Source organism: Pristiophorus japonicus, unplaced genomic scaffold (genome assembly GCF_044704955.1).
Source record: "Pristiophorus japonicus isolate sPriJap1 unplaced genomic scaffold, sPriJap1.hap1 HAP1_SCAFFOLD_658, whole genome shotgun sequence".
Lineage (NCBI taxonomy): Eukaryota > Metazoa > Chordata > Chondrichthyes > Pristiophoridae > Pristiophorus > Pristiophorus japonicus.
This window is the reverse complement of record NW_027254570.1, coordinates 124,975-269,153: the sequence shown is the minus strand read 5'-3', so window position 1 is coordinate 269,153 and position 144,179 is coordinate 124,975. Positions and strand designations below refer to the sequence as shown.

General features: G+C 48.2%; 1 protein-coding gene, 1 non-coding gene and 2 pseudogenes across 2 annotated transcripts in view; 3 read left to right on the top strand and 1 right to left on the bottom strand.

Annotated features, from left to right (window-relative positions):
* The window catches only part of LOC139255885 (guanylate-binding protein 2-like), a gene marked incomplete at its 3' end in the record, with an annotated part of 4,592 nt that extends 4,432 nt beyond the window's left edge, over positions 1-160 (bottom strand). Inside the window, exon 1 of the mRNA XM_070874047.1 lies at positions 1-160. This exon is cut by the window's left edge and continues 33 nt beyond it. Coding sequence (XP_070730148.1) covers positions 1-160 — 160 coding nt within the window.
* Positions 161-36,641: 36,481 nt separating this feature from the next.
* Positions 36,642-92,642, top strand: LOC139255884 (guanylate-binding protein 1-like; annotated as a pseudogene).
* On the top strand, positions 74,035-74,264 carry LOC139255887 (U2 spliceosomal RNA; annotated as a pseudogene).
* LOC139255886 (U2 spliceosomal RNA) lies at positions 74,408-74,599 on the top strand. The gene has a single exon (XR_011592143.1). It is a non-coding gene; the product is annotated as a U2 spliceosomal RNA (small nuclear RNA).
* Positions 92,643-144,179: the final 51,537 nt, after the last annotated feature.

Sequence of the window (144,179 nt, the reverse complement as noted above, 5' to 3'; positions counted from 1 at the left end):
AAGACTTCCCAGTTCTGTAAAGTCCGACGATCGCCACCACCACCACAGGCTCGTTGTTACTCGCAAGGATGTCCATCGCGACTGGATTTACCCGCAGCGAGCCGTCAGAGCTGTTCTCAATGAAGCACACGGGAGTTTGCATGTACACCGCAGAGGCCATTTCAGGCAAGCTAGCAAAAAGGTAAAAAAGACTTGCATTTATATAGTGCCTTTCACGACCACCAGATGTCCCAAAGTGCTTCACAGCCAACGAAGTACTTTTGGAGTGTAGTCACTGTTGTAATGCAGGAAACACATCAGTCAACCTGCACACAGCAAGCTCACAACAGAAATGTGATTGTGCCTAGATTTCCTCCCCCCCCCCCCGCCAATATTGAAGGATTGGCCAGGATACCAGAGAGAACTCCCTGTTCTTCAAAATAGTGCAGTGCAGTCTTTTACATCCACCCGAGGGTCAGGTGGCACCTCGGTTTAACGTCTCATCCAAAAGGAGACACCAACAGTGCAGCACACCACTCAGATTTTGTGTGCTCTCATTTTGCTGGTAATTGCCAATTCAAAGTTAAGCTTGTGCTCCCCTTTCAAAGGGGCATTACCAATAAAGACTGTACAGGAAACCAAAATTAAAATTCTATTCCCAGGGTGATGTCACACTCCTGTCCCTCTGGTGCCCACCAGTGCCAGGCGGCTTTAAACATGCTGGTTGGACACCACATGCTGCAGCTCCAGGGACCCCCAGGTGCAAACTTAGCCCCAGAAGAGAGGCAGTCAGGCAGGCCAAAAGCCACCCCTCAGATTTGTGCGCTCAAGTTTCTGGAGCGGGACTTGAACCAACAACCTTGTGACTCAGAGGCAGGGGCGCTACCAATTAACATAAGAAATAGGAGCAGGAGTGGGCCACGTGGCCCCTGGAGCCTGCTCCTCCATTCAATAAGATCATGGCTGATCATTGACCTCAACTCCACATTCCCACCTGATCCCTGTATCCCTTGATTCCTGAGAGTCCAAACATCTATCAATCTCGGCCTTGAATATATCCAGAGACTCATCATCCACAGCCCTTTGGGCAGCAAATTCCAAAGATCTACAACCCTTTAAGTGAAGAAATTCCTTCTCATTAGTCATAAATGGCCTACCCCTATCCTGAGATTGTGCCCCCTAGTTCTAGACATTCCAGCCAGGGGAAACATATCCTCTGCATCGATCCTGTCAATCCCCTTCAGAATCTTGTATGTTTCAATGAGATCACTGCTCATTCTTCTAAACTCGTGTACAGACCCATTCTACACATCATAAGACAGCCCTCTTATTCCAGGAATCAATCCAGTAAACCTTTGTTGCACCGCCTCCAAGGCAAGTATATCCTTCCTTAGATAAGGAAGACAAGGAAGTCAAAGGTTCTAGGGAGCAGGCAGGGAAGGGGAGTTAAGGCTAAGATCAGATCAACCAGAGATCTTATTGAATGGTGGAGCAGGCACGAAGGGCCAAATGGCCTACCCCTGTTCCTATTTGTTTAATGTTCTTATGAGACCACCTGTCATGTATTCAACCAGCATTGTAACCCATGTATAATCTGACCCAAGTTGTACACTGAGAACAATGACCACTAGGTGGGAGACACTCCTAACCTGGGCCTTCAGGTACAAAAGGGGAAGCTCCACCCACCTTCATCGCTTGGAGTGCTCAGGAATAAAGGACAGGTCACAGACTGACCTCAAGCATGGGCCTCATGTGCATTTATACTGTATAATAAGGATCTATCAATGGCGACGAGAAACTGGAATTTAAACCACGCGAGCATGGCCACGAGCAGAACAGACGAGAGGTACTGTGTTCAGGAATGGTTGGGACAGAGATTCAACATTGTTAAAGCTGCACATAATTCTCCAGGCAGACAGGGGCAATCGGGCATGCCCCAACATGTAGTCGAACCCAGAGGGGGAGTTCGACAGACAATGGCAAGTTGAACGGCAACTCACGCCATTGCAAGGGACAATGCGGCCATCAACACCTGTTAATGGCGCACTCAAGGACAGTCACAGGGGCAGTCAGGGACGATCAACTGGCAAGGGACCTTTTGTTTCCAACAACAGCTCATGTTGGAGGCGTGGAGGCACACTCAGCCGGAGTTTGCAGAGATGAGCAAAATACCTGCAGAAATTGCATGAACGCTGGGGGAAATTGCTGGAAGCTGAAGTTCAGCGAGTTCATGTGGGGCACATACAGTTCATACACCAGGATGCCACCGATAATTATGAAAGTGCTCCTCAATGGCATCCCAGTATCAATGGAGCTAGACACAGGGGGCCAGCCAGTCTCTGATGGGTATCAAACAGTTCGAAAAGTTGTGGGCGTCCAAGGCCAGGAGGCCAAAATTATCGCCGATTGACACACAGCTACGGACTTACACAAAGCAGATCATTCCGGTGCTAGGCAGCGCCACGGTAGTCATGACCCACAAAGATTCGGAGAACAGGTTGCCACTCTGGATTGTCGCAGGGGACGGTCCTGCACTACTGGGGAGGAGTTGGCTTGCTGTCATGAACTGGAAATGGGGCTATGTCAATGCAATTTCCTCTGTGGAGCGAGTATCATGCTCACAGATCCTGGACAAATTTAACTCACTATTTCAACCCAGCATTGGCACTTTCATGGGGGCCCAAGGTATGATTCACATAAACCCTGACACCAGGCCAGTATACCACTAGGGCAGAGCGGTGCTGTACATGCAGGAAAAGATAGAAGGCGAATTGGTCCGCCTGCTGAGGGAAGACATCATCTCGCCAGTCGAATTGAGTGATTGGGCGAGCCCGATTGTGCTGGTGCACAAGGCGGATGGGTCGGTCAGGATAGAAACATAGAAAATTGGTGCAGGAGTAGGCTATTCGGCCCTTCGAGCCTGCACCGCCATTCAAGATCATGGCTGATCACCCACCCCAGCATCTCCCCCCCACGCCACCTCCAGCCACAAGGACCACATCCAACTCCCTCCCAAACACATCCAATGAACTGGCATCAACAACTCTCCGTGGCAGGGAACCCCACAGGCCAACAACTCTGAGTGAAGAAGTCTCTCCCAATCCCAGCCCCAAACAGCCCATTCCCCCATCCCAAGAGCATGCACCCCACCGGCTCCGAACCCATCCAGCACCGGGAACACTCCCCCCGCACCCAACCCGCCCAGTCAGAATCCTTCCCAAATGCCGAACACCCCTGGATGTCGAGTCCCCAGCCCAGACACCCCGGAGCTACACCCCCAACCGCCATCTGCGCAGTCAACTCGTCCACCCCACTCCGAACACTCCCCGCACCGAGGCACAGAACCCCCAGGCCCCCCCCAGACTTTTGCTGCAATGTGGCCCCTCCTGTCCCCCGCCCTCCACCTCCACCACTCTCCCCTCCATCCTGCGCCCCTGTCTCCCCTCCACTTCCCTCTGCCTCCCCGCACAGGCTCCCATCTTGGGGGCGGTAACCTTCTGGGGCCGTGAATTTTAGCCCCCAGCATGGAAGTCCTGCTCCCACCGCAGAATTGGCCTTACAACCCCTCAAAAGGAAGCGGAGTGCAATTTCCCACACTCCACTTCCTTTGGGGGCAGTTACCGGAGCATGACTGGATGCTCCTGTGACAGTTGGAACTGGTGCTCTCCACTCTGTCCTGTGACAGTGGGAATGTGGTGATTACAAGGTCATCAATCGGGTGTCACTCCAAGACCAGTACCCGCTACCGAGAGCGGAGGAACTCTTTGCGACGCTATCCGGTGGCAAACTTTTTTCAAAATTGGACCTGACCTCAGCTTACATGACCCAGGAGCTGGCGAGTGAATCGAAGAAGCTGACCACCATCACGACACACAAGGGGTTGTTTGAGTACAACAGATGTCCGTTCGGGATTCGCTCGGCCGCCGCGATCTTCCAACGAAATATGGAAAGCCTCCTCAAGTCGATTCCAGGGACGGTGGTTTTTCAGGACGACATCCTCATCATGGGTTACGATACTGAAGAACACCTCCACAACCTGGAGGAGGTGCAAAGCAGGCTGGACTGGGTAGGGCTGCGACTGAAAAAGGCAAAATGCGTCTTCCTAGCTCCAGAGGTAGAATTCCTGGGGATGAGGGTAGCAGCAGACGGGATCAGCCCTACTGCGTCCAAGACGGAAGTGATCCAGAGAGCACCCAGACCCCAAAACACGACGGAGCTGCGTTCGTTCCTGGGGGTCCTGACTATTTTAGTAACTTTCTTCCCAAATTGAGCACGCTGCTAGAGCCGCTACACGTGCTCCTACGCAAAGGTCGCGAATGGGTCTGGGGGGACAGCCAGGAAAGGGCTTTTAATAAAGCACGCAATTTGTTATGTTCCAACACTCAACACTATACGACCCATGTAAGAAACTTGTGTTAACGTGCGATGCGTCATCCTATGGTGTCGTGTGTGTTGCAACATGTCAATGTCAAGGGTCAGTTACAGCCGGTAGCTTCTGCCTCCAGGAGTCTGTCCCAGGCAGAAAGGGGCTACGGGATGGTAGAAAAGGAGGCGCTCACATCTATATGCTGTAAAGAAAATGCACCAGTACCTGTTTGGCAGGAAATTTGAGCTGGAGACAGATCACAAACCCATAACGTCCCTTTTGGCCGACAAGGCCATAAATGCAAACACATCGGCCCGCATAGAGGTGGGCACTCACGTTAGCCACCAAAACTATACAATTCGGCACAGACCAGGCACTGAAAACTGCACCGATACACTCAGCAGGCTCCCACTAGCACTAGCCACCACTGAAGGGGCTACCGAGCATGCTGCTGAGATGGTCATGGCTGTTGAAGCTGTCAGAAGCAAAGGCTCACCTGTGACAGCCCGTCAGATTAAAGTCTGGACAAAGACACCTGCTATTGTCTCTAGTCAAGAAATGTGTCCTGAATGGGGACTGGGCAGCCACGTACAGGGCATGCCCTGAGGAATTTAGACCATTTCACAGGCACGGGGATGAACTCTCGATTCAGGCCGATTGCCTGTGGGGAAACCGTGTCGTCATGCCCCAGATAGGCATTCATCAGAACTCCACAATGAGCACCCGGGCATTGTCATGATGAAGGCAATTGCCAGGTCACACGTTTGGTGGCCAGGGATAGACGCAGATCTGGAACTTTGTGTTCACAGGTGCAACACGTGTGCCAGCTGGGCAAGGCGCCTAGGGAAGCCCCCCCCTTAGCCCCTGGCCCGCCAAGCCTTGGTCACACATCCATGTGGACTATGTAGGTTCTTTCATGGGAAAAATGTTTTTGGTTGTAGTAGACACCTACTCCAAATGGATCAAGTGTGCCATTTTAAATTCAAGCACATCCTCTGCCATGGTAGAAAGTCTACAGGCAATGTTTGCCTCCCACAGTCTACCGGACATCTTGGTCAGCGACAATGGCCCATGCTTCACAAGCACTGAATTCCAGGACTTTATGGCAGGCAATGGAATTAACCATGTCAGAACAGCACCGTTCAAGCCAGCCTCAAACAGCCAGGCAGAATGAGCAGTGCAGATAATCCAAGGGGTTTCCCTACAAAGACGCTTATCACACCTCCTGTTGGCCTATAGATCCAGACCACACTCGGTCACAGGGGTTCCACCCGCAGAGCTGCTAATGAAAAGGACGCTCAAAACCCAGTTATCCCTTATACACCCCACCGTGAAAGAAATTGTCGAGAGCAGGCGCCGGTCACAATGTGACTACCATGACAGGAATGCGAGGGCGCAATGTATTGATGTAAATGATCCTGTTTTTGTCCTCAACTATGCTGCAGGGCCCAAATGGCTCACAGGCACTGTGATTGCCAAAGAGGGAAATAGGATTCTGGTAGTTAAACTTACCAATGGACAAATCTGCCACAAACACATGGATCAAACAAAAAGGAGGTTCAGCAACCCCATAGAAGAAGCAGAGGAAGAACACAATGTAGAGTTCACTCCACCACAGGTGACCAAACACCAGAACCAAAGTGAGGAGAGCCCAATCACCGTGGGCAGTCCGGACAGGCCTGAGGCACTGCAAACAGCAGACACTGAGGCCAGCGCCCAACAACCGGAGCCCCAACTCAGGCGCTCGAAAAGAGAGCGTAAACCACCAGAGACTCAACCTGTGATCCCAATAAGACTTTTGGGGGGGGGGGGGGGGGGGGGAAAGGTGATGTCATGTATTCAACCAGCATTGTAACCAATGTATAATCTGACCTAAGTTGTACACTGAGAACAATGACCACTCGGAGAGACACTCCTAACTTGGGCCTTCAGGTACCAAAGGGGAAGCTCCACCCACCATCACTTGGAGTGCTAAGGAATAAAGGACAGGTCACAGACTGACCTCAAGCATGGGCCTCATGTGCATTTATACTGTATAGTAAGGATCTATCACCACCAAAACTGTGCACAGTACTTCAGATGTGGTCTCACCAAGGCCCTGTACAATTGTAGCAAGACTTCCTTACTCTTCTACTCCAACCCCCTTGCAATAAAGGACAACATGCTATTTGCCTTCCTTATTGCTTGCTGTATTTGCAAGCTAACTCTTTCTTGCACAAGGACACTCAAATCTCTCTGAACACCTACATTTAAGTTTTTCACTATTTAAAAAATATTCAATTGAGCCACAGCCAACACTATGGATGCAGGGAAGTTGCTGACAATTGGAGAGACATTTAGCACAGCAGTGACTTCATTAGGTTTTGAATTTAATCATTACTTTTAATGTAAAGTCTTAGTGGAGCAAAGGGATCTTAGGAGTACAAATACACAAATCACTAAGTGACAATTTACTTTTTTTTTAAGTGGCCTTGTAAACCTAAGTTGGGTTTCTTTCTAGAGGGATCAAATTGAAAAAGTAGTTATGCTAAATTTGTATCAAACCTGTTAGACCAGAGTACTGTATACAGTTCTGGTCATATTATAAAGAGGATAGAGGCACAAGAGAGGATGCAAAAAAGATTGTGATACCACCAGAAATGAGGGTATACACACAAGGAAAGGATGAACAGACTGGGTCATCTCAAAAAAAAAAATTGGGTCATCTCTTTGGAAAGAGAAGGCAGAGAGATGACCAAATAGACATCTTTAAAATCAAGATTTTGTGTGTTTCCACTTGTGGGGGAAGAGCAAAACTAGAAGCCATCAATAAAAGATCACCACCAAGAAATCAAATTGGGTTAAGTTTATTCTGAAATCCCTGTGGTTAGAATGTGGAACTCACTACCACAGGGAGTGGTTGAAGAAAGTTGTGTAGATGCATTTAAAGGAGGCACTAAATGAGGGAGAAGGGAACAGGGTTATGCTGTTGAGGAAAGGCAAAAGGAGGCTCAAGGGGGGCATAAACACCAGCATGGACTGGTTGGGCCAAATGGCTTGTTCCCATGAAATGCAAAACTTGCATTTATATAGCATTTTTCACAACCACCAGACATCTCAAAGCACTTTTGGAGTGCAGTTACTGTTGTAATGTGGGAAAAACAGCCAATTTGCACATAGAAAACTCCCACAAACCACATCATGAGAATGACCCAATAATCTGTCTTTGTTACATTTGAGGGATAAATATTGGCCAGGGCAGAGGAAAATTCCTCTGCTTTGAAATAGAACCATAGGATCTTTTACATTAGTGCCTCAGTTTAACAACTGATCCAAAAGACAGCACCGCCAACAGTTTAGCGCTCCCTCAGCACTGGTGTGTCAGCCTACTTAGATTTGTGCGCTCAAGATCCTGGATTGGGACTTGAACCCACAACCTTCTGACTAGAAATGAAAACCTCTTTTCATCATTCTATGATGAAATTAGTGAAAAACGTTTGGTAAAGGATAGCGCGACCTAGATGAAAGGCAGGATTGTAATGGAATATACAGATTTCAGATAAGGCAATTAAGTGTGCTTGCTACCCACTGAGCCACAGCTGACACGGTCGTGAAATGTCAGAAATACATCTTTAGGTTTAAACTGTGGTAACAGTAGAGACTGATCGAAATAAAAGCTCTTTGGAAACAAAGTTGCATACCTATCCTAAACGTTTTACTTTAATTAACATAACTGGGAAAAATAACCCCGGCAGAAGCGATGGACTGAAAGCTGGATGCTGTGATTGCAAACACTAGTACAGACCAAAATCAGTCCAGTCACACACGCTACATAACCTTATTAGCGGGTTTTTTTTTTAAAAAGTGGAATCTCAATCTGATGTGCCTTAAAATCAGTCAAACATTCACCAAAACAAACAAATTGGCTATCGATAAATCATAAAAAGAGATGTCAAATCAGTGCCCATTGAGAAAGCGGTTACAGCAATTGAGTAACAAACGTGTTTCAGAAACCACACTGGCCAAAGATGCACTTACATTCAACACACCACAAGCACAAGACAGCTCTTTTCCCCAAACAACACACCATTCGGCCGAGACCTTTATTCCCGTGGTTGCTATCAGCTGGTGGGGAGTGCGATTAAGATGTCAATTGATTCACGTGGATCTGGTGAATTCAAAGACTTGTCCCGCATGCAACAGATTGAAGCAAATTTCGATCAGCGGGTTTGTTTGGGTTGGGTGGCCCACGGGTCACAGGTTAATGTGATTACTATGTGATTACGATAATCCTCAAACATCCCAGTACCCAACTTTTCAACTATTTCAGTTAAACGCAACATCAAGTGTCCCCTCTGCACGGCCACCAGAACAGACACATTTCAAATTACATTTTTACAGTAACCTCAAATTAAAATTTGGTTCCCAACTTTTCATCCTCTGAAATCAGTATATTCTGTTACAATCCTGCCGTTCCTCTAGGTGGCACTCCTTTACCAAACGTTTTTGACTAATTTAATCATAGAATGAAGAAAAGAAAGACTTGCATTTCTATAGCGCCTTTCATGACCATCAGAAGGCCCAAAGCGCTTTACAGCCAATGAAGTACTTTTGGGGTGCAGACACTGTTGTACTGCTGGAAACGCGGCAGCCAACAGCAATGTGATAATGACCAGACAATTTGTTTTAGTGATGCTCGATGAGGGATAAACATTGGCTGGGACACCAGGGGTGACTCCCCATTGAAATAGTGCCATGGGATCTTTTACATCCACCTGAGAGGGCAGACATCTCTTCCAAAAAAACGGTACCTCCGACAGTGCAGCACTCCCTCAGCACTGCACAGAGTGTCATCCTAGATTTTTGTGCTCGTGTCTCTGGAGTGGGACCTGAGCCCACAATTGTCTGATTCAGAGGTGAGAGTGCTACCCACTGAGCCAGAGCACAGACCTCGGGGTTCCAGAACTCAGAGTCTGCCGAGGGGTGCTAATCGAGTAGCTGGCATAGGGCTCACCAGTGTCGGTTTGCTGAGTATGTATGCAAAGCCTGTAACACGAAGAGCCACCTCCTGCACACGTGTAAAAGAAATACGACTCATGGTCTAGCAGAGGAGTTGGTAGATGACTATGAATCCAGCGGCGAGTATGCTGATTTGGCCAGAGAGGCAGCTCAGCCCCAAGAAGAAGTGTATGGAGTGTATACCTGCACCACTGATTGTCCTCCAGTGAAGATGGAAGTCGAGGTAAACAGCGTTCCAGTCTTCAGGGAAGTGGACACAGGAGCGAGCCTGTCAGTGATGAGCCAGGATGCCTTTGAGAGGCTATGGAATGAAAACGACCCGAGCTGGTTCCAGTACAAGAAAAGTTGCGCACCTACACCAATGAGCTGATCCCAGTCCTTGGTAGTGTGGATGTAAGTGTAATCCATAATGGCTTGGTGCACGTTACCTCTGTGGATTGTTGCAGGTGATGGTCCAACACTACTCGGAAGAAGGTGGATGGGAAAGATCTCTTCACTCCAGCAATCAATGTCCCCCGTGCTCAGAGGCAGAGCAAAACCTCACCTTCGCTTGGGCCAGGCACCAGAGAACAGACCGGCACGTGGTGTCCAACAAACGATTTGATTGGGGTAAAGCCAGCATGGTGATCTTAAAGGAGACCTGCAACCAACTGAACTTAAAGAGACACGGTATGCATGGCAATCAATGTAACGAATCAATTAAGATTGTGAATAGGATGTTGTTGCGAGATGTCGGTACTGTAAAGAACAAAATGTTGTTGCGAGATGTCAGGAATAGAGTGTCCCCAAGAGCAAGCGAGCGAATTCGGGAGGGTAAAGGCACTGATCCTGATGCCCTGCCCCAAGAGTCCCCACAAATTATAGGCCAGCGACCTCAGGAGGGTGAAGGCACTGATCCTGATGCCCTGCCCCAGGTCTATCCCACGCTGCAGGCACCCGATGGTACCATTCGCCACGGACCTGGAAACGAAAGTGGCGCCAATATGCGCAGTCGGCCGCCGTTACCCACCACCCAGGTGGAGACAGTGCGGCCCCTAGTCACTATCTCGGCCATGTCCGGGAGTGAAAGGTCACAACCAACAAGTTCCCCAAACGGGACCTGGAACAGCCAGGTTCCCAACACTGTGAGAGAGCAGGTAGAAGACTCTGCAGCCCTCAAAGGAGGACAGGGAGACCACACAAATCTGTGGCTCTGCCCACCACTAGGCAACAGCAAAGGTCCTGAGTCCTGGCTCGGTGAGCGAACCAAGCACACCCCGCTAACAGGGGGTGCAGCGCTGCCATCAGATGACTTGGATCCCGTCCGGTTGCTCTGGAACTAGCGTCCTCGCGTACCTGCACTGCTACCTCAGTACTGACCATGACTAAACCAGACTGATTCCCGGGATGGCGGGACTGACCTATCAAGAAAGACTGGATCAATTGGGCTTGTATTCACTGGAGTTCAGAAGAATGAGAGGGGATCTCATAGAAACGTTTAAAATTCTGACGGGGTTAGACAGGTTAGATGCAGGAAGAATGTTCCCAATGTTGGGGAAGTCCAGAACCAGGGGACACAGTCTAAGGATAAGGGGGAAGCCATTTAGGACCGAGATGAGGAGGAATTTCTTCACCCAGAGAGTGGTGAACCTGTGGAATTCTCTACCACAGAAAGTTGTTGAGGCCAATTCACTAAATATATTCAAAAAGGAGTTAGCTGAAGTCCTTACTACTAGGGGAATCAAGGGGTATGGTGAGAAAGCAGGAATGGGGTACTGAAGTTGCATGTTCAGCCATGAACTCATTGAATGGCGGTGCAGGCTAGAAGGGCCGAATGGCCTACTCCTGCACCTATTTTCTATGTTTCTATGTTTCTATGAATGCAATCTACCCAATCCTGGCGCGCGACCGTAAAACGTAACGAATATAAGTCACTGAACCTAGGTGTCACGATTCAAACTGTAAAAAACAAATGTTGTTTTTTTCTTCTTTTTTTTTGTACTTGCACTGTGTCTGATCCTGTATGTTAACATAATGGGCCAGCTGCATGATCTCACTGTGGGAGGGGGGGTGGGGTAAATGGTTGTATGTAGCCATGGACACACACATGGATCACACCCAGAACCCACTGGAACCTCTACCGTATCATCGAACCATCCAATCTGGTAACCACTACCCAACGTTGTGGCAAAAGGACTTGGGGGTTAACAGGGAGAGAGCCAAGCCAAAGCACAGCCAAGGTGCAAGGGCTATTGGCATTTAAGTCTGGGGAGAGCTAAGCCAGAGCACATAGTGCAAAGGTAATTGGCACAAAGGACTTGGGAGAGAGTGATGTTGTATATGCAGACAATGGATGTACTCTATGTGTAGTCACTGTGTGATTGCATAAGATGGAGACTGGTTTACCTCTCGCGGAAGGCCGCGAGCGTACCGGTGGACACTGCGTGCTCCATCTCCAGGGACACCCTGGCTCAGATGTAACCGTGGAAGAGAGGCAGGCAGTCGGGCTGAACGACCCCCTCGACCGCCCGCTGCCTGGACAGGTTAGTGGCCACCTTGGCCATGCCCAGGAGCAGCGCATGCAAATTACAAACTGATCAGGAAAGTCTGAAGGATTATTGTGAATGAGGGGTTCCATTTCATGGTACCTTGGCACCAGTACTGGGGCAGCTAGGAGCTGCACCAGATGTGCCCAGATATGCTGCACCAGAACCAGCTGAAAGGATAAATAGGGCTGGAGAAGTGACTTTAACCCAAGAGAAGGGAGTGTCTGCATGGAAAATTAATAAATGCCTGTTAAAAACTAACTAGGATTAAAAATTAAAAACACATTGCCTATGTAAAGTGCAAAGGCCCAACAAGTGCGATACATAGGATTACATCTTCCTGAATGGTGATAGATTAGGAAAAGGGGAGGTGCACCGAGACCTGGGTGTCATGGTACATCAGTCATTGAAGGTTGGCATCCAGGTACAGCAGGCGGTTAAGAAAGCAAATGGCATGTTGGCCTTCATAGCGAGGGGATTTGAGTACAGAGGCAGGGAGGTGTTACTACTGTTGTACAGGGCCTTGGTGAGGCCACACCTGGAGTATTGTGTACAGTTTTGGTCTCCTAACTTGAGGAAGGACATTCTTGCCATTGAGGGAGTGCAGCGAAGGTTCACCAGACTGATTCCCGGGATGGCGGGACTGACATATCAAGAAAGACTGGATCAACTGGGCTTGTATTCACTGGAGTTCAGAAGAATGAGAGGGGATCTCATAGAAACGTTTAAAATTCTGACGGGTTTAGACAGGTTAGATGCAGGGAGAATGTTCCCAATGTTGGGGAAGTCCAGAACCAGGGGTCACAGTCTAAGGATAAGGGGTAAGCCATTTAGGACCGAGATGAGGAGAAACTTCTTCACCCAGAGAGTGGTGAACCTGTGGAATTCTCTACCACAGGAAGTTGTTGAGGCCAATTCATTAAATATATTCAAAAAGGAGTTAGATGTAGTTCTTACTACTAGGGGGATCAAGGGGTATGGCGAGAAAGCAGGAATGGGGTACTGAAGTTGCATGTTCAGCCATGAACTCATTGAATGGCGGTGCAGGCTCGAAGGGCCGAATGGCCTACTCCTGCACCTATTTTCTATGTTTCTATGTTTCTATCATATATGCAGCACACAAGCTGGCCATTCAGCCCAACCAGTCCATGCCGGTGTTTATGCTTCACTCGAGCCTCCTCCCATCTTTCCTCATCTAAATCTATCAGTACTCCCTCTATTCCCTTCTCCCTCATATACTTGACCAGCCTCCCCTTAAATGCATCGATACTATTCGTTTCAACCCCTCCATGTGGGAGCGAGTTCCACATTCTCACCACTCTCTGGGTAAAGAAGTTTCTCCTGAATTCCCCATTGGATTTCTTGGTGATTATCTTATATTGATGGCCTCCAGTTATGCTCTTCCCCACAAGTGGAAACATTCTCTCTGTATCCACTTGATCAAAACCTTTCATAATTGTAAAGACCTCTATTAAGTCACCCTTCTTTTTTCTATTGAAAAGAGACCCAGCCTGTTCATCCTTTTCTGGTATCATCCTTGTAAATCTGCTCTGCACTCTCTCCAGTGCCTTTATATCCTTTTTATAATAATTAATAGAAACATTGAAATTTACAACACGGAAGGAGGCCATTTTGGCCCATCATGTCCGTGCCGGCCGGCCAAGAGCTATCCAGCCTAATCCCACTTTCCAGCACTTGGCCAGTAACCCTGCAGGTTACGGCACTTTAAGTGCACATCCAGGTACTTTTTAAATGTGGTGGGGGTTTCTGCCTCTACCACCCTTTCAGGCAGTGAGTTCCAGACCCCCACCACCCTCTGGGTGAAGATATTTCCCCTCAAATCCCCTCTAAACCTCCCCCCAATTACGTTAAGTCTATGCCCCTGGTTGTTGACCCCTGTGCTAAGGGAAATAGGTCCTTCCTATCCATTCTAACTGGCCCCTCATAATTTTATACACCTCAATCAGGTCTCCCCTCAGCCTCCTCTGTTCCAAAGAAAACAGACCTAGCATCTCCAATCTTTCCTCACAGCCAAAATTCTCCAGTCCAGGCAACATTATTGTAAATCTCCTCTGCACCCTTCCCAGTGCAATCGCATCTTTCCTGTAATGTGGTGGTCAGAACTGCACACTGTCATGTATTTAACCATCTTGCAATAACATAGTCATGTAACTGTAACTCATGTACACTATACCTGTACCCTAGAAATGCACACCCTGACCACAGGGGGTGAACTTACAGGAGACACTCCTCACCTGGGTTTCCAGGTATAAAAAGGAGGTCTACCTAGGGTCAGCACTCCTTGGTCCTGGGAATAAAGGTAAAGGTCACAGAGTGACCGTATCTGAAATATACATGCCTCGTGTGAGTTTGTAGTAAGGTGCAGGGATACTACATTTGGCGACGAGAAACGGGAATCACCGAACCACGAGGATGGCCACCGGTGGCACAGAGGAACGTTACTGTGTGGGTGAGGACTGGGATGACTTTGTGAAAAGACTCCAGCAGAGCTTTGTCACTAAGGACTGGCTGGGAGAGACAGCGGCTGACAAGCGGAGGGCGCATCTACTGACCAGCTGCGGACCACAGACATATGCGCTGATGAAAGACCTGCTCGCACCCCAAAAGCCGGTGGACAAGTCATTTGAAGAGCTCAGCCAGCTGATCAGTGAGCAACTCAAGCCAGCGATCAGCGTACACATGGCCCGGCACCGGTTCTACTCTCACCGGTGTCGGGAGTAACAAAACGTCTCGGACTTCATGGCGGAACTGCGGCGCTTGGCCAGTCTCTGTAAGTTCTCTGATGCCTGCAGGGGGGAGATGTTAAGGGACTTTTTCATCGAGGGCATTAATCATGCCGGCATTTTCAGGAAGCTCATAAAGACTAAGGACTTGACTTTAGAAGGGGCAGCATTGATAGCTCAGACCTTTATGGCCGGGGAAGAGGAGACCAAGCTAATTTACACACGCAGCCCTGGCCCAAACGTGGCGACAGACCAGGGAGTTAACATGTTAAACGCAGCACGAGACTCCGCAGGCAGGCAAGGGCATTTTGAAACCGCCCAGGCAGCAACAGGCTCTACGGTGGGCCCGCAACAAGGACAATGGAAAGGGGATCGGCAATTCACGCCAGCCCGAGGAACAATTCGATGGGACCATTAACACCCACCATCAGAGTGCTTAGAAACAGCCAAATGGGCAATCAGAGAGGAATGCCTGGTAATAGACCTTTTGTTAACAGCAATCTCGATCTCAGCTCATGTTGGAGGGGCGGGGTTAGACACACTGCGAAAGGCTGCAGGTTCCAGCAATACACCTGTAGGATTTGTAATGTCAGTGGGCTCTTGGCCAGGATGTGCAAAAAAGCAGTAGCGAGGCTAATCTATGAGACAGAGGAACCAGACGAGGGGTCTGCAATGCAGGATGAGGCTTGGGGTAAAACCATGGATACTGAAGTTCAGCGGGTTCATGTGGCTGACGTTCACAGCTCATACACTAAAACGCCACCCATGATGATGAAAGTCTTACTGAATGGCATCCCAGTGTACATGGAGCTGGATACGGGAGCTAGCCAGTCACTCATGAGCGCCCAACAATTTGAGAGACTATGGCCACACAGAGCTAACAGGCCCAAACTGGAACGCATTGAGACGCAGCTACGAACATACACCAAAGAGATCATCCCAGTGCTGGGCAGTACAAACTTGGTGGTAACACACAATAGATTACAGAATCGGCTGCCACTCTGGATTGTTCCGGGAAATGGCCCCGCGCTTTTAGGAAGGAGTTGGCTAGCTGAGATGAATTGGAAATGGGGAGATGTGCATGCCATTTCATCTGTGGAGCGAAGTTCATGCTCACAGGTCCTGCAAAAATTCGGGTCACTGTTTCAACCTGGTGTCAGAACGTTCAAGGGCACTAAAGTAGTGATACGCATCACTCCGGACGCCAGACCAGTGCACCACAAAGCCAGAGCGGTGCCGTATGTGATGCGTGAAAAAATTGAATGTGAACAGGACAGGCTGCTCAGAGAGGGCATAATTTCGGCAGTTGAATTCAGCGACTGGGCAAGTCCCATAGTTCCCGTCCTCAAAGCAGATGGCTCGGTTAGGATTTGTGGCGATTACAAAGCCACCATCAACCGAGTATCGCTGCAGGACCAATACCCGCTTCCGAGAGCGGAGGACTTTTTTGCCACGCTGGCAGTTGGCAAGCTGTTCACGAAGTTGGACCTCACTTCGGCCTACGTGACTCAGGAACTGGCTGAAGAATCCAAGCTTCTAACCACCATCACGACGCACAAGGGATTATTTGTCTACAACAGGTGTCTGTTCAGCATTCGTTCGGCAGCAACCATCTTTCAGAGAAACATGGAAAGCTTGCTCAAATCCATTCATGGAATGATCGTATTGCAAGACGACATTCTCATAACGAGTCGAGACACCGAAGAACACCTCTACAACCTGCAGGAGGTGCTACGCGATTGGATCGGGTAGGCTTGCGGCTCAAGAAGGCCAAGTGTGTGTTTTTGGCCCCAGAGGTCAAGTTTTTGGGCAGGAGGGTTGCCGCAGACAGGATCCGGCCTACTGAATCAAAAACAGAGGTGATCCGCCGGGCGCCTAGGCCCGGCAACACATCGGAGTTGCGATCATTCCTGGGACATTTGAACTATTTTGGGAACTTTCTGCCGAACTTAAGCACATTGTTGGAGCCATTACACATGCTCCTGCGTAAAGGTTGTGAATGGTCTTGGGGGGATTGTCAAGAACGGGCCTTCAATAAGGCGAGGAACCTGCTGTGTTCCAACAAACTATTGACTTTGTATGACCCTTGTAAAAAACTGGTCTTAACCTGTGATGCGTCATCCTACGGGGTTGGGTGTGTGTTGCAGCAGGGTAACGATGACGGCCGACTCCAACCGGTGGCTTACTCCTCCAGGTCACTCTCCCAGGCAGAGCATGGATATGGCATGGTCAAAAAGGAAGCACTCGCTTGTGTTTACGGTGTGGAAAAGATGCACCATTACCTTTTCGGTAGACGGTTCGAACTAGAGACGGACCACAAGCCATTAACATCCTTGTTGTTCGACAGCAAGGCTGTCAATGCCAATGCATCAGCTCACATACAGCGACGGGCACTCACACTGGCTGTGTATGACTACACCATACAGCACCGGCCAGGCACCGAAAACTGCGCTGACGCGCTCAGCAGGCTCCCACTGGCCACCACCGAGGGGGCGTCGGAGCAGAGCGCCGAGATTGTCATGGCCGTTGAGGCTTTTGACACTGCGGGCTCCCCCATCACAGCCCGCCAGATCAAACTCTGGACCAACAGGGACCCCTTCCTATCCATGATAAAGAAACGTGTCCTGACTGGGGATTGGGCGCCCGCACACAGGGCGTGCCCCGAGGAAGTCAGACCGTTTCAGAGACGGATGGATGAGCTCGCCATCCAAGCCGACTGCCTGCTATGGGGCAGCCGGGTAGTCATGCCCCAGAAAGGAAGGAAGCGTTCAACAGGGAACTCCACAGCGAGCACCCTGGCATCGTGTTAATGAAGGCCATTGCCCGGTCACATGTATGGTGGCCGGGGATTGACTCAGACCTGGAACACTGGGTTCGCAAGTGCACGACATGTGCCCAGCTGGGCAATGCCCCCAGGGAGGCCCCACTCAGGCCATGGTCACGTATTCACGTGGACGATGTGGGCCCGTTCATGGGAAAAATGTTCCTGATCGTTGTCGATGCATACTCGAAGTGGATCGAGTGCATCATATTGAACTCGTGCACAACATCCATCACTGTGGAGAGTCTGTGTACGGTTTTCGCGACCCATGGCTTGCCAGACATCCTGGTCAGCGACAATGGCCCATGCTTCACTAGCCATGAATTCCAGGAGTTTATGCCGGGCAATGGTATCAAGCACGTCCGGACAGCGCCGTTCAAGCCGGCTTCCAAGTCATAAAACAAGGGATGCTCCGCATCCAAGGATACTCCCTTCAGTACCGCCTATCGCGCCTTCTGCTGGCCTACAGGTCCCGGCCGCACTCGCTCACGGGAGTCCCGCCAGCAGAACTCCTCATGAAACGCACGCTCAAGACGCGGCTGTCCCTCATTCACCCAGCCCTGGCAGACATTGTTGAGGGAAAGCGCCAGTCCCATGATCGAAACTCAAGGGAGGGGTGAATAGAAATAGATGATTCGGTATTTGTTCTTAACCATGCTTTGGGACCCAAGTGGTTTGAAGGCACCGTAATTGGTAAAGAAGGAAATAGAGTCATGGTGGTCCGATTAAACAATGGGCAGATATGCCGCAAACACTTGGACCAAGTAAAGAAAAGGTTCAGCACAGACACGGAGGAACCTGAAGAAGAGCATGAGATTGCACCCACACCACTGCCAGCGGATGAGCAACAAAGGCAGTCCACAGCATGCACAGTCCCTGCGGCCAGCCCTGACAGGCCGGAATCACGTCAAGTGACAGAGACGCGTGCCGAGGCTCAGCCACCACAGCCACAACTGCGGCGCTCCACGAGAGAGCGTCGACCACCTGACAGACTTAACCTCTGACACAAAAAGACTTAAGGGGCGAGGTGATGTCATGTATTTAACCATCTTGCAATGACATGGTCATGTAACTGTAACTCATGTACACTGTACCTGTACCCTAGAAATGCACACGCTGACCACAGGGGATGAACTTGCGGGAGACACTCCTCACCTGGGTTTCCAGGTATAAAAGGGGAGGTCCCACCCAGAGTCAGCACTCCTTGGTCCTGGCAATAAAGGTGAAGGTCACAGAGTGACCGTGTCTGAAATATACATGCCTCGTGTGAGTTTGTAGTAAGGTGCAGGGACACTATACACGCAATACTCCAGCTGCGGCCTACCAGTGTTTTATACAGTTCAAGCATAACCCCCCTGCTCTTGTATTCCATGCCTCGACTAATAAAGGCAAGTATTCCATATGCCTTCCTGTACGCAGAGGTGTGGTCTAACCTAGGTTCAATACAAGTTTAGCATAACCTCACTACTTTTCAATTCTATCCCTCTAGAAATAAACCCTTGTGCGTGGTTTGCTTTTTAATGACCTTGCTAATCTGTGTTGCTACTTTTAGTGATTTGTGTATTTGTACTCCGAGATCCCTTTGTTCCTCTACCCCACCCAGACTCTCACCCTCCAAGTCATAAGTGACCTCCCTATTCTTCCTACCAAAATGTGACATCTCACATGTGTCTGTGTTGAATTTCCGTTGCCAATTACATGTCCATTCTGCAAGTTTATTCACAATGTCCTGTAATCTGTTGCAGTCCTCCTCAGTATTGACTAACCGCCCCCCCACCCTCCAACCCCCCCCCACCAAAAAATTTGGTGTCATCCGCAAATTTAGAAATTGTGCCTTATATTGATGGCCTCTACTTTTGCTCTTCCACACAAGTGGAAACACTGTCTCAGCTTCTACTCTGAAAACCTTTCATAGTTTTAAAGACTTCTCTCAGGTCATCCTTCAACCTTCTCTTTTCTAGAGAAAAGAGACCCGACCTGTTCATCCTTTCCTGATAGGTACACCCTCGCATTTCCGGTATCATGCTTATAAATCGTCTCTGCGCCCTCTCCAGTACCTCGACAATATCGTGACCAGAATTGTACACAGTACTATGAGGTGTGGCCAAACCAAAAAGGTGGTAGTTTCAAAAAGTGTGAGAAAGACACTATCAGGGCATTTGTGCAGGGTGGGGACAGTTACCCAGGTAAGGGTTCTGTGCACCAATGCGTGTGGCTTAAGAAATAAAACAAATGAATTAGAAGCACGCATTCAAGTGATGTAGGAGCCATTCCAGAGACCTGGCTATAATTTTTTTAGTTGAACATTAATACATGTGCCCCCTTAATAAAGGGGCACTAAACCAACAAATAAACAAATAAAACTTTTGGCATTAAATAATTCAAATTAAAATGTGTTGCCGGGGGTGATGCTGTACTCCGGTCCCTCCGGCGCCCACCTCTCGCAGAAGGCCGCGAGCGTACTGGTGGACACCGAGTGCTCCATCTCCAGGGACACCCTGGCTCGAAAGTAACTACGGAAGAAAGGCAGGCAGTTGGGGCTGAATGACCCCCTCAACTGCTCACTGCCTGGACCGGCTGATGGCCAGCTTGGCCAGGCCCAGGAGCAGTCCTACGAGGACGCCTTCTGACCTGCCCACTCCCCTCTGCACAGGGTGCCCAAAGATCAGGAGTGTGGGACTGAAGTGCAACAGAATTTGAGGAGCAGCCCCTTCAAATATTGAAAGAGGGGTTGCAACCTCACACATTCGACATAGATATGGAACACGGACTCCTCCAGACTGCAGAAATTGCAGGCGGAGACCTGGCTACAATCTGGGCAAGTTTAGGAACTAAATATTCCAGGCTGTAAGATCTTCAGAAAGAGATTGGGAAAATTGGGAAAGGAAGAGAAGGCACTTCACCAGCAAGCACCCTGGGGATATGTAACACGTATCTACAATTCCCAGGTCTCATTTAAGTGAGGCCCAAGGCCCAATATTGGCTTGCATCAGGCCTATCCCTTCAGACAAAGGGAAAGTTCACTGCACACAGTCTGCATCGGAAGGCCGGAGCAGAGTAATTTCTAGGTCAGAGGAACAAACAGATGGAGACTCATATCTACTATGTGAGACTCAGATAGAAATACAGAGGGAAAGGCAGAAAGAGAGAAATAGAGATTAAATTGGGAAATGGACTTTCGAGCATTCTGTTTCTGAATGTTGTTCTGAATGTTCTGAATGCCTATACAAGTCTGCTACATTGATGTCCCCAAAGTCCAGCTCGTAAAAGCTCCTGAACATTTCCTTCAGTAGAGCTCGGTTTCTCTGGGGCAGAAAGCAGGTAGGTGAACTTCTGTCAGGTTTAGAATTACTGAAGCAACTGCATAATGTACTCCCTGGTATACTAACTTATCTGTGGGTACTAACACTAACCCATTCCCAGGTCACCTTGTGGTGGGCGGACATCCATAACTGTCAATGGGCTTGGGCGTGGGCAGGGCTTTCTTCACCTGAGCCAGCAGCTCGGTGGTGTTGACCGGTACCGGGAAGCAAGGAGGCACAGTTTTCCCTGCTCGATGGCATTCCATCCCCTTCCCCGAGTCCTTCCACCATCGGGCAAAAGCAATGGACAGCCCAGCTGGGCATATTCAGGCTGAGCCCCATAGGCAGGTATAGATCCCCTGATCATAGGCCCACCATTTCTCCCAACACACAGTGATCACCCCGCCGATGACCCCGTGATCGTTCGGTAGGAGTCATTGCTCAGATGTTCCCAATCTGAGCTGCTGTCCTTGATGTCCGCACTCAGTTTCCTGAGCCACCACCACCGTCCCAAAGGTATGTCCCCAACACATGTTAAACACACTCTCCTTCCCTCTGTCACCCTAACCCAGGACGTGACCATCTCGATTTCGGGGCAAGGGATGGAGGCCTCCCCATAGGTAAAACTCTCGTGGCTCGAATACCGGGTGGAATTTGAACCCAACCATCCCGGCCATCTCCCCTTGTGGAAGCAGGTGGCCTGGCCTTCTGCCTCCATGATCCCTTCTCCCGTGGTCACGATTGGCGCCCTGCCCCCGGAGCACCCGTATGTCAAAGACATCTCGATGTGGAGTTTCTGTCCGGTGCAGGTCCCCAGATAGGTAAATAACATCGCGACGGTCCGGAGCATCTTCTGGAACACAAGATTGAACACAGTCTTGCCTGAGACTTCTTCAGGCTCGACTGGAGTAACATCACAAAATAAAAACACCAACACCTCACTTTAAAATCTCCCTAAACTATATACAGAACACCGGGCTATATACAATGCCACCCGTCTCTGGGTGGCCTGGTCAGTCTCTGATACTGACTTGGCTTTGTCGGCCATCTTGCTGACCTTGCCCCAGGAGCCGGACTGCCCCCTTTTGTCGGGCTTGCAGGAGGACTTCTTTTAAGTGCCCTGCTTCCATTTCTGTGGGCCCTTCGGTGTCTGGGATCTTTCCCGGGCCTTTCGGTGGTGTCCCTTTTACCGCACAGAGTCTGCCACTCTCGTGCTTCTTTTCTCGTCTGACTCTGGGACGGGCGGGAAGGTATACGAGGGACCAAGGCATCCTAGGCTGCCTCACTCTGGAACTACGCCTAACCAGGGATGCGGAGTCCCATGTTACGGGCTGCACCCCTTGGTCCTCTCACTGGTCTATCCCTTCCTCTATCTGTCCAGTCGTTATACTGCACAGGACTCCCTTCTCCTGTGCTAAGTCCCTCTCCTGCCTATCAGACTGTGCCACTTCACTCTGCCGTGTGATGGTCTCACTGTGGCAGTGGACTATTCCGGGTTGTGGGACTTCGGGGCCGGAGTTGACCTCTGTTACAGCCTCCACATCCACTGGAATGTCCTCTGTCTCCCGTGGGGTTTCTTTACCTGTGGGAGCCTTCCTTTTTCCTGCCCTAGTAGGGTCGAACCGCTTGCATTGGTTTATGTGGTACCACTTTACCCGGCGGGGTAAATGGACCACATAAACCATAGGGCTTGCCTTCTCCACTATACTGTAGGGCCCCATGTACAGTGGCTCAAACACCTCCACCCTGGTGAAGTTGCGGACCATAACCTGGTCACCTACTTCCCAATCGTGGTGGCTGCAGGGCTCCAGCAGCAGCTTGTTGCTAAAGTGCTGCTTTCCCATGTTGGTGGCTGCCTGCCAGTGAATCTGCTGCAGCTATTCCAGCAGATTCCTAGCAAAATGGTCCCGGTTAGCTTCCTGAAGTTGCCCTTCTGTGAGGCTCGGCACTAGTAGGTGTACTGGGGTTCACATGGACCACCCAGTCATTATTTCGTGGGGCAAATAACCTGTGCCTTTGGACTGACCGGCCCGGATACCCATGAGGACTAGGGGCAGGACCTCTACCCATCGATTGGGGAAATTCCCTGTCTCCTTGCGGAGCCTTTCTTTTCTAGTGCGGTTGAGGCGTTCTACAGGGCCTGAGGACTGGGGGTTGTAAGCCACATGCCACCGTGCTTTAATCCCCAGTACCTTTAAGGTAGCCTGCATCACCCGGCCGGTTAAGTGACTTCCACGGTCAGACTCCACAAACTGTGGCAGATCCCATCTTGAGAACACTTCCCGGACCAGGATCTTAGCCGTCCCCCATGCAGTAGCTGTTCGGCAAGGGAAGGCTTCCACCAATTGGAAAACACATCCACCAGGACGAGGCAATATTTATAACCTCCCTGGGCAGTTGGTAGGGGCCCTTTATAGTCGATTTGGATCAACTGCCATGGTCCCTCTACCCGCCTGATGTGCCTCACAGGTGCCTTCCTTTTCTGGGGGTCTGGGTTGTTGGCTGCACACACCAGACAGGCTGTGCAGAAATCACGGACGTCGTTCCGGAGCTCTGGCCACCATGCTGCCTGTTCCACCTTCTGCCAGGTGGATTCTGGCCCAGGGTGTCCTGCACCTGGACCCTCATGGGCCAGTTGTAGGAACTCCCGCTGGTGTTGTGCTGGAACCACCCACTTATCCCCTTTAAACAGCATCCCTTCCTTGACAGCTCTATCAGCGGCACTGTATGGGCTCTCTGCCTTTCCTCCACTTAGGATGGTTGCTATGGCAGCCTTGAGGATGTGGTCCTGCTCCTGAACCGTTCTCAGGTCCGGGGCCACTGCTACCCCTGCACTCCCTTGTTTCCCTGGCTTGCCTCTAGCTGCTATCACCCTGCCTTTCTCATACGGGTCCCAGAAGCGACCTGTCTTTGCTCCTTCTCTGGCCAGGAGGTCCGCCCGCTGGTTACCCTCTGCCCTGGGCTCTGTCTTAGAATGAGCCTTAACCTTGTGGATGTAAACATCCCTATTGTTCCCTAGGGCTGCCACTATCCTTACTAGCAGGGGCTTGGTTACCAGGGGCTTCCCATCTGCAGATGTGTACCCTCTGCGTGACTAAATAGCCAGATACTCTGTACACGAGTTGCAAGTAAACATACTGTCCGAACAAATCGTGTACGGGGTGGGGAATTCCTCGGGGTGTGTCACCACGTACATCACCACTGACAGTTCAGCCTGGTGGGCACTCAGGGTGCTGGGGAGTTTAAGCGCCAAGGCTATGCCTGCCTTGGGGTCCCAAACTCCGCAACCCGTGAGTCTTGTACCTGCGGACACTGAACTGGATCCATCGACGTAGATCTCATGCCCTGTGGGATATACCCCTGCCTGAAATCCAAACCCCTTCTACTGAGCATCTGTGTGGCTCCCCTGCATATATGAGGTTAGCTGCGAGCCTGGGCTCACAGAGGCCCCTGACCCTGATGGCCATTTGGGAGAGGAGGAGGGTCCAGCGAGTGATCCTGGCACTGCTGACTGTTCCATCCTTTATTCTCCCATCTAACAACATCTGGGTCGGGGTGTGATGGGTGAGGAGTGTGATAGGGGATACTCCTGTGAAAACCTGTGCTCTTTTCACAGCCCAGTGAGTGGCTAACAGATGCCTTTCACAGTTGGAATAGCCCTTCTCCACCTCTGCAAGGACTCTAGAGGAGTACACCACCGGTCTCAGCTGTCCGTGCCTTTCCTGTAAATGCACTGCACTCAGACTGTCCCCGCTGGCTGCTACTTCTAAATAGAAATCCTTTCCCCCATCAATAGCCCCCAGTGCAGGTGCCTTCTGCAGGTTCTGTTTCAACTGAAGAAATCAGCTTGGCAGCCTTGGGATCTCCCTGCCTACAGCTACATTCACCCGGCCGGAACCTGCCAGCAGCTGCCTGAGGGTTTCCACCGCAATCTCGAATGCTGCGGTGGCCCCGGGTTTCCCGCCGCCTGGGTTCCCCTCCGGGGGTGTTTTTACTTCCTTGGTGCGGTGCGGGTTGGACCGGCAGTTGTTGCGGAAATGGTCCGGCTTGCCGCACCCGTAACATACCCCCCTCTTATCGGAAGGATATCCCCCTTCCTGATGCCACTCTTTCTTGGGGGTTTGGTTGGGTTGCACCGTGTGCACCCGACCCTTTATGGGTTTTTCAGGCTTCTCCTCCTCCTCCATCCGCCGTATGGTGGTCAGTCTGCCGATCATGATGTCCTCAGTGAGGTTGGGGTCTGCGGGGATAAACCAGAGGTCTGCCCTTTGCTTTACACTGGGCAGGCTGTTTGTGATTATGGTGCGAAACCAGGCCTCCCTCTGCTCTACCATGAGATTAGCCCTGTCGAGCTGGCCCCCGCAGGCTGCGCTATACACCAGCCACAGCCTGTCCACATAGATCTGTGGGGCCTCTCCGCTAGCTGACAGGTCTTTGCTATCCTTTCAAAAGGGCTTCTCTCGTTCCACCCCATGGCTTCCAGGATGGCCCTTTTCAGAGCCTCCAAGATACAGTGTCCCCTCGACAAACAGGGGGAAGAGCCTGATAGATTCTTCCATCTATTGAGAATAGGAGCACTTTAACCGCTTCTGCATTATCGCAGGCATTGAGGTCTACTGCCTGCGCTACTTCCAGGAAATGGGCATACGGGTCTCCTTGCCTAGTCAGCTTGGGGATGTGCGATACCATAGCCTTTAGGGCTTGCACCCCATGTGGGATAATAAACTCGCTGTCGAGCGGTCCCTGGAGTTGCGTACCCTGTGGGGGGCCGTACTTTCTCTGCACAGCCGGGCATATCAGTCCCACTGCTGATGTTACTACTGGCTCCCCTTGTTCTTCAGCCGTGATCAAACTGACAGACTCGACCCTTTCTACGAGTGTCCCATACCCCTTTGGCTGGGTCGGCTCCACCTGGCCAGCCCCATGCCCTTTTGGCTGGACTGACTCTCCCTGTGGGCATCTTGGACTGCACCCTCTGTTCCTCCCTGAAGCCTGCCGGACACACTACCGACGCCTCGGGAGGCGGTCGACTGGCTTCTGCCGTCGGATCCTCCTCCACTCCCCATTCATTGGTAGCCCCCCTGGGGCCCAGCAGACACACTGTCCCCTTTACCTGGGACAGAGCCTGGAGGAGGGATTGGATCCGTTTCTGGCAGGGCGGATGATCTGCCTTCTCACGGCTGATTTCCGTGTTGACTTTATCGGCAACACGCAAATCCTCTAGCTGGCCCTGCAATTCCTGTACGTGCTTTGCATAGGTTGTACTTTGTTCCCTATGTTCCTGCCCCGCTGCCCGAGACACTGTAACCTGACTCTGCAGGTACTCCTGATGGTTGCGGAACGTTTCCTCTAACTGTGCCCTTCTATTCCTTTCCTCTATTAACTCTTCTGTGACCTTAGTACCCGCTGCACTGCTGGCTGCTGAGGTTATTACTGCTTCTTTGAGTTCATCCTGTAACCTCCCTACCTGGAGGTCTAGCTCTCTAACCTGCCTTGTCAAGCAGATTAGCCAGATCGCCTTCTCTATATTCTTTCTATAGGTTGGGCCCGCAGTCCACTGGGCCGCCGCTTCTGCCGGACGCAACGCCCTTGTCAGGCTCTGAACCCAAGCCTGAGAAAAATTAACTTTAGAAAACACATAATCTTTAATTCTTTCCTCCATTTTGGAATGTTCCAGGATCACCTTCTCTGAGGTGGTCAGCTCATTTTCCCACTGAGGTCCCATCTGGGGTGCCATTAGTTGTCGGGGTTTTTCCTTCTACGGTTGCTGGTGACCGGGTGCAACCTTCAGACTATGGTGATTTGAGTTGCTATCACCAGTGGACCTTTTCTTCCTGCATATACCCAATTACAGCTTAGTGATATGTTTGATACCTCCAATATGACTGAGGCTGCTTATACCCAATTACAGCTTCGTGATATGTTTGATACCACCAATATGTCTGCGGCCGCTTATATCCAATTACAGCTTAGTGATATGTTTGATACCACCAATATGTCTGCGGCCGCTTATATCCAATTACAGCTTCGTGATATGTTTGATACCACCAATATGTCTGTGGCCGCTTATATCCAATCGCAACCTTGACATTTTTGAGGTGTCCTGTACTCTTATCTGGTTCTGACCTCAGAATTTAGGTGGATAATGAGCTTCCCACAATAAAACACGCAGAGATGCAAAAGACAAGAAATGTTCCTGGAAAATTCAGGTAAGTCCTACTTTATTAAAACCCAGTTGCGCGTTTAAACAAGGTTACATTGCTAAAACAACACAAAGGCTACTACACACATGTATATTTGGTACGAGCCCCCAAAGTGTGGACCAAGTTAAATACAAGGTCGACACACTGGCTTGTTGAACCACCTTGAACTAAGAAAAGGTCTATGGGAGGAACGGACACATCGAAAGTTTTATACAAGTTTAAAATCCTTACACCCACTCTATCACCCACCCCCTCCTTTACACCTAACTAGCCTAAGCTGAGAGTTGGGAAAAGACTCCAGGGTGATACTCACAGTTTCCCTTTTGACAGGTATAGTGGGTCCCACCTTAAATCGGGCTTCTCCAGTCGACCTCGGAGGTTTTATCTGCTGCGAGGCTGAGTCCCTCTCTCTTCCTTCGAGGTGTCATCGGGTCTCTGTCTCTGTCTGAGTGTGTCTCCTTCCGAGTGTGTGTCCTTCTTGTGTGCGTCTCCTTCTCCACAAGAGAAGGAGACGCACACAAATCTCCCCACAAACCGACTCACAATCCCAGACCCCGGGTTAATCTCCCCACACACCGAGTCACAGTCCCAGACCCCGGGTTAATCTCCCCACACACCGAGTCACAATTCCAGACCCCGGTTTAGTCTCACCACACACTGATTCACAGTTCCAGACCCCAGGTTAATCTCCCCACACACCGAGTCACAGTTCCAGACCCCGGGTTAATCTGCCACACACCGAGTCACAGTCCGAGACCCCGGGTTAATCTCCCCACACACCGAGTCACAGTTCCAGACCCCGGTTTAGTCTCACCACACACTGATTCACAGTCCCAGACCCCAGGTTAATCTCCCCACACAACAATTCACAGTCCCAGACCCCGGGTTAATCTCCTTCTTGTCTGTCCTTCTTGTTCTTGCCTTTATATCTGGTTCGGTTCCGGCCCCTTTTGCACCCAAACTGAATCAATGTCTCATTGTTTGAGTCGAGGTGGGGATGAGGTGTTAAATGTAAAGCATTGTTTCTTGTGCACCTCGGTGCCTAATCGTCTGGCTGGCTATTGTGTCAGGGCCGGAATGTACTGAGGTGTGAGGCTTTCCTATTGTCTTTATGTACATGGGTAATGGGCTGGTAATAGGCCCATCTCCTTGATTAGATTCAGGTAAGCTGTTCTTTACAAAATGGGCCGGGTATTCCCCATTGGTCGACGATTTCCCTGCTTCTGGCCCGGCTCGATTCACTGATTGGCCGGCCCAGGATGAACCTTCCCGGGATTGGCTGGCTTCTCAGCCTGCCTGTGGCCCTCGAATTCACAAAGTGTCTGGCCACAGACATCCTTCCCAGCCTGCCTTTCTTCCTGTGGCTTGCCTTGGCTAAAGTTCGATTAAAAGGGTGTATGGAATGGTCCCATGCTCGGTTTCCTTGTTACCGGGTGCCTTTTTTTTGTAGCACTGGATTTTCGAACCTAACAACCGACTTCCCCTGTGGATTGTCCCCAGAGATCTCCCAGCACTGTTGGGGGGATGCTGGCTGGCAAAACTAAATTGGAAATGGGATGATGTTCACGCCATGTCGTCAGAGGAACAGACCTCCTGCTCAACAGTTCTAAGTCGTTTTGAACATCTCTTTCAGCCAGGTGTGGGCACCTTCAAAGGGGCTAAAGTTAAAATCTACATCACACAGGATGCCAGACCGGTCCATCACAAGGTTAGAGCTGTGGCTTATGTGATGAGGGAAAAGATTGAACACGAACTGGACCGGCTTCTGCGGGAAGGCATTATCTCACCCATGGAATTTAGCAACTGGGCAAGTCCCATCGTCCCTGTCATGAAGCCTGATGGATCAGTACGAATCTGTGGGGATTATAAGTCTACCATAAACACAGTCTCCCTACAGGACCAATACCTGTTGCCCAGAGCGGAGGACCTATTTGCCACATTGGCTGGAGAAAAACTTTTCTCAAAACTAGATCTCACATCTGCGTATATGACGCAAGATCTGACCGAAGAGTCTAAGCTACTCACCACCATCAACACACATCGAGGCCTTTTTAATGTACAATCGATGCCCATTCGGCATCAGGTCAGCAGCTGCGGTAGTCCAGCGCATCATGGAGAGTCTGCTCAAGTCCATACCGGGGACGGTTGTGTTTCAAGATGACATATTCATCACGGGCAGGGACACCGACTCCCATCTCCGCAATTTGGAGGAAGTACTAAGTTAATTGGATCAGGTAGGCCGAAGAGTTAAGAAATCCAAGTGTCTGTTTCTCGCGCCTGAGGTTGACATTTTGGGCAGAAGGATTGCGGGTGGATGTAGACTATGCAGGCCCATTCATGGGCAAAATGTTCCTCGTAGTCGTCGATGCATTTTCAAAGTGGATCGAGTGCACCATTTTAAACTCGAGCACCACCTCCACCACTGTGGAGAGCCTTATAACCATGTTTGCAACGCACGGAATTCCTGACATATTGGTCAGTGATAATGGTCCGTGCTTCACCAGCGCAGAAGTTCAAGATTTTATAGTTGACCACGGCATAAATCACATTAAGACAGCACCGTTCAAGCCGGCCTCCAATGGCCAGGTTGAGCGAGCACTGCAAATCGTTAAACAAGGCATGCTAAAAATCTAAGGTCCCACGCTGCAGAGCTGCCTGTCGCGACTGCTGCTGGCATACAGATCTCATCCTCATTCGTTGACTGGGGTTCCCCCCGCGCAACTATTGATGAAACAGACCTTAAAGACTAGGCTCTCATTAATCCTCCCAGACATGCATGAAATTGTTGAGGCAAAGCGCCGGAAGCTAACTGAGTACCATGACCGAAATTCGAGGGGGAGATGGAATGAGATAGGGGACAAAGTGTTTGTACTAAACTATGGCAGGGGTCCCAAATAGCTTGCAGGGACAGTAACAGGCAAGGAAGGAAACAGGCTACTGGTTGTACAAATGGACAATGGCCAAACCTGCCGGAGGCATGTAGACCAAGTCAAAAGTAGATTCACCAACAACACTGCAGAACCAGAGGCAGACTACAATGTGGAACTCACACCACACCTGGTGGACAGACAGAGGGAACAACCTGAGGAAAGGGCAGTCTCAACAGACAGCCCAGGCGAGATACCAGCAATCACACCGAAAGAAAAACAGGCACCAAGGCAAACAACTGAACCACAACTAAGACGCTCCATACGAGAGCGTAGACCATCTCAGAGACTGAATCTATAAAGACAATAAGACCTTGGGGGAGGGTGATGTCATGTATCTCACACTACTGTATATAACTGTATCTTACCATGCTATACATGACTAACTAGATATGACCTGTAACTACAAGCTTACTTTACCACCAGGGGTGCACTTGCCGGAGACACTGCATACCTGTTCCATACAGGTATATAAAGGCAGGTCTCAGGCAAGTGCGGCACTCGAAGCTGTGAAATAAAGGTGCAGGTCCAGAGTGACCTTGACTTCAGCATGTAACCTGTGGAAGTCTGTACTGCAGGGTCAGGACTTTACAGTCGGAGGTGCAGTATTTCGGAGGAGATGTTAAACCGAGGCCCCATCTGCTCACTCAGGTGGATGTAAAAGATCCCATGGCACTATTTCGAAAAAGAGCAGGGGAGATATGCCCGGTGTCCTGGCCTGAGGAATATTTATCCCTCACTCAACATGACTAAAAACAGATGATCTGGGTCATTATCACATTGCTGTTTGTGGGAGCTTGCTGTGTGCAAATTGACTGCCGTGTTTCCCACATTACAACAGTGACTACACTATAAAAGCATTTCATTGGTTGCAAAACGCTTTGAGACATCTGGTGGTCGTGAAAAGCGCTATATAAATCCAAGTCTTCTTTTTCTTTCTTTGTTTTCTTAATTTCTCTCCGTTGATATTGGACTATTTTTGTTCATTTTCTCCACCATCTCCGCAGTATCACCGATTCTCCACCTCGGTCTGAAATCAGTTGTGTTTTTCTTTCAATGTCCAGAAGTGCTGTACATATATCTACAGGATTTGAATGCAAAATTGTTATTGTCAAGGCCGATAGGCCGGTCAGAATAGCTTCAGCAGCAGACGAGGAAGTGCGATCATAGAATCATAGAAACTTACAGCACAGAAGGAGGCCATTTTGGCCCATCGTGTCCGTGCCGGCCGACCAAGAGCTATCCAGCCTAATCCCACTTTCCAGTTCTTGGGCTGTAGCCCTGCAGGTTACAACACTTCAAGTGCACATCCAAGGACTTTTTAAATGTGGTGAGGGTTTCTGCCTCTACCACCCTTTCAGGCAGTGAGTTCCAGACCCCCACCACCCTCTGGGTTTAAACACTTCCCCTCAAATCCCCTCTAAACCTCCTTACAATTATTTTAAATCTATGCACCCTGGTTGTTGAGCACTCTGCCAAGGGAAATATGTCCTTCCTATCCACTCTATCTAGGTCTCTCATAATTTTATATACCTCAATAAGGTCTCCCCTCAGTCTCCCCGCTTCCAAAGAAAACAAAGCCAGCCTATCCAATCTTTCCTCATAGCTAAAATTCTCCAGTCTAGGCAACATCCTCGTAAATGTGGCTTCAAGGAGCCCTAGTAAAACTGAAGTCAATGGGAATCAGGGGGAAAACTCTCTACTGGCTGGAGTCATACCTAGCACAAAAGAAGATGATTGTGGTAGTTGGAGGTCAATCATCACAGCCCCAGGTCATCGCTGCAGGAGTTCCTCAGGGCAATGTCCCAGGCCAACCATCTTCAGCTGCTTCATCAATGAGCTTCCTTCCATCATAAGGTCAGAAGTGGGGATGTTCGCTGATGACTGCATAGTGTTCAGTTCCATTCGCAACTCCCCAGATAATGGAGCAGTCCGTGTCGCATACAGCAAGGCCTGGACAATATTCAGGCTTGGGCTGGTAAGTGACAAGTAACATTCACGCCACACAAGTGCCAGGCAATGACCATCTCCAACAAGCGAGAGTCTAACCACCGCCCCTTGACATTCAACGGCATTACCATCGCCCAATCCCCCACCATCAACATCCTGGGGATCACCATTGATCAGAAACTTAACTGGACCAGTCACATAAATACTGCGGCAACAAGAGCAGGTCAGAGGCTGGGTATTCTGCGTTGAGTGTCTCACCTCCTGACTCCCCAAAGCCTTTCCACCATCTACAAGACACAAGTCAGGAGCGTGATGGAATACTCTTCACTTGCCTGGATGAGTGCAGCTCCAACAACACTCAAGAAGCTTGACACCATCCAGGACAAAGCAACCCGCTTGATTGGCTCCCCATTCACCAACTTAAACACTCACTCCCTCCACCACTGGTGCACTGTGACTGCAGTGTGTACCATCTACAAGATGCACTGCAGCAGTTCACCAAGATTTCTTCGGCAGCACCTCCCAAACCCGCGACCTCTACCACCTAGAAGGACAAGGGCAGCAGGCACATGGGAACACCATCACCTGCAAGTTCCCCTCCAAGTCACACACCATCCTGATTTGGAAATATATCGGCCGTTCCTTCATTGTCGCTGGGACAAAATCCTGCACCTCCCTCCCTAACAGCACTGTGGGAGCACCTTCACATCACGGACTGCAGCGATTCAAGAAGGTGGCTCACCATCATCTTCAAAGACAATTAAGGATTGGCAACAAATGCTGGTCTTAACAGCAACGCCCACATCTCGTGAACGAATAAAAAAAATATCCTCTGTACCCTCTCTAGTGCAATCACATCTATCCTGTAATGTGACCAGAACTGCACGCAGTACTCTAGCTGTGGCCTAACTAGTGTTTTATACAGTTCAAGCATAACCTCGCTGCTCTTGTATTTTATGCCTCGTCTAATAAAGGCAAGTATTCCGTATGCCTTCTTAACCACCTTAACTACCTGGCCTGCTAGCTTCAGGGATTGTGGACCTGCACTCCAAGGTCCCTTTTTTCCTCTGAAGAGAAATTGTTCCCATTGGCGCAAGAGTGGAGAACCAGAGGACACAGATTTAAGGTGATTGACAGAAGGTCCAAAGGTGACATGAAGAAATCGTTTTCATGCAACGAGTGGTTAGGATCTGGAATTCACTGCCTGAAAGGGCGGTCGGTGGAGGCAGATTCAAATTAAAAGGGAATCGGATAAATACCTGAAGGAAAAAAATTTGCAGAGCTTGTAAGGGGTGGTCCCGGGGGTCAGGTTCACCTCTGACCTTCTGAGCGGTTTGAATCGCTCCCACTCCCTTGGGTTCTCGACTCTGGATTTATTTGGGGGACATGATAAAGTGCAAGAGACAACTGGTTTGGTATAAAAGAACTTTGATTTTATGAAAGACAAGAAAATACAATGTCAAACTTATAATTACTCTAATAAAGAACAGTACATCACACATTCAAAGGGGTTAAATGAATAATACTCCTCCCACCTCCCAATACCTAACACTGACTAGATTAGACTCCAGGGCAAACAGGGACTATGCTTACCAATCCTTTACTGGTAGTTAGCGGTGGTTCGCGATTTCAGGGTTTGCTGAATTCTGTAGGTTCGGCTTGCCATACCCTGAACATCGGAGAAGACTTCTTACTGCACAATCTTCAGTTGGGTGGTGTCCGCTGATGCAGTAGTGTGCGTTTTGGACTTATGAGGTAAGTACCCGTTTTCTTTTGTTAGAAATAGATTTAAAGTCTCTTTAGGTAATGTTTTCACCTGTTGGTAGTCAGGACTTAGCTTGTAGAGTGGAAACTTCCGATTTTTCGGTTTCTTCCTTGTGGAGTTTTGTTTCGAAGTTGGTCGATCGCGGTGTTTTTGGTGGTACCACGTTGGCTGTGGTCGGTTGCTGCCACAATGGTGATGTTCTTCCTTCCTTTTCCGATTTCAGGACGTCGAAGCTGGAGAAGTTAGTTACAACTGCAGCGGTGGTCTCTCTCCCTTCTTGATGCTAAACACCCCTAGCAGTATCTTGAGGTAGTAGCATACCCTTTGTTAAAACAGGGCACAGTTATACTGTTGGAGCTGTTCTAATCTTAGCGCCAAATCAGCCCGGATTCTTTGTTTAATTTTTGGCAGGCTTGGTATTTCTTTGTCATATTTTGGCGGGCTCATTAAAATGTTAACTTGTCTCAGGTGTGTCGATCTTCTAAATCTGTTTCTTGATGGAAGTATTAGCTTGGTATTTGCAATGTCTGTTTGTGCTTGGGTTTTTTCATGCGGGCTGGATGGGCCTTTGTTTGTTATGCATATGCTGAAATGGCTTTCCAGATTCAGGCTGATGGTTAGCTATCTCTGGATTAATTGTTGCTATGTTAATGTCTCCTGTGGAGAAGGATTTTCGAGTATCCATAATTCTCCAGACAATTTACTTTAGTTTCAATACCCCAGACAGCTTCAATACTCAAACTGGTTTCTTTGTAGGATAGCCATCCATTAGTTCTCTAGCCCTGCCCATACAGACTAAATTTGTCTCGTAAAATCCCAAATTCGATTAAAGTTCGTAGTTTCTTCCATGTGTACTTTAGGATTTCAAACTCTCTGGTAGATAGTTCCAAATTAACTTTCCTTTCCAATGAGTCCAAACACTGGGCGGGGGGGTTCCCACGAATTTCGCACCCTTCAGGCTACGGGGAAAGGGCAGGGGCAGTGGGACTAGCTGAAGTGATCTTGCAGAGAGCCGGCATTGGCTCGATGGGCCAAATGGCCTCCTACTGTGCTGTGACCATTCTATCGTTCTATGATCTTGACACATTGATTATTTGTCATGCGCCCTCTGGTACATTTGGGACAAAAGTGTGTGAGAGGGATACAGGACCGGACAGGTGGGGGAAAAACATCTGTATCAGTATTACTTGAGTCACATCCCCATGGAACCGAAAGCAAGACAATTAATCGGATCTAAAAGCAAAATCTGAAATAAAAGCCAAAAATGCTGGAAATGCTCAGCAGCTCAAGCTGCATCTGGGGAGTGAGAAAGCACGTTAACGTTTCAGGTCGATAGGCTTTTGTCAGAACTGAAAAAAGCTCGAGTTGTAACTGGTTTTCAGCAAGTACAGAGGCAGGGAAAGAGGAGAGGGGAGGAAGGAACAAAAGGGAAGGTCTGTGATAGGGTGGAAGGCAGGTGAGATTAGAGAGACAGAAGGGATGGTGCAAGGCAAAGGAGACAGTAATGGGACAAGTAAAGAAACAAAAAAGTGGGTCTAGGTGAGGTGTAAATGGGAATAGCAGAATTATCAACAGCTGCCGTCCAAAAAAATGGAGTGAAAAATCCATCCCGAGGTGATGTGTCTCGAGCACCAACACCAATCTGGGATAACTCTCTCTTTTGCAGATACATCTAAAGGCCGTTCGTTATTTAAACAACTTCTCACTAAACGCCCATGCCTCGGCCTTTAGGTATCAGCCTTGGTTCAATGGCAGCACTCGTACCTGAGTCTGACGGTTCTGGGATTGTTGCACACCAGGGATTTGAGCACCATATCTAGGTTGATTCCAGTGCAGCACTATCGGAGGCGCCGTCTTTTGGATGAGATGTTCTGCCCAATTTATATCTGCCCCTATCTGTTAAATATCCCATGGCATTATTGGAAGAACAATAGAGTTGTCCCAGTGTATTATCCAATAATTATCCCTCAGCCAACACCACCAGAATGTATTATCTGGCCATTCAATTAAGTACTGTTTGTAGGAAGGATGTGAAGGCTTTAGAGAGGGTGCAGGAAAGATTTACAAGAATGGTTCCAGGGATGAACTGTTGTGTATCTGTAAAGCATGCACTCCCATGTTCCACCACCAGGGAGCGCATCCCGTGAAGTCCCAAGGGATCCCAGCATCCCTTGGGAGCACTGTATATAAGCCGGCCCCAAAGGCCTGTTCCGCACTCTGGAGTGTCTTAATAAAGACTGAGGTCACTGTTACTCTAACTTCCCTGTGTGCAGTCTCATCTGTGTTAGGAACACAACTACTGGCGACGAGTATACGAATCCAACGCAAAGATGCAGCAAACTGTGGGCATCCTGGAGAAGTTCTCGAAGGGTGAGGACTGGGAAGCCCATGTCGAACGGCTGGACCAGTACTTTGTAGCCAACGAGCTGGACGGAGAAGGAAGCGCTGCAAAAAGGAGAACAGTCCTCCTTACAGTCTGCGGGGCACCGACCTACAGCCTCATCAAGAATCTTCTGGCTCCGGTGAAACCCACAGATAAGTCGTATGAGGAGCTGTGTACACTGGTTCGGGAGGGAAAGCGTGCTGATGGCGAGGTATCGGTTCTACACGTGCCAGCGATCTGAAGGTCAGGAAGTGGCGAGCTACGTCGCCGAGCTAAGGCGACTTGCAGGACAATGTGTGTTTGATGGCTACCTGGAGCAAATGCTCAGAGACTTTTTTGTACTGGGCATTGGCCACGAGACCATCCTACGAAAACTTTTGACTGTAGAGACACCGACCCTCAGTAAGGCCATGACGATAGCACAGGCGTTTATGTCCACCAGTGATAACACCAAACAAATCTCTCAGCACACAAGTGCTAGCAATGTTCATAAATTAACTGGAACTGTGTTTGCGAGCAGAAATGTACAGGGCAGAAACCATGAGTCTGCAAATGCCAGCAGGCCTCAGGTGACCCAGATGACTCAGAGTCCGCAACAAAGGATGAATGCAAGGCAATTCACACCTTGTTGGCATTGTGGAGGTTTCCATTCAGCCTATTCATGCTGCTTCAAAGGGTATGTTTGCAAGAGCTGTGGAACAATGGGGCACCTGCAACGAGTTTGCAGACGAGCTGCAAGCTCTGCAAGACCTGCTAACAACCACGTGGCAGAGGAAGGTCGGTCCATGGTGGATCAAAGCAATTGCGAGCCTCAGAGAGCGAAGGCAGATGCTGAAGTACACAGGGTGCACACATTCGACGAAATATCCACCTATAATGTTAAATGTAAAATTGAATGGCTTGCCCATAGCCATGGAACTGGACACTGGCGCTAGCCAATCCATAATGAGTAAAAAGATGTTTGAGACTGTGGTGCATCAAGGCACTCAGACCAGCTCTGAGCCCCATCCACACAAAACTGAGAATGTACACCAAAGAGCTTATCACTGTCCTGGGCAGCGCCATGGTCAAGGTCACCTACGAGGGCACGGTGCACGAACTGCCACTCTGGATTGTCCCGGGCAATGGCCCCACACTGCTTAGAAGGAGCTGGCTGGGCAAAGTCCGCTGGAACTGGGATGACATCCGAGCGCTATCACATGTCGATGAGGCCTCATGTATCCAGGTTCTTAACAAATTTCCTTCCCTTTTTGAGCCAAGCATTGGAAACTTTTCCGGGGCGAAGGTGCGGATCCACTTGATCCCAGAGGCACGACCCATTCACCACAAGGTGCGAGCGGTACCTCACATGATGAGGGAGAGAGTGGAAATCGAGCTGGACAGGCTGCAATGCGAGGGCATCATCTCCCCAGTGGAATTCAGCGAGTGGGCCAGCCCGATTGTTGCAGTACTCAAAGGTGATGGCACGGTCAGGATTTGTGGCGATTATAATGTAACTATTAATCGTTTCTCGCTTCAGGACCAATACCCGCTACCTAAGACAGACGACCTACTTGCGACGCTGATAGGAGGCAAGACGTTCACCAAGCTCAAACTGACTTCGGCCTACATGATGCAGAAGCTGGAAGAGTCTTCGAAGGACCTCACCTGCATCAACACGCACAAGGGACTGTTCATCTACAACAGTGCCCGTTTGGAATTCGGTCGGCTGCAGCGATCTTCCAGAGAAACATGGAGAGCCTACTCAAGTCCATACCACGCACGGTGGTTTTTCAGGACGACATATTGGTCACGGCCCAGAACACCGCCGAGCACCTACAAAACCTGGAGGAGGTCCTCCAGCGACTGGATCGCGTAGGGCTGCAGCTGAAGAGGTTGAAATGCATCTTCATGGCAACAGAAGTGGAGTTTTTGGGGAGAAAGATCGCAGCGGACGGCATTCGGCCCACAGACACCAAGACAGAGACTATCAGGAACGCGCCCAGGCCACAGAACATCACGGAGCTGCGGTCGTTCCTGGGACTCCTCAACTATTTTGGTAACTTCCTACCGGGGTTCAGCACCCTCTTAGAGCCCCTACATGTGTTATTGCATAAAGGTGAGAACTGGGTATGGGGAAAAAAACAAGTAATTGCTTTTGAGAAAGACGAAACATTTTATGCTCCAACAAGCTGCTTGTATTGTATAACCCGTGTAAAAGACTTATGCTAGCATGTGATGCGTCGTCGTACGGAGTCGGGTGTGTATTACAACAAGCTAACGTTGCGGGGAATGTGCAACCTGTCGCCTATGCCTCCAGAAGTTTGTCTGAGGCCAAGAGGACCTACAGCATGATTGAGAAAGAGGCATTAGCGTGTGTGTTCGGGGTAAAGAAAATGCATCAGTACCTGTTTGCCTTCAAATTTGAGCTGGAAACCGATCACAAGCCCCTCATATCCCTGTTCGCTGAAAACAAGGGGATAAGTATTAATGCCTCAGCCCGCATACAAAGGTGGGCACTTGCGCTATCAGCGTATAACTATACCATCTGGCACAAGTCAGGCACTGAGAACTGTGCGGATGCTCTCAGTCGGCTACCATTGCCCACCACGGGGGTGGAAATGGCGCAACCTGCAAACTTGTTGATGGTGGCACAGCCCGCAGACTTGTTGATGGTCATGGAAGCATTTGAAAATGATAAATCACCTGTCACGGCCCGCCAGATTAGGACTTGGACCAGCCAAGACCCTTTGCTGTCCCTAATAAAAACCTGTGTACTGGATGGGAGCTGGGCCAGCATCCCCGTTGAAATGCAAGAGCCAATCAAGCCGTTCCAGCGGCGAAAGAACGAGCTGTCCATTCAGGCAGACTGCCTGTTGTGGGGTAACTGTGTAATGCTACCCAAAAAGGGCAGGGAGACTTTCATCTCGGATCTCCACAGCACACACCCGGGTATAGTAATGATGAAAGTGATAGCCAGATCCCACGTGTGGTGGCCCGGTATCGACTCTGACTTAGAGTCCTGTGTACGGCAATGCAGCGTATGTGCTCAGTTGAGCAACGCGCCCAGAGAGATACCACTAAGTTTGTGGTCCTGGCCCTCCAGACCATGGTCGAGGATCCATGTCGACTATGCGGGCCCAGTTCTCGGTAAAATGTTCCTGGTGGTGGTGGATGCTTTTTCAAAATGGATTCAATGTGAAATAATGTCGGGAAGCACTGCCACCGCCACCATTGAAAGCCTGAGGGCCATGTTTGCCACCCATGGCCTGCCTGACATACTGGTCAGTGACAACAGGCCATGTTTCACCAAGTTAAAGAATTCATGACACGCAATGGGATCAAACATGTCACCTCGGCCCCGTTTAAACCAGCCTCCAATGGGCAGGCAGAGCGGGCAGTACAAACTATCAAACAGAGCCTTAAACGAGTCAGAGGTCTCACTCCAAACCCGCCTGTCCCGAGTACTGCTCAGCTACCGCACGAGACTCCACTCGCTCACAGGGGTGCCCCCGGCTGAGCTACTCATGAAAAGGACACTTAAAACCAGACACTCGCTGATTCACCTCAACCTGCATGATCAGGTAGAGAGCAGGCGGCAGCAACAAAATGTAAACGATGGTCACGCCATTGTGTCACGGGAAATTGATCTGAATAACCCTGTGTATGTGCTAAACTATGAACATGATCCCAAGTGGATCGCGGGCACGGTGATAGCTAAAGAAGGGAGTAGGGTGTTTGTGGTCAAACTAGACAATGGACAAATTTGCAGAAAGCACCTGGACCAAACGAGGCTGCGATTCACAGACTGACCTGAACAACCCACAGCAGACACCACCTTTTGCGAGCCCACAACACACACCCAAAGGATCAACGACACCATCCCGGACCAGGAAATTGAACCCATCATGCCCAACAGCCCAGCAAGGCCAGGCTCACCCAGCAGCCCTGCAGGGCCAACAACACACCAGCCCAGCGAGGGCACAGCCAACACACCAGAACAGACATTTGTACCGAGGCGGTCCACCAGGGAAAGAAAGGCTCCCGACCGCCTCACCTTGTAAATAGTTTTCACTTTGACTTTGGGGGAGAGTGATGTTGTGTATCTGTAAAGCATGCACTCCCATATTCCGCCACCAGGGAGCGCATCCCCTGAAGTCCCAAGGGATCCCAGCATCCCTTGGGAGCACTGTATATAAGCCGGCCCCTAAGGCCTGTTCCTCACTCTGGAGAGTCTTAATAAATACTGAGGTCACTGTTACTCAAACCTCCCTGTGTGCAGTCTCATCTGTATTAGGAACACAACATGAATGACATCAATTACATGAATAGACTGGAGAAACTGGGGTTGTTCTCCTTGGAGCAGAGAAGTTTGAGAGGGGATTTGATAGAGGTGTTCAAAATCATGAAGGTCTGGACAGAGTAGAGAGAGCGAGAGACTGTTCCCATTGGCGGAAGGGTTGAGAACCAGAAGACACAGATTTAAGGTGATTGGCAGATTCAATCAAGGCCTTCAAAAGGGAATTGTGTAAGTATCTGAAAGAGAAACATTTGCAGGACTACAGTGAAAAGGTGGGGGTTGGGACTAGCTAAAGTGTTCTTGCAGAGAGCCGGCATGGGCTAGATGGGCTGAATGGCCTCCTTCTGTGCTTTAACCATTCAATGACTCTAATATCTACTGGCTTTATCTACCTGGTAATGCCCCAAAGTCAACTCCATCAAACCCTCTTCACATTGCTGATGGAAGGTGAATATTTTGTGATTTATTTTGTACATTAGACAAAAAGAATTGGTCCCCACACGAACCCAAGTGAAGGGTGTGCATTTTATAACATGGAGGAGCCCGTGTGTTTCATTGAGAACAGCGCATCTGGTGAACTCCAGGTCAACCAAGAAACCTTGAACATGCTGTCAGAGATCAACCAACTGACGGTGGTGGTGGCCATCGTGGGACTGTACTGCACCGGGAAATCCTACCTGATGAACAAACTCGCTAGGAAACAGAAAGGTACACACTTAAAACCATCACATTTAAACGAGTACCGAGGTCAGGTTACAGTACCAGATAGCTCTCAAAACTGCAGGAGTTATGGCTTGTTAGAAATATTCTGTTATTTTCATCCCTGATGAAGAAATATAAACATAAACCATGTCCATGGCAATAAAGAATGTTGAACTATTTGATGTAATTGGTTGAACGAACTTTCCTGTGCACTCAATGAAAAAGATGGAACTGGCCATTGTCTACTGCATGAACAAACCACCACGATACAATTTTCTATCGGATCTTCGATAGGGGCCTTGGGCTAGAAGTTCTGATCCCCCCGCCTCCCCGCACCCCCCTCCCCACCTTTGGGGAGATATATTTCGAAATGTGAGAAAAAGTATCGCCAGGCGATAATCCTTTTTTGATCCCGGGACTTCGGCTTTAGCGCTCCGAGAGGGAAGTGGAGCGCTAAATCAAACGCTAACCACTTCTCTTAGGGTGCTTGCGAGAGGAGCGCTGGAGAATTGTCAGTGCAGTGTTCCAGCATCAGAGGCTCTTTCCCTCGCTTAAAGGGAAGGGCCGATGATGGGTTGCAACATTCTTGTACTTAGTTGTGTGAGGCCAGGGGACTTCCATTGTAGCCCCAGTCATTCTCAGAGAGTGGAGGGCTGAGGCATTGCACAGCAATGAGGCATCACGAAATCTCAGCAGGCACCAGACTTGTGTGAAGAATGAAGTTTGACCTACCTGCTCCTCAAGTGGCTTCCGCTGTTGATGCCCGGCGATGCAGCGGGGACGGGGGCGGGGGGAGGGGGCAGCTGCGGAAGCAAATTTCACATCCGGGGCGGTAACAGAGTGCTGTGCAACGTCAAAGAGGAGTCAAGGATTATGGGGAGCGGGCAGGGAAGTGGAGTTCAGGCCAGGATCAGATCAGCCATGATCTTATTGAATGGCGGAGCAGGCGCGAGGGACCAAATGGCCGACTCCTGCTCCTATTTCTTATGTTCTTATGTATGACGTCACGATCTACCGGGCGCGAGAGACCGAGGCGGTAAGTGCTCGCGCCTGCGCAAAACCACCCAGGAAGTTCACGGGCGTTGCTGAATTCGGTGCAACCGATCGGTAACCCCTTCACGCCCCGTTACTGCCCCGTGCAGGCACTAACGAGAGGCGCAAAGCAGCCGAATTTCTCCCCCAAAGCTGGTTTCCTCCCTGTGCTGCGGTCGATCATTCATCATCTCTCTAGTTACTTCTCCCTCTCTCTCTCTCTCTCTACCTTTTTCCCATCCCCCTCTAGAAATGAGTCCCAGTGCTGGTTTTGCAATGTTATGGTTTATTGACCTGAGTTGCCACTTTCAATGGTCTGCATATTGTACCCCTAAATCCCTTTACACCCCTATCCCATTTAGACTCTTGTGTTTCAAGACGTCGGTGGCTTTTTTATTCCTCCTACCAACTCACATTTATCTATATTGAGGTTCATTGGCCATTTCCATGCTCATTCTGCAAGTTTATTGTCATCTTCTTCTGCGCTGTGGCAGTCGACCTTACTTTGCTCTTTACCTTCAGGTTACAGTTATTTGTGTCAGGTGTCACTGTGCACAAACATGGTTCAGTGGGTAGCACTCTCGCCATTGTGTCGTTAGGTTGTGGGTTCAGGTCCCACTCCGAACACTTGAGCACAAAATCTAGGCTGACACTCACAGTGCAATGCTGAGGGAGTACTGCGCTGTCAGAGGGGCCGTCTTTTTCAGATCTTCCCTCTCAGGTGGATGTAAAATATCCCATGGCACCGTTCGAAGAGCAGGGCAGTTCTTCCTGGTGTGCTGGGGGCCAATGTTGACCCCTCAATCAACATCATCAAAAAAAAAACAGGTTGTCTGGTCCTTATCACATTGCTGTTTGTGGGAGCTTGCTGTGCACAAAATTGCCTGCCGTGTTTCCCACATTACAACAGTGACTACACCCCAAAAGTACTTCATTGGCTGTAAAGTGCTTTGAGACATCCTGAGGTTGTGCAAGGCGTTATATAAATATAACTCTTCCTTTCCGATCCCTCACCCATTTTACTGGTTTAAAGGTTTTATCCACAGCCCAAGTTATCCTTCCCGCTCGAACACCGCTGGTAGTTGGGCAGTCAAAGGCATCCTGCCAGTGTTCCAAAACAAACACATTCCTACATAAAGATGGCCTTGATGTACGATTCACTTTTATTCTGCAAATAACTAACTAGTTTCTACTCCGGCGAAACAAAATAGGTTTCTCACTTGGATCAACCATTCAATCCCAGAGCAAAGGGATCTGGATGTGGTGTGTGCCTCATCCACTAGAGCCAGACCACTGCCTCGTGCTACTGGACACTGAGGGACTGGGCGACATGGACAAGGTGAGTCATTCTAACTCTCAATCAACTCTTGTGTGTCATGGATCTAAGTCCATTCTATTTAACAAAGGAACACACTCAAGTTCCACTTTGCTGATGTATGCTACAGAATAGTTTTTTTAAATGGTGAGACACTATTATGGGCTGGATTTTTGAGGGGTTTGCGACCGGGTTTTCGCCGTGATTTGCCGCTTCGCGGCAAGAACCCAGTGGCAAAGCCCGAGCGGGATCCTCGGCTCCTTGTTTGCGGCGGCGATGGAACGGACTGCCGGGGAGAGCAGCGCCAGACGTGTAACGACGAGAATTGCGATACCGACCGAGTTTTGGCTCTCTCCCGCTCATCATCATAGGCAGTCCCTCGAAACGAGGAAGACCTGCTTCCATGCCAAAAAGGGATGAATTCACACGTACGCCGCACCCAGAACAGCAACAGGTAAAACATGTTGGGACAGTCCTGCCAGCAGTGGTACATTAGAAAACCTGTAAAAAAGGTAAGGTGAAGTACTCTTCTTCAGAGATTTAGTAGCTAAGGGTAATGTTGTTTGAATGTTTTTTTGAATTTCTCTCCCCTCCCTGCCCCGAGGCCCCTCTCACAGCACAAACGACCCCACACTAAAGTTGGCGAGGATCATGTTTTGCACCGCGAATGCTAGTACAACGTTCCCCGCCCTGACCGATGCACCACTGGTGCAGGCCAGTCTGGTGAACCTTCGCTGCACTCCCTCAATAGCAAGAACATCCTTCCTCAGATTAGGAGACCAAAACTGAACACAATATTCCAGGTGAGGTCTCACCAAGGCCCTGTACAACTGCAGTAAGACCTCCCTGCTCCTATACTCAAATCCACTAGCTATGAATGCCAACATACCATTTGCCTTCTTCACCGCCTGCTGTACCTGCATGCCAACTTTCAATGACTGATGAACCATGACACCCAGGTCTCATTGCACCTCCCCTTTTCCTAATCTGCCGCCATTCAGATAATATTCTGCCTTCGTGTTTTTGCCCCCAAAATGGATAACCTCACATTTATCCACATCATACTGCATCTGCCATGGATTTGCCCTCTCGCCTAACCTGTCCCAGTTACCTTGCAACCTCTTAGCGTCCTCCTCACAGCTCACACCGCCACCCAGCTTAGTGTCATCTGCAAACTTGGAGATATTACACTCAATTCTTTCATCTAAATCGTTAATGTATATTGTAAAGAAGAGTGAGAGGAGATCTCACTGAAACATTCTGAGGGGGATTGACAGGGTCATGCTGAGCAATTATTTCCCATGGCTGGTGCTAGAGGGCATACTCTCAGGATACAGTGTCGGCTTTTTAACACTGAAGAGCAATTTCTTCACTCAAAGGTTGTGAATCTTTGGAATGTTCAGCCTCAAAGGGCTGTAGATATTCAGTCGTGAGTATATTCAAGGTTGGGATAAATAGATTGTTGGAGTCGAGGGGAATCAAGGGATATGGGGATCAGGCGGGAAAGTGGAGTTGTGGTCATAGATCAGCCATGATCTTATTGAATGGCGGAGCAGGCTCGCGGGGCCGTATGGCCTACTCCTGCTCCTAACTCTTGTGTTCTTATGGGGAGGGGAGTATGGGAGGGGTAACTTTTTGATATTAATTAACTGATTCAACAACATACATTGCTTAGTGGTTTGCACTGGAACATGGGAACTAGAGGAGGTCTTTCAGCCCCTCGAGCCTGTTCCACCGTTCAATTAGATCAGGGCTCATCTGTTCCTTAACTCTATTTACCCGCTTTGGTTCCATATCGCTTCATACCATTAGCTTACAAAAAGCTATCTCAGATTTGACATTTCCAATTGATCCCCCACCCCAGCCTCAGCCTCAGCAGCCTTTATAGGAGGAGAGGATCCCAGAATTCCACTACCCTTTGTGTGAAAATGTGCCTCCTGATTTCACTCCTGAATCTTTTTCTCAAAGACCAGCCGGTAGGTGGAGACTACAGAGCCCGTTTACACCTTGGCACCCAATATTGCACAGAGTCGTAACCTAACCTGCTGTTTCATATTCAACCAGAGGGAGGGTATTGTGGGAAATGATTGACTGTCAAGTGTAATTGTTTCAATCTCTGCAGGGGGATGAAAACAATGACTCTTGGATCTTGCTGTGCTGATGAGCAGCATGTTGGTGTACAACAGCATGGGCACCATCGATTAGTACGCACTGGGCAAGCTACAGTATCCTTCATATATTGTTTGCAAAAAACACTCCCGTGGATCCAAGAGTATAAACAGGAGGAAAAAAGCACATTGATATAGCGCCTTTCACTGGAAATCAACAAGGTTGTGTTGTGATGCCCTTCATGGTAGAATACCCGGTTGACCCTGACTCTGGGGATATAGAGATGGAGAAGGAATACTAGGGCAAGGCATCCAAAGTTAGATAAAATGAGACGGATCAGGTTGGTGCAAACATTCACGTGTGAATTTATCTTACATTCACCACACACGGACTGCAGCGGTTCAAGAAGGCGGCTCACCACCACCTTCTCAAGGGCAATTTGGGATGGCAATAAATGCCGGCCTTGCCAGCGATGTCCACATCCCAGGAACAAATAAAAAAATGTACATTTGATAATCCCAGTGCTCGGAATGATATTTCATAATCGTGACTATCTCAAGGCATTATTTTGGCCATGCATTTTCCCACTCACCTAACCTGTCCAGGTCACCCTGCACCCTCTTAGCATCCCCCTCACAGCTCACACCGCCACCCAGCTTATTGTTATCTGCAAACTTGGAGATATTACACTCAACTTCATCTAAATCATTGATGTATATTGTAAATAGCTGGGGTCCCAGCACTGAGCCCTGCGGCACCCCACTAGTCACTGCCTGCCATTCTCAAAAGGACCCGTTTATCCCAACTCTCTGCTTCCTGTCTGCCAACCAGTTCCCTATCCACGTCAGTACATTACCCCCAATACCATGTGCTTTAATTTTGCACCAAATCTCTTGCGTGGGACCTTGTCAAAAGCCTTTGAAAGTCCAAATACACCACATCCACTGGTTCTCCCTTGATCACTCTACTAGTTACATCCTCAAAAAATTCTAGAAGATTTGTCAAGCATGATTTCCCTTTCATAAATCCATGCTGACTTGGACCGGTCCTGTCACTGCTTTCCAAATGCGCTGCTATTTCATCTTTAATAATTGAAGCCAACATTTTCCCCACTACTGATGTCAGGCTAACCGGTCGATCATTCCCCATTTTCTCTTTCCCTCCTTTTTTATAAAGTGGTGTTACATTAGCTACCCTCCAGTCCATAGGAACTGATCCAGAGTTGATAGACTGTTGGAAAATGATCACCAATGCATCCACTATTTCTAGGGCCACTTCCTTAAGTACTCTGGGATTTGGAAATTCCCATGAATTTGGAAGTTCCTACTTGTCTATCCTCCCTGAGTTCTGACCCCTCACACCAACCAGTGGTCAGTTTGAAGTAGAATGTTCACTGGTAAATTCCTGAGGTTCAGGTAAATTCTAACTCACTGGATTTACTGTCCTGCCAGATTACACACGCGGTTTTCTAAAACAAAATTCAAGCAGAGTGGCTGAGGTAGTGTAGTGGTTATCTTACGGGACTAGTAATCCAAGAGAGCATGAGTTCAAACCTCCTAGTGGCAGTTTGAGAATTTGATGCAATTTTTAAAATCTTGCAATGCATAATCTGGTCCTAGTAGCAGTGATCGTGATGCTCTTGTATTGTCGTACAAACCTATCTGGTTTACTGTGACTCTTGCCTCCGAGTCAGAAGGTTGTGGGTTCAAGTCCCACTCCAGAGACTTGAGCACAAAAATCTACACTGATACTTCAGTGCAGTACTGAGGGCGCGCTGCATTGTCAGAGGTGCTGTCTTTCGGATGAGATGTTAAACCGAGGCCCCGTCTGCTCTCACAGGTGGACATAAAAAATCACATGGCACTATTTCAAAGAACAGTAGGGAAGTTATCCCTGGTGTCCTGGCCAATATATATCCCTCAAAAAACAGATTATCTGGGTCATCATCATGTTGCTGTTTGTGGGAGCTTGCTGTGCGCAAATTGGCTGCTGCGTTTCCCACATTACAACAGTGACTACACTTCAAAAGTACTTTATTGACTTTAAAGCACTTTGAGACATCCAGTGGTCATGAAAGGTGCTATATAAATGCAAGTCTTTCTTTTTAGGGAAGGAACCTGCAATCCTTACCCGGTTTGCCCATAATGCTCCAATTTCAAAATTCTCCTCTTTATTTTCAAATCCCTCCATGGCCTCGCCCCTCCCTATCTCTGTAATCTCCTCCAGCCCTACAACCCCCCCCAAGATGTCTGCGCTCCTCTAATTCTGCCCTCTTGAGCATCCCTGATTATAATCGCTCGACCTTTGGTGGCCATGCCTTCTGTTGCCTGGGCCCCAAGCTCTGGAACTCCCTCCCTAAACCTCTCCGCCTCTACCTCTCTTTCCTCCTTGAATACAATCCTGAAAATCTACCTCTTTGACCAAGCTTTTGGACACCTGCGCTAATTTCTCCTTATTGGCTCGCTGTCAAATTTGTTGTCTTATAATACTCCTGTGGAAAGCCTTGGGATGTTTTACTATGTGAAAGGCGCTATATAAATACAAGCTATAGTTGTTATATGTGACTCCAGGGCTACACCAACGTGGTTGACTCTTAACTGCCCTCTGAAATGGTGTACCAGATTGAAGGCCCACCACCATGTTCTCAGGGCAAGTAGAGGTGCACAATAAATGCCAGTGATCCCCATATCCAGAGAATGAATTACAAAAAGGGTCAGGAGCTTTATTAATGCATTAACCCATTCCTGGAACAAATACATTCCAGAGAATGAATTACAAAAAGGGTCAGGAGCTTTATTAATGCATTAACCCATTCCTGGAACAAATACATTCCAGAGAATGAATTACAAAAAGGGTCAGGAGCTTTATTAATGCATTAACCCTTTCCTGGAACAAACACATTCCAGAGAATGAATTACAAAAAGGGTCAGGAGCTTTATTAATGCATTAACCCTTTCCTGGAACAAACACATTCCAGAGAATGAATTACAAAAAGGGTCAGGAGCTTTATTAATGCATTAACCCTTTCCTGGAACAAACACATTTCTGCTGTTTCTATCCTATTGTTTGGGATTGAAGAGTCCATTTTGTGGGTAAAAGGCATCTTTGTCAGAGATCTGTTGAAGGAACTTGTGCCTGGAGAATGCCAGACGGTTAAGCTGTCAGACTGATATCTGAATGCTCTGGACATTTAATTGACTAAGGGGGAGAAATTCATTGCAGCCCAGGAATGGGCGTTAACTTTAGAAAAGTTTGAGATTTAGCGTCAGGCGTTAATGAATCGCGCTGCACACATTAAATCTCATTGTTCAAAGAAAGGATTGGAGCACTAAATCAAGCGCGAATAGCCTAGCTCAGGGGCGTTAGACTCAAAGTGCTAAGCAATATCAGGTGCAGTCTAATCACAAGTTATCACTGGCACAGGCTCTTTCCAGTTCTTAAAGGGGAGGTTCATTGATGCTACAAAACCACATTCTAGTGTAGCACTTTGACATGTTGTGAGAATAAAAATGCCACGAATGTTTAGTAGCCACAAGACTCTGGAGATTAAACAGCCTTTAAATGACTGAATTCAACTGTTACACAATGTCAAACTGACAAGGAGGCAGTGAAACAGCACTAAGCTGACAGCTGCGACTCATTTCTCATGACCCCTTTAAGTAGCACCCCTGGACATGGCATCCACTGGCTTGTTGCCTCCTCCCCCTGTCACTGTCAGGGACAGGCGCGAAGGCAGGGGGACGACAATGAATTTTGCAGGTCGGGCCGCAGTGAGCAGAGCACGTGCACTGACGTCACGATCTGCCTGGCGCTGAAGTCCTCGGCGCTAACTCGTAGCAGCAATGCTACAGGGGGGGCCAGATTTGATGTACATCGCTGGATTCGCCTCGTGTAATGCTCCTGCCTCAGCTCCCCCTGCACGGCACTGACTGGCACTAAGGTACTTCATTTTTACCCCGAAATGTCGATGAGAACAGACTCTTCCTTGACACATCGACACTAATAACACCTGGCTCCGGTTAGACATTAGCACTATCCAAGTGTCAGCTGTGGCCTAGTGGGTAGCACACTTGCCTCTGAGGTAGAAGGTTGTGGGTTCAAGTCCCACTCCAGGAGCTTGAGCATATAATGCTAGGCTGACATTCCAGTGCAGTGCTGAAGGAATGCAGCACTGTTTTTCAGATGATACATTAAACCAAGGCCCTGTGTGTCCCCTCAGGTGGATGTAAAAGATCACATGATGCTATTTTGAAGGCGGCCAGTGGAGTTCTCTGATTTCCTGGTCAATATTTATCCCTTAATCAACATACCAAAAACAGGTTATCTGGTCATTATCACATTGTTGTTTGTGGGAGCTTGCTGTGTACCAATTGGTGGCAGTGTTTCTACAGTACAACAGTGATTATACTTCAAAAGTATTTCATTGATTGTAAAGCACTTTGAGACGTCCGGTGGTTGTGAAGGGCACGTATAAATGCAAGACTTGCTTTCTTTTACCCTGGGCCTCAGCACCTCGAATCTGGCAGCCATTTGTAAATGTGTTCCTTAGCTGGTCCTCAGTTACATCACAGAACTGACCGAGCACATCAAAGTGAAAGCGGCAGCTGGGACTGACCAGTCGCTGGGGTTTGCCCGGTTCTTCCTGGCCTTTGTGTGGTCAGTTGGCGACTTCGCCCTGGAGCTGAGGACAAATGACGGAGAGACATCATTGGACGATTACCTGGAGTTGGCTCTCAAACTGAAGCAAGGTAAGTGTGGGAAACCGTCAGCGGGACTGACAAATGGAACGGCTGGTTTTGTACAAGCAGCGGTGTAAAAATGTTTGGTCAGTCCAGCCGTCACCACTTGAACACACAAGTGTTGCTGTTGCACCTGGTCAGTTCTCAGTTTGAATCAGAGCACATATCTACACAGAAGGAGGCCCCTAGCTCATCGTGCCTGTGGTCACTCTGTGAAATAGCTATCCAATTAGTCCCATTTTCTGCCCCGTCCCCATTTGCTCAACATTGCGTGTTCCTGTTAGGGACATGAGCAGGACAAGTTTTATTGAGTTTTACTCCATTTGTGAGTATAATGGCATCATATTCAGAGTAGGCCAAATGGCAGGCCCCACCTACGGCCAAATGGCAGGCCCCACCTCCGGACAAATGGCCAACCACACCTCCGGCAAAATGGCAGGCCCCACCTCCGGCCAAATGGCAGGCCCCACCTCCGGACAAATGGCCAACCACATCTCCGGCCAAATGGCAGGCCCCACCTCCGGCCAAATGGCCGACCCCACCTCCGGCCATATGGCCGACCCCACCTCCGGCCAAATGGCAGGCCCCACCTCCGGCCAAATGGCCAACCCCACCTCCGGCCAAATGGCAGGTCCGACCACCAGCCAAATGGCAGGCCCCATCTCCGGACAAATGGCAGGCCCCACCTCCGGACAAATGGCCAACCACACCTCCGGCCATATGGCCGACCCCACCTCCGGCCAAATGGTCGATCCCACCTCCGACCAAATGGCCGGTCCCACCTCAGACCAAATGGCCAACCTCACCTCCGACCAAATGGCCGACCCCACCTCCAACCAAATGCCTGACCCCACCTCCGGTCAAATGGCCGGTCCGACCACCAGCCAAATGGCCGATCCCACCTCCGGCCAAATGACCGACCCCACCTCCGGTCAAATGGCCGATCCCACCTCCGGCCAAATGGCCGATCCCACCTCCGAGCAAATGGCCGACCCCACCTCCGGCCAAATGGCCGACCCCACCTCCGGCCAAATGGCCGACCCCACCTCCGGCCAAATGGCCGGTCCCACCTCCAGCCAAATTGCCGACCCCATATCCGGTCAAATGGCCGACCCCACCGCCGACCAAATGGCCGGTCCCACCTCCGGCCAAATGGCCGACCCCACCTCCGACCAAATGGCCGAACCCACCTCCGACCAAATGGCCGGACCCACATCCAGCCAAATGGCCGACCCCACCTCCGACCAAATGGCCAAACCCACCTCCGACCAAATGGCCGGTCCCTCATCCAGCCAAATGGCCGACCCCACCTCCGACCAAATGGCCGACCCCACCTCCGACCAAATGGCCGAACCCACCTCCGACCAAATGGCCGGCCCCACATCCGACAAATGGCCGGTCCCACCTCCGACCAAATGACCGGCCCCACATCCGACAAATGGCCGGTCCCACCTCCGACCAAATGGCCGACCCCACCTCCGAACAAATTGCCGGCCCCACATCCGACAAATGGCCGGCCCCACCTCCGACCAAATGACCGGTCCCACATCCGACCAAATGGCCGGTCCCACCTCTGGCCAAATGACCGGTCCCACATCCGACCAAATGGCCGAACCCACCTCCGACCAAATGGCCGGACCCACATCCGGCCAAATGGCCGAACACACCTCCGACCAAATGGCCGGACCCAACTCCGAACAAATGGCCGAACCCACCTCCGACCAAATGGCCGGACCCACATCCGACAAATGGCCGGTCCCACCTCCGACCAAATGGCCGGCCCCACCTCTGGCCAAATGACCGGTCCCACCTCCGACCAAATGGCCGGTCCCACCTCCGGCCAAATGGCCGGTCCCACATCCGGCCAAATGACCGGTCCCACCTCCGACCAAATGGCCGGTCCCACCTCCGACCAAATGGCCGGTCCCACCTCCGACCAAATGGCCGGTCTCACCTCCGACCAAATGGTCGACCCCACCTCCGACCAAATGGCCGACCCCACCTCCGACCAAATGGCCGACCCCACCCCCGACCAAATGGCCGGTCCCACCTCCGACCAAATGGTCGACCCCACCTCTGACCAAATGGCCGGTCCCACCTCCGACCAAATGGCCGACCCCACCTCCGACCAAATGTCCGACCCCATCTCCGACCAAATGGCCGGTCTCATCTCCGACCAAATGGCCGACCCCACCTCCGACCAAATGTCCGACCCCATCTCCGACCAAATGGCCGGTCCCACCTCCGACCAAATGGTCGACCCCACCTCTGACCAAATGGCCGGTCCCACCTCCGACCAAATGGCCGACCCCACCTCCGACCAAATGTCCGACCCCATCTCCGACCAAATGGCCGGTCCCACCTCCGACCAAATGGCCGTCCCCACCTCCGACCAAATGGCCGTCCCCACCTCCAACCAAATGGCCGGTCCCACCTCATACCAAATGGCCGACCCCACCTCCGACCAAATGGCCGACCCCACCTCCGACCAAATGGCCGGCCCCACCTCCGACCAAATGGCCGGTCCCACCTCCGACCAAATGACCGGTCCCACCTCCGACCAAATGGCCGGTCCCACCTCCGACCAAATGGCCGGCCCCACCTCCGACCAAATGGCCGGTCCCACCTCCGACCAAATGGCCGGTCCCACCTCCGACCAAATGACCGGTCCCACCTCCGACCAAATGGCCGGTCCCACCTCCGACCAAATGGCCGGTCCCACCTCCGGCCAAATGGCCGACCCCACCTCCGGCCAAATGGCCGACCCCACCTCCGACCAAATGGCCGGACCCACCTCCGAACAAATGGTCGGTCCCTCATCCGACCAAATGGCCGAACCCACCTCCGACCAAATGGCCGGACCCACATCCGGCCAAATGGCCGGTCCCACCTCCGACCAAATGGCCGGACCCACATCCGACAAATGGCCGGTCCCACTTTCGACCAAATGGCCGGCCCCACATCCGACAAATGGCCGGTCCAACCTCCAACCAAATGACCGGTCCCACCTCCAACCAAATGGCCGGTCCAACCTCCGACCAAATGGCCGGTCCCACCTCCGGCCAAATGGCCGGTCCAACCTGCAACCAAATGACCGGTCCCACCTCCAACCAAATGGCCGGTCCCACATCCGGCCAAATGGCCGGTCCCACCTCATACCAAATGGCCGACCCCACCTCCGACCAAATGCCTGACCCCACCTCCAACCAAATGGCCGACTCCACTTCCGACCAAATGGCCGGTCCCACCTCCGGCCAAATGGCCGGTCCAACCTGCAACCAAATGACCGGTCCCACCTCCAACCAAATGGCCGGTCCCACCTCCGGCCAAATGGCCGGTCCCACCTCATACCAAATGGCCGACCCCACCTCCAACCAAATGGCCGGTCCCACCTCATACCAAATGGCCGACCCCACCTCCAACCAAATGGCCGACCCCACCTCCGACCAAATGGCCGGCCCCACCTCCGACCAAATGGCCGGTCCCACCTCCGACCAAATGACCGGTCCCACCTCCGACCAAATGGCCGGTCCCACCTCCGACCAAATGGCCGGCCCCACCTCCGACCAAATGGCCGGTCCCACCTCCGACCAAATGGCCGGTCCCACATCCGACCAAATGGCCGGTCCCACCTCCGACCAAATGGCCGGTCCCACCTCCGACCAAATGCCTGACCCCACCTCCGACCAAATGGCCGACCCCACCTCCAACCAAATGGCTGACCCCACCTCCGACCAAATGGCCGTCCCCACCTCCGACCAAATGGCCGACCCCACCTCCGACCAAATGGCCGGCCCCACCTCCGACCAAATGGCCGGTCCCACCTCCGACCAAATGGCCGACCCCACCTCTGACCAAATGGCCGGTCCCACCTCTGACCAAATGGCCGGTCCCACCTCTGACCAAATGGCCGGTCAGACCTCCGACCAAATGGCCAACCCCACCTCCAGTCAAATGGCCGGTCCCACCTCCGACCAAATGGCCGGTCCCACCTCCGACCAAATGGCCGGTCCCACCTCCGACCAAATGGCCGGTCTCATCTCCGACCAAATGGCCGGTCCCACCTCCGACCAAATGGCCGGTCCCATCTCCGACCAAATGGCCGACCCCACCTCCGACCAAATGGCCGGTCCCACCTCCGACCAAATGGCCGGTCCCACCTCCGACCAAATGGCCGGCCCCACCTCCGACCAAATGGCCGGTCCCACCTCCGACCAAATGGCCGGTCTCATCTCCGACCAAATGGCCGGTCCCACCTCCGACCAAATGGCCGGTCAGACCTCCGACCAAATGGCCGACCCCACCTCCGACCAAATGCCCGACCCCACCTCCGACCAAATGGCCGACCCCACCTCCGACCAAATGGCCGGTCCCACCTCCGACCAAATGGCCGGTCCCACCTCCGACCAAATGGCCGGTCTCATCTCCGACCAAATGGCCGGTCCCACCTCCGACCAAATGGCCGGTCCCATCTCCGACCAAATGGCCGACCCCACCTCCGACCAAATGGCCGGTCCCACCTCCGACCAAATGGCCGATCCCATCTCCGACCAAATGGCCGGTCCCACCTCCGACCAAATGGCCGGCCCCACCTCCGACCAAATGGCCGGTCCCACCTCCGACCAAATGGCCGGTCCCACCTCCGACCAAATGGCCGGTCCCACCTCCGACCAAATGGCCGACCCCACCTCCGACCAAATGGCCGGTCCCATCTCCGACCAAATGGCCGACCCCACCTCCGACCAAATGGCCGGTCAGACCTCCGACCAAATGGCCGGTCCCACCTCCGACCAAATGGCCGACCCCACCTCCGACCAAATGCCCGACCCCACCTCCGACCAAATGCCCGACCCCACCTCCGACCAAATGGCCGGTCCCATCTCCGACCAAATGGCCGACCCCACCTCCGACCAAATGGCCGACCCCACCTCCGACCAAATGGCCGGTCAGACCTCCGACCAAATGGCCAGTCCCACCTCCGACCAAATGGCCGACCCCACCTCCGACCAAATGCCCGACCCCACCTCCGACCAAATGCCCGACCCCACCTCCGACCAAATGGCCGGTCCCATCTCCGACCAAATGGCCGACCCCACCTCCGACCAAATGGCCGGTCAGACCTCCGACCAAATGGCCAGTCCCACCTCCGACCAAATGGCCGACCCCACCTCCGACCAAATGGCCGACCCCACCTCCGACCAAATGGCCGACCCCACCTCCGACCAAATGGCCGACCCCACCTCCGACCAAATGTCCGACCCCACCTCCGACCAAATGGCCGGTCAGACCTCCGACCAAATGGCCAGTCCCACCTCCGACCAAATGGCCGACTCCACCTCCGACCAAATGCCCGACCCCACCTCCGACCAAATGCCCGACCCCACCTCCGACCAAATGGCCGGTCAGACCTCCGACCAAATGGCCAACCCCACCTCCAGTCAAATGGCTGACCCCACCTCTGGCCAAATGGCCGGTCCCACCTCCGGCAAATGGCTGACCCCACCTCTGGCCAAATGGCCGGTCCCACCTCTGGCCAAATGGCCAACCTCTCCTCTGGCCAAATGGCCGGTCCCACCTCCGGCAAATGGCTGACCCCACCTCTGGCCAAATGGCCGGTCCCACCTCTGGCCAAATGGCCAACCCCACCTCCTATTTCTCATGTTCTTATGATCTCACTGTTGGCGTTTAATTTAGTTTTGGAACCCTGGGATGTGCTGAATGTTTATTCTATTCTGTGGGTGTGAATAGATAAGTTTGTTTACGTACTGCCCTGGGATTATGTTTGGAGCCTTTCACCCACTCATACTCCACGTCTCGCCCGTTGAACTGCTGAGTTGATTTCATCAATGCAAATCCAAGAGTTGAGGTCAAGGAGGAGATGGGCCTTTTAGCCGACCTTAAAAAAATGGAGGATACTGTAACAAAGTGCGGGAGCTCGAGGGGTTGGTCACTGTGGTGTAGGCACCTGTGAGTATGCTTGCAGGTTTGTAGAGATGTTGCATTGTGAGTGGCTTAGCCAAGACTCAATAAAACCCCAGCCAGTTGAATCTAGGATGAACTGGTAATATGTAGTGTAATTGTTGAACCTTTGTTAAGAAACCAATTAGTTCTTAATAGCAATGTGTTGCTATGAATTCTTAAGCAAAGAACCCATGAAGAAAATACATCAGAGTCTCCCTGCTGCATCAGCACAGCACCTGTATCCCGAGGTTTCCCAGAGCTTTCACATCGCCGTATGCGCTGCCTGTGATTATCAGTTCCTCGAATAAAATCTGTAAACCTAAGACTCTGTTTGGAACCTTAATTCCTGGCATAGGAATTTCTCTAACTGTACTATTCAAAATCCCCCCTCTCTCTGAAGGAACTGTTCCCTTAGTCCTATTTCCCTGCCCAATCTAATTTGGTCCAACATTTGTGTCAGCTATGGTTTAGTGCGTAGCACTCTCGCCTCCGGGTCAGAAGGTTGTGGGTTCAAGTCCCACTACAGGGACTTGAGCACAAAAATAAATCTAGGCTGATGCTCCCAGTGCAGTGACCAGAGATTTTGTGGATTATGTTTGTAAAACAGCACTGTAGAAGAAATCAATCCATGTCCTAGGTTAAAGGAAGGGATAAGTTCGCTTTTGCTGATTCTGTAGAATTCACGGAGCTAGAGAAAATTACCGAAACTTATCAGCCTCAATGAACAGAATGTTGTATATACATGACTGTCTGGTCTTTGCATGAGTTTCCAGATCAGCCTAGGGACAGAGAGAAACTATGCAAGAAACAGATAAAGTGTGCCTACCGGGGTGAACTTTGTACTCACAGTTTCGTATGAATAATGCTCATAGATACAATGACCTTTGTACTCACAGAATGTATGAATAATGTTTATGTGTGGCGAGTTGCAGATAAAATTCCTGTTTCAACTGTATAAAGATAGTGCGAAGTTACCTGTAAAATTCGGAGTTCTGCCTTGGTGTGGACTAAGCGGGCTCTCCGAGATATCTCGTTTGTTTTAGAAATAAAATTCTCTCGAAGCGCAATTCTGAAAGTCTCCGCCTGAGTTAATTTAAGCTAAATTTCCTCGACAGTTTCTGGCGTAGTCGGCAGGATCTCTGATAACAAGATCCAAAAGAACTAAATTTTACTTTTAAAGAGAAAAGAGGAATTTTAAAGGACCTTCCTAGCTGAAAGGAGGAAGGTGCCTGGGCAGTCCTAGTTAAAAAGAAGGACGAGCCGCCGAGATCCCCTGGAGGGGGTGAGGCATTTAAGGTAGCTACCGCAAAGAAGCTAAAATAACAAAAAGGCAAAAGGAGACCCCGAGCTGAGCAGAAAAGAGAACACCGGTGAGCGCTTTGTAAAATACTGTATATTTTGTAGGTGTGTCCTAAACTCTCATTTCAGAAAGGATCGTGGGACATAACACCCGGACGAATGGAAAACGGCTCTAGTCGAGCAGGGCGCTCACGCCCAGCTCCTAGAAAAGGAAAGAAAGATGATCCCTCGACTGAAAAAATAAAATTAGATCCTCAAACCGAGAAGAGAATCCGTAAGGTAGTAAAGCAACGAGAGAAGATAGGAGATCCCATTGTGCCGCCCGGCTCGCCGGCGGACACTGTAATTAAAGAAACAGGAGACGACAGATACGCGGTAACGTTTAGTAGCGATTTGTACGGTTGGTCTGATGGGGATTGGCCATATGGAGGAAGTTTTAAGTTATCTTTGATAGTCCTCCAGGCCTTCCTATCCCCTCAGCACCAACAGTAGGACTTTACCCCCGTATAGAACCCCCAAAACAAGATAGTTGGCAGGAAATGATAGAAATAGAGGGAGGGGTAGCAAACCAGGACACAGGGAGGAGAGGTCCTCACCAAACAAGGCAACAAACGGCAAAAGAAGCAGCCGACTCTACCGTCCACCAAAATCCTAGGGTAATGGTAGGAACTACAGCAGTTCTGAAACCCTGGTCCCCTGGGGAAGCCAGAGATATGATCTCGGCCGCCCCGAATCCGGTAAAAAGACCAATAGCTTTTCACAACTGGCTTGAGCAGACATGTACAATTTACAATCCACTCCCAGGAGAATGTTAAACTATTATTGCAAGCGGCCTATGGATCTTCCTGGCAGGGAGTAAAAGATATGTTCCCCATCCCAACAGGGGAAAATGGAGACTGGAGAATTAATGATGACTTGCTGGATGCCGGCAATGAGTCATTAACCCATTGGCTGAAACACCGAGGAAAGAACGCAATTCTGCAAGGGGCTAAAAAGCATGGGGATATAGGGGAAGTCACCCGCTGCTTGCAGAAAGCAGAAGAATGATAGATTTTGCAGGCAGATGGAAAAATAAAATCCATCAGTTCTTTAATGGGATTAAAGAAGAGAAAAGGGAGGATAACAAAGAAAAGGCTACCCCTTGATACATGAAGTTATACAAAACTTAAAAGCTAAAATTGACTCTAATACTGAAGAATTGATGTATATAATTTTGACAAGCTTTGAGGCAGTTCAGCTTCACTGTACAGCCTGGTACACTCGACAAAAAGCTGAAACTTACCAGTGCTTAATACAGCCCTTTCTAAAGAAAGAAGAAATAATAGAAGCTACACCCCGCATTTAATTTGGACCAGAAGGATTGGGGGTAGCCATGAATTTGACACCCTTACAGCAGCAGCGGTTTAGAGAAGAGAACTCGACACCCCACCTGACATTGGCTGTAAAACCGCCAGCGAAACCCAAAGATATGGGTCCGATGATTGTAGAAATTGAAAAGGAGAAACAGCAACCAGGCTATCGACCTTGGGCAGTAATAGAATTACAGAATGTTCAGATAGAATTTATCGCCCGCACCAGGGGGATTCTCCAGTGGAAAGGTAAAAGTTATGCCTCCACTTTTAAAAAAAAAACAGCAGCCCCCTGAACAACCAAGCCCTAAGCTGCCAATGGCATTGAATCAAGTATCTTCGGAACTTTGGGCAAAACGTAAGAATCATGTTGGGAAAGTACATTCTGCAGTACCCCATTGGGTACAGCTGATAAAGAACGCCGTGTTACCAAGCATTAGGCAGTACAGACTGCCTCCAGAGGCAGAAGATGGGATAGAGCCAGTCATTTCTGCATTGTTGGAACAAGGAGTTCTAGAAAAGACACAGAGCCCGTGTAACACTCCGATACTGCCCATACCAAAGGTTAATAGGCCGAATGAGTGGAGATTTGTGCAAGATCTGAGAGCTATTAATAAGATAGTAGTCCCTATCACCCCTGTGATACCGGACACCAACATTGTGCTATCTGCTATACCACCAACAGCAACTGTCTTTACTGTGATAGATCTGTGCTCAGCCTTTTTCTCCATCCCACTAAGTCAGGAGAGTCAGTATCTGTTTGCCTTCACCTACAAGAAGCAGCAGTACACATGGACCAGGTTGCCCCAAGGATACAGCGAAAGCCCCGCCGTATATGCAGCAGCAGTAAAAACATAGAAACATAGAAACATAGAAAATAGGTGCAGGAGCAGGCCATTCAGCCCTTCTAGCCTGCACCGCCATTCAATGAGTTCATGGCTGAACATGAAACTTCAGTACCCCCTTCCTGCTTTCTCGCCATAACCCTTGATCCCCCGAGTAGTAAGGACTTCATCTAACTCCCTTTTGAATATATTTAGTGAATTGGCCTCAACTACTTTCTGTGGTAGAGAATTCCACAGGTTCACCACTCTCTGGGTGAAGAAGTTTCTCCTCATCTCGGTCCTAAATGGCTTACCCCTTATCCTCAGACTGTGACCCCTGGTTATGGACTTCCCCAACATTGGGAACATTCTTTCTGCATCTAACCTGTCTAAACCCGTCAGAATTTTAAACGTTTCTATGAGGTCCCCTCTCATTCTTCTGAACTCCAGTGAATACAAGCCCAATTGATCCAATCTTTCTTGATAGGTCAGTCCCGCCATCCCGGGAATCAGTCTGGTGAACCTTCGCTGCACTCCCTCAATAGCAAGAATGTCCTTCCTCAAGTTAGGAGACCAAAACTGTACACAATACTCCAGGTGTGGCCTCACCAAGGCCCTGTATAACTGTAGCAACACCTCCCTGCCCCTGTATTCAAATCCCCTCGCTATGAAGGCCAACATGCCATTTGCTTTCTTAACCGCCTGCTGTACCTGCATGCCAACCTTCAATGACTGATGTACCATGACACCCAGGTCTCGTTGCACCTTCCCTTTTCCTAATCTGTCACCATTCAGATAATAGTCTGTCTCTCTGTTTTTACCACCAAAGTGGATAACCTCACATTTATCCACATTATACTTCATCTGCCATGCATTTGCCCACTCACCTAACCTATCCAAGTCACTCTGCAGCCTAATAGCATCCTCCTCGCAGCTCACACTGCCACCCAACTTAGTATCATCCGCAAATTTGGAGATACTGCATTTAATCCCCTCGTCTAAATCATTAATGTACAATGTAAACAGCTGGGGCCCCAGCACAGAACCTTGCGGCACTCCACTAGTCACTGCCTGCCATTCTGAAAAGTACCCGTTTACTCCTACTCTTTGCTTCCTGTCTGACAACCAGTTCTCAATCCACGTCAGCACACTACCCCCAATCCCATGTGCTTTAACTTGCACATTAATCTCTTGTGTGGGACCTTGTCGAAAGCCTTCTGAAAGTCCAAATATACCACATCAACTGGTTCTCCTTTGTCCACTTTACTGGAAACATCCTCAAAAAATTCCAGAAGATTTGTCAAGCATGATTTCCCTTTCACAAATCCATGCTGACTTGGACCTATCATGTCACCATTTTCCAGATGCACTGCTATGACATCCTTAATAATTGATTCCATCATTTTACCCACTACTGAGGTCAGGCTGACCGGTCTATAATTCCCTGTTTTCTCTCTCCCTCCTTTTTTAAAAAGTGGGGTTACATTGGCTACCCTCCACTCCATAGGAACTGATCCAGAGTCAATGGAATGTTGGAAAATGACTGTCAATGCATCCGCTATTTCCAAGGCCACCTCCTTAAGTACTCTAGGATGCAGGCCATCAGGCCCTGGGGATTTATCTGCCTTCAATCCCATCAATTTCCCCAACACAATTTCCCGACTAATAAAGATTTCACTCAGTTCCTCTTCCTTACTAGACCCTCTGACCCCTTTTATATCCGGAAGGTTGTTTGTATCCTCCTTAGTGAATACCGAACCAAAGTACTTGTTCAATTGATCCGCCATTTCTTTGCTCCCCGTTATGACTTCCCCTGATTCTGACTGCAGGGGACCTACGTTTGTCTTCACCAACCTTTTTCTCTTTACATACCTATAGAAACTTTTGCAATCCGCCTTAATGTTCCCTGCAAGCTTCTTCTCATACTCCATTTTCCCTGTCCTAATCAAACCCTTTGTCCTCCTCTGCTGAGTTCTAAATTTCTCCCAGTCCCCAGGTTCGCTGCTATTTCTGGCCAATTTGTATGCCACTTCCTTGGCTTTAATACTATCCCTGATTTCCCTAGATAGCCACGGTTGAGCCACCTTCCCCTTTTTATTTTTACGCCAGACAGGAATGTACAATTGTTGTACTTCATCCATGCGGTCTCTAAATGTCTGCCATTGCCCATCCACAGTCAACCCCCTAAGTATCATTCGCCAATCTATCCTAGCCAATTCACGCCTCATACCTTCAAAGTTACCCTTCTTTAAGTTCTGGACCATGGTCTCTGAAATTACTGTTTCATTCTCCATCCTAATGCAGAATTCCACCATATTATGGTCACTCTTCCCCAAGGGGCCTCGCACAATGAGATTGCTAATTAATCCTCTCTCATTACACAACACCCAGTCTAAGATGGCCTCCCCCCTAGTTGGTTCCTCAACATATTGGTCTAGAAAACCATCCCTTATGCACTCCAGGAAATCCTCCTCCACCGTATTGCTTCCAGTTTGGCTAGCCCAATCTATGTGCATATTAAAGTCACCCATTATAACTGCTACACCTTTATTGCATGCACCCCTAATTTCCTGTTTGATGCCCTCCCCAACATCCCTATTACTGTTTGGAGGTCTGTACACAACTCCTACTAACGTTTTTTGCCCTTTGGTGTTCTGCAGCTCTACCCATATAGATTCCACATCATCCAAGCTAATGTCTTTCCTAACTATTGCATTAATCTCCTCTTTAACCAGCAATGCTACCCCACCTCCTTTTCCTTTTATTCTATCCTTCCTGAATGTTGAATACCCCTGAATGTTGAGTTCCCAGCCCTGATCATCCTGGAGCCACGTCTCCGTAATCCCAATCACATCATATTTGTTAACATCTATTTGCACAATTAATTCATCCACCTTATTGCGGATACTCCTTGCATTAAGACACAAAGCCTTCAGGCTTGTTTTATTAACACCCTTTGTCCTTTTAGAATTTTGCTGTACAGTGGCCCTTTTTGTTCTTTGCCTTGGGTTTCTCTGCCCTACACTTTTCCTCATCTCCTTTCTGTCTTTTGCTTTTGGCTCCTTTTTGTTTCCCTCTGTCTCCCTGCATTGGTTCCCATCCCCCTGCCATATTAGTTTAAATCCTCCCCAACAGCACTAGCAAACACTCCCCCTAGGACATTGGTTCCAGTCCTGCCCAGGTGCAGACCGTCCGGTTTGTACTGGTCCCACCTCCCCCAGAACCGGTCCCAATGCCCCAGGAATTTGAATCCCTCCCTGCTGCACCACTGCTCAAGCCACGTATTCATCTGCGCTATCCTGCGATTCCTACTCTGACTATCACGTGGCACTGGTAGCAATCCCGAGATTACTACTTTTGAGGTCCTACTTTTTAATTTAGCTCCTAGCTCCTTAAATTCGTTTCGTAGGACCTCATCCCTTTTTTTGCCTATGTCGTTGGTACCAATGTGCACCACGACAACTGGCTGTTCTCCCTCCCATTTCAGAATGTCCTGCACCCGCTCCGAGACATCCTTGACCCTTGCACCAGGGAGGCAACATACCATCCTGGAGTCTCGGTTGCGGCCGCAGAAACGCCTATCTATTCCCCTCACAATTGAATCCCCTATCACTATCGCTCTCCCACTCTTTTTCTTGCCCTCCTGTGCAGCAGAGCCAGCCACGGTGCCATGAACTTGGCTGCTGCTGCCCTCCCCTGATGAGTCATTCCCCTCAACAGTACCCAAAGCGGTGTATCTGTTTTGCAGGGGGATGACCGCAGGGGACCCCTGCACTACCTTCCTTGCTCTACTCTTCCTGCTGGTCTTCCATTCCCTATCTGGCTGTGGACCCTTTCCCTGCGGTAAGACCAACTCACTACACGTGATACTCACGTCATTCTCAGCATCGTGGATGCTCCAGAGTAAATCCACCCTCAGCTCCAATTCCGCAACGCGGACCGTCAGGAGCTGGAGGCGGATACACTTCCCGCACACGTAGTCGTCAGGGACACCGGAAGTGTCCCTGAGTTCCCACATGGTACAGGAGGAGCATAACACCCGACCGAGCTCTCCTGCCATGTCTTAACCCTTAGATACACTTAAACTGGTAATAACAATGTTAAAAGTTACTGACCAATATAAGAAGAAAAAGAAAAACTACTCACCAATCACCAGCCAATCACTTACCCCCTAGGCTGTGACGTCACCTTTGTTTTTTTGCCTTCTCCCTGTAGCTGCACCGGTACGCCTCTCGCTGACCCCGGACTCGCGCTGCTCCGAGCTCCCGCCTCCTCGACTGACTGCTCGAACTGCTCGACTCCCGCTGGCCTTTATAGGCCTCTCGCCGACCCCGGACTCGCGCTGCTCCGAGCTCCCGCCTCCTCGACTGACTGCTCGAACTGCTCGACTCCCGCTGGCCTTTATAGGCCTCTCGCCGACCCCGGACTCGCGCTGCTCCGAGCTCCCGCCTCCTCGACTGACTGCTCCGAGCTCCCGCTGGCCTTTATAGGCCTCTCACCGACCCCGGACTCGCGCTGCTCCGAGCTCCCGCCTCCTCGACTGACTGCTCCGAGCTCCCGCTGGCCTTTATAGGCCTCTCGCCGACCCCGGACTCGCGCTGCTCCGAGCTCCCGCCTCCTCGAAGACTGTTCATTATCAGACCAGTCCGTACTGCTGCAGTATGCGGATGATTTGCTTGTGGCTTCCAGCCACGGATATAGGTGCATGCAAGACTCCCTGAAACTATTACAACACCTGTGTGAAAGAGGGCACCGAGTGTCGTTACAAAAGTTACAGTTTTGTCAGACTCAAGTCGAGTACCTGGGTTTTATCATATCTCATGGGCAAAGGCAGCTAGGACCAGAAAGAATTCAGACAATACAAAGAGCCACCATACCTAAGACAAAGAAGGATATCTTGTCATTTTTGGGGATGGTTGGGTACTGTAGACAATGGATCCCTGATTATCGGGAATGGGATGCAGTCCTAAGATCAGCTGCTCTAAATGATGCCCCACCCAAGGTGGAATGGACCCCTGAGAGAGAGGAAGCATTTAAACAGTTAAAGAAAGTGATCACTAATGCCCCGGCGTTGGGACTTCCGAATTATGGAAAACCTTTTCAAATGTATGTGAATGAAAAAGAAGGATTTGCAACAGCCGTACTGACCCAAGAACACGGTGGGGGAAATAGACCAGTGGCTTATTATTCGGTTTTGCTGCCTCCAGTGGTAAGGGGAATGCCAGCATGTCTACGCGCTGTAGCAACTACCGCGGTGATGGTGGAGAAGTCGGTACCTATTGTTTTGGACTATCCATGTACTGTCATAACAGCCCACGCTGTGTTATTACTGTTGAATTCCGCTGCCACACAACACTTTACAGCATCTAGAAGAACAGGTTATGAAGTATTAATACTGTCACACCCTAATTACACCTTTCGGCACGCACCGGTAGTAAACCCAGCCACTTTCCTTCCTACTACTGACATAGAAGATCCAGACCAGCATGATTGTCTACTAACAGTGCAAGTAGCCACCTTACCAAGACCAGACTTGCTCACAGAACCTACGGACAATCCTGATCTCATTCTGTATACAGATGGATCATCGTACAGGCCGTCAGATGATTTACTTTTGGCAGGTTATGCAATGAAACGGTTGAAGCATTTGCCCTGCCTCCCGGAACCTCGGCTCAGGCTGCTGAATTGTTTGCCCTCACCAGAGCTTGTATAATAGCAAAAGATCAAACTGCCAATATCTATACTGATTCTAGATATGCATTTGGTGTGGTCCATGATTTTGGGCAACTATGGAAAAACAGAGGCTTTATCACCTCTGGCGGAAAGCATATTAAGCACTCTCAATTGGTGCTTAATCTATTAGATGCCATTCAGTTGCCAAGTAAGGTAGCCGTTATCAAATGTGCAGCTCACACAACCGGTGAGGATGAAGTAGCAGTAGGAAATAGGAGGGCTGACGAGGCAGCCAAACAGGCCGCTTCGGCACAGGCAGACTGCCTTCAAGCAGTCTCAGTTTCCCCTCCACAGACACTTGACATCCAACTACTTAAAACAGCCCAACAACAAGTTACTATGCAAGAAAGAAGGACTTGAGAACACCAGGGTTGTTTTCTGAAAAACGACATTTGGTATCACCCTGATGGGCGAACTGTTTGCCCTAGATCTCTATTCTTGCCCCTGTCTCGCCTAGCACACGGTCAGGCTGAATATGATCATCTACCCCAACCTAGTATGCCCTTTGAAAATTTGCAAATTGATTTTGTCCACATGCCTCCAGTATCAGGTTTTAAGTACCTATTGATGATAATAGACATGTTCACAAGGTGGGTAGAAGCGTACGCCACTAAGAGAGATGATGAGAAACCAGAAAAACTGAAACACTGGTTTGACACCACATGAAGCCTTATTGGGAAGACCAATGCCTACTGGCGTAAAACCACCACTGGCAGCTGAAAAAATAGCATTAATCAGACTGCCATATACGAACCATGCACATTGGAGCACCCCACCGGAGTATGTAAGTGGGAACTGAGGCCGACAAATGACACTGAGATTGCAGAAATTGGACCGAATGAAATCTGTGTGACAGGAAATAAATCTGTCTATCTGGATGGAATTCTATATCGGCCCCCCATTAATACATGCGTGAGAGGAGTATACACCTTGTATGACCCTGAAGAAAAAAGAACTTATACCTTTGGGCAGTGGCAAAATGTAGAAAAATACCTGTCTGTGCATAGGATTGACCCCCTACCCCCTATAATTAATTTGACCAGACTGCACAATTTGATACGTAATGACAAGCAAATTGAGGAAGCTCTGTCTAAACGAGGCAGAGACATCCACCAATTCAAAATCGAAATCGCAGATGAAGTCACCTCCTTAACAGTATACCACTGGTGGGATGTGTTTTACGGATGGTCCCCCAGGGCCTCAGCCGTATTGAAACTGGCCATACACCCCATAGTAATCTTGGGTGCAGTTATGCTTGCGTTGTTGATAATCATTTGTGCAATGTATATGAAATTGAAAAAATTAATTGGTCAAGTAATGGGCCTAGTATCCCACGTGGAAAGAAAAAGTGTGTTCATAAAAGAAAGGTTAAATCGCATAGAAGAAAATATATGATTACGACGAGGAAAAATGCCTTGAAATGCGACCCTACCCTGAAGGGTATGAACCCCCTTTTAAACATGAAAAGAATATGAAACCGTGTTGATCTGGAAAAGATCAACAAGGAGGGAGTTGTAGAAGAAATCAATCCATGTCCTAGGTTAAAGGAAGGGTTAAGTTCGCTTTTGCTGATTCTGTAGAATTCACGGAGCTAGAGAAAATTACCGAAACTTATCAGCCTCAAAGAACAGAATGTTGTATATACATGACTGTCTGGTCTTTGCATGAGTTTCCAGATCAGCCTAGGGACAGAGAGAAACTATGCAAGAAACAGATAAAGTGTGCCTACCGGGGTGAACTTTGTACTCACAGTTTCGTATGAATAATGCTCATAGATACAATGACCTTTGTACTCACAGAATGTATGAATAATGTTTATGTGTGGCGAGTTGCAGATAAAATTCCTGTTTCAACTGTATAAAGATAGTGCGAAGTTGCCTGTAAAATTCGGAGTTCTGCCTTGGTGTGGACTAAGCGGGCTCTCCGAGATATCTCGTTAGTTTTAGAAATAAAATTCTCTCGAAGCGCAATTCTGAAAGTCTCCGCCTGAGTTAATTTAAGCTAAATTTCCTCGACAAGCACAGATAAAGAGAGTGCTGCACTGTTGGAGGTGCAGTCTTTCGAATGAGACATTAAACTGAGGCCCCATCTGCTCTCTCAAATGGAAGTAAACGATCCTATAGCACTATTTCGAAGAGCAGGGGAGTTATCCCAGGTGTCCTGTGGCTAATATTCATCCCTCAATCAACATCACAAAGAGACAGATTATCTGGGTCATTATCAGAGTGCTGTTTGTGGGAGTTTGCTGTGTGCAAATTGACGGCCGCGTTTCCCACATTACAACAGTGACTACACTCCAAAAGTACGTCATTGGCCGTAAAGCGCTTTGAGACGTCCGGTGGTCATGAAAGGCGCTATGTAAATGCAAGTCTTTCTGTAGGAGTTGTTCCCGAGTCCAATTCCCCGGCTCTTTCCCTGTACTTTTGAATCCTGCTGCTCCCTTCGTTTCCGGTTGGACATTCCTTATCCCAACAATTCTCTGCTTCAAAAATTCCCCGAACTTCTCCTCTTGTTCTTTCCACTATTATTCTAAATTTATACATATAGTTACCGACAAGAATGATTCCAGGGATGAGGAACTTCAGTTAGGGGACAGACTGGAGAAGCTGGGGTTGTTCTCCTTAAAACAGAGAAGGATGAAACGAGATTTGATCGAGGTGTTCAAAATCATGAGGGATCCAGACAGAATAGAGAGAGAGAAACTGTTCCTATTATCAGAAGGTCGAGAACCAGAGGACACAGATTTAAGGTATGTGCAGAAGAACCAAAGGCGACATGGGGAAAACCTTTTTACGCAACGAGCGGTCAGGATCTGGAATGCACTTCCTAGGAGGGTGGTGGAGGCAGATTCAATCATGGCTTTCAAAAAGGAATTGGATAAGTACTGAAGGAACAAATCGCAGGGCTGTTAAAACCCCTGTCGAGAGTACCGCCAGGGACCTCGGTGGCCATCGGCTGTCCTCTGAGCGGTACTTGGGTGGGCAGAGGCCTTCATCAAATTTGGGCCCTATGATTCTACTCACTGTATCAAAATCCTTTGTACTTTCCAACACATCTATCAGTTGTCCTCTTAATACTGTCTTACTATGTGTGCGCACTAGGGCCGTGCAGCAGATCAGGTCTCCATTCGTCCTGGTTAACCCTTGCCACTGGACCAAGACCTAGCTCTGTCAAACCCGTGTGGTGGCTGGTGTGCAACGGTCACCACACGTTAAAAAAATCCACGCACAGGCATCTTCCACCCTTCAATATGTAGTTCAGGACCTGGAATAGAAACATAGAAACATTGAAATATTAGGTCCTTCATTGAAACACCTGCAAACTCATCCTTTTTTGGCGTGGAAGCAAGTCATCCTGGTTTCGAGGGACTGCCTATGATGATGAATATTGTCTGTTCTAATGAAGAAGAAGAAACAGTGTCTCCAGCCTCTCCTCATTCTGAGGCCTCTCATCCCAGGATCATCGCGATGAATCTCCCCTGCACCCTTCACATGAGCTTGACGTCCTTCCCGAAGTAAGGTGCCAAACCTAACCATTGACTTGTAGTGGTTTAGTGTGAAGTTTCTTCAGCTGATTTTGATTTTTTTTCCTTCTCTCAGGCTCAAGGAAAAAGAATGTTGACTACAATCTGCCCAGGGAGTGTATCCGGAGCTACTTCCCCACCAGGAAGTGTTTTGCGTTTGTCAGGCCGGCCGACAAGGATGTGATGAAAAACATGGACCGGGTTACGGACACCTGCCTGGATCCTTCTTTGTGGAACAGACCAGAGATTTTGTGGATTATGTTTATAAAACAGCACAGATAAAGAGACTGAAAGGGGGCCACGCTGTCAATGGGAGATGTAAGTCACTGTGCACTGTCACTGTCGGGTACGGTAGCATAATAGTTATGTTGCTGGACCAATGATCTGGGGCTGAGTTCAAATCCCACCATGGCAGCTGGGGAATTTAAATTAAGTTCATCAAAGATTGTTCTCCTTAGAGCAGAGAAGGTGGAGAGGATATTTGATCGAGGTGTTCAAAATCATGAGGGGTCTGGACAGAGTAGATAGAGAGAAACTGTTCCCATTGGTGGAAGGGTCTAGAACCAGAGGGACACAGATTTAAGGTGATTGGCCAAAGAACCAAAGGCGACATGAGGAAAAACATTTTTATGCAGCGAGTGGTTAGGATCTGGAATTCACTGCCTGAAAGGGTTGTGGAGGTAGATTCAATCGTCGGTTTCATAAGGGAATTGGATATGTACCTGAAGGGGAAAAAATTTTGCCGGGGCAAGGGTGGGGGAGTGGGACTAGCTGAAGTGCTCTTGCAGAGAGCCGGCACGGGCTCGATGGGCCGAATGGCCTCGTTCTGTGCTGCAACCATTCTATGATTCTAAGTGTGATCACATTTACGATGGGCCTCAATAGAGATGAGAGTGCGTGCGGAAGGCATGACGGAAGGTTAGGAGAGCTACACAGCTGGGGTTTGTTCAACCACGTTCAGAGGGCATGCAATTAAATGGAGATTTAGGTACACTGTGAAACACGAACACCTCAGGTAAATGATCAGCACTAGTTTAAAACAATATATCACAATAGATGTACAGGAGAAACCTTGGGGCCGCAATTACCCTTTTCCGAAAGGCCTGTTAGTGCCACCGGGAATTGCTAATGGGGTGTTAAGTACTTTTCGCTCTGCGGCAGGCAGCGGAAGTGACCCGCCTGGAATTTCCCCCGGAATGCCGAGGGCAGAAACGGCTTTGCGCCGTGCCCAGTAGCTTTCGCGCCGATGATGTCATCGCCGTGCACACCAACCCCTTTGTGCGCCGCGGGGGAAATGGCTTCGCGGGACGAGGTAGAGAGAGAGTTAGCGAGACGGGTCACAGAGCGGTGGGGCACCCCGGCCGCCATCTTTTTTTTATTGTCGGCCAACTTTGGAGTTGGCACGAAAATGGCGGCCGCGAGTTCGGCCGGGCCGCCAACAGATAGGGGGGGGGGGTCATGTCCGCACTGAGCCAATGTGCTCAGCACAGGGCTGATCACAGCACCCCACTCCCACCTCTCTTCCTCCCTGAGAGCGCCCCGAGAGCGGCAGGATGATTTTTCCGGTTAAAGTGCCCAATTCCAGGATTTGAAACGTGCTCCTACTGCCGAGCGAAAATAAATCATCTAATTCGAATTAAGCGCCCAAAATTCCGCCCCTTTATGTACTTTTGAAGCCAGCAGTTTACAACCCTGGGCCTGTTTTCCTCAGTGCTGGGAACCCTGGCAGTCACCTACGTAGAAGCAATCCGCAGCGGGCAGATCCCGTGTCTGGAGAACGCTGTCACTGCGTTGGCGCAGATCGAGAACTCAGTCGCGGTGACGGAGGCTGCCAAGGCTTATGAAAACCAGTTGAAAAAACTGGTCAAGCTCCCGACAGAAACGATGGAGGAGTTATTGGCGATCCACAACCGGTGTGAGGCGGAGGCACTGGAGCACTTTATCAAACGTTGCTTTAAGGACGAAGAGCAGAAGTATCAGAACCAACTAATGGTAATTTATCGGGAATCGGTGCTACGGTCACCAGCATCTATTGGTTCTGTCTTTGGAAGGAAAAGTTGATGATTTGTGGTATCATATATCCAGACATTGGAAAACATTTTCTTTTGATAAAACTTCCGGTTATATTTGTCTTTATGCTCAAGTATGTTCTATTGTAAATTGCTATGTCAACATTTGACACTTACTCTTGTGTGTGCAACTGACCATGGGATCATGCATTTTCTGTTTAATTATTTCTAAATGGCCTATGGTACAGAGAGTGAATAATTGTGCTTTAATCAGTGAGTAATGGACTTTTGGGGAAGTTACAACGATTCTAATGCACAATTACCTAACTGGCATTCAACCTCTAATAGAAAGAAAGAAAGACTTACATTTCTATAGCAACTTTCATGACCATCAGTGATTCGCGTCTCAAAGTGCTTTACAGCCAATGAAGAACATTTGGAGTGTAGTCACTGTTGTAATGTGGGAAACATGACAGCCAATTTGCGCACAGCAAATGGGCAGCACACTCGCCTCTGAGTCAGCAGATTGTGGGTTCAAGTCCCACTCCAGGGATTTGAGTACATAAATCTAGGCCGACACTCTAGTGCAGTGCTGAGCGAGTGCTGCATTGTCGGAGGTGCCGTCTTTTGGATGAGAGTCCCTGTTTGCTCTCTCAGGTGGGCTATAAGATCCCATGGCACTATTTCAAAGAAGAGCAGGGGAGTTATCCCCGGTGTCCTGGCCAATATTTACATTTCTATTTATATAAATACAAGTATTTCTTTCTTTCTTTCTACCTGCGTGTGATTCATGTACAAGGACCCCCAGGTCTCTCTGAATGCAAACACTTCCCAGTCTCTCACCATTCAACAAATATTCTGTTTTTTATTTTTCCTATCAAAGTGGATAACTTCACACTTCCCCACATTGTATTTCATTTGCCATGTTCTTGCCCACTCAGTCAACCTGTCTATATCTCTCTGCAGCCTCTCTACATTCCCTTCACAGGTTATTTTCCCACCTAGCTTTGTATCATCGGCAAACTTCTATACATTACACTCGGTCCCTTCATCTAAGTCATTGATATAGATTGTAAATAGCTGAGGCCCGAGCCCAAGGTAGGACACTGCTGGACTTTGAGTTTGGAGAAATATAGTATTTTGAACACTGCATAGGGTAAGTCCATAATGCAAACTTTGAAATCCTTTATTTTTTATTAGGCAGTGCAGCGACTCATTGTTTTATTGTTGACAACAGAACTCTGTGGCCACAAGTTACAAAGCCATGTGTGTGAAGAACGCCCAAGAATCTCAAGACAAGTCGTCCGCCATCATACTGGAGCTGGGCAGTGCGGTGGAATCTAAAAACAAGGATCGGTATTACGTAAAGCCAGGAGGGTACGCGGAGTTTGAGGAGGACATAAAGGCGCTGGTTGAGGAATACCGAGTCACACCAGGCAAAGGAGTCCAGGTACGCCCTCAGCGCCAGGAACATTTCTGGATCATTTAATGTTGACTGGGTGGACCCAGGCAAATGTTCATTCAGGCACTCTATCTCCATTCTTGCAATTCAGATTGAAGAATCTGCCAAACCCGTGTCTTAAACAGCCCGGTTGTTTTTGAACTTGCTTTCCAGGAGTAAAACTAATCTGATTGGTGATGGGAATTGGGCAGTTTGTATAATGGCCAGTTGAACTGCAACGCTAGTTGTACACCCATGTGGCAGATTTAACATCCACCATATTGTCTTTAATGAACATAGGAATGGGAGTTTTTTTATTTTATTTATTCCTGGAATGTGGGCGTCACTGGCAAGGCCAGCATTTATTGCCCTCCCCTAATTGCCCTCAAGAAGCTGGTGGTCATCCACCAAGGTAGTTAAGAGCCAACCACATTGCTGTGTGTCTGGCGTCACGTATAGAAGAAGATAGGCCAGACCGGGGAAGGGCGGCAGATTTCCTTCCCTAAAGGACATTAGTGAACCAGTTGGGTTTTTCCAACAACCCGGTAGTTTCATGCATGCATTTCTCAAAAATATCACCATTACTGATACCTGCACTAGCTTTATTTTTTAATTCCAGATTTATTTACTTAACTGAATTTAAATTCGCCAGCTGCCGTGGTGGGATTTCAACTCTAGTCTACGAGATTATTAGGCCAGGTCTTCTGGATTACTAGTCCAGTAACATAACCACTATGTTACTGCTCCCTTCATCACCTTGAAACCTGTTCTACCATTTGGTCAGACTAGGGTTAATTTATACCTCATCTCCAATTATCCAAAGCTGTATTTTCTTGCAATTTTAGTATTGTGTGAGTTTCCTTAAAGTGTACATACGAGGCGAGGAGTTTAGGGAGGGGGACAGCGGGTACTTATAGTCTCCTGCCCGTTTAATTCTACTCTCCAATCTGTCTCATTCTATCCTGTAACCTGTCCCCCTCTATCCTCCTAGCTGTCTCCCTTTGTTTCCCGCTAAGCCCTGTGTTGTGTATCTGTAACGCATGCACTCCCATGTTCCGCCACCAGGGAGCTCATCCCCTGAAGTCCCAAGGGATCCCAACATCCTTTGGGAGCACTGTATATAAGCCGGCCCCTAAGGCCTGTTCCTCACTCTGGAGTGTCTTATTAAAGACTGAGGTCACTGTTACTTTAACCTCCCTGTGTGTAGCCTCATCTGTGTTAGGAACACAATACCCTGAATACACGCTTCTCACTTTCCTTCCCCTTTAAATCCCTGAGCCATTGAAACCAAAACTCATGACATAGTCTCCGACTCAAACTCGTTCCTTTTTCCAGGACTTCTGAACTGTGGAGCTACTCAGCTCCCTCCAGCTTCACTTTCTCTCAGATTACAATACTTTATAAACCGAAGCGTGGTGTTGCATAATCGCCACAACTTGTTTACCTCGGGTTCACCCTCCTCCCCCACTCCCTTACAACTGGGGTGTGTCCTCCCCTCCGACCTTTGGCATCTCATGCGACAATATTCCTTTGTTGAATGCTAGCAATCTCCCCAAAACAAACTCTGTTTTCTTTTTACAGGCTGAGGAAGTTCTGCATGCATTTCTCAAAAGAAAGGAGCAGCGCTTGGAGGCCCTTCTACAGGCCGGCGTAACCTTGATGACGAGAGATAAAGAACAGTTTGCACCTCAGTCAGCAAAATTCATCAGCTGGGCCCTGAGTGTGGGGCAGGGTGTTAATAGAGGCATTACACAAAATCGCTTCTCGGCCTTTTGGCTAAGATCTGCATAACTAACCTGACCAGCCACCATGACTTCCGGGTGGTTTCTCCCTGGTCAGGAAGGTATATGCTTACATTTTTGTAAACAGGAGGTGGGTGGGATTGGTGACCCATCCACCTCCACGGAGGTGTGTGGGGGACCTGACCCATCCACCTCCATGGCACGAACCTGGTATTGCAGTACTTCCAGGAACGGTGCAGTGGCTCTAGGCCTTTTGGCTAAGAGCATTGGCGCAGAGTGATCCTTGACTGGTGCAGGGTGACCTCTGGCGTTTGTGACTTGACAAAGAATTGGAAACGATTGGCTACGAATTTATTAAAAAAAAAAAAAAAAAAAAAATTACACAAAATCGCTTCTCGGCCTTTTGGCTAAGATCAAGTGTAGTACCGTTTCTGACCAGCCACCATGACCTCCGGGTGGTTTCTCCCTGGTCAGGAAGGTATATGCTTGCATTTTTGGAAACAGGAGGTGGGTGGGGAGGTTTGACCCATCCACCTCCACGGAGGTGTGTGGGGAACCTGACACGAACCTCTGCTCGAACCGCCCAGTGCCACTTTCATCGTGGCCTGGAGTGGGCGGGGGTGGGGAGAGCCGCTGGAACCACCCGCTGACATCAGTAAGTGACCTCCCGCCCGCTCCAGGCCAGATTGGTGTGGGCAGGAGTCGGCGGGAGTTGGCATTGGACCGCTGTGTGCAGGCAGCTCTGTCCTCAACGCTAAGTGTCAAGATGCTGTAAAAAAGGTTAATGAAGTTTATTTAAATTTTATCTTTACAGGTACTTACCTGGATGCGGTCCCCTAAAGGTCGTCAGGTTTTTTTGTTTTGTTTTTGATGCTTTTTATTTTTAGTTGTTCGACCTTCCCTGGGCCCAACTACATGCTCAGCAGCCCTAGCAGGTTAGGCCTAAATTCTCGAGAAGAATGAGAGGTGATCTCATTGAAACAGACAAAATTCTTACAGGGCTTGACAGGGTAGATGCAGGGAGGATGTTTCCCCTGCCTTTGGAGTCTAGAACCAGGGGGTCACAGTCTCAGAATAAGGAGTCGGCCATTTAGGACTGAGATGAGGAGGAATTTCTTCACTCAGAGGGTGGTAAACCTTTGGAATTCTCTACTCCAGTGGATGCTCAGTGGTTGAGTATAATCTAGACAGAGATCGATAGATTTTTGGATATTAAGGGAATCGAGGGATACGGGGATAGTGCAGGAAACGGGAGTTGAGGTCGAAGATCAGCCATGATCTTATGGAATGGCGGAGCAGGCTCGAGGGGCCGAAAGGTCGGCTCCTGCTCCTATTTCTTACGTTCTTATGTTCAAAATTCAGCAGATTTATAGAATCATACAGCACAGAAGGAGGCCATTCAGCCCATCGTGCCTGTGTTGGATTGAAAGAGTTATTCAATTCATCCCATTCCTTCACTCTTTTCCCATAGATCTCTTTATACCCCCCCCCCCCCCCCCCCCCGCCTTGCGATTAATGTCAGTAACCTCAATTTAGCTGTTTGGTGCCTGGTACAAAGTAAAGGACTCGGGAGCCAGAGATAGCTATCTCTCCAACAGTGGTCTGCCACTCACAATCCCAGAGCAACACTCTCCTAATGCCGTGTTGTGCCAGACATCATATTACTCATTTATTTATCATCGGGATGTGGCCGATGCTGGAAAGACTTAAGACCAGAAACTGCGTAGCGCCCCGTTTGGGGAGATAGATTTTGCGGGAACGCAAAGGTATCGGCGGGCCCTACTCAATTCTGGCAGAGGCAAGCTTCCGGATTAATGCTCCGGGAGGGACATGGAGCGTTAAATCAAGCGCCAGCACTTCCCTTGGAGCGCTGAACCAGGCAGGAGGGGCGGTATGGTCAGAGCACTGCACAGTGTCCCGGGCAGCACTGCCGGGATCGGAGGCTCCTTCCCTCCCTGAAAGGGAAGGGCCATCAATAAATGCAATCCCTTGCTAGCCGTCGGCAGCCGCGACCATCAGCCCCACGCACTCTAACAGAGCGCAGGGCTGATCAAGCACGCCGGAAGAAAATGCGACAAGAAAATGGCCGGTGGGTTCCAAAAAAAAGTTTTCACTTACCTCAGCGGCAATGCCCTTGCAAAACCGCTCCCCAAGCTGCCGGCAGAGCTCACAACACCTCCTGCCGCTGGCCGGTGTTGTCGCATCTGCGGTGGTACCAGCCGATCGTCCGGGCGCAGGAGATCGTGGTGTTAGGGGCTACCACCATCGCTAACCTGCGAGGCAAGTTGGTGGGTGTTGGTACTCTCACCGCGCCCTGTCGCTGAGCCAGAGCGCCCTCTTATCGCCCCACGCAGGCGCAAACGAGGCCAATTTCTCCCTCCTATTGTGTTGCTCATCTCTAGTTGCCCTGAGAAGGTGATGGTGACCCATTGCAGTACCGAAATAGCCTCACAATGTTTATACACTTTTTCTTACAGCTTAATGGCTTGCCATTTCAGAGAGCAAACCAAGTAGGGTGAACTAGAATCACGCAGAAGCCTGACTTGTGTAGGGCTGGATGTGGTTAGAGAAGGTGCTCCAGGGATTATTTTCTGATGGACATTATTGAAACATTTGGATTTTCCACTCACCAACCCACAAATTACCTTATGGAATCCAAGGTCACAACTTGAAAGAGCAGACATGCACCTACTGGGCTGAGACTGGGTGCTATTTCCAATACAGGGAAGAGTCTTTCATCTTATTACACTGAAGCTGGGTCTTTCAGTGCTCATCATCAATGTGCCCATCCACCATATCATTCTGCTTGTCTTCTGCATATTCTTAACAAGTGTGAATTTTGTTCAAACAGTGAACTTTTTCTTTGATTTGTTCATGGGACGTGGATTCACTGCCCTTAGAGAAGATGGTCTTGAATCCCTGCAGCCCATGATATTTTGTAATGGTTTGGTACAACTGTGTTTCAGAGAGCAGTAAAGAGTTAACCACATTGCTGTGGGTCTGGAGTCTCAGAGACCAGACCGGGTAAGGCGACAGATTTCCTTCCCTTAAGGACATCAGTGAACCAGATAGGTTTTTACAACAATCATTGGTCATACTCGGTTTTTAGTCCAGATTTATTTAACTAATATGAATTTAAAATCCCCAGCTGGTAGGATTTTAACTCATATCTCGGGATCATTAGTCCAGGCCTATGCCAGTAACATAACCACAAAGGTACCATAAGCTCTGCTTAATGAATTATTGAGTCTGACAGAGAACAAGGTGCACTAGGCTCAGTGCCCAAATTTTTGCATCCTGCCCAAGATCCTAGAACCAGAGAGATTTACAGCACAGAGTCACATTTGAACCAACTCGTGGTTTGAGCGATCCAAAAATAATTCCGCTCTCTCACCGTATCCTTGTATCCTTTTCAGCTTCCTTATCCAATTTGCCCTGAAAAGATGCACTGATCTCTGCCTCAACCATTCCTTGTGTCAAATTCATGCAGGGGAAATCATGTTTAACTAATTTACTAGAATTCTTTGAGGATATAACGAGCATGGTGGATAGAGGTGTACCGATGGATGTGGTGTATTTAGATTTCCAAAAGGCATTCGATAAGGTGCCACACAAAAGGTTACTGCAGAAGATAAAGGTACGCGGAGTCAGAGGAAATGTATTAGCATGGATAGAGAATTGGCTGGCGAACAGAAAGCAGAGAGTCGGGATAAATGGGTCCTTTTCGGGTTGGAAATCGGTGGTTAGTGGTGTGCCACAGGGATCGGTGCTGGGACCACAACTGTTTACAATATACATAGATGACCTGGAAGAGGGGACAGAGTGTAGTGTAACAAAATTTGAAGATGTCACAAAGATTAGTGGGAAAGCGGGTTGTGTAGAGGACACAGAGAGGCTGCAAAGAGATTTAGATAGGTTAAGCGAATGTGCTAAGTTTTGGCAGATGGAATACAATGTCGGAAAATGTGAGGTCATCCACCTTGGAAAAAAAAACAGTAAAAGGGAATATTATTTGAATGGGGAGAAATTACAAAATGCTGCGGTGCAGAGGGACCTGGAGGTCCTTGTGCATGAAACTCTTTTGAGTCCTTGTGCATGAATCCCAAAAAGTTAGTTTGCAAGTGCAGCAGGTAATCAGGAAGGTGAATGGAATGTTGGCCTTCATTGCGAGAGGGATGGAGTACAAAAGCAGGGAGGTCCTGCTGCAACTGTATAGGGTATTGGTAAGGCCGCACCTGGAGTACTGCGCGCAGTTTTGGTCACCTTACTTAAGGAAGGAAATACTGGCTTTGGAGGGGGTACAGAGACGATTCACTAGGCTGATTCCGGAGATGAGGGGGTTACCTGATGATAGATTGAGTAGACTGGGTCTTTACTCGTTGGAGTTCAGAAGAATGAGGGGTGATCTTGTAGAAACATTTAAAATAATGAAAGGGATAGACAAGATAGAGGCAGAGAGGTTGTTTCCACTGGTGGGGGAGGCTAGAACTAGGGGGCACAGCCTCAAAATACGGGGGAGCCAATTTAAAACCGAGTTGAGAAGGAATTTCTTCTCCCAGAGGGTTGTGAATCTGTGGAATTCTCTGCCCAGGGAAGCAGTTGAGGCTAGCTCATTGAATGTATTCAAGTCACAGATCGATAGATTTTTAACCAATAAGGGAATTAAGAGTTATGGGGAGCGGGTGGGTAAGTGGAGCTGAGTCCACGGCCAGATCAACCATGATCTTATTGAATGGCGGAGCAGGCTCGAGGGGCTAGATGGCCTACTCCTGTTCCTAATTCTTATGTTCTTATGTTCTTAAATCATCACTCCAGCAACCACTGCATAAAGCGATGTATCCTACCCCCTCTCTCCCCACTCTCAGTGGCCAATGTATCCTTCCTATGGTATGATGCCCAGAACTGCTCACAGTGCTCCAGGTGTGGTCTAACCAGGGTCCTGTATCGCTGCAGCATAACTTCTACCCCCTTGTATTCTAGTTTTCTCATACTCCAGTCCTCACCTGCAATGGCTTCTCTTCCCACTCCCGGTGTCCCCAAGGATCTATCCAAGGCCCTCTCCTATTTCTCATCTATATGCTGCCCCTTGGCGACATGATCCTAAAACATGGTGTCAGTTTCCACGTGTACGCTGACGACACCCAGCTCTACCTCACTGCCACGTCTTTCAACCCCTCCACGGTCTCCAAATTGTCAGACTGATTGTCCAACATCCAGTCCTGGATGAGCAGAAATTTTCTCTCATTAAATATTGGGAAGGTCGAAGCCATTGTCTCTGGTTCCCCGCCACAAACTCCGTTCCCCAGCCACCGACTCCAGCCCTCTCCCTAGCATCTGTCTGAGGCTGAACCAGACTGTTCGCAACCTTAGTGTCATAGCTGACCCTGAAATGAGCATCTGGTCACATATCCACAGGCATAACTAAAACCGCCGATTTCCACCTCCGTAGCATTGCCTGTCTCCGCCCTGCCTCAGCTCATCTGCACCTGAAACCCTCATCCATGCCTTTGTTACCTCTAGACTTGACTATTCCCACGCACTCCTGGCTGGCCTCCACATTCTACCCTACGCAAACTTGAGGTCATCCAAAACTCAGCAGCCCTTGACCTAACTCGCACCAAGTCCCACTTACCCATCACCCTCTGTGCTCACTGACCTACATTGGCTCCCGGATAAGCAACGCCTCCATTTCAAAATTCTCATCCTGTTTACAAATCCCTCCCTGACCTCGCCCTTCCCTATCTCTGTAATCTCTGTCAGCCCCATAACCCCCCGAGATATCCGCACTCCTCTAATTCTGCTTTCTTGAGCATCCCTGATTTTAATTACTCAACCTTCGGTGGCCGTGCTTTCAGCTGCCTGGGCTCCAAGCTCTGGAACTCCCTCCCTAAACCTCTCCGCCTCTCTACCTCTCTTTCCTCCTTCAAGATGCTCCTTAAAACTGACCTATTTGACCAAGCTTTTGGTCACCTGCCCTAATTTCTTATGTGGTTCGGTGTCAATTTTTTGTCTTATAATACTCCTGTGAAGCGCCTTGGGACATTTTACTACATTAAAGGCACTATATAATTGGAATTTATATAATTGGAGGTGTTTATGCTCCACCCGAGCCTCTACTGTTTGGAATTCTGAAGAATGAGAGTTGACCTTATCGAAACGTATAAGATTATGAGGGGGCTTGACAAGGTGGATGCAGAGAAGATGTTTCCACTGATAGGGGAGACTAGAACTAGGGGGCATGATCTTAGAATAAGGGGCCACCCATTTAAAACTGAGATGAGGAGGAATTTCTTCTCTGAGGGTTGTGGATCTGTGGAATTCGCTGCCTCAGAGAGCTGTGGAAGCTGGGACATTGAATAAATTTAAGACAGAAATAGACAGAAATAGATAAGGGGATAAGGGGTTATGGGGAGCGGGCGGGGAGGTGGAGCTGATCAGATCAGCCATGATCTTATTAAATGGCAGAGCAGGCTCGAGGGGCCGTATGACCTACTCCTGCTCCGATTTCTTATGCTCTTATGTTCTTATAAAAACAAATTTCTGTTTTAAATATAAAGGCCAGAATTTTATGACCTTTTTTTGATTATTTTCTGTATTTTATTTAATAATTGGACTTTTTTTTTCAAAAATATACTTTATTCATATAAAATTTTCACAATACACTGGAAAATAACTCAGTACCTTGCAATCAGCAATTCCATACAATTCGTTTGGATGCTGACAGCAGTCCCATACAATGCACTTGCGTGCATTTCATTTCAAGGTACAGTTTAGTACAATCCATAAATCATGTTACATGTAGTATGGTGCAAATAAGGGTTTTACATGGAGCAGATGAGAACAGGTTTACATTACATTCCAGGATACATTTCAATACCGATCACAAATCACGTTACATGTAGCACTATGCAGATGAAAGCAGTACACGGAACAGATGGGGATACATTTACATTTCTTTACAAGTTACTAAACAGTGCAGAGACTTTCATTATACACGGCACAACACAGGTGTTTTTCAGTACATGTTAATCTGCTTGTATACATAGAGCACCAAGTACAGCCTGATTTCACCCTCTGGGTTTACCGTGACGGAAGGGCCTTAAACTGTGGCCCTTCCCCATCATGCCTTTGCACCAATTTTCAGTGTGTCCCTCAGCACGTAGTCCTGGACCTTGGATTGCGCCAATCTGCAACACGCAGACGTGGACATCTCCTTGCTCTGGAAGACCAGCAAGTTTCGGCAAGACCAAAGTGCGTCTTTCACCGAGTTGATGGCCCTCCAGCAGCAGGTGATGTCTGTCTCGGTGTGTCTCTGGGAACAGCCCGTAGAGCACAGAGTCCTGTGTTACGGAGCTGCTTGGGATGAACCTCGACAGCAACCACTGCATCTCCTTCCAGACCTGCCTTGCAAAGGGGCAATCCCGAAGGAGATGGATGACAGTCTCGTCCGCACCACAGCCAACTCGGGGGCGGAGTGCCGTGTCTCTGAAACCCCGGCTGTGCATGAAGGATCTGACGGGTAGGGCCCTCCTCACCGCCAACCAAGCTATGTCTTGGTGCTTGTGTGAAAGCTCTGGCGATGAGACATTCTGCCAAACGAGTTCGACAGTCTGCTCGGGGAACCACCCGACAGTGTCCACCCTCTCCTTCTTTCGTAGGGCGACCAGGGCCTTACGTGCTGACCACTGCTCTCGGGCCTTGTGGTCATTTAGTGATTGGACTGTTATTATATTTGGGGCTGGATTTTCGGCTAGTTGCTGCCTCTGTTTTTGCCCCGGTGGGGCGGCAATGGCGGCGATGAGCTCCTCCGGGTGGGCAGCCAGCTTCCAGCGCCTCGCCGGGACTTTCAGTGGCGGTTTCGGTGGGGCGGGGAGCATTACCGCCCGGAAGAGGCGAGCCGGTGTGCAACGCCCCTGGTGGTGACACTGGCTCGATTTTTGGCTTCCGCTTGATCGGTAGCACTGCGTAGAACACCGTGCTCGGACCGCCTGTGAAACCTGGCGGTCTGAGCTGTAGCAGCTGTAGTGAGGTGAGTAATGTCCACCTCGGGTAAGTGTGATCGTTGTTTATTGCGATTTATGCTGTGGTGGCGTGAGTTATTGATTGGGAATCTTTTTGGTGGGTTTCTTTTCCTCCCCCAGAGATCTCAGAGCGCTCTGAGGCCGGCGATTTAGCTCAGGATTTTCCCATGCTCAGCCGGCTGCTTAGCTCAGGATTTTCCCATGCTCGGCCGGCCTAGTGCCCTAAGAGAGGTGTGCAACGTCTCCCTTATCTCTCTGCCCCTCACTCAGGGCCCAGGTGCCCAATTTTGCTGACTGAGGTGCAAATTGCTCCCGGGCGCAAACTTTACCGCCCCGATTACCGCAATTACTGCCCCGAAATGAGCAAAGCCAAAAATCCAGCCCGTTCGGGGTTCAGCAGTTGGATTGAAATGTTCGCTGACTTTGTGGGACTACAGCACCGACGTTTCTAACTTATTCTCTCTTGTTGTTTTTGGTTCCCAAGCCACACGGGAGAGGGCCAAAGCAGCAGAGCAGGAAAGCAGAACGTTGGAAGAGGAGAACCGTGTTGTCCGGCAGCTGGACAAAGGAGGAGAACCAGCGGCAACTCCGGCAGAAGGCGGAACTGGAGCGGGTCGGAGCATGAGAATGTCCTGGGGCATCGGTTACTGGAGCAGAACAACCTCTTAAAAGAAGAATTCCACGAGCGTGCCCAAGAAATGCAGGAGGAGATCGACTCTCTGAGGAAGCAGCTCGAAGAAACAGGCTCCCCTTCATTCGTGGACATTGCTCTAGATACTGCTACCTTGATCGTGCCTGGCTATTACAAATTCTTGCCTGTTGGTGCAAAATTAGCACGAAATCTGTTCAAGAGTTTTTTCCAAAAGTGAGTTTCACCGTTGGTGCTGAAATTGGGGGTTGATGCTTTTCTTGATATATATTAATGACTTGTGTACAGGATACAATTTCAAAATGTTGCAGATGACACAAAACTCAGAAGTATAGTGAAGAGAGAGGAGGACAGTGACAGACTTCAGGAAGACATAGATAGGCTGGTGGAAAGGGCAGAGACATATGAAATTTAATGCAGAAAAGTGCAAAGTGATACATTTTGGTAGAAAGAACGAGGAAAGGCAATAGAAACTAAAGTGGGTGCATGGACAGGGAGACTGGGGGCTATATGTGCACAAGTCATTGAAGGTGGCAGGGCAGGTTGAGAAAGCGGTTAAAAAGGTATACGGAATCCTGGGCTTCATAAATAGAGGCATAGAGTACAAAAGCAAGGAAGTTATGATGAACCTTTACAAAACACTGGTTCAGCCCCAACTGGAGCATTGTGTCCAATTCTGGGCCCCGCACTTTAGGAAGGATGTGAAGGCCTTAGAGAGGGTGCAGAGGAAATTGACCAGAGTGGTCCCGGGGATGTGGGACTTCAGTTACATTGATAAACTGGAGAAGCTGGGGTTGTTCTCCTTGGAGCAGAGAAGGTTGAGAGGAGATTTGATCGAGGTGTTCAGAATCACGAGGGGTCTAGACAGAGTGGATAGAGAGAAACTGTTCCCGTTGGCGAAGGGTCGAGAATCAGAGGACACAGATTTAAGGTGGATGAGCGAAAGAACTAAAGGCGACATGAGGAAAAACTTTTTTACGCAGCGAGTGGTTAGGATCGGGAATGCGCTGCCTGAGAGGGCGGTGAAGGCAGACTCAATCATGGCTTTCATAAGGGAATTGGATCAGTACCTGAAGGAAAAACATTTGCAGGGCTCCGGGGAAAGGGTGGGGGAGTGGGACTGGTTGAAGTGATCTTGCAGAGAGCCGGCACTGGCCGAATGATCTCCTTCTGTGCTGTAACCGTTCTATAATTTATTGATTCTATAATGAATGTAGCTAGAGATGTACCACAAAGAGCATTAGGGATTATTGTCCCCAAACTGTGTTTCACTAATAAAGTAAAAGATATCGTGGGCTTGTTCATGATGGACACTTTTTTCCCACTCAGAGCTTATGTACTAAGTATTATAGCAGAAGGAACTTGCATTTATATAGCGCCTTTCACATCCCCAGGATGTCCCAAAGTATTTCACAGTCATTGGCTAACTTTCGAGGTGTAGTCATTGTACTTGTTGACAAACACTGCAGCCCTTTTGAACAAGGCTCGATCCCACAAATGAGCAAATGTTTATGGTGCCTTGGCTTGCCTAACCCGAGACTAGACTGAATTGCAGAACAAATGCAATCGTTCACATGGACCCACTGCGGGACCTTATATCAGAGCTTCGACTTAGACAGCATCCTCGTCACATTTTTCAGCAACCTGGAGAAATGAACCATACGCCATGAATGAATCTGTTGCAATGACTGCCATGTGACACACAAATGGCCACGAGCGCATTGGAAGATCCCACAAGCAGTACGGAGATGCGTTGACAACTGATGTGCTTTCCATAGTGTTAGTTGAGTGAGCCATGTTGGCCGAGATACTGGGAGAGTCCCCTTCTAATAGTCCCTTCACACAGGGACTGGGCCTCAGTTTAATGATCCATGGTATGCAGAACGGCGTGTCTATCAGTGTAGTCCTCCCTCAGTACTGCACTGAAATGCCAGCTTCGGATATAAGCTGGAGTACACTTGATCCAAAACGTTCTGACTCAGACCAACTGAGGCAAGCTGACAACCCAGCGTATGATAGGTGGAGCTGATGTTCTGGGCGGAGATAACATGGACTGAGGAGCATTCTTTATCCCGAAATCTTGTAAGGAAATACCATATAATACTTGGTGGAACAATTCAAGCTTGTGCCTGGGGCCGTGTTACCGTGACAGGACAATTGCTGGAGAAGAGGACAAACACTAAGGGAGCCAGGCCGATTTTTGGTCCAAGGAGGGCGGGGTCCTGAACTGAGCTGTGCTCAGTCGCGTCCGATTTTCCTGTATTTTCCCAGGCGATCCAACAGCTGAGGCGCAGGAGAAAGATCATGGGCCTGAATTTGCGTTCGGAGGCTCCCTGTGGGCGAATGCTGCCGAACTGCAAGAAAAATACGCACTTACCTGATCGCAAGTCACCTGAAATTGGGTAGAGCGCTGTCATTCGCGCTTGATCTACTGCCCTCCCTTCCTGCCTGGGCCCCAAAGCCCAATCTGGAAGACGTTAGAATTTGTTTGCGTCTGACGCTAACTTTTCACAATTTTAACGAGGTGCGACTAAATTTCTCCCCTTATCCAGTGCCAGGACCAGTTAGTTTTTTATAGCTGCTGCTGATGTTCGCAATGTCACGCTGTGTTCATTGAATCAAGGCAGATTGCTTCTTTTGTTCACAGTTTATTAAGGCTTGACAGATACTCGGTTTAAAGATTACTGCATACTTACAGAGAAACATAGAAAATCGGTGCAGGAGTAGGCCATTCGGCCCTTCGAGCCTACACCACCATTCAATGAGTTCATGGCTGAACATGCAACTTCAGTATCCCATTCCTGTTTCTCGCCATACCCCTTGATTCCCCCTAGTAGTAAGGACTTATTTGATTAATACTAAAAATGATTATTTAAAGAACTGTAGAAGTTACATATCAAAAATACAAGTCACAGTACATGTGTGAGGTTACAACAAATGCTTACATCCTGTTAATAATCATCAGGTACATATTTGGTTAATGCAAAGGTGATTTCACAAAATACATATTCAATACAGATTTAACAAGTGGTAGAATAGTCTTTAGCCGCGAAATTGCCCCTTGCCCCGATTGAAGGCGGTAACCTCCCGCAGCCAGGGTTTCCTGCGCCCGACGTGGAATTAAAGGGGAGGGCCGCCCGCTGCACACTCTGCAGGCCGTCACTGGGCCATCAGGGACGCGATCGATCAGGCCAGCAGCCCGGTACCCAAAACGCAGTGCCGGCCTGCACAATGGCGGTCTGATCGATGCAAGGGCCGCCATTGTTGGGCCGACACAAGAGTCAGGCGACAAATATAAATGGCAGCCCGGATCGCTCAAGGCCTCCCCTTGACCTCCGCCCGCACCGGCCTCGTGACCCCCGTGGGGCACAAAGGGGTACGGTGCAGGGCGGTGACGGGTCAGCGTGCATGGCGATGACATCATCATCAGTTGCGCACCGACCAGGGGTGCTAACCGCGGGGCGCACGCTGCCAGGACTGCGCCCCTCAAGACTCCAGGGCAGTTTTCCCGGAGACACTGCTCATCTGTTAGCTCCAGCACCCCACGCCCACCGGAGGGGCAAACGGGGATATAAAAAGGGGTAATTCGACCCTACAAGATGCATCTGTATGAAACTTTTTTCTTAAACGGGGATGTATTTTCATCCTTTACATTTGAGCATTGGCCCGTATGGCGGCAAAGAGCAAAATCTGTCTGGGGGTTGGGACGGGGGGAGTATCGTATGTCTGTAACACAGCCTCCTGATTTTCATCCCAATCAAATTGGTTAAGAATAAAATGCGATGGTTCTGTAAGGGTCTTGTGGTCCTCCATGTCTGATTTTCTTTCCTGCTCCATCTAGTTCATGTTTACCGTTTAGGAATTAATGCAACCATCCATCGCAAACAGTAAATCAATGGAACAATCCAAGGCAGTGTAAGCAACTGCATTTAATGCACCTGGGATGGCAGCTGTTCTTGTCCTGCTGATCATCTGTTTGCATGAAAATGAGGGGAAGAAAAAAACATAATGCATTGATTCATCTAAAATTCATACAACATAATCGAAATAGTTATCATTTCATACAATGGTGCTTTGTGTAGAATCTCGGTTTTACGCATTTCTCCTTTCGTGTGATGAGGTTCATTTGAAAACCGCTGTTTATGTGAATGAATAATTGTTTATCTGTCACTGACAGATTATCTGGTCATTATCACAACACAGCAGGCTGGAGCCATTAGAAGGAGCAATGGGCGGTGGCCTGGCCCCAGCCCGCAAGACCATCAGCAGGCCGGGGCCATTGGAGGGAGCAGCGTGCAGCGGCATACCACTGCAGGGAGCAGCGCGTGCTGCTGCAGGAGGGCGACGGCTGGCTGCAGTGCGGGCAGCTACAGCAGGAGTGGCAAAATCGGGGCGAAGGAGTGGCAAAAGTTCGTAGAGGGGTTTGATCGCGGCCCAGGAGAGGCGAGTGTTTGGGGCCCAGAGGAGGCAGCAGCAGGGGGAGCTGGTCTCCAATTGTCTTGGGTAATCCTTGCCACTGGACCAAGACATAAGAACATAAGAACATAAGAATTAGGAACAGGAGTAGGCCATCTAGCCCCTCAAGCCTGCTTTGCCATTCAAAAAGATCATGGCTGATCTGGCCGTGGACTCAGCTCCACTTACCCACCCGCTCCCCATACCCCTTAATTCCCTTATTGGTTAAAAATGTATCTATCTGTGATTTGAATACATTCAATGAGCTAGCCTCAACTGCTTCCTTGGACAGAGAATTCCACAGATTCACAACCCTCTGGGAGAAGAAATTCCTTCTCAACTCAGTTTTAAATTGGCTCCCCCGTATTTTGAGGCTGTGCCCCCTAGTTCTAGTCTCCCCGACCAGTGGAAACAACCTCTCTGCCTCTATCTTGTCTATCCCTTTCATTATTTTAAATGTTTCTATAAAATCACCCCTCATCCTTCTGAACTCCAACGAGTAAAGACCCAGTCTACTCAATCTATCATCATAAGGTAACCCCCTCATCTCCGGAATCAGCTGAGTGAATCGTCTCTGTACCCCCTCCAAAGCTAGTATATCCCTCCTTAAGTAAGGTGACCAAAACTGCACGCAGTACTCCAGGTACGGCCTCACCAATACCCTATACAGTTGCAGCTGGACCTCCCTGCTTTTGTACTCCATCCCTCTCGCAATGAAGGCCAACATTCCATTCGCCTTCCTGATTACCTGCTGCACCTGCAAACTAACTTTTTGGGATTCATGCCCATTCAAATAATATTCCCTTTCACTGTTTTTTTCCCCCAAGGTGGATGACCTCACATTTTCCGACATTGTATTCCATCTGCCAAACCTTAGCCCATTCGCTTAACCTATCTAAATCTCTTTGTAGCCTCTCTGTGTCCTCTACACAATCCACTTTCCCACTAATCTTTGTGTCATCTGCAAATTTTGTTGCACTACACTCTGTCCCCTCCTCCAGGTCATCTATGTATATTGTAAACAGTTGTGGTCCCAGCACCGATCCCTGTGGCACACCATTAACCACCGATTTCCAACCCGAAAAGGACCCATTTATCCCAACTCTCTGCTTTCTGTTAGCCAGCCAATTCTCTCTCCATGCTAATACATTTCCGCTGACTCCGCGTATCTTTATCTTCTGCAGTAACCTTTTGTGTAGCACCTTGTCGAATGCCTTTTGGAAATCTAAATACACCACATCCATCGGTACACCTCTATCCACCATGCTCATTATATCCTCAAAGAATTCCAGTAAATTAGTTAAACATGATTTCCCCTTCATGAATCCATGTTGCGTCTGCTTGATTGCACTATTCCTATCTAGATGTCCCGCTATTTCTTCCTTAATGATAGCTTCAAGCATTTTCTCCACTACAGATGTTAAACTAACCGGCCTATAGTTACCTGCCTTTTGTCTGCCCCTTTTTTAAACAGAGGCGTTACATTAGCTGCTTTCCAATCCACTGGTACCTCCCCAGAGTCCAGAGAATTTTGGTAGATTATAACGAATGCATCTGCTATAACTTCCGCCATCTCTTTTAATACCCTGGGATGCATTTCATCAGGACCAGGGGACTTGTCTACCTTGAGTCCCATTAGCCTGTCCAGCACTACCCCCCTAGTGATAGTGATAGTCTCAAGGTCCTCCCTTCCCACATTCCTGTGACCAGCAATTTTTGGCATGGTTTTTGTGTCTTCCACTGTGAAGACCGAGGCAAAATAATTGTTTATTTTGCTTATTGCCAGACCTAGCTCTGTCAAGCCCGTGTGGTGGCTGGTGTGCAACGGTCACCCTACATTAAAAAAATCCACGCACAGGCATCTTCCACCCTTCAACATGTAGCTCAGGATCTGGAATATTAGGTCCTTCATTCTAATACCTGTGAACTCATCCCTTTTTGGTGTGGAAGCAAATCATCCTCGTTTTGAGGGACTGCCTATGATGATGATTCCGTCAAAGTCAACAGTATTTTTTAATGATTCATTCTTGGAATGTGGGTGTCACTGGCAAGGCCGGCATTTATTGCCTGTCCCCAATTGCCCTCAAGAAGGTGGAGGTGAGCTGCCTTCTTGAACTGCCACAGTCCCCATGTGGTGAAGGAGTAACGGTTTGGAACTAGTAAGAGGCTAGTTTGGCCATTTCAGGGGGCAGTTTAGATTCAACCACATTGGCTGTGGGTCTGGAGTCACATGCTCTCGCATGGGGAAAAACTAACCCTGAAATAAATAGAAACAAACTTTTCAAAAATATAAGTGTTTTATTTAACTTTCTTAAAATTTGTAATTATTTATCATAATGGAGAAATTTGACACTCCACAAAATTAAAATTAGTCTTTCAGGGCCATAATATTTGTTTAGCAGTCAATAGGCCTTTGAAACCCCAGTTACACCTAATCCAACAAGGTCTAACTTTTAATGGGGTATTTAACAGCGATATCACCGCAGAAAAACCCAAGTTTTAATCAGTTTCCCTGATTACGCTGATTGCCAGGTGGAGGGATGGTGGAGGGCTAGGGGGATGGGGGCTGGGGGGGGGGGAGGGTGGGCTGGGGGCGGGGGGGGGAGGGTGGGCTGGGGGGGGAGGGGGGCTGGGGGCGGGGGGAGGGGGGCTGGGAGCGGGGGAACACATCGCAGCCCGTGTCGGAGCAGAGAATGACTAATCGCAACTTCAGGATTTCCCCGTTTAGATGCGCATGGGCTGCATCATAGAAACATAAAAACATAGAAAATAGGTGCAGGAGTAGGCCATTTGGCCCTTCGAGCCTGCACCACCATTCAATAAGATCATAGCTGATCGTTCCCTCAGTACCCCTTTCCTGCTTTCTCTACATACCCCTTGATCCCTTTAGCCATAAGGGCTATATCTAACTCCCTCTTGAATATATCCAATGAACTGGCATCAACAACTCTCTGCGCCAGGGAATTCCACAGGTTAACAACTCTCTGAGTGAAGAAGTTTCTCCTCATCTCAGTCTTAAATGGCCTACCCCTTATCCTAAGACTGTGTCCCCTGGTTCTGGACTTTCCCATCATCGGGAACATTCTACCCGCATCTAACCTGTCCCGTCCCGTCAGAATCTTGTATGTTTCTATGAGATCCCCTCTCATCCTTCTAAACTCCAATGTATAAAGGCCCAGTTGATCCAGTCTCTCCTCCTGAAATTGCGGTCAGATTCAGGGGGGTAATAACAGCAAATGCTGTTTGTTCGTCGTTATTACCCACCGTAAATTCCAGCCCATAATCATCTGTAACAAAATGATGAATTGACTCCGATGAATTGAATCTGATGCATGAGGAAGTAGGAACTTTGAAAAATTATTTTCTCGTTACTTGTCTTCCTGGGAAATACATATTTTAGTTTCTAAACTATTTTTTTAATATTAGTTCATGGGATGTGGGCGTCGCTGACAAGGCCAGCATTTATTGCCCATCGCGAATTGCCCCTTGAGAAGGTGGTGGTGAGCCGCTGCCTTGAACCGCTGCAGTCCATGTGGTGAAGGTACTCCCACAGTGCTGTTACGGAGGGAGTTCCAGGATCCAGTGACGATGAAGGAACGGCCGATATATTTCCAAGTCAGGATGGTGTGTGACTTGATGAGGAACTTGCAGGTGATGCTGTTCCCATGCACCTGCTGCACTTGACCCTCTAGGAGGTTACGAGTTTGGGATGTGCTGCCAAAGAAAACTTGGCGAGTTACTGCAGTGTCTTATAGATGGTATACAATGCAGCCACAGTGTGCTGGTGGTGAAGGGAGTGACTGTTGAAGGTGGTGGATGAGGAGCCAATCAAGCGGGCTGCTTTGTCCTGGATGGTGTCGAGCTTCTTGAGCGTTGTTGGAGCTGCACTCATCCAGGCAAGTGGAGCATATTCGATTACACTCTTGACTTGTGCCTTGTAGATGTTGGAAAGGCTTTGGGGAGCCAGGAGGTGAGACACTCACCACAGTATATTCAGCCCCTGACCTGCACTTGTTGCCAGTGGCTGGTCCAGTTAAGTTTCAATGGCGACCCCCGTGATGTTGATGGTGGGGGATTTGGTGATGGTAATGCCATTGAATGTCAAGGGATGGTGGTTTGACTCTCATTTGTTGGAGATAGTCAAGTATTTGGACTTTCAAAAGGCCTTTGACAAGGACCACACAAGAGATTAGTGTGCAAAATCGAAGTACATGGTATTGGAGGTAATGTACTGATGTGGATAGTGAACTGGTTGGCAGACAGGAAGCAGAGAGTCGGGATAAACGGGTCCTTTTCAGAATGGCAGGCAGTGACTAATGAAATGCCGCAGGGCTCAGTGCTGGGACCCCAGCTATTTACAATATACATCAATGATTTAGATGAAGGAATTGAGTGTAATATCTCCAAGTTTGCAGATGACACTAAACTGGGTGGTGGTGTGAGCTGTGAGGAGGACGCTAAAAGGCTGCAGAGTGACTTGGACAGGTTAGGTGAGTGGGCAAATGCATGGCAGATGCAGTATAATGTGGATAAATGTGAGGCTATCCTCTTTGGGGGCAAAAACACGAAGGCAGAATATTATCTGAATGGCGGCAGATTAGGAAAAGGGGAGGTGCAATGGGACCTGGATGTCATGGTTCATCAGTCATGAAAGTTGGCAGGCAGGTACAGCAGGCGGTGAAGAAGACAAATGGTATATTGGCCTTCATAGCTAGGGGATTTGAGTGTAGGAGCAGGGAGGTCTTACTGCAGTTGTACAGGGTCTTGGTGAGGCCTCACTTGGAATATTGTGTTCAGTTTTGGTCTCCTAATTTGAGGAAGGACGTTCTTGCTACTGAGGGAGTGCAGCGAAGTTTCACCAGACTGATTCCCAGGATGGCGGGACTAACATATGAGGAGAGATTGGATCAACTGGGCCTTTATACACTGGAGTTTAGAAAGATGAGAGGGGATCTCATAGAAACTTACAAGATTCTGACGGGATTGGACAGGTTAGACGCGGGAAGAATGTTTCCAATGTTGGGGAAGTCCAGAACCAGGGACACAGTCTAAGGATAAGGGGTAGGCCATTTAGGACTGAGATGAGGAGAAACTTCTTCACTCAGAGAGTTGTTAACCTGTGGAATTCTCTACCGCAGAGAGTTGTTGATGCCAGTTCATTAGATATATTCAAGAGGGAGTTAGATATGGCCATTACGGCTAAAGGGATCAAGGGGTATGGAGAGAAAGCAGGAAAGGGGTACTGAGGGAATGATCAGCCATAATCTTATTGAATGGTGGTGCAGGCTCGAAGGGCCAAATGGCCTAATCCTGCATCTATTTTCTATGTTTCTTTGTTTCTATTACCTAGTACTTGTGTGGTAGCTAAGTTACTTTGAATATTCCATCCCAATTATTTACCTTGCGTTTTTTTCTTCCACCTTAACACCAGGACGAGTACAATTACAGAAGTGTTCACAGTAACAAAGGCTATTATGACGATTTCGACCGTGTTTAAACCATCTGAGGAAATAAATTTCAATGAACAGCATACTTTAAAACTTCACACAAAACGGCTGAGAAAGGTTGCATAAAAAAGATAGAGGAGAAAAGGGGAGGTGGAGTAGCTGTACTTATGCGGGATTATTTAACGGCAGTAGAAAAAAGTGACACAGCTATCAGCAAGTCAACAATAGAATCCATATGGATAGAGAATGAAGATACCAAAGGATCAACCACACTAATAATGCTGTCTACAGACCACCTAGTAGTGAAAGGCAGGTGGAGGAAGAAGTATGCAGACAAATTAGGGAAATTAGTAAAAAAACAGAATAATAATCATAGGGGATTTCAACTACGCAGATATTAATTGAACTGAAGAGGTAGGTGAAGGGGATAAGGGAATGGAGTTCCTACACTGTGTACAGGACTCCTTTTTAACTCAATATAGAAAAAGCCCAACAGGGAGGATTGGCTATTGGATATAGTAATGCATATAAGAGAAATAAAAGTAGAGGAACATCTACGTAATAATGACCATAATATAATATGCTATAAGATGATCATTGAGAAGGACATAAGTATGACGAATACCAAGGTAATAGATTGGAGAAAAACTGATTTTGAGGGGCTAAGAACAGAACTTGGGAAAATAAAATGGGCAACTATATTGGCAAAAAATGATGTACAACAGCAATGGGAAACATTTAAAACGGTGTTCAACAAAATGCAGGAACAATATATTCCGCTAAAAGGAAAGATCAAGCTAAATACTAATGAGACTCCATGGATGAGTAAAGCCATGTGAACAATTGAGGGTAAGGAAAGAGACATACATTAAGTGCATAGACAGCAGGGGATGCATGACAAGGAAGAATGCAAAAAGATTAGAAGTCAAAAAACAAATAGGAAGGCAGGGAGAAACTGTGAAATTAAATTATAAAACAACAACTTTTATTTATATAGTGTCTTTAACATAGTAAAAGCTCCCAAGGTGCTTCACAGCAGACAAAACAGATAAATTTGACACCAAGCCACATAATTACAGCAGATGACCAAAAGCTTGGTCAAAGAACTGACTTAAAGACGGAAAGAGAGGTAGAGAGGCGGAGAGGTTTAGGGAGGGAGTTCCAGAGCTTGGGGCCCAGGCAGCTGAAGGCACGGCCACCGATGGTGGAGTGATTATAATCAGGGATGGTCAGGAGGGCAGAATTTGAAGAGTGCAGACATCTCGGGGGGTTGTGAGACTGAAAGAGATTACATAGATAGGGAGGGGCGAGGGCCATGGAAGAATTTGTAAACAAGGATGAGAATTTTGAAATCGAGGTGTTGCTTAACCGGGAGCCAATGATCACGTCAGCAAGCACAGAGGTGATGGGTGATTAGGACTTAGTGCGAGTTAGGACACGGGCTGCCAAGTTTTGGATGATGTCAAGTTTATGTAGGATAGAATGTGGGAGGCCCGCTAGGAGTGCTTTGGAGTAGTGAAGTCTAGAGGTAAAAAAGGCAAGGATGAGGGTTTCAGCAAGAGATGAGCTGAGGCAGGGGTGGAGACAGGCGATGTTACGGTGGTGGAAAAAGTGGTTTTAGTTATGCCGCAGATATGTGGTCAGAAGCTAATTTCAGGGTCTAATATGATGGCAAGGCTGCGAACAGTCTGGTTTAGCCTCAATAGAGGCTAGGGAGAGGGATGGAGTCAGTGGTTAGGGAACGTGGTTTGTGGCAGGGACCAAAGACAATGGCTTCGGTCTTCCCAGTATTTAATTGGAGAACATTTCTGCTCATCCGGTACTGGATGTCGGACAAGCATTATTATTATCAAGGAACATAAAACAAAATAGTAAAATATTTCACATCAATAAACAAAAGAAGGTTGGGATGGGAATAGGTCCATTAAGGGATAGACAGGAGAATACCACGGGTAATAATAGAAAGATGGCATAAATATTAAATAATAATTTTGCTTCAGTAATTACCAGGTAGATAGAAAAGGTGAACATGACATTGGATGATGAGATTAGTAATGAGATAAGTACATTTAAATTAAAAGAGGGAATATATTAAATAAACTAATCACTCAAAGAGGATAAAACTCCTAGTCCGGATGGATTGCATCCACTCATTTTAAAAGAATCGATGGAAGAGATAGCAGAGGCATTACTACACATATTTAATGATTCATTAGAAAAAGGTGTATTGTCAGTGGACTGGCGGATAGCAGACATGATGGGCTCAATTTTCCCCAATTATCTGCGCCGTTTCTTTGGCGTGCACCATTTTTTATGGAGTAAATTCAAATCTCCAAGTTTCCCCAAAGTTTCTGCACTAGTGTAATTAACTTAGGTAGGATTTTTTTAGACTACAATTTGTTTACCTCATTGGGGGCATAACCTGCCAATTCTGGCCATTTAAGCAAGTTTAGCCAGCTCCAATTTTTCTTAGGACGACTCTGGAAAAACATTCTGGGCGGTTAACAAAATCGACGCAGGCAAGACAATCAGCACAGCAGATGCAGTTCCACAGCCCAGACAGTACCAGCAGAGAGGGAGGGAGAGGGGGAGAGGAGAGAGAGCGGGTGTGGGGGAGGGGGGGGGGGAGAGGAGAGACGAGAGGGGGTGGAGGAAAGAAGGGGAGGGAAGAGGTGAGAGAAGGGGGGGGGAGGCCTTTCGGCTAGGGTTAGGAACAGCAACCAGCACCGGCACCAGGAGGCCATTCGGCCAGAGTTAGGAGAGGCACGGGGCACTGGGAGGGAGGGGGGATACACTTTTGTCATAAACTCTTTCATAATTTAATGCTGGTAATCTGCTGCAACGTGCAAGGTGTTATGTATGAATAAAGAGTCTGACTAGATACTGTGAGCTCAAAGTAAAGTGTGGCCTTAGTCTTTTATTGCCGGTCTCCAGAGTGCCTCTCCAGCCTGTGAGGCCTTTTAAGTACAGCTGCTCCCAAGGGATTGTGGGATCCCTTGGGACTCCAGGGGATGAGCCCTCTGGTGGCTACACAAGGGATATACAGGTTTACATATAAAACAACATTCCCCCCCAAAGTCAACAGTGTAACTATTTACAAGGTAAGTTGATCTGGGGCCTTTCTTGCCCTGGTTGATCGTCTCGGTGCAAATGCTGGTATTGGTGAATCTTTTGTTGGGCCCTCGCTGGGCTGCTGTGCAGCTGGCCTTGCTGGGCTGCCTGGTGTAGTGATTCCTGCTGGGCTGCTGCGGGTGATGGGTTCTGCTTCGTGGCCAACCGCGGTGCCGGTTACCACTGGTGTGTATGTTGGGGGGTCAAAGAAGGCAAGGTCCAAAGTGGGTTGCTCAGGATAGTCCGTAAATCTGAGTTTGATTTGGTCCAAGTGTTTCCGGTGAATGAGTCCATTTGAAAGTTTGACCTGAAACACCCTACTCCCCTCTTTGGCCACAACAGTGCCGGGAAACCATTTGGAACTTTGTCCGTAGTTCAACACTAATACACGATCATTGATTTCAATTTTGCATGACACATTTGCGCTATCATGACATGTACATTGTTGAATCCGCCTGCTCTCTACCTGTTCACGTAGATCAGGGTGGACTAAAGAGAGCCTTGTCTTAAGTGCCCTTTTTATGAGCAGTTCAGCGGGTGGAATCCCAGTGAGTGAGTGGGGTCTCGTGCGGTAACTAAGCAGGACTCGGGATAGGCGAGTCTGCAATGTGCCTTCAGTTATCCTCTTCAAGCTCTGCTTGATGGCTTGCATTGCTCTCTCTGCCTGATCATTGGATGCTGGTTTGAACGGGGCAGATGTGACATGTTTGATCCCATTACGGGTCATGAACTATTTGAACTCGGCACTGGTAAAACATGGCCCGTTGTCGCTCACCAGGACATCAGGCAGGCCGTGCGTGGCAAACATGGCCCGCAGGCTTTCAGTGGTGGCAACGGATGTGCTTGCCGACATTATCTCACATTCAATCCATTTGGAGTACGCATCTATAACCACGAGGAACATTTTACCCAAAAACGGACCTGCATAGTCGACATGGACCCTGGACCAAGGTTTGGAGAGCCAAGACCATAAACTTAGTGATGCCTCCATGGGTACATTGCTTAACTGTGAGCACGTGTTACATTTGTGCACGCAGGACTCTAAGTCCGCATCGATACCAGGCCACCACACATGGGATCTGGCTATCGCTTTCATCATTATAATGCCTGGGTGAGTAATGTGGAGATCACTGATGAAAGTGTCCCTGCCCTTCTTGGGGACCACTGCCCGATTTCCCCACAGAAGACAGTCTGCCTGTATAGACACTTCATCTTTGCGCCGCTGGTACGGTTTTACCTCTTCCTGCATTTCCACTGGGACACTGGACCAGCTCCCGTGAAGCACACAATTTTTTACTAGGGACAGTAAGGGGTCCTGGTTTGTCCAGCTTCTAATCTGTCGGGCTGTGACGGGTGATTGCTCACTCTCGAATGCTTCCATTACCATGACTAAATCTGCGGGCTGCGCCATTTCCACCCCCGTGGTGGGCAATGGCAGCCTGCTGAGAGCATCGGCGCAGTTTTCTGTGCCTGGCCTGTGGCGGATGGCATAGTTGTATGCGGACAACATGAGCGCCCATCTAATAGGAGGTGGGTGAGGTGGATTGACCCATCCACCTACACGGAGGTGTGTGGTGGGCCTGACCCATCCACCTCCATGGCACGAACCTGGTATTGCAGTACTTCCAGGAACGGTGCAGTGGCTCTCGGCCTTTTGGCTAAGAGCATTGGCGCAGAGTGATCCTTGATGTGTGCAAGGTGACCTCTGGCGTTTGTGATCTGACAAAGAATTGGAAAGATTGGCAACGAAAAATTTAAAAAAATAAATAATAAAAAAAATAAAAATAAAAAAAAAATTAAAAAAAAACATGAGCGCCCATCTCTGGATGCGGGCCGATGCATTCATATTTATCCCCTTACTTCAGGAAAAGAGGGATATCAGTGGCTTGTGGTCAGTTTCCAATTCAAATTTTAGCCCAAACAGGTATTGATGCATTTTCTTTAACCCATAGACACACGCTAACGCTTCTTTTTCAATCATGCTGTAGGCTCTCTTAGCCTTGGACAGACTTCTGGATGCATAAGCAACTGGTTGCAATTTCCCAGATTCATTAGCTTGCTGCAATACACACCCAACACCGTATGATGACGTATCACATGCTAGTACCAAACATTTACATGGACCATACAACACAAGCAATTTGTTTCAGCATAACAATTTTCTAGCTTTTACAAAGGCAGTTTCTTGGCTTTTACCCCATACCCATTCGTCTTCTTTATGTAGCAAGACATGCAGTGGTTCTAACAGGGTGCTGAGACCCGGTAAGAAGTTGCCAAAGTAGTTCAGGAATCCTAGAAATGACCGCAGCTCCATCATGTTCTGTGGCCTCAGTGCGTTCTCGATTGCCTCCGTCTTCGAATCGGTGGGCCTGATGCCATCCGCCACGATTCTTCTCCCCAGGAACTCCACTTCAGGTGCCAGGAAAACGCACTTCGAGCATTTTAACATGAGCCCCATGTAGTTGAGTCGACTAAGAACCTCCTCCAGGTTCTGCAGATGCTCGACTGTGTCCCGACCTGTAACCAAGATGTCGTCCTGGAAGACCACGGTGTGCGGGACCGACTTCAGTCAGCTTTCCATATTTCTCTGGAATATCACCACGGCTGATCGAATCCCAAACGGGCATCTGTTGTAAATGAAGAGACCTTTGTGCGTGTTGGTGCAGGTGAGGCCCTCCGATGATTCCTCCAGCTCCTGCGCCATGTAGGCCGAGGTCAAGTCCAGCTTTGTGAACATCTTTCCTCCCGCCAGTATCGCAAAAAGGTTGTCTGCCTTTGGTAGTGGGTATTGATCCTGCAGGGAGAAATGATTGATAGTTACTTTGTAATCACCACAGATTCTGACGGTGCCGTCTTCCTTGAGGACTGGGAAATTGGACTGGCCCACTTGTTGAATTCGATCGGCAAAATGATGCCCTCTCATTGCAGCCGGTCCAACTTGATCTCCACCCTCTTTCTCATCATGTACGGTACCACTCTCGCCTTGTGATGGACGGGTTGTGCCCCTGGAATTAGGTGGATCTGCACTTTTGCTCCTTGGAACTTCCCGATGCCTGGTTCGAACGGCGAGGGGAACTTGTTTAAGACCTGGGCACACGAAGTGTCTTCAACGGACGAGAGCGCTCGGACGTCATCCCAGTTCCAACGTATCTTTCCCAGCCAGCTCCTGCTGAGCAGCGTGGGACCTTCGCCCGGTACCACCCAGAGTGGTAGCTTGTGCACCGCTCCATCGTAGGAGACCTTTACAGTAGCACTGCCGATTACAGGATCCTTTGTGTAAGTTCTCAGTTTAATGCGAATGGGAGTCAGGACTGGCCTTGAGGCCTTGCTGCACCACAATTTATCGAAAGGCTTTTTGCCATGATGGACTGGCTCGCGTCTGTGTCCAGCTCCATTGACACCGGGAGTCCATTTAATTCAACCTTCAGCATTATCGGGGGAAACTTTGTGGTAAATGTGTGCACCCCATATACTCTGCCTCCTCGGGTCTGAGGCTCTGGTTCATCGTGATTCCCCGTGGATCTGTCCTCCTCTGCAACATGGTGGTTTGCAGGATTAGCAGGGTTTGCAGCTCGCCTGCACATACGTTGGAGGTGTCCCTTTATTCCACCGCCCTTGCAACATACCTTTTGAAGCGGCATGAATGGAAATGATGATCACCCCCGCAGCGCCAACAAGGTGTTAATGGCATTCATCACCCTTGATGGTGGACTCTCAGACATCTGCGGACGTGCAGCTGCAGGCATGTGCGGCTTGCCCTGTGCGTTGCGATTTGAAAACAAAATCACTTTGTTCACAGTTCTTGTAGCAGCACTCATTCTGAGAGAGTTGCTTAGTATTGTCACTGGTGGCAATGAACGCCTGGGCTATCGCTATAGCCTTACTCAAGGTTGGGGTCTCTACAGTCAAAAGTTAGCAAAGTATCACTTCATGGCCAATGCCAATTACGAAGAAGTCTCTGAGCATGTGCTCCAAATGTCCTTCAGATTCGCAATGCCCTGCAAGGCGTCTCAGCTCGCGACGTAGCTCACCACTTCCTGGCCTTCAGACCTTTTGTAGGTGTAGAACCGGTACTTCGCCATCAGAACACTTTCCTTCGGGTTCAGATGCTCCCGGACCAGTGTGCATAAATCATCGTATGATTTCTCTGTGGGTTTCACTGGAGGAAGCAGATTTTTCATGAGGCCACGTTGGTGCCCCACAGACGGTGAGGAGAATCGCCCTTCGTTTGGCACCGTTCGCTTCTCCTTCCAGCTCGTTGGCCACGAAGTATTGGTCAAGTTGCTCCACGAAGATTTCCCAATCATCTCCCTCTGAAAATTTCTCTAGGATGCCCACTGTTCTCTGCATCATTGGGTACGTCATCTGTATCTTGTCGCCAGTTGTTATGTATGAATAAAGAGTCTGACCAGATACTGTGAGCTCAAAGTAAAGTGTGACCTTCGTCTTTTATTGCAGGTCTCCAGAGCGCCTCTCCAGCCTGTGAGGTCTCCTTAATTACAGGTGCTCCCAAGGGATTGTGGGATCCCTTGGGACTCCAGGGGATGAGCCCTCTGGTGGCTGTACAAGGTATGTACAGGTTTACATATATAACACAAGGTGCTTGTACAGGTTGCTGTGAGCTGGCCAGAATGTGTTGTAAATTTCATTTTCCAGCCTTAGCCCGCAGTCTGTCCCTCGTTACCCTGGCAACCTGATCTTTTTGGCGCAAATCTTAGGCTCCACCCCCAAAGCTAAAGGACAGGCAAAAGGTTAGGGTGCCAAACTGAACAATTCAAATGGGGAAAGTTGCATGATTTTTTTTTTTGGTTGTAGTTGGGCCCCCCCAAAAATGGGGGTAACTCTTCAAGTACGCCAAAAAATGGCTTTGGGGAAGATTGAGGCCCTAACCTATATTTAGGAAGGGGAACAGAACATGTCTAGGGAATTCTAGACCACTCAGCTTTACATCAGTGGTAGGAAAAATAATGGAGTCCCTACTAAAGGAGAACATAGAAGAACATCTAGAAACCCAAAATATAATAATGAATAGTCAGCATGCATTACAAAAGGGAAAGTCTTGCTTGACCAACCTCATTGAATTTTTTGAAGAGGTAACAGTGAGAGTAGACAATGATAATGCAGTAGATATAATTTATCTAGATTGTCAAAAGACCTTCGATGAGGTACCCCATAATAGACTAATGAACAAGGTCAGAGAATGCGGAGTCTGGGGACAAGTAGCAGTATAGATGGCTATCTGGCTTCAAGACAGAAAGCAGAGAGTGGGGGTAAAGGGAGCTAGTGACAGGGGCAGAAGGTGGGTATAGGTGTTCCACAAGGATCAGTGCTGGTTCACAATTTATATTAACGATTTAGACTTTAGAATCAAAAACACAATTTCTAAATCTGCAGATGGCAGCAAATTGGGAGGTTAGTCCATACTGAGGAGGACTGCAACAAATTACAAGGGGACATTAATAAACCTGCAGAATGGGCATGTAATTGGCAAATGAAGTTCAACACAGATAAATGTGAGGTGTTACATTTTGGTAGAAAGAATAGGAAGGTCACTTATGACTTGGAGGGTGAGAGTCTGGGTGGGGTAGAGGAACAAAGGGATCTCGGAGTACAAATACACACATCACTAAAAGTAGCGACACAGATAAGCAAGGTCATAAAAAAGCAAACCAGGGACTAGGGTTTATTTCTAGAGGTATGGAATTGAAAAGTAGGGAAGTTATGCTGAAGCTGTATCGAACCTTGGTTAGACCACCCTTGGAGCACTCTGTACAGTTCTGGTACAGGACAATATCTTATTACACTCTTTCTGGATGATCTGTTGAAATATACTGAAAGGCCGCTTTGAGACAATTACCAAGGTGTAGCATTGCCCCACTCACCGAAAGTCTTCAAAGTCACGGCTTTGCCTGGAGCGCTACTCCCAGCATTGCTTGCTGTGCAGGTAACCCTTTGCTGTCACTTGTGGCACAGGTTGGATTGACAGGCTGCTTTTACCTGCAGACAATTTGTTGCTCCTACAGGTGAGTACGAGGTGCACACAAGCCCGTAGATGCCCCTCAAGTTCCGGGTGTAGGCATGCACTGCACATGGGCTGAAACCCAGACAGATTGAACCAATTCCCGGGAGAAGGGCCTCCGCGGGCGGAACGTTGGGCTATTTGCCAGATCGCAAGTTCCGGGTTTTCACGACTGCGCATCGCATGCGGAATACCCGAAACATGTGGGGCGCGTACCTGAAGGGTCAATAACCAGAGGGCACAGATTTAAAGTGACTGGCAAAAGATCGAGAGGCGACACGAGGAAAAATGTTTTAATGCAACAAATGGTTAGGATTTGGAATGCACTGCCTAATGGGGTGGCGGATATTGATTCAATAGTAGCTTTCAAAAGGATACATACTTGAAGGAGAACAAATTGGAGGGATATGGGGAAAGAGAGGGGTAAGTGGGACTAACTGATTGCTCTTGGAAAGAGTTGCCGCTGAGTGCTTACTTCATTATTATTTTATGCTTATTGCCTGGCCCAGGGTATCACCTGGCTGTAGGGGAGGGGCGTGGATGGGAAGTATACCGCTGGGATTGCAATACCGGTTGTTGCGAGAACTGTAAAGTTGTTGGTACCTGAACTCGCTGTGCTTTTTCCTGCTGGGTTTGAGGTACTGTTGGTTGCTAGGTTCGCTGCAGCTGGGCTTGCTGTACTGAATCCAGCTGGGGTTCCAGCTGGGGTCGATGTACTGCTGTCAACTGGAGTCGATGTACTGGTGACAGCTGGAGTTAATGTACTGGTTGTAGCTGGAGTGGATATACTGGTTGTAGCTGGAGTGGATGTACTGGTTGTAGCTGGAGTCGATGTACTGGTTGTAACTGGAGTCGATGTACTGGTTGTAGCTGGAGTCGATGTACTGGTTGTAGCTGGAGTCGATGTACTGGTTGTAGCTGGAGTCGATGTACTGGTTGTAGCTGGAGTCGATGTACTGGTTGTAGCTGGAGTGGATGTACTGGTTGTAGCTGGAGTCGATGTAATGGTTGTAACTGGAGTGGATGTACTGGTTGTAGCTGGAGTGGATGTACTGGTTGTAGCTGGAGTGGATGTACTGGTTGTAGCTGGAGTCGATGTACTGGTTGTAGCTGGAGTCGATGTACTGGTTGTAGCTGGAGTCGATGTACTGGTTGTAGCTGGAGTGGATGTACTGGTTGTAGCTAGAGTGGATGTACTGGTTGTAGCTGGAGTGGATGTACTGGTTGTAGCTAGAGTGGATATACTGGTTGTAACTGGAGTGGATGTACTGGTTGTAGCTGGAGTGGATGTACTGGTTGTAGCTGGAGTCGATGTACTGGTTGTAGCTGGAGTGGATGTACTGGTTGTAACTGGAGTCGATGTACTGGTTGTAGCTGGAGTGGATATACTGGTTGTAACTGGAGTGGATATACTGGTTGTAGCTGGAGTGGATGTACTGGTTGTAGCTGGAGTGGATGTACTGGTTGTAACTGGAGTCGATGTACTGGTTGTAACTGGAGTCGATGTACTGGTTGTAACTGGAGTGGATGTACTGGTTGTAGCTGGAGTCGATGTACTGGTTGTAGCTGGAGTCGATGTACTGGTTGTAACTGGAGTCGATGTACTGGTTGTAACTGGAGTCGATGTACTGGTTGTAACTGGAGTGGATGTACTGGTTGTAACTGGAGTCGATGTACTGGTTGTAACTGGAGTGGATGTACTGGTTGTAACTGGAGTGGATGTACTGGTTGTAGCTGGAGTCGATGTACTGGTTGTAACTGGAGTCGATGTACTGGTTGTAGCTGGAGTGGATGTACTGGTTGTAGCTGGAGTCGATGTACTGGTTGTAACTGGAGTGGATGTACTGGTTGTAACTGGAGTCGATGTACTGGTTGTAACTGGAGTGGATGTACTGGTTGTAGCTGGAGTCGATGTACTGGTTGTAACTGGAGTCGATGTACTGGTTGTAACTGGAGTCGATGTACTGGTTGTAACTGGAGTCGATGTACTGGTTGTAACTGGAGTGGATGTACTGGTTGTAACTGGAGTGGATGTACTGGTTGTAACTGGAGTGGATGTACTGGTTGTAACTGGAGTGGATGTACTGGTTGTAACTGGAGTGGATGTACTGGTTGTAGCTGGAGTCGATGTACTGGTTGTAACTGGAGTGGATGTACTGGTTGTAACTGGAGTGGATGTACTGGTTGTAACTGGAGTCGATGTACTGGTTGTAACTGGAGTGGATGTACTGGTTGTAGCTGGAGTCGATGTACTGGTTGTAGCTGGAGTCGATGTACTGGTTGTAACTGGAGTGGATGTACTGGTTGTAACTGGAGTGGATGTACTGGTTGTAGCTGGAGTGGATGTACTGGTTGTAGCTGGAGTGGATGTACTGGTTGTAGCTGGAGTGGATGTACTGGTTGTAGCTGGAGTCGATGTACTGGTTGTAACTGGAGTCGATGTACTGGTTGTAACTGGAGTCGATGTACTGGTTGTAACTGGAGTGGATGTACTGGTTGTAACTGGAGTGGATATACTGGTTGTAGCTGGAGTGGATGTACTGGTTGTAGCTGGAGTGGATGTACTGGTTGTAGCTGGAGTGGATGTACTGGTTGTAGCTGGAGTGGATGTACTGGTTGTAGCTGGAGTGGATGTACTGGTTGTAACTGGAGTCGATGTACTGGTTGTAGCTGGAGTCGATGTACTGGTTGTAGCTGGAGTCGATGTACTGGTTGTAGCTGGAGTCGATGTACTGGTTGTAGCTGGAGTCGATGTACTGGTTGTAACTGGAGTGGATGTACTGGTTGTAACTGGAGTCGATGTACTGGTTGTAGCCGAAGTCGATGTACTGGTTGTAGCTGGAGTGGATGTACTGGTTGTAGCTGGAGTGGATGTACTGGTTGTAGCTGGAGTGGATGTACTGGTTGTAACTGGAGTGGATGTACTGGTTGTAGCTGGAGTCGATGTACTGGTTGTAGCTGGAGTCGATGTACTGGTTGTAACTGGAGTGGATGTACTGGTTGTAACTGGAGTGGATGTACTGGATGTAGCTGGAGTCGATGTACTGGTTGTAGCTGGAGTGGATGTACTGGTTGTAACTGGAGTGGATGTACTGGTTGTAGCTGGAGTCGATGTACTGGTTGTAACTGGAGTGGATGTACTGGTTGTAGCTGGAGTCGATGTACTGGTTGTAGCTGGAGTCGATGTACTGGTTGTAACTGGAGTGGATGTACTGGATGTAACTGGAGTGGATGTACTGGTTGTAGCTGGAGTGGATGTACTGGTTGTAGCTGGAGTGGATGTACTGGTTGTAGCTGGAGTCGATGTACTGGTTGTAACTGGAGTCGATGTACTGGTTGTAACTGGAGTGGATGTACTGGTTGTAGCTGGAGTCGATGTACTGGTTGTAGCTGGAGTCGATGTACTGGTTGTAACTGGAGTGGATGTACTGGATGTAACTGGAGTGGATGTACTGGTTGTAGCTGGAGTGGATGTACTGGTTGTAGCTGGAGTCGATGTACTGGTTGTAACTGGAGTGGATGTACTGGTTGTAGCTGGAGTCGATGTACTGGTTGTAGCTGGAGTCGATGTACTGGTGACAGCTGAAGCCGATGTCATACCTGTGGAGCTGATAGCTAACTCGCCAATTTCGGGAGATGAGCAGAGAAAGAAACAGGATTTTATTTTAAAGAATGTCTTTGCAATTCCCAAACACACCTGTTCTTCAATACATTATAGACATTAATTGATACAGAAAAATCACTCTGTGTGCTCTTGGCATTGAACCAACCTACTATACAGTTTGATAAACCAATTAATATAATGTTTTCACAAACAGCTTTCTAGATCTGTGATTGGATTGGAATCTAGGGATACAATAAAGACTATAGAGGCACTGGAGAAAGTGGTTGCAACAATCAGAAAAGAACGAAAGACTTGCATTTATATAGCGCCTTTCACAACCACAGAACGTCTCAAAGCACCTTACAGCCAATGAAATACTTTTGAAGTGTAGTCACTGTTGTAATGTGGGAAACGTGGCAGCCAATTTGCGCACAGCAAGCTCCCACAAACATCAATGTGATAATGAGCAGATAATCTGTTTATTGTTATGTCGATGGAGGAATAAATATTGGCCGGGGCAGCAGGGATAGCTCCCCTGATCTTATTCGAAATAGTACCATTGGATTTTTTACATCACTTGAGAGAGCAGGTAGGGCCTCGCTTTAACATTACTTCTGAAAGACAGCACCTCCGACAGTGCAGCACTCCCTCAGCACTACACTGGAGTGTCAGCTTAGATTTATATGCTCAAGTCCTTGGAGTGGGACTTGAACCCTCAATCTTCTGACTCAGAAGCAAGGGTGCTACCCACTGAGCCACAGATGCCTTTGATTCTTTTTTTTCAAGAAAATGCTGAGCCCTTTAAATAACTGGGTTATGGAATAACTGAGTTATGGCTCTTTACTTCAGACAGGGGAAGGCTGAGGGTTTATTTGATTGAGTTCTTTAAAATTATGAAAGCGTTTGATAAGGTAGATGTAGAGGTGATATTGTCACTTGTGTAGAGTCTAAAACTAACGGTCATTAATATAAGATAGTCACTAATAAATCAGTGGGGAATTCAGGAGAAACGTCTTTATTCAGGAAATGGTGCAAATGTGGAACTTGCTACCACAGGGAGCAGCGGAAAAGCATAGAACTATCACTGATGTTCTTCCTGGCAGTTGCATCACCTTTACCTGGATCAATTGTGCTGGTGTTCTCTGTGTCACCGTTACACAGATTAGCCATACAAAACGTCGGAGGCAGGTCCAGGATTATGAGAAATGGGCTCAAACTGGTTGGGTCATCGACAATACTCTTAGAAATACATCCTTTGGTGAAAAGGTGAAACCCCATCGTCGGTACTAGAAACAGACAGAAATTAGATTACTCCTCAATAAAATGGATCCTTATGAGAAAGCAGTTCATTATCAAGATGAGGATGTCACTAAATAACTTGCATTTTTATACCGCCTTTCACGACCAAGCATGTCTCAAAGCCCCTATACTGCCAATGAAGTACTTTTGGGGTGTAGTCACTATTGTAATTTGGGAAACGCGATAACCAATTTCTGCACAGCGAGCTCCCACAAACAGCAACATGATAATGACCAGATAATCTGTTTTTATTATGTTGATTGATGGATAAATATTGGCCAGGTCACTGGGGATAACTCCCCTGTTCATCTTTGAAATAGTGCCATAGGAATTTTTATATCCACTTGAGATAGTAGACGGGGCCTCGGTTTAACGTTTCATCCTTAAGAAGGCACCTCCAAAAGTGTAGCATTCCCTCAGCATTGCACTGGAGTGCCAGCCTAGATTTATATGCTCAAGTCCCTGGAGTGGGACTTAAACCCACAACCTTCTGACCCAGAGGCGTGTGTGCTACCCACTGAGACATGGGAGAACGAGATGGATTTTTTAATGATAATCCAACGGCTTCATAGTCACTTTTACTGACACCTGCTTTTTATTTTAAATTTGTATTATGGAGTATGATCACATAGTGGTTATGTCACTGGACTAGTAATCCAGAGGCCTGGACTGATGATCTGGAGACTTGTGTTCAAATCCCACCAGGGCAGCTGGGGAATTTAAATTCAAATTTATTAAATAAAAAGCTAGTGATCATGAAACCACCAGATTGTTGTAAAAACCCATCTGGTTCACTAATGTCCTTCAGGGATGAAAATCTGCCGTCCTTACCCGGTCTGTCCTATATGTGACTCCTGACCCACGTGGTTGACTCTTAACTGCCCTCTGAGATGACCTAACAAGCTACTCAGTTGTATTCAAGAAGGGGGCTTCTTGATGGCAATTAGGGATGGGCAATAAATGCTGGCCTTGCCAGCGACATCCATATCCTGTGAATGAATAATAATTTAAAAAGTAACTGAATTCAGTCTCACAGATTTCCTTTGCTGGGATTTGAACTGATCATGGATCTGAATTAGTAACCCAGTTCTTTGCTTGTTGGTAACTTAACCAGAACACGAACATACCCATTGTGTACTTACACAGCAGGACATCGACTGTCAGTTATAAGGAGCTGCCTATTGCTCGCCCAAGGAGCACAGGTGTCAGTCAGAGGGATCAGAGAGTAACAGAACACTGACCAAAATACACTTGAGATGTACATTGTGAAGTTCTGCACCTTGATCTGTGGTTTTCCATCCCTTAAAATCATTTGGAAGCTTATTGCAATTTGTAAACAGTGAGGAGGATAGTAACAGACCTCAGGAGGACATAAACAGAATGATGAAATGGGCCGCACATGACTGATACAATTTAATGCAGAGGTGCAAAGTGATTAATTTTGGAATAAAGAATGAGGAGCGGCACTATAAAGTAAAGGGGCAGGAGCAGAGAGACCTGGGGGTGTACCCACACAAATCTTTGAAGGTGGCAGGGCACATTGAGAAGGCTGTTAAAACATACCCCTCATCCATGGTACCATTCTAGTAAATTTCCTCTGCACCCTCTCCAAGGTCTTTACATCCATCCTAAAGTGTGATACCCAGAATTGGACACAATGGTCCAGCTGAGGCGTAACCAGTGTTATATAAAGGTCGAGCATAACGTCCTTGCTTTTGTATTCTATGCCTCTATTTATAAAGCCGAGGGTCATAAGAATATAAGAAATAGGAACAGGAATAGGCCATACGGCCCCTCGAGCCTGCTCCGCCATTTAATACGATCATGGCTGATCTGATCGTGGACTCAGCTCCACTTCCCTGGCCGCCCCTCATAACTCCTTATCCCCTTATCGCTCAAGAAACTGTTTATTTCTGACTTAAATTTATTCAATGTCCCAGCTTCCACAACTCTCCGAGGAAGCAAATTCCACAGATTTACAACTCTCAGAGAAGAAATTCCTCCTTATAAACATAAGAACATAAGAACATAAGAATTAGGAACAGGAGTAGGCCATCTAGCCCCTCGAGCCTGCTCCGCCATTCAACAAGATCATGGCTGATCTGGCCGTGGACTCAGCTCCACTTACCCACTCGCTCGCCGTAACCCTTAATTCCCTTATTGGTTAAAAATCTAACTATCTGTGACTTGAATACATTCAATGAGCTAGCCTCAACTGCTTCCTTGGGCAGAGAATTCCACAGATTCACAACCCTCTGGGAGAAGAAATTCCTTCTCAACTCGGTTTTAAATTGGCTCCCCCGTATTTTGAGGCTGTGCCCCCTAGTTCTAGTCTCCCCGACCAGTGGAAACAACCTCTCTGCCTCTACCTTGTCTATCCTTTTCATTATTTTAAATGTTTCTACAAGATCACCCCTCATCTTTCTGAACTCCAACGAGTAACGACCCAGTTTACTCAATCTATCATCATAAGGTAACCCCCTCATCTCCGGAATCAGCCGAGTGAATCGTCTCTGTACCCCCTCCAAAGCTAGTACATCCTTCCTTAAGAAAGGTGACCAAAACTGCACGCAGTACTCCAATACCCTATAAAGTTGCAGCAGGACCTCCCTGCTTTTGTACTCCATCCCTCTCGCAATGAAGGCCAACATTCCATTCGCCTTCCTGATTACCTGCTGCACCTGCAAACTAACTTTTTGGGATTCATGCACAAGGACCTCCAGGTCCCTCTGCATCGCAGTATGTTGTAATTTCTCCCCATTCAAATAATATTCCATTTTACTGTTTTTTTTTCCAAGGTGGAGACCTCACATTTTCCGACATTGTATTCCATCTGCCAAACCTTAGCCCATTCGCTTAACCTATCTAAATCTCTTTGCAGCCTCTCTGTGTCCTGCACACAACCCGCTTTCCCACTAATCTTTGTGTCATCTTCAAATTTTGTTACACTACACTCTGTCCCCTCTTCCAGGTCATCTATGTATATTGTAAACAGTTGTGGTCCCAGCAGCGATCCCTGTGGCACACCACTAACCACCGATTTCCAACCCGAAAAGGACCCATTTATCCCGACTCTCTGCTTTCTGTTCGCCAGCCAATTCTCTATCCATGCTAATACATTTCCGCTGACTCCGCGTATCTTTATCTTCTGCAGTAACCTTTTGTGTGGCACCTTATCGAATGCCTTTTGGAAATCTAAATACACCACATCCATCGGTACACCTCTATCCACCATGCTCATTATATCCTCAAAGAATTCCAGTAAATGAGTTAAACATGATTTCCCCTTCATGAATCCATGTTGCGTCTGCTTGATTGCACTATTCCTATCTAGATGTCCCGCTATTTCTTCCTTAATGATAGCTTCAAGCATTTTCCCCACTACAGATGTTAAACTAACCAGCCTATAGTTACCTGCCTTTTGTCTGCCCCTTTTTTTAAACAGAGGCGGTATATTAGCTGCTTTCCAATCCACTGGTACCTCCCCAGAATCCAGAGAATTTTGGTAGATTATAACGAATGCATCTGCTATAACTTCCGCCATCTCTTTTAATACCCTAGGATGCATTTCATCAGGACCAGGGGACTTGTCTACCTTGAGTCCCATTAGCCTGTCCAGCACTACCCCTAGTGATAGTGATTGTCTCAAGGTCCTCCCTTCCAACATTCCCGTGACCAGCAATTTTTGGCATGGTTTTTGTGTCTTCCACTGTGAAGACCGAAGCAAAATAATTGTTTAAGGTCTCAGCCATTTCCACATTTCCCATTATTAAATCCCCCTTCTCATCTTCTAAGGGACCAACATTTACTTTAGTCACTCTTTTCCGTTTTATATATCGGTAAAAGCTTTTACTATTTGCTTTTATGTTTTGCACCAGTTTACTTTCGTAATCTATCTTTCCTTTCTTTATTGCTTTCTTAGTCATTCTTTGCTGTCGTTTAAAATTTTCCCAATCTTCTAGTTTCCCACTAACCTTGGCCACCTTATACGCAAAGGTTTTTAATTTGATAATCTCCTTTATTTCCTTGGTTATCCAAGGCTGGTTATCCCTTTTCTTACCGCCCTTCTTTTTCACTGGAAGATATTTTTGTTGAGCACTATGAAAGAGCTCCTTAAAAGTCCTCCACTGTTCCTCAATTGTGCCACCGTTTAGTCTGTGTTTCCAGTCTACTTTAGCCAACTCTGCCCTCATCCCACTGCAGTCCCCTTTGTTTAAGCATAGTACGCTCATTTCTGACACAACTTCCTCACCCTCAATCTGTATTACAAATTCAACCATGCTGTGATCACTCATTCCGAGAGGATCTTTTACTAGGAGATCGTTTATTATTCCTGTCTCATTACACAGGACCAGATCTAAGATAGCTTGCTCCCTTGCAGGTTCTGTAACACACTGTTCTAAGAAACAATCCCGTATGCATTCTATGAATTCCTCCTCAAGGCTATCCAATGTGATTTGATTTGACCAATCGATATGTAGGTTAAAATCCCCCATGATTACTGCCGTTCCTTTTTCACATGCCTTCATTATTCCCTTGATTATTGCCCTCCCCACTGTGAAGTTATTATTTGGGGGTCTATAAACTACGCCCACCAGTGACTTTTTCCCTTTACTATCTCTAATCTCCACCCACAATGATTCAACATATTGTTCATTAGAGCCAATATCGTCTCTCACAACTGCCCTGATATCATCCTTTATTAACAGAGCTACCCCACCTCCTTTCCCTTCTTGTCTATCTTTCTGAATTGTCAGATACCCCTGTATGCTTAATTCCCAGTCTTGGTCACCCTGCAACCACGTTTCTGTTATGGCCACCAAATCATACCCATTTGTAATGATTTGTGCCGTCAACTCATTTACTTTATTTCGAATGCTGCGTGCGTTTAGGTAGAGTGTTTTAATACTAGTTTTTAAACCATGATTTTTAGTTTTGATGCCTCCTGCAGCCCCTTTATATTCATACATATTGTCCCTTCCTATCACCTTGTGGTTTACACTTACCCCAGTGCTACTCTGCTCTGTTGACTCCTGCCTTTTGCATTCTTTCTTGGGGTCCTGTTCATCTGAGCTCTCACCCACTCTAACTCGCTCAGAGCCCTCTCCTGGGTTCCGAATACTCCTTGCACTGAGGCACCGAGCTTTCATGCTTGCCTTTTTATTACACTTTGACCCTTTAGAATTTTGCTGTACAGTGGCCCTTTTTGTTTTTTGCCTTGGGTTTCTCTGCCCTCCACTTTTACTCATCTCCTTTCTGTCTTTTGCTTTTGTCTCCATTTTGTTTCCCTCTGTCTCCCTGCATTGGTTCCCATCCCCCTGCCATATTAGTTTAACTCCTCCCCAACAGCACTAGCAAACACTCCCCCTAAGACATTGGTTCTGGTCCTGCCCAGGTGCAGACTGTCCGGTTTGTACTGGTCCCACCTCCCCCAGAACCGGATCCAATGCCCCAGGAATTTGAATCCCTCCCTGCTGCACCACTGCTCAAGCCACGTATTCATCTGCGCTATCCTGCGATTCCTACTCTGACTAGCACGTGGCACTGGTAGCAATCCCGAGATTACTACTTTTGAGGTCCTACGTTTTAATTTAACTCCTAGCTCCTTAAATTCGTCTCGTAGGACCTCATCCCTTTTTTTACCTATATCATTGGTACCAATGTGCACCACGACAACTGGCTGTTCACCCTCCCTTTTCAGAATGTCCTGCAACTGCTCCGAGACATCCTTGACCCTTGCTCCAGGGAGACAACATGCCATCCTGGAGTCTCGGTTGCGGCCGCAGAAACGCCTATCGATTCCCCTTACAATTGAATCCCCTATCACTATCGCTCTCCCACTCTTTTTCCTGCCCTCCTGTGCAGCAGAACCAGCCACGGTGCCATGAACTTGGCTGCTGCTGCCCTCCCCTGATAAGTCATCCCCCTCAACAGTACTCAAAGCGGTGTATCTGTTTTGCAGGGGGATGACCGCAGGGGACCCCTGCACTACCTTCCTTGAACTGCTCTTCCTGCTGGTCTTCTATTCCCTAACTGGCTGTGGACCCTTCACCTGCGGTAAGACGAACTCGCTACACGTGCTACTCACGTCATTCTCAGCATCGTGGATGCTCCAGAGTAAATCCACCCTCAGCTCCAATTCCGCAACGTGGACCGTCAGGAGCTGGAGGCGGATACACTTCCCGCACACGTAGTCGTCAGGGACACCGGAGGACACATAGTACAGGAGGAGCATAACACTTGCCTGAGCTCGCCTGGCATGACTTAACCCTAAGATTAACTTAAATTGGCAACAACAGTGCTAAAAGTTACTCACTGATATAGAAGAGAAAAAAGAAAAACTACTTACCAGTCACCAGCCAATCACTCACCCCCTTGGCTGTGACGTCACCTTTCTATTTCTTTCTACTTCTTTTTGCCTTCTCCCTGTAGCTGCACAAGCTGGGCCTTTTGTAGGTCTCTCTGACTCACGTACTCCCGACTCAGCGACGCACCTCCCGACCTCGCGGCCTTTTGTAGACCTCTCTGATTCACGGACTCCTGACTCAGCGATGCACATCCTGACCTCGCGGCCTTTTGTAGGTCTCTCTGACTCACGGACTCCCGACTCAGCAACGCACCTCCCGACCTCGCGGCCTTTTGTAGGCCTCTCTGATTCACGGACTCCCGACTCAACGACGCACCTCACGACCTAGCGGCCTTTTGTAGGCCTCTCCGACTCACGGACTCCTGACTCAGCGACGGACCTCCCGACCTCGCGGCCTTTTGTAGACCTCTCTGACTCACGGACTTATCTCTGTTTTAAATGGACGGTCCCTTATTCTAAGATCATGCCCTCCAGTTCTAGTCTCCCCCATCAGTGGAAACATCCTCTCTGCATCCACCTTGTCAAGCCCCCTCATAATCTCATACGTTTCGATAAGATCACCTCTCATTCTTCTGAACTCCAATGAGTAGAGGCCCAACCTACTCATAAGTCAACCCCCTCATCCCCGGAACCAACCAAGTGAACCTTCTCTGAACTGCCTCCAAAGCAAGTATATCCTTTCATAAATATGGAAACCAAAACTGCACACAATATTCCAGGTGTGACCTCACCAATACCTTGTATAGCTGTAGCAAGACTTCCTTGCTTTTATACTCCATTCCCTTTGCAATAAAGGCCAAGATACTATTGGCCTTCCTGATCACTTGCTGTATCTGCATAGTAACCTTTTGTGTTTCATGCACAAGTACCCCCAGGTCCCGCTGTACTGCGGCACTTTGCAATCTTTCTCCATTTAAATAATAACTTGCTCTTTGATTTTTTTTCTGCCAAAGTGCATGACCTCACACTTTCTAACATTATACTCCATCTGCCAAATTTTTGCTCACTCACTGTCTATGTCCTTTTACAGATTTTTTGTGTCCTCCTCACATTGCTTTTCCTCCCATCTTTGTATCGTCAGCAAATTTGGCTACGTTACACTCAGTCCCTACTTCCAAGTCGTTAATATAGATTGGAAATAGTTTGGGTCCCAGCACTGATCCCTGCAGCACTCCACTAGTTACTGGTGAATGAACCATTTATCACGACTCTCTGTTTTCTGTTAGTTAGCCAATCCTCTATCCATGTTAATATATTACCCCCAACCCCCTGAACTTTTATCTTGTGCAGTAACCTTTTATGTGGCACCTTGTCAAATGTCTTCTGGAAGTCCAAATGCACCACATCCACTGGTTCCCCTTTATCCACTCTGTTCGTTACATCCTCAAAGAACTCCAGCAAATTATTCAAACATGACTTCCCCTTCATAAATCCATGCTGACTCTGCCTGACCGAATTTTGCTTACCCAAGTGCCTTGCTACTGCTTCTTTAATAATGGATTCCAACATTTTCCCAACCACATATGTTTGTCTAACTGGTCTATAGTTTCCTGCTTTTTGTCTGCCTTCTTTTTTAAATAAGGGTGTTACATTTGCAGTTTTCCAATCTGCTGGAACCTCCCCAGAATCTAGCGGGGTGCCACAAGGATCAGTACTGGGACCCCAACTATTTGGTAAGTTACAACCAATGCATCCACAATCCCTGCCGTTACTTCTCTTAAGACCCGAGGATGCAAGCCATCAGGTCCAGGGGATTGATCTGCCTTTAGTCCCATTATCTTACTGAGTACCACCTCCTTAGTGATTGTGATTGTGTTAAGTTCCTCCCCCCCGATAGCCCCTTGACTATCCACTGTCGGAATACTGTTAGTGTTCTCTACCGTAAAGACTGATACAAAATATTTGTTCAGAGTTTCTGCCATCTCCATGTTCCCCATTACTAATTCCTCGGTCTCGTCCTGTAAGGGACCAACATTTACTTTAGCCACTCTTTTCCTTTTTATATATCTGTAGAAACTCTTGCTATCTGTTTTTACATATTGCACTAGTTTACTTTCATTGGGCCCAAGTTTCGGGCCGCGCCTAGAACGGCACAGCCCCGACCTGGATGCCCGTTTTTCGCGCCACAAAGTGCGCCTAAAAAAAACTTACAGATTCCCCGGCTCCCTACTGGTCCTCTTGAGTCGGGCGCGGCGCAGCACGAGCTGTTGGGGGGCAGAGCCAGGTCCCCGCGCTGAAAACAGTGCCGGGACCTCTGCACATGCACGCTACAGTGGGCGCGCATGTGCAGTAACTCCAGGTGCCCAAAACTATGTGGGAGGGGCCCGAAGCACGCAGCCCCTAGCCCTGGTCGAATGGCCTCATTGGGGCTGCGTGCATAAGGCTGCCTCCCACGCCCTGCTCCTGCTTCCTCCCGACCCGACTGGACTCCCGCTTACCCCTCCCCCCCCCCGCCGCCCCCGGACCGGACCCGACCCCGACACCGACTCGACTCCCGCTTCCCACCCCCCAGCCCCCGGACCGGACCGGACCCGACCCCCCGGACTGGACCCGACCCGCGCTCCCCCTCCCACCCGACCTGACCTCCCTCTCCCTCCCTCTCTCCCTCACCCCCCCCCACGACCCGAATCGAACTGACCTCCCTCCCCCCCCCGACCCGACCCGACCCGCGCTCCCGACTCCAACCCGCGCTCCCCCCGGCCTGACCCGCGCTCCTGACCCCGGACCCGACCCCGGACCTCGGACCCGACCCGACCCAATGCAACCTACCTGTAAATCCGGTGCTGGGGACGGGCCCTGCCCGAAGTCTTGGGCCCGGCTGGGCCCGGCCTGTTCAGCCTCCACCCCCCCTTCTCCTTCACCTTCACCCACCCTTCTCCTTTCCCTTTTCCCCCTCCTTCTCCTTTCCCCCCTTCTCCTTTCCCCCCCTTTCCCCCTCTCCTCCCCCTCCTCTCCTCCCCCCTCCCCCTCCCCCCCTTCTCTCCCCCTCCCCCTCCCCCCCTTCTCTCCCCCTCCCCCCCTTCTCTCCCCCCTCCCCCTCCCCCCATTCTCTCCCCCCTCCCCCTCCCCCCCTTCTCTCCCCCTCCTCCCCCTCCTCCCCCTCCCCCCCTCCCCTCGCTGTCAGAAACACAGACACTGACAGACAGAGAGTGAGAGACACACACAGACAGACAGACAGACAGAGAGATAGAGACACTGACAGAGACACACTGGGGGTGGGGGAGGGCTCCCGGTGCTGCAGTCGGTAAGTAGAAAATGGTTTATTTATTGATATTTTTTTTAAGTTATTTCTTATTAATTTTTTTTGATTGATTTATTGGTTGATTTATTGATGTTTTTATCATTTATTATTGATGATGGCTCTTTATTTGTAAAACTGAAGTGTTTAATGTTTGTAAACTTCCCTTTAAACCCCCCCCCGCCCCCCATTCCCGATGCCTGATTTGTAACCTATGCCTGATTTTCTGAAGTGTAGACAAGGTTTTTTCGAGCGTACAAAAATCTTCACTTACTCCATTCTAAGTTAGTTTGGAGTAAGTTTTCACTGCCGAAACTTTGAAAACAGGCGTAAGTGGCCGGACGCGCCCCCCTTTTGAAAAAAAAATTCTGTTCCAAAGTAAAACTGTTCTAACTGACTAGAACTGGAGCAAACTAAATGCCGATAATTTTAATTTTTAAGATACTCCGTTCTACACCAGTTGCTCCAAAAAATCAGGAGCAACTGAGGCCGAAACTTGGGCCCAAAGTCTATCTTCCCTTTCTTAATCATTTTTTTAGTCATTCTTTGCTGGCTTTTAAAAGCTTCCCAATCTTCTGTCCTCCCACTAGTTTTGGTCACTTTGTATGCCTTTGTTTTTAATTGGATACCGTCCTTTATTTCTTTAGCCACGGATAGCTATCTTTTCTCTTACACCCTTTCCTCCTCACTGGAATATATTTTTCTTGAGAGTTGTGAAATATCTCCTTAAATGTACGCCACTGTTCATCAACCATCCTACACTTTAATCTATTTTCCCAGTCCACTTTACCCAACTCTGCCCTCATATCTTCATATTCTCCTTTATTTAAGCTAAGTACGCTGGTTAGAAATCTTTCTCACCCTCCATCTGAATTTGAAGCTCAACCATGCTATGATCACTCATTCCGAGGGGATCCTTTACTAGGACATTGTTTATTAATCCTGTCTCATTACACAGGACCAGATCTAAGATAGCCTGCCACCTGGTTGGTTCTGTTACATACTGCTCAAGGAACCGGTCCCTTATGCACTCTATGAACTCCTCCTCAAGGCTACTCTGACCAATTTGATTTGTCCAATCAATATGGAGATTAAAATCACCCATGATTTTCCCTTTTTACATGCCCTCACTATTTCTTGGCTTATACTCCGACCAACAGAGTTGCTACTGTTAGGGGGCCTAGAGACCATGCCCACCAGTGACATTTTCCCCTTATTATTCGTTATCTTCACCCAATCTGTTTCAACACCCATATCATTTGAGCCAATATCGTTTCTTACTATTGCAGTGAATCCATCCTTTATCAACAGAGCTACCCCACCTCCTTTTCCTTTCTGTCTGCCCTTCCGGATTGTCAAGTACCCCTGAATATTTAATTCCCAGTCCTGGTCACCTTGCAACCACGTCTCTGTAATGGCGATCAGATCATACCCATTTGTCTCAATCTGTGCCGTCAACTTATCTCTTTTGTTACAAATACTGTGTCCCATAAGCTTTTTTAACAGCCTTCTCAACTTGTCCTGTCCCCTTCAAGGATGTGTGTACGTACACTCCCTGGTCTCTCTGTTCCTGAACCCCCTTTAAAATTGTACCATTTATTTTAAATTGTCTCTCCTCATTCCTCCTTCCAAAATGAATCACTTTGCTACATTAAACTTCATCTGCTATGTGTCTGCCCATCTCACCATCTGTCCATGTGTCTGCTCATCTCACCATCTGTCCATGTGTCTGCCCATCTCACCATCTGCTATGTGTCTGCCCATCTCACCATCTGTTGATGTGTCTGCCCATCTCACCATCTGTCGATGCGTCTGCCCATCTCACCATCTGTCCATGTGTCTGCCCATCTCACCATCTGTCCATGTGTCTGCTCATCTCACCATCTGTCCATGTGTCTTCCAATCTCACCATCTGCTATGTGTCTGCCCATCTCACCATCTGTCCATGTGTCTGCCCATCTCACCATCTGTCCATGTGTCTGCCCATCTCACCATCTGTCCATGTGTCTGCCCATCTCACCATCTGCTATGTGTCTGCCCATCTCACCATCTGTCGATGTGTCTGCCCATCTCACCATCTGTCGATGTGTCTGCTCATCTCACCATCTGTCCATGTGTCTGCCCATCTCACCATCTGTCCATGTGTCTGCTCATCTCACCATCTGTCCATGTGTCTTCCAATCTCACCATCTGTCCATGTGTCTGCCCATCTCACCATCTGTCCATGTGTCTGCCCATCTCACCATCTGTCCATGTGTCGGCCCATCTCACCATCTGTCCATGTGTCTGCCCATCTCACCATCTGTCCATGTGTCTGCTCATCTCACCATCTGTCCATGTGTCTGCCAATCTCACCATCTGTCCATGTGTCTTCCAATCTCACCATCTGTCCATGTGTCTTCCAATCTCACCATCTGTCCATGTGTCTTCTAATCTCACCATCTGTCCATGTGTCTGCCCATCTCACCATCTGTCCATGTGTCTGCCCATCTCACCATCTGTCCATGTGTCTGCTCATCTCACCATCTGTCCATGTGTCTGCCCATCTCACCATATGTCCATGTGTCTGCTCATCTCACCATCTGTCCATGTGTCTGCCCATCTCACCATCTGTCCATGTGTCTGCCCATCTCACCATCTGTCCATGTGTCTGCCCATCTCACCATCTGTCCATGTGTCTGCCCATCTCACCATCTGTCTGTGTCTGCCCATCTCACCATCTGTCCATGTGTCTGCCCATCTCACCATCTGTCCATGTGTCTGCCCATCTCACCATCTGTCTATGTATCTGCCCATCTCACCATCTGTCCATGTGTCTGCAGATCTCACCATCTGTCCATGTGTCTGCCCATATCACCATCTGTCTATGTGTCTGCTCATCTCACCATCTGTCCATGTGTCTGCTCATCTCACCATCTGTCCATGCCTCCCGATGTGTGTTACTAGCCTCCTCATTGTTTACTATATTTCCGAGTTTCGTGTCTTCTGCAAACTTTGAATTGATACCCAAGTCCAGGTCATTAACACATAGAAAGAAAGACTTGCATTTATATAGCGCTTTACATGACCACCTGACGTCTCAAAGCACATTACAGTCAATGAGGTACTTTTAGATTGCAGTAATTATTGTAATGTGGGTATCAATTTTTATCATTATTTTATTATTACAAGAGAATTTGAATATAAGAATAAAGATGTCTTACTGCAATTATATAGCACCCTGGTAAGATCACACCTGGAGTACTGTGTACAGTTTAGGACTCCTGTCCTAAGGAAGAATATACTTGCCATCGAGGGAATGCAACGAAGGTTCACCAGACTGATTTCTGGGTTAGGGGGATTGTTCTATGAGGAGAGATTGAATAGGCTGGGCCTATATTCTCTGGAGCTTAGAAGAATGAGAGGTAATTTATTTGAAACATACAACATTTTTGCAGGGCTTGACAGGGTAGATGCAGGGAGGATGTTTCCCCTGCCTTTGGGGTCTAGAACCAGGGGTCACAGTCTCAGAATAAGTGGTTGGCCATTTAGGGCTGAGATGAGGAGAAATGTCTTCTCTCAGAGGGTGGTGAATCTTTGGAATTCTCTACCCCAGAGGGCTGTGGATGCTCAGTCATTGTGTATATTCAAGACACAGATCGATAGATTTTTGGATATTAACATAGAAACATAGAAACATAGAAAATAGGTGCAGGAGTAGGCCATCCGGCCCTTCGAACCTGCATCACCATTCAATAAGATCATGGCTGATCATTCCCTCAGTACCCCTTTCCTGCTTTCTCTCCATACCCCTTGATCACTTTAGCCGTAAGGGCCATATCTAACTCCCTCTTGAATATATCCAATGAACTGGCATCAACGACTCTCTGCGGCAGGGAATTCCACAGGTTAACAACTCTCTGAGTGAAGAAGTTTCTCCTCATCTCAGTCCTAACTGGCCTACCCCTCATCCTAAGGCAATCAAGGAATATGGGGACAGTGCAGGAAAGTGGAGATGGGGTAGAAGATCAACCACGATCTTATTGAATGGTGGAGCAGGCACACTGGACCAAATGGCCTATTCCTGCTCCTAATTCTTATCTTCTTATCAAAAAGAGCAGTGGTCCTAATACTGACCCCTGGGGAAACCAATCTTTACATGCCTCCAGTCTGAAAATCAACCATTCACCACTACGCTCTGCTTTCTGTCACTTAGCCTATTTCACAACCACTCTGCAACTGAGCGTTTAGTGGCACGGGCTTTGATTTTCCCGTAATTTCCTTGCTTTTATCCTCAATACCTCTATTTATAAAGACCAGGATCCCACAGGCAGCAGTTACTTTGTACCCTGCAAAGAAAAAACCCACTAGGCAAAACCTGCTTTGACCAATCATTGGCCTGTTTCACACTCCACCTGATAGTCCTTTCCACTGAAGTCAGTTTAAAAGTAAAGTGGGCAGAGTTGTAAAAAGGGTCGCCACTTGTCTGCCGTGTGTTTGACACCCAGCTGTAAAAGTGCAGGTTCAAACCCTCCAGTTTCAAGCCCACGTGGCAAGTTGAAGATCTAACCCTTCCCCATCCCCCTCACTATTTCCGTGGGTCACACGTAAGGCCAATCTGTGCCCAGTTTCTGATGCAGCGGTGGTCGGGGTGGGGGGGGGGGGGATTTTCAGGACTATGGGAAAGGGCAGAGGGAGTGAGAAAGTTGGAAAGGTCTTTCAAAGAGCCAGCACAGGCACGATGGGCTGAATAGTTTCCTTAGGTATTGTATCGTTCTCTGATTCCATGCACCTGAACAGAACTGCTTTCAGACTGACACTGAGTGACAGATGAATTTTATGTTGTGTGTTTTCCATTCATTTAGAATGGGACAGGCCATAATATCAAAGAAAAAGTTAAAGCGATGGAACAGAAAAGTTAAACGTACACACTTGCTGTATTCCTGATCCAGTCATGCACCCATTCTCTTCTCCGACACACTTCACTATTTTTTCACTGCAGGCCTCAGAGCTACTTGCATAACATCCGTAGCATTTCATTCCATTCAGGGTGGTATTGGCAGGCTCTGAAAGGGAAACCAGAGGAAAAGAATCATCTATTGGATATTACAGTAACAACAGCTTGCATTTATATAGCACCTTTAAGGTAGTGAAACATCCCAAGGTGCTTCACAGGAATATTATGAGATAAAAATTTGACACTGAGCCACATAACTAGAAATTGGCGCAGGTGACCAAAAGCTTGGTCAAAGTGGTAGGTTTTAAGGAGCATCTTGAAGGAGGAAAGAGAGGTAGAGGCGGAGAGGTTTAGGGAGGGAGTCCCAGAGCTTGGGGCCCAGGCAACAGAAGGCACGGCCACCAAAGGTTGAGCGATTATAATCAGTGATGCTCAAGAGGGCAGAATTAGAGGAGTGCAGACATCTCGGGGAGGTTTTGGGGCAGAGGGAGATTACAGAGATAGGGAGGGGCGAGGCCATGGAGGGATTTGAAAATAAGGAGGAAAATTTTGAAATCGAGGCATTGCTTAACCAGAAGCCAGTGTAGGTCAGCGAGCTCAGAGGTGATGGATGAGCGGGACTTGGTGCGAGTTAGGATACGGGCAGCGAAGTTTTGGATCACCTTTAATTTGTGTAGGATAGAATGTGGGAGACCAGCCAGAAGTGCATTGGAATAGTCAAGTTTAGAGGTAACAAAGGCAGGGATAAGGGATTCAGCAGAGGATGAGCTGAGGCTAGGGCGGAGACGGGCGATGTTATCGAGGTGGAAATAGACGGTTTTAGTTATGCTGTGGATATGTGGTCGGAAGTTTATTTCAGGTCAAAATATGACACCAACATTACCAACATTATCATTATTGGAAGCGGTAGCATAGTGGTTATTTACTGGACTATTAATCCAAAGCCATCTAGTTCAAGTCCCACCACGGCAGCTGTAGAATTTAAAGTCACTTAGTTACATAAATCCGAAATTAAAAGCTAGCATCAGTAATGGCGATCGTGTAACCACTGGATTGTCATAAAACCCCATCTGGTGCACTACTGTCCTTTGGGGATAGATATCTGCCGTCCATACCCAGTCTGGCCTATATGTGACTCCAGACCCACAGCAATGTGTTTGACTCTTAACTGCCATCTAACATGGTCTAGCAAGCCGCTCAGTTGTATCAAACCGCTAGGATAAACAATAAGAATCCTAACAGCACTGTGGGAGCACCTTCATCTCACGGACTGCAGCGGTTCAAGAAGGTGGCTCATCACCACCTTCTCAAGGGCAATTAGGAATGGGCAATAAATGCCGGCCTTGCCAGCAAAGCCCGCATCCCATGAATTAATAAAATAAAATTAATCCCATTAGAATAGCGGGGTCAAATTATTTGTGTGCATGAGCAAATCGGTCGCCCATGTTACGCCTCACCCGATATTCGTTTTCAGTGGAACAGTAAACGGGGAGGTGGGGGTGGTTGGGGAGGGCGGGTAGCATTATCAGACACAATTTGGCACCGAGCCACGTAAAGAGCTGTTCGGGCAGGCGACCAAAAGCTTGGTCAAAGAGGTAGGTTTTAAGGTGGGAGATGTAGCAAGGCAGAGAGGATTAGGGAGGGAATTCCAGAGATTGGAGGCGAAGCATCTGATGAAAATCGGGGATACGCATTACATACATCAGTTCAATGAATCTATTGGATCCCAGTCGGATTATCACGCACTGTAACCTTACCTGCAATTATCCGATTATTACAGAAATCAGAAGCACAGAAACTGCTGGATTGGGAGATGAACACGCTGTCACTGCTGAACGAAATGCCTTTAGAGTTAATGCCACATGTTTGCTGAATACGACTGGTGTTTTGTTCCACTGAAAACAAGCACAGTTCAGAATTGGAACTTGAAACTTTTTCCTCATTTTAGAGCATCGCTCAGTATGATTGTGTCGCGAGCAATTCAGCCCCGCAAAACAAAGACCATTATTCAATTCCTCGTCATGGTCCAAGAAATAACCTCAGCTTTTCTTTTCTCTGTCTATGCATCTACCTCTCTCTCTGTCTCTTAGAATCATACAATCATAGAATAGTTCAGCACAGAAGGAGGCCATTCAGCCCATCAAGTCTGCACCGGCTCTTTCGAAGAGCAATCCAGTTAGTCCCACTCCCCCCGTTCTTTCCCCATATCCCTGCAATTTTTTTCTCCTGGACAATATTTATCCCTCGATCAACATCTAAAACACTTTATGTGATGATTATCACATTGCTGCTTGTGGGAGCTTGCTGTGCGCAATTTAGCTGCGCATTGCCTATATTAGAACAGTGGCTACACTTGAAAAGTACTTCATTGGCTGGAAAAGTGCTTTGTGATGTCTGGTGGTCGTGAAAGGCTCGATATAAATGCAAATTTTTATTTTTATTTTCGTTCAAATATTTATCCAATTTCCTTTTGAAGGCTACTATTCAATCTGTATCCACCGCCCTATCAGTCAAATCCTAACCAAGCGTTGCTTAAACAAGTTTTCCTCGTGTCGCCTCTGGTTCTTTTCCAATCACCTTAAATCTGTGCCCTCTGGTTATCGACCCTGCAGACATTGGAAACCGTTTCTCTTTATTTACTCTATCGAAATCCTTCCTGATTTTAAACACCTCCATCAAATCTCCTCTTGGCCTTCTCTGTTCTGCTCTTCTTGCTTTCTATCTAGCTATCTCTCTATCCATCTATCGCTGTGTCTTCACTCCATGCGGGTCATTCTAACTTTGAGTGACAGTGTAAAATGTGTGATGTGGAATTAGCCACTGATTAAAGTCAATAGAAGGAAGCATGGGCCAGGTTGTATAATGAGAGGCCAATGAGCTATCTCCCATCATATACTAGCACCTAAAAGTTAAAATGACCCCCAATCTGTCTGTGTCATAGAGTCATAGAGTCATTAAGGCACAGAAGGAGGCCATTCAGCCCCTCAAGTCCATGTCTGCTCACTGTAGACCAATCCAGTCAGTCCCATTGCCCCACTCTATCCCCGTAGCCCTGCAAGTTTATTTCCCTCAAGTGCCTATCCAATTTCCTTGTGAAATCATTGATCGTCTCCGCATCCACCACCCTCGTAGGCAGCGAGTTCCAGGTCATTACCACTCGCTACGTAAAAAAGTTATTTGTATCTCTTGCCCAAAACCGTCAATCTGTGTCCCCTAGTCCTTGAACCATCAGCTAATGGGGACAGCTTTTCTTTGTCCACCTTATCTAAACCTGTCATAATCTTTTACACCTCTATCAAATCTCCCCTACACTTCCTTCGCTCCAAAGAGAACAACCCCAGCTTCTCCACCCTAACCTTGTAGCTAAATCCCCCATCCTTGGAAACATTCCGGTAAATCTCCTCTGCACCCTCTCAAGGACCTTCACATCCTTCCTAAAATGTAGTGACCAGAATACCTTAGTTGTGGCCTAACCAGAGCTTTATAAAGGTTCAGCATAACTTTCCTACTTTTGTACTCATTGCCTCTATTTATGAAGCCCAGGATCCCATATGCTTTGCTAAATACTCTCTCAATATGGCCTGCCACCTTCAAAGATCTATGTACATGAACCCCCAGGTCCCTCTGTCCCTGCACACTCTTTACAACTGTGCCATTAAGTCTATAGTGCCTCTCCCTATCACTTCTGCCAAAATGTATCGCCTCACATTAAATTCCATCCAGCACTTCTCTGCCCATTCTGCCAGCCGATCTAAAGTCCTGCTGCAGTCGGTTGGTATCATCCTCACTGTTTGCCACACCTCTACATTTGGCAGCATCAGCTAATTTTGAAATGTTACTCTGTATTCCATTATCCAAGCCAACCATGTCTTTCCCTCCATCAACCTATTCATCACACTTTATTCTGACATTTAAATACTTCTTCACAACTGGAACCCGAGAAAAAGGATTGAACACAAATCGGGGGGATTGGACCAGAGAATCATAGAATCAGACAGCACCTAAAGAAACCATTCAGCCCATCATGCATGTGCTGGCTCTTTGAAAGAGCTAGTCCCACTCCCCCTTCTCTCTCCATTCAGCCCAGCAAATGTTTCAATTCCATTTATTTACCCGATTCCCTTTTAAATGTTGTTTCCACTTCCTTTTCAGGCAGTGCCTTCCAGACCATAACAACTCGCTGCGTACAAAATAAAATATTCCTCATCTCCCCCAAGGCAAATCCACTTGGAGCCTAAAAAGGATAGAGCAGGGTACTTTCTCAATGATGAAAAGCTAAAAACAGCAGCGGTGCAAAGTGACTGGGGGGTTCAGGTACATCGATCATTAAATTGTCACAAACACGTACAGAAAATAATCAAAAAGGCTACTTGAATGCTGACCTTTATATCTAGTGGACGAGAATACAAGGGGGTAGGAGTTATACTGCAGCTATACAGGACCCTGGTCAGACCACACCTGGAGCACTGTGAGCAGTTCTGGGCCCCAGACCTTAGGGAGGATATATTGGCCTTGGTAGGAATCCAAGGGTTAAGTTACGAGGAGAGATTACACAAATCAGGGATGTATTCCCAGGGTTTTAGAAGGTTAAGGGGTGATCTGATCGAAGTTATCAAGATATTGGGCCGAAAATTGCGGTCGGAGATTTCCTTCGTACGAATGCATCCGATCCGAAAAAATCAACCAAAATACCTGGCGGTCCCGGAGCAACCTACGATTCCGATCGGAGGCCTAGATTAACTGTGCAGTGCACAGGATGATGTCTTTCACGTAAGTACGTATAAGCTGGAGTCATGTGGGCCTGGACCACCAATCACCATGCAGTATATTCATTGATCAAAATGGGAGCTCTGGTTGTACGGGTTCCCATTACTATCGATGAGAAAACCCCCAAAAACACCAAAACACAGCATAATAAATAAATAAAACACCTCACATATTTAAAATTAATTGAAATTAAATGTAATTAAATGTTTTAGAAAAATATAGATTTTTTGTATTTTCTTAGTGTGTTTTAATAGTGTTAAAAATAACCTTAGCTAATGGACAGGATTTTAAATATATAAATGAATGTTTAAATGTAATTAAATGTTTTAGAAAAATATAGATTTTTTGTATTTTCTTAGTGTGTTTTAATAGTGTTAAAAATAACCTTAGCTAATGGACAGGATTTTAAATATATAAATGAATGTTTAAATTTAATTTTTATATGTTTTAAAACTCTAACACTGGTAAAAGTAAGCTATTCGCCTGCTTTTACCAGGGGTAAAAGCTTGAAGGACATTCGCTGGGCATGAGTTGGGCAAATAGTCCAATCTCTTCCGCAAGGATCTCCTTCTCCTGGGAACGTGGAGGACCCTATTCAGAGAAATCTTAACAGATCGGAAAAACTGGTTTTCGGCACATGCGCATCGCGCCCCGAGAACCGGCTCTTGTGAGGCCTCGTCGGTCTGTGCACACTTCGTACGCACCCAGCGAGGCTGGAATCTTCGGCCCATCAAGGGAAACAGGTAGGGTAGATGGAATTAAACTATTTCCGCTGGTTCGGGAGTCAACGACTTGGGGGCATCGTCTAAAAATTAGAGCCAGACCTTTCAGGAGTTTCAATAAGATCACCTCTCATTCTTCTAAACTCCAATGAGTATAGGCCCAACCTGCTCAATACCTGGAGCACTGTGAGCAGTTCTGAGCACCACACCATAGGAAGGATATATTGGTCTTGGAGAGAGTGCAGCCTAGGTTTCCCAGAACGATACCCGGACTCCAAAGGTTAAGTTATGAGGAGAGGTTACACAAATTAGGGTTGTATTCCCTAGAATTTACAAGGTTTAGAGGTGATCTGATCGAAGTTTTCAGGATATTAAGGGGAACAGATAGGGTAGTGTAGTATATTTGCTTCATGGGTTCTTTGCTTAAGAATTCACAGTTACACAATTGCTGTAAAGAACTAGCCGGTTTATTAGCAAAGGTTTAACAATCAAACTGAACCCGACCGGTTCATCCACCAGGCTCACAACTGCACGCCTCATCGTGGTGAACCTGCACTCAATTAACTGGGGCTTTATTGAGTCTTGTGAACATCTCGCAACTGGCTAAGCGACTCACAGTGCAACAGCTCCGCAGACCTGTGAGCATAGGTCCAGACATTACCGATAGGTAGAAAGAAACGATTTCCGCTGGTTGGGGAGTCAAGAACCAGGCAGAGGGCGATCGAAGGGGTCATTCTGCCCGACTGCCTGCCTCTCTTCTGCGGTTACGTTCGAGCCAGGGTGTCCCTGGAGATGGAGCACGCGGTGCCCAGCCCCGGTACGCTCGCGGCCTTCCACGAGAGATGGGCACCAGAGGGACTGGAGTGCGTCATCACCTCCAGCAACAAAATTTTAATTTGATTTAAGGTTTCATAAAGTTTAAAATTGTTAATTTGTGGTTTCCAGGGGGGGCATTTGATTTAAGTTTCAACAAAAATAGTTGGGGAGTCAAGGATGAGGGGACATAGTCTAAAAATTAGAGCCAGACCTTTCAGGAGTGAAATTAGGAAACACTTCTACACACACAGAGTGCTTGAAGATTGGAACTCTCTTCCACAAATGGCAATTGATGCTAGATCAATTGTTAATTTTAAATCAGAGATTGATAACTTTTTACAAACCAAAGGTATTGAGGGATATGGGCCAAAGGCGGGTATAATAGAGTTAGGTTGCAAATCAACCATGATCTCATTGACTAGCGGAACAGGCTCGAGGGGCTGAATGGCCCCCTCCTGTTCCTGTGTTCTTCTGGCTCTTTTGTCAAATGCCTTAAAGATGCACGCACCTTCCCTACTGAGCTTAGTCAGTGACACTTTGAATCTTTTTAATTATATATTTATTTTGTTTGACCAGCTTCTACGGCCCAAAATTGCGGTCGGAAGTGTCATGTATTCAACCAGCATTGTAACCCATGTATAAACTGACCTAAGTTGTACACCGTGAGAACACTGACTACCAGGTTAGGAGAGTCTCCCACCTAGTGGTCAGTGTTCTCACGGTGTACAACTTAGGTCAGTTTATACATGGGTTACAATGCTGGTTGAATACATGACATCACCTCCCCCCCAAAGTCTTATTGGGATCACAGGTTGAGTCTCTCTGGTGGTTTACGCTCCCTTGTAGAGCGCCTGAGTTGGAGCTCTGGTTGTTGGGCGCTGGCCTGAGTGTCTGCTGTTTGCAGTGCCTCAGGCCTGTCCGGACTTCCCACAGTGACTGGACTCTCCTCCCTTTGGTTCCGGTGTTCGGTCACCTGTGGTGGAGTGAACTCTATATCGTGTTCTTCCTCTGCTTCTTCTATGGGGTTGCTGAACCTCCTTTTTGTTTGATCCACATGTTTGCGGCAGATTTGCTGGTTGAATACATGACAGGAAGCTTCTCACAGGCGGATGCCTCTGACCTGAAAAATTGCGGTCCTAACCCTCTACGCGAAGGCCTTCATAGACACACACGTATGCCAGGAGCGTAAGTGTTTCCTACGCATCAATGGGAGCATGTGGGCCAGCCCAACCTAGCAGAGTATCCCCATTCATACTTATAGTAATTCCGTATCTACGGAGCTGCCATATGTCGGAAAGGGAATACCCCCAAAAACAAACAAACACTGAAAATAACTTTAAAAAAATCACATAATTCAAATTAATAAAATTGGAATTCAATTAATTATTTAAAACAAAAATTTAATTTTTTTTGACAAATAAATGTACATATTTTAAAGAGTCTAGAAATAAACTTATCTTATTTAACAGGATTTTAAATAATTCAATTATTTTTCTAAATGAATTTTCTGTTCTTTAAAAGTCTTAAGCTTATAAAAGCAGGCCTCAATTTCTCTCACTTTTTTCTTCCCAAACTTCCTCCTCCATTGCATTTCTTCTGTCAGCCACAAGGCTTGCTTTGTACTTGTGCAAATCGAAAGAGAAAAGCAAAGGGTAGGGTGACATTTCTCAAGCTCACGCTAACCTCTTGTTTGAACTATTTTAAGAGCAGTGTTTGCCCGTTGAAACTGAAAGATTTATGACAGCTATTTTACGACAGTACGGCAGGCTGTTGCCGAGGACACAAGGGGTATGGTGAGAAAGCAGGAATGGGGTACTGAAGTTGCATGTTCAGCCATGAACTCATTGAATGGTGGTGCAGGCTCGAAGGGCCGAATGGCTTAGTCCTGCACCTATTTTCTATGTTTCTATGTTAGATGGAGCTTACAGATCTTGCTTAACCACCTCATCCTGCTTCTCAAATTCTCTCCTCCTCAAATTCTCTCCTTCTAACTCTCTCAAGCGCTGGGTCACATTGGTAAAGCTTTTTCTAAGTCGTCATTCCTGCAGCCAAGTTCAGTCTTCTGTACAGACAGCTTCAATCACCATCCATTGTAGTTATTAGCCACAGTGTCAGCTGTGGCTCAGTGGGTAGCACTCTCGTCTCTGAGTCAGAAGGTTGTGGGTTCATAATTCCTCTCCAGAGACTTGAGCACATAAATCTAGGCTGACACTGAGGGAGTGCTGCACTGTCGGAGGTGCCGTCTTGCAGATGAGACATTAAACCGAGGCCCCGTCTGCTCTCTCAGGTGGATGTAAAATATCCCATGGCGCTATTTTGAAGAAGAGCAGGGGAGTTATCCCCTGTGTCCTAGCCAATATTTATCCCTCATAACAAAAAAACAGATTATCTGGTCATTGCTGTTTGTGGGAGTTTGCTGTGCGCAAATTGGCTGCCGCGTTTCCTACATTACTCCAAAAATGACTGAATTGGCTGTATGACGCTTTGGGATGTCCTGAGGTCATGAAAGGCGCTATATAAATGCAAGTCGTTCTTGCTATCGATGAGCTAGAAGCCAAGAAAGAATGAAACGTTTCGGAATTCAATAAAAATAAATTTAAGTCCCAATTTTCATGCAATATCAAAATGGCTTCATAAAAAGCAACATTACTGGTAATGGTTGACAATGAAATGGTCTCGCAGGTGTTGATCCCAGTCGAGCAAATCGTTTCCTTTGAGAAACACGAACCCGAAGGTGCGATACAAGTATTACAGGCCAGAGATAGCACTGGAAAAAAACAGAGTGGGATTAATTGAGCCACTTTCTGAGTATCAAATAGAGGCTCTTGGTAGTTCAGGGATGTGGTCCCTATAGAACCGTTAGGTTGGTTTTATCCTTTATTTTGTAATAACTTGAACTTTCATATTACATACCCATGTTAGCTGACCACATCCACAATAGACTCTTCACCTGGCTTAATATCCAGGTGAGTTTGAAAGTGTGCCTGAAGTGGCAATGGAGCAAGGAAATTATGATGAACCTTTCGAAAACACAGGTTCAGTCTCAACTGGTGTATTGTGTCTAATTCTGGGCACCACACTTTTGGAGGGATGTGAAGGCCTTAGAGAGGGTGTGGAGGGAGATTGACCAGAATGGTTCCAGGGATGAGGGACGTCAGTTACATGGATAGACTGGAGAAGCTGGGGCAGTTCTCCATAGAGCAGAGAAGTTTGAGAGCAGATTTGATCGAGGTGTTCAAAATCATGAGGGGTCAAGACAGAGCAGATAGAGAGAAACTGTTCTCACTGGCGAAGGGTCGAGAACCAGAGGACACAGATTTAAGGTGATTGGCAGAAGAACCAAAGGCAACATGAGGAAAAAGGTTTTTATGCAGCGAGTGGTTAGGATCTGGAATTCACTGCCTGAGAGGGTGGTGGAGGTAGATTTAATCGTGGCTTTCAAAAGGGTGTTGGATAAGTACCTGAAGGAAAAATATTTGCAGGACTACGGGGAAAGGGCGGGGGAGTGGGACTAGCTGAAGTGCTCTTGCAGCGAGCCAGCACGGGCTCGATGGGCCGAATGGCCTCTTTCTGTGCTGTACCCATTCTATGATTCTATGTTTTGTATATTATTGTTTTAGCTGCTGGTGGAATGGTACCTTGACTTCGAAAGAACGAAAGGTGACGTTGCACTGTACTGAATTAGAAAGTAAATGACCAAACATTCAGAATGGAGATCAGGAGGAATTTCTTCTCTCAGAGGGTCATAAATCTATGGAATTATCTGCCCGAGAGAGCTGTGGAGGCTGGGTCATTGAATATATTTAAGGTAGAGATTGACAGATTTTTGAAAGATAAGGGAGTGAAGGGTTATGGGGAGCGGGCAGGGAATTGGAGCTGAGTCCATGATCGGATCAGTCATGACTTTATTAAAGGACGGAGCAGGCTCGAGGGGCCAAATTGGACATATTGCATAGAATGTGCTGCACAGGCACAGGCCATTCAGGCCAACTGGTCCCTGCTGGTGTTTATTCTCCGCACAAACCACCTACCACCATGCTGCAGTGCACCTTATCAGTTTACCCGTCTATTATTATCTGCCACATATTTTTATCTCACTTCCCCCTAAATGCAGGTGAGATGAAGTAAGGTAGGAGGAGGTTTGTGTGGAACATAAACACCAGCACAGATTTATCGGGCTGAATGTACTGTTTCTGTGCTGCACATTCTCTGTAATTCGATGGAACGCTGCTCCTGCATCAGTGGACTGTAAAACAGTGTGTGATCAGACTGGGTGGGATATTACAGGGTGTGGGGAGTGAGCAGGGGGAGAGTGGGTGGGATATTACAGGGTGTGGGGAGTGAGCAAGGGGAGACTGGGTGGGATATTACAGGGTGTGGGGAGTGAGCAAGGGGAGACTGGGTGGGATATTACAGGGTGTGGGGAGTGAGCAAGGGGAGACTGGGTGGGATATTACAGGGTGTGGGGAGTGAGCAAGGGGGAGATTGGGTGGGATATTACAGGGTGTGGGGAGTGAGCAGGATCAGATTGGGTGGGATATTACAGGGTGTGGGGAGTGAGCTGGATCAGACTGGGTGGGATATTATAGGGTGTGGGGAGTGAGCAGGGGGAGAGTGGGTGGGATATTACAGGGTGTGGGGAGTGAGCAGGGGGAGAGTGGGTGGGATATTACAGGGTGTGGGGAGTGAGCAGGGGGAGAGTGGGTGGGATATTACAGGGTGTGGGGAGTGAGCAAGGGGAGACTGGGTGGGATATTACAGGGTGTGGGGAGTGAGCTGGATCAGACTGGGTGGGATATTACAGGGTGTGGGGAGTGAGCTGGATCAGACTGGGTGGGATATTACAGGGTGTGGGGAGTGAGCTGGATCAGACTGGGTGGGATATTACAGGATGTGGGGAGTGAGCAGGATCAGACTGGGTGGGATATTACAGGGTGTGGGTAGTGAGCAGGATCAGACTGGGTGGGATATTACAGGGTGTGGGAAGTGAGCAAGGGGAGAATGGGTGGGATATTACAGGGTGTGGGGAGTGAGCTGGATCAGACTGGGTGGGATATTATAGGGTGTGGGAAGTGAGCAAGGGGAGAATGGGTGGGATATTACAGGGTGTGGGGAGAGTGGGATCAGACTGGGTGGGATATTACAGGGTGTGGGGAGAGTGGGATCAGACTGGGTGGGATATTACAGGGTGTGGTGAGAGTGGGATCAGACTGGGTGGGATATTACAGGGTGTGTGGAGAGTGGGATCAGACTGGGTGGGATATTACAGGGTGTGGGGAGAGTGGGATCAGACTGGGTGGGATATTACAGGGTGTGGGGAGAGTGGGATCAGACTGGGTGGATATTAAGGTGTCTCTTTTTCTGCAATACGTGCCTCAAACAACATTCTGCCATTGGCCGGGTTCCTAATCCCTTTTCATCACTCTCTCCATCCACCGCCTCCCTCCTCCGCAACCAGGGGCCCCAGTGTCGGTACTTGTGAGCTGGGACCAGAGGAATATTGACCAGGAAAACTGTTGGATGGTTGACGAACTGGTTCAAGGAATGAAAGCTGCCGACAGTCCCCGGTCTGGGCTACGCGTCACTGGAGAATGGGCCATCAAGTACAGTGTCACACAAATCCCCAGAACTAACGGGAAAGAAACAGACTCACCTTCAGCCATACAAGTACAGACGATGACAATCCCAAACAACTTCATTTTGTACTTCGACTGGTGAGGGCACCGCACGGAACAGAAGTGGTATTCTGTGTTTGCAAACTGCCGGCTTTCTACGTGCCGAGCATCAGGAAGCAAATAAATAAGAGAACACTCCCACTCACGTATTTCTGAAAAGGTGTATCCCGTGTTGACAGGTGATCACAACAAGGAGATCTGACTCCTGCGTTTTAAACATTTACTCAACATCCCTATCAAACTACATGATAAAGACGTTTGCACTGTCGGTGAACTTCTCAATCATCCCACTGCTGTTATGGCGATAGATATCTGAGGATAGGTTTTAGAAATTAAAGGGGTGGTCAGGGGTGATAGCGCAGTGGCCAACGGCATGGGTTGGTGAAGGGTATGGGGAGTGAGCAGGAGAGTGGGATCAGACTGGGTGGGATATTACAGGGTGTGGGGAGTGAGAAGGGGAGACTGGGTGGGATATTACAGGGTGTGGGGAGTGAGCAGGGGGAGACTGGGTGGGATATTATAGGGTGTGGGGAGTGAGCAGGGGGAGAGTGGGTGGGATATTACAGGGTGTGGGGAGTGTGCAGGGGGAGAGTGGGTGGGATATTACAGGGTGTGGGGAGTGTGCAGAGAGAGAGTGGGTGGGATATTACAGAGTGTGGAGAGTGTGCAGGGGGAGAGTGGGTGGGATATTACAGGGTGTGGGGAGTGTGCAGGGGGAGAGTGGGTGGGATATTACAGGGTGTGGGAAGTGAGCAGGGGGAGAGTGGGTGGGATATTACAGGGTTTGGGGAGTGAGCAGGGGGAGAGTGGGTGGGATGTTACAGGGTGTATGGAGTGAGCAGGGGGCGAGTGGGTAGGATATTACAGGGTGTGGGGAGTGAGCAGGGGGAGACTGGGTGGGATATTACAGGATGTGGGGAGTGAGCAGGGGGAGAGTGGGTGAGATATTACAGGGTGTATGGAGTGAGCAGGGGAAGAGTGGGTGGGATATTACAGTGTGTGGGGAGTGAGCAGGGGGAGAGTGGGTGGGATATTACAGGGTGTATGGAGTGAGCAGGGGGAGAGTGGGTGGGATATTACAGGGTGTATGGAGTGAGCAGGGGGAGAGTGGGTGGCATATTACAGGGTGTGGGGAGTGAGCAGGGGAGAGTGGGTGGGATATTACAGTGTGTGGGGAGTGAGCAGGGGAAGAGTAGGTGGGATATTACAGTGTGTGGGGAGTGAGCAGGGGGAGAGTGGGTGGGATATTACAGTGTGTGGGGAGTGAGCAGGGGGAGAGTGGGTGGGATATTACAGTGTGTGGGGAGTGAGCAGGGGGAGAGTGGGTGGGATATTACAGTGTGTGGGGAGTAAGCAGGGGGAGAGTGGGTGGGATATTACAGTGTGTGGGGAGTGAGCAGGGGGAGAGTGGGTGGGATATTACAGTGTGTGGAGAGTGAGCAGGGGGAGAGTGGGTGGGATATTACAGGGTGTATGGAGTGAGCAGGGGGAGAGTGGGTGGGATATTGCAGGGTGTATGGAGTGAGCAGGGGGAGAGTGGGTGGCATATTACAGGGTGTGGGGAGTGAGCAGGGGGAGAGTGGGTGGGATATTACAGTGTGTGGGGAGTGAGCAGGGGGAGAGTGGGTGCCTGAAGGAGGTCGCTCTGGCACAGACCTGTTGGGTCAAATAGTCTTGCTGGAACTTGCTGTGATTCTGTATCGTCAGACTGCAAACCAGGTGCATATGAGAGGCAGCTTTACACAGTGAACAGGAAGCCGGTTTGTCAGGAAGCTTTTATTAAAAGCTTTTATTATCTTCTGTCATTGATGTAAGTATTCTAATTCCAAGAAATCACTGACCTTTTACAGAGGCGTTGGTCGAAACCGTGGAGTGAGGTGATCAGCTGTCAGGAGGGATATTTGGGGAGGGGGGTGGAGCGAAGGAGGGACATGAATCCCCTCAACACACACTGCATCAATTTCTCTCTTTTTGCCTGGAATTTTTGTTAGAATCTCACCGATCAGGGTGAGACGTTCACCGAGGGTTTGTCTGTGTGGGGTTGTGTGTTTGTCTGAGTGATTTGCGACTCTGCGCGACTCTGTGTGTGTGTTTGTGTGTGTGTGTTTGTGTGTGTTGCTCTGTGTGTGTGTGTGTTTGTGTGACTCTGTGTGGGTATTTCTGTGTGTGTGTGTGTATGTGTATGCGTGTGTGTGTGTGTGTGTGTGTGTGTTTATGTGTATATGTGTGTGTGACTCTGTGTGTTGAGAGAACGATGGGCTCACCTGCACTGCTGATAAGTGAGCTTGGGGCCCAACCTGCTTTACTGGGATGATTAACAACTAGTTTTTGTTTCCCCAGTGTCTCGAGTTTCTGATCAATCATTACCTGATTTTTATGTCTCTCGTTCCCCAAATCTTTTTATTCCCTAGTGTCTGAATCATCATTCTTTCAGTGTTAATTGCCTAATCATTGTTATCTCTCTGTATGATTGTACTCAGTTACATCTCTCTCTAATAATAACAGAAAATGCTGGGAGCACTCAGCAGGTCAGGCAGCATTTGTGGAGAGAGAAACAAAGTTAATGTTTCAGGTCGATGAACCCCATCTCTAGTTCTCTCTGCTGGTGGCTCTCAGTATCGCAATAAATTGTTCCCTTTAACCCACTGTGTTCTGTAGACGTATAGGGGACACTAACACACAGGGTGTACAATACCAGACGAGAATGAACCGTTCCCTTTAACCCATTGTGTACTGTACATGTACAGGGGACACTGAGACACACATGGTCCGTACGAAGTTTCTAAAGTACCCAAAGGAAAATCAGGCATGGTGCCCAACGGGCGTTTAACTCGAGATCACACAATGTTAAAATCATCCCAAGAGAGATGGACAGCAAGGGAGAAAGCGATGGAGAGCGATAGAGATAGAGAGGTTAATGAGAGGCATGGCTAGAGAGAGAGAGAGACAAATACAGACGGGGGGTGGGGGGGGAAGGAAAGAAAGAAAGAAAGAAAGAAAGAAAGAAAGAAAGAAAGAAAGAAAGAAAGAAAGAAAGAAGCATTTATATAGCGCCTTTCATGATTACTGGACATATCAAAGTGTTTTACAGCCAATGAAGTCCTTTCGGAGTGTAGTCACTGTTGTAATGTAGGAAATGCAGCAGCCAATTTGCACACAGCAAGCTCCCACAAACAACAATGTGACCATGACCAGATCATCTGTTTTTTTGTTGTTGATTGAGGAATAAATATTGGGCAGTACACTCGGGATAACTCCCCTGCACTTCTTTGAAAAGCCATGGATTCTTTTACATCCACCTGAGAGGGCAGATGAGGGCTTTGATTTAAAATCTCATAACAACATAAGAACATAAGAAATAGGAGCAGGAGTCGGCCATTCGGCCCCTCGAGCCTGCTCCGCCATTCAATAAGATCATGGCTGATCTTCTACCTCAACTCCACTTTCCTGCACTGTCCCCGTATCCCTCGATTCCCTTAATATTTCAAAATCTATCGATCTCTGTCTAGATTATACTCAATGACTGAGCCTCCACAGCCCCCTGGGGTAGAGAATTCCAAAGATTCACCACCCTCTGAGTGAAGAAATTTCTCCTCATCTTAGTCCTAAATGGCCGACCCCTTATTCTGAGATTGTGACCCCTGGTTCTAGCCCCCCCCAGCCCGCGGGAAACACCCTCCCTGCATCTACCCTGTCAAGCCCTGTAAGAATTTAGTATGCTTCAATGAGATCACCTCTCATTCTTCTAAACTCTAGAGAATATCGGCCTAGTCTACTCAATCAATGGAGCAATTAAAATCAGGGATGTTCAGGCGGGTAGAATTCGAGGAGCGCAGAGATCTCTGAAGGTTGTAGGGCTGGAGGAGATTACCGAGGTAGTGAGGGGCGAGGCCATGGAGGGATTTGAAAACAAGGATAAGAATTTTGAAATCAAGGCGTTGCTTAACCGGGAGCCAATGTAGGTCGGGGTGATGGGTGAGTGAGACTTGGTGTGAGTTAGGACACAGACTGCTGAGTTTTGGATGACCTCAAGTTTACGTCGGGTAGAATGTGGGTGGCCAGCCAGGAGTGCGTTGGAATAGTCAAGTCTGGAGGTAACAAAAGCAGGGATGAGGGTTTCAGAACAAACTGCGTTCATTGTTATTAGCCATTTGAAACTTCAGGGTTTCACCCATGAGCCTCCTAATGTGGAAATCCTGAAGTTGCGATTTGTCATTCACTGCTCCGACACTGACTGCGCTGTGCCCCCTCCCCCCACTCTGTTCTGAGTGCCGGTGGGGGCGATGGTGGCTCTGGTGAGTGCAGCCAGAGCCAAGTCCATGGCACCACGGGTGGCTCAGCTGCACAGGTGCGAGGAAGAAGAATGGAAGAGCTATAGTGGAAGGGGATTCCATAGCCAGGGGAGCAGGCAGGCATTTCTGCGGCCGCAGATGTGACTCCAGGATGGTATGTTTTTCTCCCTGGTGCCAGGGTCAAGGATGTCACTGAGTGGCTGCAGGGAATTCTGGGGGGAGAGGGTGAACAGCCAGAGGTCATGGTCCACATCGGTACCAATGACATAAGTAGGAAGAGGGATGAGGTCCTGCAGGCAGAGTTTAGGGAGCTAGGAGAGAGATTAAAAAGCAAGACCTCAAAGGTAGCAATCTCTGGATTACTACCAATGCCACGAGCTAGTGAGTACAGAAATAGGAGGATAGAGCAGATGAATACGTGGCTGGAGAGATGGCTTTAGATTCCTGAGACATTGGGACCGCTTCTGGGGAAGGTGGGACCTGTACAAGCCGGGCGGGTTGCACCCCAATGGAGCCAGGTCCAATATCCTCGCCGGGGGGGGGGGGTTTGCTTGTGCTGTTGGGGAGGGTTTAAACTAGCTTGGCAGGGGGATGGGAACCTGAGAGTTAATTCAGTAGGGAGGAGAGAAAAGCTGGAATTAGAAAGCAAAAATAAAGAAAGTGAGTTTGAAGGAGAGGGGAAACAAGCAGGAAAAAAGTGTAAAAAAACAAATTTAAAGGCACTTTGTCTAAATGCACGTAGCATTTGTAACAAAATAGATGAGTTGATACCCATTTGTCTCAATCTGTGCTATGACCTCTTCGTCATTACAGAGATATGGTGACCAGGACTGGGAATTAAATATTCAGGGGTATTTGACAATCCGGAAGGACAGACAGAAAGGAAAAGGAGGTGGGGTAGCTCTATTGATAAAAGATGGAATCAACGCAATAATGAGAAATGATATATGCTCAAATGATCAGGATGTTGAAACAGTTTGGGTGGAGATAAGGAATAATAAGAGGGAAAAGTCACTGGCGGACGTAGTCTATAGTCTCCCTAACAGTAGCAACTCCGTTGGTCGGAGTATAAACCAGGAAATAGTGGGGGCTTGTAAAAAGGGAACAGCAATAATCATGGGTGGTTTTAACCTCCATATTGATTGGACAAATCAAATTGGTCAGGGTAGGCTTGAGGAAGAGTTCATAGAGTGCATAAGGGATGGGTTCCTTGAGCAGTATGGAACAGAACCAACTAGGGGGCAGGTTATCTTAGATCTAGTCCTGTGTAATGAGACAGGATTAATAAACAATCTCCTTGGAATGAGTGATCACAGCTTGATTGAGTTTCAAATTCAGATGGAGGGTGAGAAAGTTGGGTCTCTAACCAGCATACTAAGCTTAAATAAAGGAGACTATGAAGGTATAAGGGCAGAGTTGGCCAAAGTGGACTGGGAAAATAGATTAAAGTGTAGGACGGTTGATGAACAGTGGCGTACATTTAAAGAGATATTTCACAACTCTCAAGAAAAATATATTCCAGTGAGGAGGAAAGGGTGTAAGAGAAGAGATAACCATCCGTGGGTAACTAAAGAAATAAAAGACGGTATTCAATTAAAAACAAGGGCATACAAAGTGGCCAAAACTAGTGGGAGGACAGAAGACTGGGAAGCTTTTAAAAGCCAGCAAAGAATGACTAAAAAAATGATTAAGAAAGGGAAGATAGACTATGAAAGTAAACTAGTGCAAAATGTAAAAACAGATAGCAAGAGTTTCTATAGGTATATAAAACAGAAAAGAGTGGCTAAAGTAAATGTTGGTCTCTTAGAGGACGAGACTGGGGAATTAGTAATGGGGAACATGGAGATGGCAGAAACTCTGAACAAATATTTTGTATCAGTCTTTACAGTAGAGGACACTAACAGTATTCCGACAGTGGATAGTCAAGGGGCTATAGGGGCGGGGGGGGAACTTAACACAATCACAATCACTAAGGAGCTGGTGCTCAGTAAGATATTAATGAGTATTAGGCAGTCCCTCGTATCGAGGATGACTTGCTTCCACACCAAAAAGGGATGAGTTCACAGGTGTTTCAATGAGGGACCAGACATTCCAGGTCCTGAACTACATATTGAAGGGTGGAAGATGCCTGTGTGTGGATGTTTTTAACGTGTGGTGGCCGTTGCACACCAGCCACCACACGGGCTTGACAGAGCTAGGTCTTGGTCAGTGGCAAGGATTAACCAAGACGACTGGAGACCAGCTCTGCTGCACGGACCTAGTGCGCACGCATGCTCCTACTATCCATGTCTCCATGATAAGAGCAGATTAATTGATGTCCTGTTTCTGACTGCTCCAGTTTTGATCGGGACGGAGGAGCAGTGAGAGATCAGGGCCCAGGAGCGTCGTGATCGTGGCCAGGAACGAGAGTTCGAGACCCAGGAGAGGTGAGGGTCCAGGGGCAGCACGGGCCAACCCACACTAAGAGAGGGGTACAACGCCATTATCAGTAAGATAATGGGACGAAAGGTGGATAAATCCCCTGGACCTGATGGCTTGCATTCTAGGATCTTACGAGAAGTAGCGGCAGGGATTGTGGATACATTGGTTGTAATTTACCCAAATTCCCTGGATTCTGGGGAGGTCCCAGCAGATTGGAAAACTGCAAATGTAACACCCCTATTTAAAAAAGGAGGCAGACAAAAAGCAGGAAACTATCGACCAGTTAGCCTAACATCTGTGGATGGGAAAATGTTGGAGTCCATTATTAAAGAGGCAGTAGCAGAACATTTGGAAAAGCAAAATTCGGTCAGGCAGAGTCAGCATGGATTTATGAAGGGGAAGTCATGTTTGACAAATTTGCTGCAATTCTTTGAGGATGTAACGAACATGGTGGATAAAGGGGAACCAGTGGATGTGGTGTATTTGAACTTCCAGAAGGCATTTGGCAAGGTGCCACGCAAAAGGTTACTGCACAAGATAAAAGTTCACGGGGTAATATATTAACGTGGATAGAAGATTGGCTGACAAACAGAAAACAGAGAGTCGGGATAAATGGTTCATTCTCCGGTTGGCAATCAGTACCGAGTGGGGTGCTGCAGGGATCAGTGCTGGGACCCCAACTATTTACAAACTATATTAACGACTTGGAAGAGGGGACAGAGTGTAACGTAGCCAAGTTTTCTGACGATACAAAGATGGGAGGAAGGGTAATGTGTGAGGAGGACATAAAGAGGCTTCAGGAGGACATAAACTAAATGAGTGGGCAAGAATTTGACAGATGGAGTATAATCTTGGAAAATGTGAAGTCATGCACTTTGGCAGAAAAAAATCAAAGAGCAAGTTATTATTTAAATGGAGAAAGATTGCAAAGTGCTGCAGTACAGCGAGACCTGGGGGTACTTGTGCATGAAACACAAAACGATAGTATGCAGGTACAGCAAGTGATCAGGCAGGCCAATGGAATCTTGGCCTTTATTGCAAAGGGGATGGAGTATAAAAGCAGGGAAGCCTTGTTACAGCTGTACAGGGCATTGGTGAGGCCACTCCTGGAATACTGCGTGCAGTTTTTGATAAGTCCTTACTATACAGTATAAATGCACACGAGGCCCATACTTGAGAGAAGGTCACTCTGTGACCAGTTACCTTTATTACCAAGACCTCAGGTGATGAAGATGGGTGGAGCTTCCCCTTTTATACCTGAAAGTCCAGGTTAGGAATGTCTCCCACAAGTTTGCCCCTAGTGGTCAATGTTCTCAAGGTGTACAACTTAGGTCAGCTTATACATGGGTTACAATGATAGTTGAATACACGACATCACCTCCCCCCAAAGTCTTATTGGGATCACAGGTTAAGTCTCTGGTGGTTTACACTCTCTTGTAGAACGCCTGAATTGGGGTTCCGGTTGTTGGGCGCTGGCCTGAGTGTCTGCTGTTTGCGGTGCCTCAGGCCTGTCCAGACTGCCCACAGTGACTGGGCTCTCCTCCACTTGGTTCTGGTGTTCGGTCACCTGTGGTGGAGTAAACTCCACGTCATGTTCCTCCTCTGCTTCTTCTATGGGGTTGCTGAACCTCCTTTTAGTTTGATCCACGTGTTTGCGGCAGATTTGTCCATTGGTAAATTTAACTACCAAAACCCTATTCCCCTCTTTGGCAATCACAGTGCCTGCAAGCCATTTGGGCCCTGCAGCGTAATTAAGGACAAAAACAGTGTCATTGACATCAATACATCGCACCCTCGCATTCCTGTCATGGTAGTCACATTGTGACTGATGCCTGCTCTCAACAATTTCTTTCATAGTGGGGTGTATAAGGGATAATTGGGTTTTGAGCGTCCTTTTCATTAGCAGCTCTGCAGGTGGAACCCCTGTGAGCGAGTGTGATCGGGATCTATTGGCCAACAGGAGGCGTGATAAACGGCTTTGTAGGGAACCCCCTTGGATTCTGAGCATCCCCTGTTTGATTATCTGCACTGCTCGTTCTGCCTGGCCATTTGAGGCCGGCTTGAACGGTGCCGTTCTGACATGGTTAATTCCATTGCCTGCCATGAGGTCCTGGAATTCAGTGTTTGTGAAGCACGGGCCATTGTCGCTGACCAAGACATCCGGTAGACCATGGGCGGTGAACATTTCCTGTAGATTTTCTACCGTGGCAGAGGATGTGCTTGAATTTAAAATGGCACAATCAATCCATTTGGAGTAGGCGTCTACTACAACCAAAAACATTTTTCCCATGAAAGAACCTGCGTAGTCCACATGGATGCGTGACCATGGCTTGGCGGGCCAGGATCAGGGGCTAAAGGGGGCTTCCCTGGATGCGTTACCCAGCTGAGCACACGTGTTGCACCTGACCTGCGAACACAAAGTTCCAGATCTGCATCTATCCCTGGCCACCAAACATGTGACCTGGCAATTGCCTTCATCATGACAATGCCCGGGTGCTCATTGTGAAGTTCTCTGATAAACAGCTCTCTGCCCATCTGGGGCATGACTACTCGGTTTCCCCACAGTAGGCAATCGGCCTGAATCGAGAGTTCATCCTTGCACCTGTGAAATGGTTTAAATTCCTCAGGGCATGCCCTGTACATGGCTGCCCAGTTCCCATTCAGGACACATTTCTTAACTAAAGACAGTAGCGGGTCTTTATTTGTCCAGACTTTAATCTGACGGGCTGTCACAGGTGAGCCTTCGCTTTCGAAAGCTTCAACAGCCATGACCATCTCAGCAGCATGCTCAGTTGCCCCCTCAGTGGTGGCTAGTGGGAGCCTGCTGAGTGCATCGGCGCAGTTTTCAGTGCCCGGTCTGTGCCGAATTGTGTAGTCATAGGCAGCTAACGTGAGTGCCCACCTCTGTATGCGGGCCGATGCATTCGCATTTATGGCCTTGTTGTCGGCCAACAGGGACGTTCGGGGTTTGTGATCTGTCTCCAGCTCAAATTTCCTGCCAAACAGGTACTGGTGCATTTTTATTACCGCATATACACATGCAACGCTTCTTTTTCCACCATTCCGTAACCCCTTTCTGCCTGGGACAGACTTCTGGAGGCATAAGTTACCAGCTGTAACTGACCATTGGCATTCACATGCTGCAACACACAGCCGATCCCATAGGACGACGCTTCGCACGTTAAATCAAGTTTCTTACACGGGTCATATACCGTTAACAGATTGTTGGAACATAACAAATTGCGTGCTCTATCAAAAACCCTTTCCTGGCTGTCCCCCCCAGATCCATCGCGACCTTTGCGTAGGAGCACGTGTAACGGCTCTAACAGCATGCTCAATTTGGGAAGAAAGTTAACAAAATAGTTCAGGAGCCCCAGGAACGAACACAGCTCCATCGTGTTACGGGGTCTGGGTGCTCTCTGGATCGCTTCCATTTTGGACGCAGTAGGTCTGATCCCGTCTGCTGCTACCCTCATCCCCAGGAATTCTACCTCTGGAGCTAGGAAGACGCACTTCGCCTTTTTCAGTCGCAGCCCGACCCGGTCCAGTCTGCGTAGCACCTCCTCCAGGTTGTGGAGGTGTTCTTCAGTATCGCGACCCGTAATGAGGATGTCGTCCTGAAAAACCACCGTCCCTGGAATCGACTTGAGGAGGCTTTCCATATTTCACTGAAAGATCGCAGCGGCCGAACGAATCTCGAATGGACATCTGTTGTACTCAAACAACCCCTTGTGTGTCGTGATGGTGGTCAGCTTCTTCGACTCACTCGCCAGCTCCTGGGTCATGTAAGCTGAGGTCAGATCCAATTTTGAAAAAAGTTTGCCACCAGATAGCGTCGCAAAGAGGTCCTCCGCTCTCGGTAGCGGGTACTGGTCTTGGAGTGACACCCGATTGATGGTGGTCTTGTAATCACCACATATCCTGACTGACACATCCGCCTTGAGCACCGGCACAATCGGGCTCACCCAGTCACTGAATTCGACTGGCGAGATGATGCCTTCCCTCAGCAGGTGGTCCAATTCGCCTTCTATCTTTTCCTGCATCACTTACGGCACCGCTCTGGCCTTGTGATGTCCTGGCCTGGCGTCCAGGTTTATGTGAATCACTACCTTGGCCCCCATGAAAGTGCCGATGCCAGATTGAAATAATGAGTCAAATTTGTCCAGGACCTGTGAGCATGATACTCGCTCCACAGAAGAAATTGCATTGACATCGCCCCATTTCCAGTTCATGACAGCAAGCCAACTCCTCCCCAATAATGCGGGACCATCCCCTGGGACAATCCAGAGTGGCAACCTGTTCTCCGAATCCTTGTGGGTC